Source organism: Poeciliopsis prolifica, unplaced genomic scaffold (assembly GCF_027474105.1).
Source record: "Poeciliopsis prolifica strain line A6 unplaced genomic scaffold, Auburn_PproV2 SCAFFOLD004, whole genome shotgun sequence".
NCBI lineage: Eukaryota > Metazoa > Chordata > Actinopteri > Cyprinodontiformes > Poeciliidae > Poeciliopsis > Poeciliopsis prolifica.
In genome coordinates, this window is record NW_026562379.1 from 5,726,706 (window position 1) to 5,858,863 (window position 132,158).

General features: G+C 36.4%; 2 protein-coding genes across 6 annotated transcripts; both read left to right on the forward strand.

Annotated features, from left to right (window-relative positions):
- Positions 1–59,348: 59,348 nt before the first annotated feature.
- Positions 59,349–106,479, forward strand: LOC129358841 (acetylcholinesterase-like). 5 transcript variants are annotated; one of them, XM_055028040.1, is made up of 10 exons: positions 59,349–59,440; positions 62,564–62,847; positions 67,025–67,259; positions 67,886–68,018; positions 68,119–68,270; positions 70,063–70,249; positions 70,845–71,155; positions 72,457–72,666; positions 72,743–72,900; positions 73,167–73,553. In XM_055028040.1, the coding sequence occupies exons 2-10, from the start codon at positions 62,571–62,573 to the stop codon at positions 73,253–73,255; spliced, it is 1,752 nt and encodes a 583-aa protein (XP_054884015.1). In that variant the 5' UTR covers positions 59,349–59,440; positions 62,564–62,570; the 3' UTR covers positions 73,256–73,553. The 5 variants fall into 5 exon arrangements, with proteins under 5 accessions (XP_054884015.1, XP_054884014.1, XP_054884012.1 ...); XM_055028039.1 differs by lacking the exons at positions 59,349–59,440; positions 62,564–62,847; positions 67,025–67,259; ... (5 more) ...; positions 72,743–72,900; positions 73,167–73,553 and adding exons at positions 60,577–60,875; positions 97,603–97,886; positions 99,389–99,623; ... (5 more) ...; positions 105,657–105,814; positions 106,082–106,479; XM_055028037.1 differs by lacking the exon at positions 59,349–59,440 and adding an exon at positions 60,579–60,875.
- Positions 106,480–110,802: 4,323 nt separating this feature from the next.
- On the forward strand, positions 110,803–121,159 carry LOC129358842 (acetylcholinesterase-like). The gene is given in 12 exon segments (XM_055028041.1): positions 110,803–110,900; positions 111,010–111,135; positions 112,148–112,431; positions 114,986–115,220; positions 116,129–116,261; positions 116,357–116,505; positions 117,849–118,035; positions 118,397–118,707; positions 118,952–119,061; positions 119,064–119,160; positions 119,237–119,394; positions 119,646–121,159. Coding segments are annotated over 10 exon segments (1,746 nt in total). The 5' UTR covers positions 110,803–110,900; positions 111,010–111,135; positions 112,148–112,154; the 3' UTR covers positions 119,735–121,159.
- The last annotated feature ends 10,999 nt before the right edge of the window (positions 121,160–132,158 follow it).

The window sequence follows — 132,158 nt, forward strand, 5'->3', positions numbered from 1 at the left end:
GTCATTTGGACAAGGATCTGTGGATCTCAATTTAATTGCTTTTGCAGAAGCACACAGTAGTGCACAAAATTATAAATTAGAGTTAATTTATAATTTATAATTCCTCCCTGGCTAGATAAAAAAATATGACTTGAGTAAGCATGGATGTTGTTTTCTGTTGTCTCTCCAACATTGGGAATTTAGCAGAGGTGCTCCAAAGTTTCAGAAATCCTTAACTTTGACTTTGAAACACAAAAGAAGCAGTACCAGTAAAGAGAAAAAAAGAGCATGGTCATAAAAATGGCCATGAATCATAAGATTCTGATTAATGACACTGGCCAAATTTTCATTGTCTTCTAGAATGAGATATTTGTGCTCATTCAAAATCTTGATTACATTTTTATCCTTCAAAACAAAGAGCATTACTCCTGTAAAATGTCTGCATTTTTTCTCTGAGTCTTACATTTTTTCTCCATCTTGTATGTAGAATGCAGCGCATCTTTAAAAAACCAGTAGTGAGGTTAACAAAGCAGTCACTGTTCAGTTTTAAATATTGCAGCTAAGACATCCTAAATGCAAGCGCAACACTCTAGGATTCTGACACGAACAACACGTGTCTGCTCTGAGAGACCCAGCTGCAACATCACTGTGTAAATATTACAGGACGAGGCTTTGGTAAATTATTTAATCAATAATAGTAAGCAGTGCCAATTATTTAAATTAATTACAATCATAAAATTCTATTTACTATTTGCTAACATTTTTAAGACCTCTGATAGATTGATTGAAGATATTTTAATTCAAATTAAGACCTTATTTTTAGATTAATTCAATGCCTACTAAGACTTTTTAAGGGAACTCTGCTCTACTTGTCCAAGTGTCTGACAACGCTCACCTGCTTGGCCCACTACAAACCTCCAAAGATCCTTCTGCTCCAGCAGCTCCAGGTCTCTTACTCCCTCACAAGCCATCCCTTGAGATTCTACTCATTCCTCCCTGGCGGACATTCACACCACCTCCAGTAACACTCTTATCTCTATATCTCACCCTGCACATTATATTCCTCAGCTCACCACCTTTCATCTGCCTCATCTTTGTGTTGCTGATCCCCTGCGCCGTCAAGGTTCTCCCTGCTTCCCGCACAAACTTATCTCACTGTTCAAAATTATCGTAAAATAAAACTTTGCTGCATTATGAGTTCTAATATTGCATGCGTATTTTCTAATTTGTGTTTCTAATTAGAAAATATTGTTGCAATTTGCAATGCAAAATCCCTCTGCAATGAAAATTTATATTTTTAAGTTTACTTTTGTAATGATTTTTCTTTTATACCAGAATCCTTTAGTAGTCTTAAAGATGCAATTGGTTCAATCTCCCACTAAACCTACCGCTAGCTACTTCCTGTCACATTTAGTTTTCTGAATTTTCACTCATCTCCTTTAAACTCAGCTGCTGCACATTCATGTTTAGAGACACGAATGTGCTGGAATGTTGTTGAACTTAAATGGCATAACTAATGATATTGTCCTGTTAAAGGTCACCGTGCTATTGATTATTTCACAAGGGGAAACTAAAGGGAATGAAAGAAAGGAAGTGATGGGGTAAGAAATATGTACCACTGTAGAATTATAATAGTAAAACAATAAACTCCCACTGGATTATGGTTATACAAGTATTTTGTGGTAAACAAAATAACTAAAAGAACCTTGAAGTGAATGCCCATTTCTTTAATATATTGTAGTAGTAGACCTTATACAACAAATGACTATTTGAAGAATAAATTGTTCTAATACACTTTAAGCCAAATATCTACATACACAGAATCAAAAGACATTATCTGAAGTTAAATCAACTGGTATATATAACTAGATTAGTTATATTGGAAGTGAAATCACTATGGCCCACGGGTAATTTAATAAGTTAAAGCTGCAGCATGTAACTTTTATTAAAAAATATTTTTTCTGTATTTGTCAAAACTTTCATTACTTTGTGACATTGCAGCAGAATAGACCTTGGCTGTGAAAAAAAAAAAAAAAACAACTCCTGTTCAAGCTCCTTTGCCTGATCCCTGATAACATGTATCACATGATAAAAGTGTAATCTGAAATTCCAAAAGAACCCATTGACAACATAATCATAATGTTATTATTTTGCTCACACTAAACAAAACAATTACATTTGTTTTGTTTTGTTTTAGGCTAATCAGTTTTCCATGTTTGGCCTAATAATCATACAGTTTATGGTATCAATATTATTATGTTTAGGGCAGCAATCTTAAACCTTCAAACACTGTTTCTTTGTCTCAAAATGTGAGATAAACCAAAAATTGTTTTGAAGCTGCCGCCACAAGGCATGACAGGGAGTTCTTGGCAGACTCTGACAACAACTAACATAACATCTTAAGGACTTATTTAAAAAGAAACTTGAGAAGGCATTTAGAAAATACATAATATGTATTTTTTTTCCTTGTTTTAAGATATATCTAATTCTTACAGGATCCCAAAATCCTGGAATTTAACTTTGATGTGTTCTGGAGTTACATGCTCATGTAAAGAAAATGTTTTCATCCCCTAATCTGATTTTATCTACTTCTGTCATCATAAACTACTGCTTTCTTTCCCCTGTGTGCTTTTATCCTTTTCAGTTTCTTTTTTTGTTGTTGTTGTTTTTTTTACATTGCCTTATTCTCACTTTCACTTTCCCCTTCTGTCCTGCCTTTTACTCTCCTAGTTTACACCCAAGTATTCACGTGTAAAGCAAACGCCCCAATAACTGCAGTGGCTGAAATTGATGTGACATGTCTCAAATTTTCTTCAGTTCTTTAATATAGCATCTGCCCACCCCATCTCCACCCTCGCTCTATTCAATATCTCACTCCCTCCTCCTTGCGCTCTTTCACAGAGTTGAGCAATTCTAAAGCTAGCAAAGTCATTCCATTCTGCAGGCTAGTTATTAAATTTGTTTGCAAATCTCTGTCCCTTTCACCACCCTCCTCCTCTCCCTCACTCTCCCGACATTTCTTTCTCCGGCGTCTTCATCTCTCCATCCCTCCCTGCTCTTGGCGAACTGCCACATCCCCAGCTGTCATCAGCATTCAGACCCATAAATGCTGTAATGGCAATGAGAAATTGAGCGAAGGAGAAAGAGGAATGCCACTGTTGAGACAAAGAAACTGGGAGAAGCCATAGGGAACAGAGAGAAACATATCTCCTGGAAAAATAGCTCAGTATATTTTCGAACATGGAGCAATCTTTAATATTTTTTTATAACAGCAATTTGTTACAAACACTCCTACTACACTGGGGGATGAAATTGATGGCAGAAAGCCAGGTAAAAATGCAAAAAAAGTGGAAGTAAGTTTGGAGAACTTTGGTGAGGGCCAACAAATCTACTGACATGTTTAAGTGGTTATAAAAACACCTCAATTAAAAGCCAAACATGAATAAATTGAAAAAGACAAATGTACTTCTTCACTGACATACAAACTTTCCATCGCTTTGTTAAATTATCAAGATTGTTTTCCTTTCACATTACTGAAGTAACCCTGAATTTATTATTTACATACTGTATGAATGAAGAATTTCCCGTGTCAAATTTTGATCAAAAAGGAAGTGAAAGGTTGTGTGACAAGGTAAAATTATTTCCTTCGTCTTCCTGATGCAATATGTAGTATAAAGATGTTTACCATTATTGTTTGATGTACTGCATACGTGTGGCAGTGTATTAATAAATGCTTTGTTTAAATCTTTTTATTCACCTGAAACCCATGTTTACATGGCTGTAGGAGCTGTTTAAGGAAGGGTCACAAAAGTCATGTTCAGAAGGCAACTTGTTGTCACGTGGAGAAAAAAATAATAATTTAAAGAGCAAGACATATTCCCTAACTTCTCCAATTGCTGAAAGCTGCAAAGTGAAATAAAAATAATAATAATAATAAAAACAAAGTAACTTTTGACTTTCTTTTCTTGTTTAAACTTCTCTTAAAAATAAAAATTGTGATTTTGAACAAGTAGACTGAAAAAATTCTAACAGATAATTACAGCTAAATCAACTCAAATTATCGTCAAGATTGAAGTTTTAGCTATATTAAATATAAGTATGTGTCTTTGTTAGATATTTATATTCAAATCAATTTAGAAATAATTACAATGGTGTTAAGATATTGAATACATTACATATTTAAATAATACATTGCAAAAGATTTCAAGTCGATTCAAGTTTTAATTGAGTGTTATGCTAATATTAATCAAATATTTAATGTGTTTGATTCTTAATTTTCAAAAGTTCTCCTGGATATGTTTTCACTCTGAGATCTTTCACAGCTCACAGTTCAGAAATATTGTCAGTTCTGCATTTGCTGTTTGTGGTACAAATTCATGCTTAGATTGTTCAGTGAGAACAACCACAATATAGCAATAAAAGAGTAATGTAGAGTGACAGGAGAATCAGACTTTAATGTTGTAAAAGAAAGGGGCAAACACTCACCATTTTATATACTTAATAAGAAGTGTTTGCTATTTTAGACTATAAAAATATATTTTATCATGCTATTTATTAAACATTAAAACAGAAACTCACCATTTTGTGGAGTCTTGAGAACACATACATGCAAATAAAAGAAACTAAAAAAAGAAAGAACATAATATACATGAAATTGAGAAATTAGATATAGTTTCTTTCTGACATGACTGTAGTCAGACCAATCTGTTCTGTGAAACTTCTTTCTTTGTTCAAATTTTCTAAATGTGTTTATTTCAAAAAATGTGAACATGTTTCTATGTTGTGTATGATTTTAAGATGTGAGTAGGATCCCAGCAGATGCAAAATATGATACTCATCTTGACGTCTAAACCAACTGCCTATATACTTGAATAACTACAAGCGGAGCACAAGTTAGTTTTTTCCACGGTTTCTATCTAATTGGATTTAGATGGACACAAAGGACCAATGTACCGGCTAAAGAAATAATAATTATGTTGTCTGGGAATAAACACTGAAACTCAGACTCTAATGATGGTGGGATTTTGTAAAATAATGTTCTCATATAGAATCCACTAATTGTAACTGTAAAAAAAAACTGCAACAGAGACCTTAGAGACTTGTGGAAGATACAGACATGATTTTCAGCAGACTGGGAGAGACTTAATTTGTTTTTGTTTTGTGGTTCTCTGTTTTTTCTGGATCTTTCCCATTACATTTCTGAGGGTCAGGTTTGATTGCTGGGTTATATTTTCTCACTGCTGCACTGGGTCAGTAGAAGTCACTGTCCATGCTAGTCATTCAGACACCGTTCCCATCTCCTTAGTAAGGAAAGTAGCTATTGACCTTCCTAAAAGTTGTTCACTGATGCCATAGACTATAAAATGCATTATTATCATGTGTGAATGGAGGAGTATAAGTAAAGGAATATAAATGCTGGCAAGGTAAAAAGTCACTAAAAATACTCTAAATATAACTTCAGATAAACTTATAATAATGTTCATAGTTTGCCTGAAACAAAAGTACATTAATCTATTTTTTCTAAAATCAAAATTGACCAGAGGCATAAACAATGTATACCCTGATTACATCTCCTGCACTATCTTTCCCAAAGAGGAAATTAGTTAGCATGGCCACCGATGATGTCATTTAAATATCAGTGATGATGTAATTTAAACAGTTTTCCTGTAACGCAGGTTAGGTTGTTTCTCTGCCAATAGCACAACGGCAGGAGACTGGCATCTTGAGTTTCTATGCACTTTATAGGGGGGTGTGAGCAGCATGAACAGAAAAATGAGAGGCAATTCCAAGACCTTCTTTCTCGTTCTGACTGGTTTTGTTTGACCAGGAATGTTGTATTTCTGCAGATGGCAATAGGAGCATCGTTTTTTCAGAGATTATCTGTCTCATTCTGTCAGGATATAGGGACATTTATTATTATTTGTTATTTTATTATTTTAGACTTTGGTAGTCTTCATTGAGCAGTGAACAGACAGAAAATCATAATAAGTTTGAAGGGGAAGATATACAGCAAATGGCCAAAGGCTGGGAATCAAACCTAAGAAATGTGTTGAGGACTACACCTAAGCTCAAGTGGGGACTGCAGCTCGAAGGAGGAGATTTTGGGGAAGGCAGCCCTTTGTGAGAGAAAAACTTTTAGGTATAGTTTTAATGTGGGAATATTATTATAGCATGATATAAAGCTCAATTTTACATAAAACACCTCCGTCCCTCTTTAACACACTTCTCCACGTCCATTCACTTTGCCCTTCAAGGCAAACCTATGCTCCTATCTTATCTCAGGTGAACTACAGTTCACAGCAGGCTCACGAAGCTCTGGTTTAAAGATTGTTTACTCAGAAAACAAGAGGAAAACAGAGCCAAGAGAAAATAATGAACTGATTTCTCACTAGAATATCAATGTTTTTATGTCGTTGTTGTCCAAGAGAGACAAAATATCCACAATTCAAATTCACTGTATTTGTTTAAAACAACATTTGTCGTATTGTTGTCTTTGTGATTTGACCCATTGTTTTTGTTATCTGTGTTTGGTGCCGTGCTCTGACTGGGACTATTTTTGTTCCTTGCTGGCACATGAAGCCTATGCAGCAGCACATGAAGCCTATGCAGCAGCACATGAAGCCTATGCAGATACTTATCCAATTCAGAAATCTTGGCTTCATGCATGTATTCACAGAGTCCTAGCCAAGCAGTGACGTTGCTGTTTGATCCTTCAATGTCAGTTCTTCCTATCCTTGTTGAGCAAAATTCTTTGGTAGAGAATGGGAGCTGGATTTAGACACAAGAGGGAGAATCTAGATGATAAACTTTTACAATCAAGTAGACAGTAGAGTAGAACAAGAAGCATAAATTAGGCCAAAAGCACTACAGACATCACCAGCCTCAGCCATGGTCATTGTATGTAACTTAATCAGAAGAAGATTGAGTTGTGGAGTTGTATATTGGCTGAACTCATATATGAACTACTTTTCAATTCAACACTCTTAAGAATGATTTAAAAAGCTTAAATGAAGGAATGTTGTAATGCATGACAGAAAGAGCAGGAGTTTCTTGAACAGAGACACAATTTTCCAGGTGTTCAATTGCAATGAACATATGTACAGCATTTTATAAAAACTGGAGATAACAAAGTTATTTGACTGTTCAATAAAATGACACCATATGCACGCAAAACACATGAAACTACGCCTTGAGATCATATGAGCAATATCACAAGGCAACAAGAATACGACTAAAGACAGCATCCTGCAGCAGGTCGAATGCTAGTAAATGTCACTTATTCAGAATTGTGTGAGTGACAAAAAAGAAAGGGTGAGTTTGTAAATGGGATAAAGAGGATGGTTTGGCAAAAGGCAAATAAAGTCAAAGAGAGAAACAATGAGAAAGTTTGACAAGAAGGTAGTAGACATTGAAGTTGAGAATGGCTCCAAGAACGGGGATTAGTAATAAACAGCGGTGTGGTGGAGACGAAAGTCCCAGAGAACAGAAGATTGTCTCTTCTCGTTTCCTTTGAGCAGAGCACCAGGCTGCCCTGCACCTTTGTAGGGAGTCATCTACCAAATTGGATCAATAAGTAATTAACACTCTGGCTCTTTGCTGGCAAGTTCTCTTACCTCTCTTCACTGATGCTTGGTCTAGTGTGCTAGTCCATGGAACAACAAGCACATATGGAACAAAATGGAGTTGGTGGTGCAGTCATGCATGAATACATGCAAATTTTTCAACTTTAGATTATTCTATTCATCACAAGTTGTGCATATTGAATAAAAAAAAAACTCTCAGGTTATCTAAACATCTTGTGATTTAAATTTCTCCCATTTTCCACACGAAGCTCTACATATTGATCCTTCTTCACACAAACACATACAGTAAAAACTTGCTCTCCCTTCTTTTTCACTTTCTATCTTTTTTTTGTCTCATTTAATAACAGTGTGGAAGAGGTTTTAAGGCATAGTGGCACCTGGTAACATACATCTAAGGCTGCATTCACACTAGCCTGAAGTGACCCAATTTAGATTGTTTTTGACGTAATGAGACCTGTATTTGATCTTCCATGACAGTCTGAACAACACGGGTCAGATTCTTTTCAACCCAGGCCACTTGGATATCAGATACTTATCCAATTCAAATGTGACCTAATGTCCAGCTCGACTTCATCCGACTTGAACGTCACAGATACTCGACAAACGTCACTATTCTGGGTCTTGATATGCCCAAGCGGGAAGAATAACAACAATCATGATGGACTAAAAGCAGGATTAAGTCATTAATATGGTGGTTCTGGTCCGACAACAGCTTCAAATGTGTCGATAGCGTCCATGTTTATTTCCGCAAACACTGAGCACTTCTTATGGCGGTTGGCAAATCACCAACGCTGACATTATTGCACCCTCTGTTGCACATGTGGGACAGTTTCAGGTCGTTTGCCCATTCACACTGGAGAACACATACAGGTCGCATATATTTGGAAGTAAAAAATCTGATTTGACAAACAATCGGAATTGGGTCACTTCAGGCTGCCGAGTGAATGCAGCCCAACTATTAAAAATTAGAAAAAGAAGTTGTGCATGGATGAATCAAATGACATATATTGAATGTGTAGCAGGTGGAATATATTTAAAAGGAAAATATACCTCTACTGTATGCTAATGAGAAAAAAAAAGAGAATGAGAGAGAGGGGTAGCTACTGACAGAATGACAAAGGCAAAGACAAGAGAGGCAAGAAGACAGGATTGGAAAGATAACATCTCTGGGCAAAGTAGAGGAACTGATATGTGAGGATTCAGCACAGAGCCCTATCATCAATCCTATTGGCTAATCACATGTACAGCTGAATTATTGATAACAGAGCTTCATCAATAATTGCAGTGCTGCTGCTTTTGGACCACAGACCACAGAAGAAGGGAATCAGAGCCAGTGGTTTGCAAAAGGAAAGCATTGGGGCCTGGACATGCAGAATCATATATATATATATATGTTTATTTCCGCAAACACTGAGCACTTATATATATACGTGTGTGTGTGTGGGGGGGGGTTGGGATAATTTTCTTCTTCACTTCTCTCGTGGAATAGATTGATTGACAGAGTCAAAGAACATTGAGTGAACATTGTGGAATATTTGGCAGCTGAAGAGTCAAATATTTCCCTCCCAGGTTTATTCATACCAGGAAAAACCTGGTATAAAAGTAGAGATTAGATTCACTAGAGGCTCAGAAAGACAAGTCCAAAAGCAATTGCAGTAAAACAATAAGTTCAAAGTTTCTGCTGTACCAAATGGACATGAATTGAATTGTGCAAATGTAATATAGCAGAGTTCAATGTGACTGCATGTGTCTGCATTTTGTGAGCTGGAACCTACGAGGCTTTTACTGTAAAGGTAGCTAATTGCTTTAACATATTGAAAATATGGAAAACACTTGTTACCTTTATCTTTCATTTGCAGTTTGCATTCATATGGAGATTGGCATCTCAAAAGTAAATGTATCATTTTTATTTTCTGTTAAATAAATTTGAAACTGTAATTTATGCAGATGTACAGCTGCACATGCTGTAAATCTATAGTTAATTAATAATATATAACTGAAATAATATAAATGAGAACATATTATGTAGTAAATAAATTTTTCTTAATCAGAGTTATGTGACCCTAGCTTTACTTTTTTGCCTCAACCAAAAGTTCAATATGCTGTACTTCTAAATCTATATGTAACACTCTGTCTTTTCTGTCTCCAGATGAAAGTTGAAATGAATCTAAATTAATGAATATCATTACAGCCTCTTCAATAGCTGTGCTGTGTTACTAACCTCTCTTGGCTTTATCTCCCTCGGCACATGGGTCCTAGGCAACCAAACCTTTCTGGGACTTACAGATAGAAAAGTGTAACTACTGTTTTATATGTTTTTTCTCTTCCGAATGGAAGAAATGCTGATTCTTTCATCAGCAGGGAGCAAGACATGCCATAATGAGCTCTACACTTAAGGGTGCTTTAATGCCGGCCAATATGTTTTACACCGATATCAGTGTCTTACATTCAGTGTCTTACATTCAGTGTCTTACATTCTGTTCAACTTTCAATAGCATTAGACTATCAATGAATGTTTTAAACTATGTAAAAAATAGAAGTATTTTGAAAGTGCTACTTGTTTTCAAATAGTTTATTTGCTCTTGAAAAGTCATGTTAATGAAGATATAGGACTTGTTTTTCTGCTGAGAAATCAGCAGACAATGGTTGTTGTTTTCTTAAACTGTTAAATCTAAATACTTCTTTCAATTTGCACATATAGGCTAGTAAATATGGCATTGTGTAACCTCCATCCATTGTGTTTTTGCAGCCAGGAGGCTTATAAACCTAGCCCCATCCTTGTTTACCCATTTCAAAACCACTAAAGGAGTTGCTGATGACATTAAGTTCTCCAATTTTTATTCCATACATAGTATTAGAAATTAGAAATTTAAATGTTACATGCCCATTTATACTTCTCTTTCCTAAAATAACAATAAGGGGTGCCATTAACTCTGGACAGAGTTATACTGCTGGAGGCTTCCACCTGTTTAAAGGGAGTCACCATGTGACACTTCGGCCACATGTTTTTAAGTCAAGTTTACTGTATAGCACATTTCAGCAACAAGGCAGTTCTCCAGAGGCTGTAGTGACAAGATTAGTTCAATAACAACATGACAAGATTTTCATCACACAGTTGCAACAATGAGAACTGATTTTGGCTGTTCAGTCTTAAAGTTTGAAAATTTAAACTTTCACAACTGACAGTTCCCTTCCCAGTGCTTTCTGCAATACAAAAGCAAAGTCTGAGCAGAACTTGATACATTTATAGCTTTCATGTAGTGTTACGTTGTTTCCCCACCACTAGCACAGCTGCAGGACATCAGCATCCATGAACTTGAATGATGGAACAGAAGAAGGGTTTGAGCAGCACGTACAAGAGCTGATTGACACTGCTAACATCCTCCTCCTGGATCTCAGGTGTTTCTGATTTGGATCAGTGTATTTCTGCAAATGGCAGAAGAAACACAAGGAGGAGCCTAAGAATCTTGATTTTGTCATAAATCATCTGTCTCATTTTCTGCTGTCATCACATAGTGATAGTTTTAACAAATATGTAAGAAAATATTATTTTTTATAAAAATTACATAATCCAATTTTAAACATGCATTTATAACCACACATCTCTATTGTGGTCAAAACTGTGTTCCTGAGCATAAGTATACAATTTTGTTTGTACCATTTCCCTTGATCAATGGCCCCTGCCTGTGCTTCAGCTGCTTCGCAATTACACCTGTCTGCGACATCTGAGGCTTAAAAGATCAAACATTGTCTCAATCCTCTCACAAGAAACAGATCTAAGAGTCAGACATTGCAGTGAAAGGTCACTTGCTGTGTTTGGATACTACACAATAGTTTCCTTTTTTTTGGTTTCTTTTTATGCGTTTGCCTCCATTTTCTGTTTAGTCCCTTACTCCCATGTGCGGTGAATGATCCTGTAAAATGTCATTCGCTCTAAGAAGTGATTATTGAGCAGAGGACAGCAGGTGGGATAGGTTGACAAGCAAGCAACAAGCAACCAACCAAGCAAAAAAGACATTTTATTATGGTTGTGATCAAGCTCCAGCATATAATATAAAGGTTTTCAGTGTCGTCAATGTTGTGTGAAACATTGAGAAACACCATATGGCCATTATATAACACCACCAATTTAACAGGTGGCGGTGATTAAAATCCTTGTAAGAAAATGGCGTGCATAGATTAAATTAAAGGAGTGGAAGTTACAATCAGGTTCTATCTAATCCGTATTCTTGTCAGCACTTTAAAGACATTTTGATGTAAAAATGTATTTCTTCAATTTACTTATGTTTGTGCCTTTCTTCTAATAATGCATTGTTATGCAGCTCCGAAATTTAATTTGCAGGCAGATATGAGGCACACTTTTCTTATTTAGTTTGTCTTTTTGAGATCACATTAAACATATTATAAACAAAACAAAAAACAGATTAAGACTGATCCAATAGTGCTTTCTATGTTGAAGAAATGTAACAAGTTAATGGCAATAATCGCATAGTGGTTTCTGTTATAGTAGTTTCGTCTATAACAGAAACACAAATAGGACAATAGGTTCTGAGTCAGTTTTCAAATTTATGACATGAAAGACATTGGTCTTGAAAGTAAAAGCCAGAGCAATCTGTGTCCAGGATATGAGGAGTCTGCAGAGACGTTAGCTGCCATTTTTCTGAGCAGAAATCTGTACACGTCCTGGCTGAAGGGCAGGTCAGTCGTAATGAACTTCTCTCCAGACCTGATTGTTGATTGCAGTTTGATCCTGTACTGTTTTGTGACTAAGCCAGATCACATTTTGATGAATAAAGAACTGACTGAATAGCAGTGTAGAAGACGACCAGCAGTTAACATCGAAGTCTATACTTAATGTACTTCAACAATTATGATGTCCACTGGCCTTTCTTCTGAACCATGTCTATGTGCAAGAACCATCTCAGGTGAGGGAAATGGACTCTGTGTGGTTGAGGAGGGTTGTGTAAGGAAGCCTGGAGGTTGTTCTCTGTAAGTTCAATAGGAGCTCCACAGCCTTGAGCTGGTTTAGCTCCTAGTGCGGTCGAGGCTTGTAGTCTCGAATGCACTAGTGGACCAGCTGATCCACCTCCTGTTTATATTCACTTATCAATTTCCTGGATTGGAGAATCACAGTTTTGAAAATGGATCCGTTTGGTGCAGTCATTTCTGTAACAAGAAAAGAAGAGTGGTGAGAGATCACACCCTCATAGATTATCGGTGCTGATGGATCTTGTCTTTGTAAAAATGTTTCCCAGCAGCTACTGCTCCTGTTAGGTTCTGGTAGATGACGTCTGGACTGATGGTGTTGAATGTCTACCGGATGTCCACAACAGCATTGTGGCATATTTCCATGAATAGATAAGATGTAGTAAAGTCTCAAGTTGACCTCGATACGCAATATGCTTGGTGTCCAGTGGAGGCCCAGTGATGCCCTACAGATACTTCAATATCGGTAGCAAAGGATTTTATGACACATACATGATGATGACAGGCCTGTAGTCTCGAACACAGGCTCTCAAACATTTGAAGAAAAAACTCCTGGAGCTTTTCCTCCTGTCATTTTCTATTTTCTCCAATCACTTCCTTTTCATTGAGTCAAATATGAGTTGACAGGACGTTTGACTGATGACAGTGACATTCAATTCCTATAGTGAAAATGTATAATTTTCAAAGAAACATCTAATATTGTTGGATTCCAGAAGCAATAAAGTAATATTAAAATGGTTCAAAGTCCCACTTTGCAGGAATTATTCTACATTTTCAGTTTTACATATAAAACAAAAGTTCAATTGAGACAGTTTATAAAAGTCTTTGTTTTTATTAACACACACATACATGAACACACACTCTCACGTGTAATTGATTGGATCAAACCTCAAATAGGCAATTTTAGTATATTATATACATTGTTGTTGAATATAATGAATGTCAACTGGAGCAGCAGACAGCTGACAGAATAGCTGACAGATCTGATTCATCATAATTCTCAACATTTTGTGACCCTCATCAAAATAACGAGCAGTCCCTCTTAAAAACCTCTCTGTTACTAAGTGACCCACAAAAAACATGAGCAACAATAAAAAAGATCAGAGAAAGCTGTTCACTTATGCTTAAGGATTATCTTCTTGGAGAGTAATTCATCACTGTGGTTCATGTGCTATGATCTGTTTATGAACCACATCTGTTCAGTGGACTATTAATAGGATTTTTTGTTATCATGCCCACTGACACCCACCCAGCAAACATTAGCTCAAACGTCCAATGAGGTGCAATTCTTGTACCTGTTCTGCCTGCTTTATTTTTAGGCAATAGTTACAAAATCATTGAAGGACAAACTTGTTTATTGTTCTGATTCTAACTTTGTTATTCTGATGTGAATTCAGTCTTTAAGGCTTCATGTCGCTTTCACAGAAAAAGAAAACTAAACAAGGACTTCTCAGTGGTGTTTTATGTTTCTCCACTGACACTGGTTTGAAAAAGAGCAACTTTACAGAGAAGACAGACAGCCAAGTTTAATTAGAGTCCCAAGTCTAAGGAATTTTAAAGATCAAAATACTAGCATAGCTAGAAATATAACTTATTTTTAGAAGTTCATGCAAGATAAATGTCATCATTAAGTTGTGTATTTCACATTTCCAATTGGTCTTGAATGCACAATTTGCTGTTGTCCAACACAAAAGTAACTGTGTCATATATTTATGATGCCAGACAACTACCAGACAATTGAGTATGCTAAACATATGTAGGGTGACTTTGCTGGTGGTGATAGGTCAAGATGTTACCTATCACACCCTCAGCTGACATAAAAGTAAGGAATGAATGTCAGATGTAACTGGCTTCATAAAAGAGATGGAAAAAATAAGATCTAATTTGTGGGGAAAATATGAGCTAAATGTTTTTGTAGAGTTTGCAGCTATAATTTTTTTTTCTTTAGCTTATTTTAATGTTTATATGATGTAGCACTGGAAAAGTTTCTAAGCTCTTGATGGGTTTGGAGAAGGAGACAAGGGACAGGTGTTGCACTTGAGGCCTTGTCCAAGTGCAACACAGGTGATTGAATTTTATGAAGAGCATATTGCATTTCAGCACAGTACGTGTTATTGTGCAACTCTAAGTATCATAATGTTATATTTTTGTAAACAACTATATGACTTGTTCTGCATTTCATTGCGACAACCAAACCAACAAGAAAACAGAAGGCAAATGAGATACAGGTTCAAAAGATGGAAGGAAAAAGTCAAAGTAAAAACACTAAAAAAAAAAAAAAAAAAAGGAAATATGGGAGCAGAGGGAGTGGGTAAAGTGGGAAACCCAATCTGAGTTGATGGGGTTCCACACCACAGCTGCAAAATCAATTTGGCTGGTGGTGCTTCTGCTGTGAATGAGAGGCAAAGATGATGGACCAAGTAAGTGGTGAAGGCAGAGGAGAAGGAGAGCGGGATGAATGTACAAGGATGAAGCTTTGACATTAATAAGTCTGTGGCAATAAAGAAGAGAATATGGTAAGAGGAATTGCGGGGGGAAAGAATGAAGAGAGGTCATACTGGGGACAAACCAACATACTGTGTGCAGGTGATGCAATGTGGCATACACAAACACATACTGTTTACTGGCTGATATGAATGAGGACAGCTTTGACTTAGACTACCAAAAGACAAAATGTGTCCTGTACAGACAGTATGTACCTACTATATCAGGTATACTTTTAAAACAGAGTAATAAAATATTGCTGAGAAAATAAAGTTTAGGCCAATCTTGTATGGCTATCAAACAGAAATGAGCTGGTAAACAAAACAAAAAGTGTTCACTCCATTACTTTTTTGTTCCACTTATTAAATAAAAGCAAGAAGAGAAATGGCTGTGTTTCTTTAATGTAGTTACTGTCACACAGTAAAGGCAATTCTGAGCACTATATTACCTTGTCCTGTCTGAAAAGAACCTCAGAGTAATGTTTTAAAGTGTCCTCTGCACACTTTATCTACTGACTTTAACGTTAATACATGGACTGCTGAGGATGTACATTCAGGAAAATTTATTTTTACACGTTATCAATGGGGTTAATCATGCTTATTGCCTTTTCTGGTGGATGAAACAAACCCCCATATAGTTCTTATCCTGTTTGCCTAAAACCCTATAGATTTACAAGAGTAGCACTTGAATTAATTAACTCCACAGCTTATTAGCTAATTGGAAGAGGAGGAACAATCATGACCCACATAGCAGGTACCAGAGTGGCTTGCCATCTCTCACACCGTCTCTGGCTATGTTTGAATGTGCTAATATTTTCATAAGTTATGGTTTTATTAACTGGGTGGGCTGCAAAGGAACTGCTTTGCCTTGCAAAAGTACTAAAAAAGTACTGCTTGGAATTTTTAACATGTTATTAATTAAAGCAACAAACATTGTAGTTTACAGGGATTCTATGTGAAAAATAGGGCATAATTATTGAGTAGAAAATCATTTTTGAAATAAATAGAGTAATGTGCTTAGATGTGGAAAATCTATTGAATTTATTGAATAGATAATATTCAATAGTGGGTACCATAATCACCTCTAATGTTAGCAGTATTTTCTATTTTTTTTTTTTTTTTTTTTTACAATACTTTAAACATTGTAAATAAGTATTTGTCAGTAGAAAAAAATACAGCTGTTGCTGTGACAGTTACAACTTCTCAAGGTGAGCAGTGATATGTCCGAAACTAAAGATTCAGTAATGATTCTGATTATGCAGATTGTGACCTCTGATGAACTGGGCTTTGACACCAACTCCAGGAAATTGGAGGCCTGCTGTTTCTAACCAGTTATTTAATTCACCTTGGTAAATAAAGGTAAAATATAAAATAAACTCCTTTACTTTTTGTTGTTGAGAAAAGGCCAAAGTAGCATGGAAAATTTAAATGTTTATTTAACATGCGTGAAAGATTCTAGGCAACACTTCAGGTATGTTTTTGATGAGGGAATATTATTATGACATGATGTGAAGCTTAATTATAGTTAGTTTTACATAATACAGCCTCTTACTAGGCACATTGAGTTGGCTGGAGGGAAAATAAATAAATGTTGTTATTGGGACCATAAAAAGTGCACTTCTTTTTCCACTGTGGTAAAAAGTTACATGTATTTATCTGCTTGATGTGTAGATGAGACAATGTGGGTCAAACAATCCGCTTGTTAAACATAATTTCAACCAAAAGAAAATAAAATGCAGTTGAATTTGTCATTGTTATCGTGTAAAAATGTTTGGGTAAGAATAGAGTATTTAATCGAGAACGTTTAGCACTCCTCTTACAGAGTTTTGGTCTCTTTTCCGCTCCACAATGAATGCACCAATTAACAGCTGACTTCAAACCAGCACTGACTGGCAACCCGATTGGAACCACATGCTCCAAGGAGTGAGGTGGGACTGCACCCTGCAAAAAGGGGCTTAGATGCACAATGGATAAAAGGAACCAGAGTTCATTCATCCTGTGCCCATTAACATAAAGTTTGTGCATTTAGTTTCGTGCCGGTTTAGTTTAGTGCTTTCCCTCAGCCACCATATCCTTATTGTATTATGAAGGGTGCTACTTCCACAATGGAACTCCTTATTTTCTCATTGCAGTTGACAGCCTCAGCCAAGAGGCTGCTATTTTTGAAAAGGAGTGGGTGACTGTGGCGATAATAAATGAGCACAGACAGAAATACAAGAACACACTTTCACTCATTTAAAAGACGCAAAAACGTGCAAGAAAAACATACATTTAACTAAAAACAAATGCATCCAAACAGTTTATTTAGAAACTGTTTTAAACACTTTTTTTTTTTTTGCTTTAGGATACGAAATATTCCAAATATACACTTTAAACATTAACGCATCATGCGTACTCTATTCATGTGTGTGTGACAACCGTCAATTTAATACTGTTAAATAATTTTGTAAATTTTCCAATTTTTTGCATTCTTCTTTGCCTTTATTTAGTATGATAGTTGTTCTTTTGGCTAATATTCTCAGTGATAGCTGTTGAATCTATAGAATGTCTACTGGGATTCTGTTTCAGCCTAATTGGATCCTCTCACTGACATCAGTCTAACATATGGCTATTGACCAGTAGGGTCAAATGCATCAGCTATTGTGTTGCTAAATGCCTCATTTATATCTCACCTCTAAAGGCAGAGCTGTTTGGTGGATTAGGCTGAGTGTTCAGAAGAGCTAATGACTCCCTCAGGGTTAAAACTGTGAATGGATAGTTATTTAGTGATACAGATTCCAATACATCTTATTTGAAATGTTAACTATGCAAACCTTTGCAGATTTCAGGCCAAACCTTTGTCTATGCTGTGTTATCTGCTTGTTTGCAAATTTACTCAATTATCAATTTTTTTCTCATACTACACTATTTCGATATAGTGTAGTGCTAATTGCAGAAAATATCTAAAGGCACACAATTGAATACATTTAACTGAAATATTTATCAAATTTTGAGAAATCCAATGTGGTAGTAAAACTTTCATTAGCAAATGGCTCTAGGAATGGGCTGTGATTTAGGCCGACATTGAGAGGTTTGGTGTGTCACATGCACTGTGCTTCTTCTGTCTTTTAGCTCATTCTCTTTTTTGGTGTGACATTGAAACTGGCCGCTTATCCCTTGATCACACCTAGCTTCATTTGTCTCAATTAGCAGTGACAGATTTAGCTTTTCTCATGTCCACATCAATTAGCTGAATACAGAACATTGCTCGTGGGTTTATGTCAAGGATCAGTTCCTGTATGTGTGTGTTGACCAGCATATGAATGTCTGGTAAAACTCATCGGTAGGGAAAAGAGATTTTTACTGAACCTGAAAGCCTGGATAAAAATAATGTAAAATGAAATAGTTCCCAAAGTTCATTTTGCTGTGAACTCACGTCAGCTCCAGTTGTTAATTTAGGTTATGTGAAATGTAAGAACTACTTTGTAAGGACAAATGAAGCACAGCAGTTTGCTACATGCAGATTATGGAGTAAGAATGATTAAGTTTGACCACACAATAACTTTGTTGCTGTAAAAAAACAAATGTAATGCATAATAGCCACAAGACAAATTTGTATCTCTGCAATGTCAGAAAAAAATCAAGGACGATCGAAAGTAGAAATTTGTGTCTTAGGCAGAATGTTTGGTTCACATCTCCAGAAATCATTGAGCAAGAGGCAGAGCATACCTGGGACAGATTGCCAGTCTGTCATAGAGTAATGACTCATTCACACACACACTTGTATAGTACATGACTTACCCTTAATCTGACCTAAACTCAATTCACAACCTGGTCTAAAAGCCTCTAACACTATGTACGTGTTTAATTATTATTGATGATGCATTAACCCTCTCCAGGCAGATGTTGTAGATTTGCCACAGCTAAATGCTACTTAGCTAGTCTTTGCAAGTAATTTGAGCCTGAGAGGGTTAATTTCTAAGCAATGTAGACAAAAAAAACATTCTATACAACTGTAAGAATGAGTACACATACATAAATACATAACCTTATTTAATGAATATGTATAATAAGCTGTATGAATAAGTAGAACTTATTTAATTATATCACTTTTCCAAATTAAGTTAAATAATCTTGTGCTTTTTTTCTGTAGTTGTGACATTTAATTAGAGCTCTCAATCAAATAACCTATTGAATATTTCCATGCACAATTGAATGTGTTTTTAATTCAAATGCCAAAAACAGACAGCAAGACATGGAATTGGGAATGCTGGTAAAATTCTGGTACCCATTGTCAAAGCAATCACACAATTTGTTTCTCACCCTTTTACTCTCATCTGCATTCAGATGACTGTGAAAATAAGGAAAAAGTGAAAGATGGTTCACACTTTCTCCTGTCTAATAACAGGTTGAACACACCATATGTTCTCTCACCAACAACATCATCTTGTTTTCGCACCTCTTGAAGTGTGTTGTCTTTACTGGAAAAGACACTTTTTCAAAGGTGCTACTCTAAAGTGTGGCTGACTTAGCTTGTAAGACTATCAGGATACATTTCCGGAGGGAAGGTTTATTTTCAGACTTTATAGGTATCCGTCTGTTGTCTTGCTGTTGTGAACTTTAATTTTTAAATGATCAGTGTTTATCACCCAATATAAATGTGCTAAATGTTTATGATGTTTGACAACACTTCATTTAAAGGACATCAAATTTAATTTCATACTTCATGTTCCATTTATTTATATTATATTCTATGCATAGACAGAAAAGCATAGCAACTTTCCTATCTTCCTGTCAAGGTTTTTTTTCCCCCCATTTTGTCTCCAACAAACAATTTCAGAATAACACAAGATATGAGTGTGTTTTTTTTGTGGCTTTAAATAAATTGTAATCACTTGTGTTATGACACATTTTGTCTTCTGCTAATTGTTTACCTTTTAATAGTTTTCACTGGGAATAAACAGACAACAGTAGTACAAGTGTGGTTTACAAAAGAGACATTGATTGGTCCCTTGCCTGTGGCAGCAGTTAGAAGATCAAAGCAGTGAGGCTAGACATACCCTGGGGAACTGAAGAGAGATTCTCCACAAAGCAACAGGAGTTCACCAGTATCCTCTGCTGCCAAGCAATTGATTTTGATACTGACAATGCAATTGTTCTCAATGCCAGCTCAGGACAAAAGGGTGACACTTAGTTATATAGTCCAGAGTCTCTACTGAGGATAGATAAAACGGAGATCTATCCAGGGCTGTCCCAGCTTCGTCTCTTCAACTCATTCTAGGACTGCGTGACTATAGTTTTCCTTTTTCTTTTTTTTGGTCCTGTTTTCCTCCTCTTTCTAGTCGTGGGGGGGCAGTGTTCCCTTTCTTATGCTGGACCTCCTCCTTCAATTACTCTCAGGATGTTACCATGGCAACTACAAGACACTAAATCACCTCAAGTACAAGTTTCACTAAGAGCGCGTGTGTGTTTCAGTGTGCTCATGCATGCAGCTTTGGATAAGTGTGGTTGCCACCCCCTTCATTGCCGCCGGAGCCATGAGTCCTCTGTCCCCAACCCCAGAGAAGACGCACTCAAAAACACAAACATACCTACCAACCAGTTTACCAACTGGACACATTTATCAGCACAAGGACACGACAGAAAGTTGTGGTCGAGTCCTCGTCAAGAGTGATGAAGACTACCCGATGTCTGGAAACTGTCACCATGGTAACTAAGGTATAGTAGAAATAGACTTAGGTTCTTTAAAAAGATGGGTGGTTTTTTTTTTTTAGTTATGTTAGGTAATAAAACAAGCAGCCACAAAACTTCAAGAGTCATGAATATTAGTAAGCAACTGGTTGAAATGTAAAGTTTTGAGGTAAAAAGGATGATTGTGAGTCTAAATAGAGAAAGATAAGAAATGTAAAGAAAAACAAAGAAAGTCTGGGGAAAAAAAATCTTATCAAACTTCCCTTGTGTACAATAATGTGTGATATGAGGCTCTAGTAAATGAATAGGCAGTGCTAAGGCCGTCAAGTTCAGTGTGGGGCAGCTGCTTTTTCAGTGCAATGGGGCATGGGATTAAACGCTGACAGTGAATCAACTGGTATGACTTGTGCTGTGCTGGGAAATCTGTATGCACTGCACCAGGTCCAAGAGACCGAGTGGGTTATAATTAAGAGTTGTAGAGAAGTCACACAAGCTTCACTTGAACCTTTGACTACGCCTTTACAAATCACTCTCGTGACAGAAATAAAATTGCATCTGCGATGTCACCCATATGCTGTCTTTTTTTTATTATTATTAAATAACAATGAAACACTTTCATCTCTGAACTACCACCATGAAGATAATTTGGATATAACATCCTATCACTGCATCTCTTCCCTAAGCTGTTCTCTGGGTAAAAACTTATCCAGTCTTTAAACTTCCTCAACACTTTCTCTCTCCCCCGTCGACTGTTTTCTTTACTTTTGTTTTGGTTTTTTATGTGCCATTTGTTCATTATTATTCTCTAAAGAATAATAAAATCACACAGACTTAATTTCGTGGACCTGTTTTTCTTAGGTGTTCATAAAGTCAGTTTTTCTTTTTTTATCAAGTATCCTTTCCCTTTAACTCCACAATACTTTGTATTGTTCTATTATTTAAACTCTTCATAGAAATAAACTGATGTTTGAGGTTATCAAATAAATGTTTCAATCCTGCATCAGTGGCAGAATCTTCTGACAAATGAGTGACATTTTTTAAGCACTGTAGAGTTTGCTCCTTGGCATATTCCAGCAATGTTTTTTAAGCATGTAAGCAGCAAGCTTTACATGTTAGGTTTCGAGAGCGTGGGTTTCTCCATGCTCTTGCTATTTTTGTGCAGGTAGGTGCAGCCGTGGATATGAGCTGAGGGCTGAAACTGAAAATAAACTGGAGGTGGCGAATCACGTCACTTGCAGCCAGTCACGAGAGGCTCTTCTCGTCTGACCAGATGAGCAAGCTACAATAAGGAATAAATGCAATATCCCACAGCTGCATGTAGCAGCTCTTTATTAAGGTTCACTAGTGACTAAATAAATTGCAAAATGCTAAGAAAGCCATTTTAAAAAAGAAGACAAGCTTTAAACAACTGCATTTTTACAGCACTGTATGAGTAAATGATTTAGTATTTGGTGAAGGGATAAACTACAATTCTACTGTGATGCACACATTTTTAAACTTCGCTGTATTTCAAACACATTTAATCCTGATTTTTTTTTTTTTAGTTTAATTACAACTTTGAGTTGCTTTTTAAAAATGAGGTATGATGTAGTTTTTTTCTTAAGTTTTGCGTTTCTTCATTATATCATAATGAAAGAATCAAGCCTAACATTATTACCTTCATATTATAATAACAGCTTATACTCGGTAAAGTAGGATAATCACAAAAATGTCACTTTTTGTCAGAAAGCTGTCCATATAACAAGAAATCTGCTTTAATGCTTAGATATAAACCATGTTCTGTTTCTTCTTGTTTATATGTAAGAAAGGCTAGTTTGACAATCAACAGACATTAACTTCAAATAAAGGTTAAATGAAGCAATGTCACATCAAACTGATTAACCACTCTAATGCAAAATCTTTTGTATTGAAAGCACCAAAATTGCAGGTAACAACAGAACACTCTTATTTAGAATTAGCTAGAAACACTGTAGCCTCCTGTTGTTGTCTGCACACAATTGGAAAAAAAAGATATAGATTCAAATTAGAGGGTACTAATTTATCAAACTGCCGTTCAGTGCAACATTTCAATGAACTGAAAGTGTCATAAAAATGTGCGTATATAAAGAGCCTGTAGACAAAATGTGATGTAGATATCACTTCTAGTGGTCTATAAATCACTGTGGACTACCCAATCAATGAATCTGGGCGTTCTTAATTAATTTGTTTACTTGCGTTTTCTCCATCATTCCTGCATCTGCTTCAAAATGGTAAATGTTAATAAAATGTGGTAGCAGATTGCTGCTGTGCCAAAGACAAAGACAATTCTAAGTGTCTAGTCTGGCTCCAGGGTTGCATGGTCTCATTTGCATTTCATGGCATAATCAATCTGAATACTTCTGTTTATTTTTTTCTTCTTGCCCATCTTTTCTCTCTCTTTTATTGGTCCTTTTTCCAAGAGTCTTCCCCAGGATTCTGTAGCCTACAGAACTGGACTAAAAGGCCATTTGAAGGGTTTTGCAGGTGTTTTGAATTAAATAGCTGATTAGAGTGTGGCAAAAGGTGTCTTCAATATTGAACCTTTTCACGATATTCAAATTTTCTGAGATACTGAATTTATAATTGCCAACTTTAAAAAAAACAAGCATTTGAAATATATCAGTCTGTGTGCAACGAATGGATCTAACATACAAGCTTCTCTTTCTGAATGCGATTACTGAAATACATCAACTTTGTCATAATATTCTAATTTTATGATCAGCACCCGTGTATCTTATATTTTTATTTAATTGTGTAAAAATCTTTCTAGAAAAAAAAAAACTTGAACAGAGACTGATGATGTAATGAGGCTTGGTAGAGTTGGAATGATGATGTGGTGCATCTGTTCTTTTGCATACTTGTTTGTGTTTATTTACATCCTTCATGCGCCTTTGCGTTGCAAGCATCTCCACATGTCATGGTGTCACTCTACAATCTGGAACTTATAAATTATGTAAAAACAGAAAACGTTGTTATTGCCCCTCTTAAAAGCAGCAGGAGGTGAAGTCTTCACTCTGACTTGCAAAAAAAAAAAAAAAGAAGAGAAATTTATTCTGAAAACTTTACAAAGTGTTGTGGGGAACTGAGCTTGGAACATTGCTTTTAATTTAAAGAAAAGTAGTGTGTATATTTATTTATATGTGTGAGTCTCTCTGTGTGTGTATTTGTGTTTTTATCTCCTTGCGGCTGAGAGCTTGAAGGCGTATCCCGCTGCTGGTAAATTACCCAAAGCAACATGGTGTGGGGAGGAAGCAGTGGGAGAGAGTGTGGAGAGCAGAAGTAGAGGATTGAAAGACGAGCAGAAGAAGAGAAAGACAGAGGAGTGATCATTTGGAACCCTGGGTCTTATCAAACATTGTTAGAGCACCCTACTGCCGCTCATTTACAATTTTATCCCCTTCTGAAACAATCATAAATAGAAGTTACACAAACATATTACACAGCAGTGGCAAAAAAAAAAAGCTTAAGACCAGTTCATTATCAATATTGATGGAAAACTTTCAGAAAGCACTTCGATGAGAAATAGTAACCAAAATTACTACTTGTGTCAATTCTTCATATTCACACATGAACTGACTGTGCACCATTGCTGAAAAATTATGATTAAAAGCATTAACAAGATGGGAAATAAAATGTAAAGGTGGCATTCCTAGAACATAGCATAATCTCAGGCATTCCTTTTAATTTGTTATTGATTTGGTGCAAAGATGTGCCACTAATAAGTTACCTATAAGCTAGTCATCTACATAAGTAAGCAGACATGTGTGCAATAGGAAATAGTTGACCAAATTGCTGCCGTACAAACAGTTTAAGTTATCTTTCATTCTAGAATCACAAAAAGTGTTTTTTTAGTCACCGACATCAACAGGCCAACACGAGAAGTGAAAGGATTTCAAAATGTTGGTTCTATTTCAAACCAAGATCCATATCAGCCTCAAGCTATAATGTAGCACTACTGAAATAACTCTAGAATATACACAATGGGAAGAGCCCATCCGCCAACCCTCACTCTGCACGTCTGTGTTGCTGCCGATTGTTGTTTGGTTGATTTTAGTTGAAGTTTAGTTTAAATCTAAAGGCTGTTGCGTATTAATGTAATAAAATATATCCAATAGTTTGATATTTATATAAATAAGTCTTTCTTTTCCGGTCGTCATAGAGTTTAAAACCTGCAGCTGGAGCAGTTTGCTTGCTCAATGTATCTTTTGAAAATATATTAGGTCTGACAGTGTTTTTGGTTTTTTTTGTTTTGTTTTGTTTTCTACTTTCTATTTTTTTGTAGTTATTCAGTACTCCCTGCTTCAAAATATAAACATAAAAAGACATTATGCTGACCCCAAGAGAGGGTATTGTTCAGAAAATGTTCAGGGCTAAGGGCGCTCAAATATTGGGATGAACATTTTCCTCCTTTCATCATTAGATCACAGGATTTTCTTTCTCATGATTGGAAAGTACATTATATGCCCATGTGATGTGCCAAAGAATGACTTTTTCTCTTTCAGAAGAATTTTATGAACTTGAATTGCTGGTAATTAATCAAAATAACATTTCTTTAAACAGTCTAATAATTTATGAACTGTTCAGTGAGGTTGAACATTTGTCTCAGATGCAATTGAAAGGATCTAAAACAAAAGCAAAACATAACCTGGAACTCAATCCAGCTTATATTGTTGCTATAATTTGACATTTTTATTATTTTTGGAGCCGGTTTGTTGTATTTTTCATAACTGAACATGAGTAACCCGGACAAATCACAGCAAAACATGATGACACAACACCAACAAAGCGAATTTAGACCATGTCTGGAGCAAACTAGCAGATAACTTGAGATGTTGGACAAGGTTACATTAGAACGTCTCACGGCTGATACCAGGACATTCGTCTCCTTTTCATTAGCTCCAATAGCTCAGCTCCGTTAGCGTTGTTTTTTACAAGCAGGAAAACTGTGACACGAAAGTCTGTTTTCCATCTTTTTATTGTTTCGGTCGTGTGATCAGACATTACATCCAATAACGCAGCAAGTTTGTACCATCGCTAAATTTCCTTAAGTAACTTAAAATATTCAAAAACTCAAAATATCTGTGAGACAGTAGGTCATGTTCTGTTCTCGGTTGTGTTTGTGGCCAAACAACATGGCGCTCAGATCCCTTCTGCCTACAGCAGTGACGTCACGCTCCGAAGCTCTATAACTGAATTGTTGGATAAGCCTGCATTAACATTCAACAGGTCATGATAGAAAACTGGCCTGAAAAAAAAAAAAAAGACATAGAAAGGGAGAGATGGCGCTGTGGAAAACCCAAGCAACAGGTAGTGAGATTGTAAATATTTTACAGAGAAAAAACAAAGTGTGTAGGAATTGTCTGCTTGAAAATGGTGTGTATGTCATTGACTTTCACTTGTTGGTAGCTGATCAAATCCAGCATAATGGCAACAACATTAAAAAAAGAAAAGAAATGGTTTGTTTGTTTTCAAGTACAAATCAGTTTTCAATGCCCCTCAATGTTTTCTAATCCAGTTTTAAAAATAACAATCCTCCACATATGGTTGTTAGTTAGCAGAGAGAACATTGCATTCATATTCCCTTTTAGCATGATCATTGACTGACTAATAATTATGTTCACTAACAGTATAGTCGTATTCAAATCAATTTGAAAATGTGTTTTGATGAGGGTTGTTTGAAAATAAAAACCTTTAGCCACTTATTAAACACACTTATCAATAGGCCCACAATCAATTGGGCAACACTTTGGAATATGAAGAGATTAATTATCTCAAAAAATGTTATGTCTATGGCCCTCTTAAAATTATCATTTAATTACTAGCTTATCGAATCACATTCCATCTGTGTTAGAAAACTGCCTAGAATGAGGTTCATTAATGCTGATGCCTTTCGCACCAACTTTGTTGGACTGTCTTACGAAAAGCTTTCCAAAAGCAACAGTCTGCATCATGACTTTATTAAAACTCTGGATCTAATGGTGTGATAAAATGTGCATCTATATACACACAATAATAAATTCTTTAATACCCCACACATAGCATCTGCAAAGTATTGCCTTTAAAATATATGAACATGTTTGACCTAAAGTAACCAGTAATTTATGTTTAATAGGACGCTTATCCAAATGTATTTTTTTTTATTTTATTTTTTTTTATGGTGTAATTTTGCTAGAGACACAGACATACCCACTGACATATTAATTTTGGAGAGAAGACCATGACCTGAGATAAAAGAATGTACAAGTTGAGACGATGGATCACTTTAATTAGTATTTGGTCTTTTCCTGATGATACCCAGACGCAAATGTTCTTGCAGCCCATCTGTAATGATAATGAAATGAACACGTTCACGTGTGTGGCCATGTGCTCATCCGGTGGGGGCTCTGACACCAACAAACTCTATCTGTTATTTATTAGAAGATGCCTGCTTAGCTGGAAGCAGAAAATAAATCTGAGTTTCACAAGAATAAGACAAACGGGTGATACTGCCTCATGTTTGCAGGTATGATGTCATGGTGACACTGTTAACAAACATGTAAAAATAAAACATACCCCACATTTAACTAAATATTCATAAGGTGCAAAAATCCAAGAGGTTGCATTTATAGATAGTACTGTATTAAGTTTTTTTATGTTTTCCTAAATCCTACTGCTTTGCAAAGTAACGTCTACTGCTGAGTACAGTCTTTTGATTTGTTGGTTGTGATTGGTTCCTATTTATCAAAGCGAACGTGGTTTTGCAAGGAAAACACTGATTGGATGAAAAAGACCTGTCTGTAATTGGCTAGCTGTGTGGCTCATTTACATAAACGTTATCTAGTTGCAAGGACAGACACAGAGGCAAGAGCATGTGAGAAAATGTACGTTAGTTTTTGTCCACAAAGATATAAGCAGTCGCACTGCACGTTCATGTAGGTGGCACAAATATGATGCTGGTGTAGACAGATGGATGCTTTTACAAAGAATTTACATCAATGCTAGCTAACTCTGGCTCATCTAGCAGCGACTTGGCTAACATTAAAAATGTGGGCTGAGCGATGCATGCCCACATAAACTACCAGCTCATTGTCTTGCATTTTTGACCATTTCACCGAAGATACTCTACCCGCCTTTGCAATCACTGTTACTGGTGTATAAAAATATGTATTTCACATGTAATAAATAAATTATGCTTATTCCGGTAGTGTGCCAGCCTTACAATTCACTGGTATGTTCACCTGAAAATTACAGAAAATATTTATCTCCTGGTCATTGTGAATGAATTGATTTATAATAGAAAACTGGCAAAAACTATTTTTATTAACCTCATTCCTTAATAAAAGACGAACCTCTAGAGAAAAATAAATAAAAAATAAACATGGTTTCAGTCCCTTCCTTCATCTCAAGTTTTATTTCAATCCATCTGTGAATGACTTTCCCCTCTTTTATTCCCTGCCACCTTGTTCCAATCTTTTTCACATCTTTTCTTTGCTTCTTATTACCCAACCTAATGATAGCCAGTCTGCAAAGAAAGAGGCACTGATGGCAGTGTGTGCCTGTTGTTATATTTAGATCTAATTAAAGATCATTATAATCTATCAGCACAATCGAGGCTGGGCGCTGATAGACTCAGAAGAATGGGGATACAGGAGTGGGAGGGAAGCTGTGAGGTAGTATAACGATGAAATGGATTGTGGGATGTGTGCTGAGGGGGCTTGATAATGTGAATGGATCTCAGTCAGATCTCAACCTCAAACACCCCCCCCACTACTTGATATTATTCCATAACTACCCCCTTGATTTTTCAATTATCTAAATGTGATTACAACAAATTACAATGATTGCGACCCTTGTACTGGCACAGAGGCAAAAAGGAGAGGGAGGAGAAAGGATAAAGAAACAGTTAATGAGAGGTGTTCAAGAATGCACTCCGGAGAGTTATTAGCTAAAGGCAAAGCAGTTATGGAATTAAAATGTACCTGCTAGAATCTGAGTTAAGTGATCATTGTAACATGTATTGTTAGCAATTTAAATGTACAAAAATTTTCTTTAAAATCCCATTGTCTGCAGTAATACTAAAAACCTGTTGTTTGCTCTAGCTTTGAAAAAAACAAAAACAAAAAAAAAAAAAAAAACAAGCAAACTGAAAATGTATAGAAAAAATCACAGACAGAAATGGTCTAAAACAACAAGTATTTTGGCATAATTTGAAGCAAACCAGAACTCCAGGAGAACTTTTTGTTTTTCAGAACCATTCAGGTGGAGGCAAGTGGGGCATTAGTACCCCTTATAAATGTGATGCCCCCACGATAAATAATCATATTAATTATTTTTATATGTCCAGATGTTTTCGTGAGTTGCCATAAAGTTTTTATTTTGTATTATTTATGCTGCATTATATTTTTTTCATATTTAGCTTTTTACAGTAAAGCTTGTAAATATCTGCCAAACTCTAGTGCATCCAATATTAAATGATAATAATAACACAGACTTTTTTTCTTTTCTTTTAAGAGGGGCAAAGTTATCTTTTAAAATATATTTCTACAACATAGATAAAATTTCAGAAATTCTAGCTAGAGTTTTATTTTTCTTTCCTATGCAACCCAAACGATATTAATTTTGATAATTAAAAAACGATTCATTTTATTACATTAAAATACAATTGATGATGTGGGAGGAGTGACAAACTCATAAATCTCTGGCCTCAGCCTTCATTTCAGCTAAAGCATCAACAACTTTTGTAGATCTTTGCAGTGGTACAGTATAATTTAAGTACTGGATGCAGGCTGGTTTAAAGACATTCCAAATGCTCAGAAGCAGTAAGTTTCCATCACAAAAGTATGACATGCATTGCCCCCTTTCAATACCTGATATTGTTCTGTTGATCAAAGAACAGAATCCCAGTACTACTCAACAACAAAGCGACTACAATACCAGCAAAACCCAATTGAACAAGAAAGATATGGGAGGAAATGGTGGAAAAGTGTTTGATATTAATGTAGGATTTAGTGTAGATCTATTTAGGAACAAAACGAAAGAAACTCCATAAATCGAGGCGAAGGCTTATCAAGGCATGGCACATACTTGCTTTATAAACGTGAAAATACCAATAATTGCTTATGTAGAGCTCTGAAAATATGCCTTGAAAATATGTTAAGAACAGCATTTATATAATTTAGTATTTAGTTAGAACAATTCATTTGGTTTATCTCTAAATATGTGCTCAAACTACTTTATTTTTTTTATTTTATAGATTTCTGTTATGATAATACCCCTTTAAGAATAACATAATGCATGATGGGAGTTGAAAGTTTATGACCTGCGATGATATTAAATGGAGAGAAAACTACACACGCTGTATGCTCGAACTGTGTATTTTGTTTAATAAAATTGCAAAAAAGCGAAACTTTGAAGGTTTTTCTTAGTTCTTTTAAGGGTGCAACACTTACGTAAACATCTGATTACTGGCAAAACATTGCGATTGACTGTTCTTGTCACTGACCTCACTTCTCAGAACTTGTCTTACACAATTCAAATATTTGGCTGCTGCTGTTTTCCTTGTGTCTCTTTGTGGTTGTAGTTTCACAATTTCACATTCGTTGACATTTGATTTTTCTTCCTTCTGGGACTGAAATCCCCATGATGTGGATTATCTTTCTTCTCTTTATCACCATCCAGCCACATTTCTCCAGTCCAAATGATGTTCTGATGTCCGTGCAATAGATCCTGGGTCTGACAGTTCTTCATACCTGAGAGCTGTGAATGTCTGTCACTGGACTTTGTTCAGACAGATTAGTGTGATCTGCTCATTGCCTACTATTTACCCCTTTGTATCATTGTTATGTGGTTCTTTCTTATCCTATATGTTTTACCAGTATTGCTCAGTCTTGTAAGTTTTCCTTTTTAAAGGCAATAGGAATTACTTGCCTATCTTTTTCTTTGTTAATCTTTCAAAAAAATAAATAAATATCTTTTGAATTAAACAACAGTATTGTTGAACATTTATTTTCAATACCATCCCCGTGGTGTGAGAAATAAATTAGCTATGATGTATACAAATGTTTCTCAGTTTTGGCGACTAATTATCAAATTTTCTTGCACATGATGAAGAATGAAGGGAAGATTCTGTGAGCTGCAGTTGGACGCTCGCTAAGTTTAATTACCTTCAGAAATATTTTAGTTGTGTAATAAACCCCCATTTATCCAAGACCATTAACTTAAAGCACAGCTGGGCACTTCCTCAAGAAGTTTCTGAGTTAGTATCTAACTGTGTTAGTATCAATATTTACATAAATACACATTTTTTCAGTTTGCTGCGTACATGTCAAGCCACAGTTTCCCTTTTATTACTGTGGCCTGTGTTGCTGCTGTTATCACCGGCTACAGGCTGTATAAATTAAACCAGGCCAAGGGAAACAGAGGAAAACAGGAAGAGGTCACGCACTGTAAAGCAGAAACATCATACTGACACCCATGAACTGGGGTACTGATGTTTATTTTTTTTATCAGTTTGTTTGAAAACCGCTTTCTGTCTTTCTAGCAGAAGCAAAACTGTTGTGCACAGTGCAAAAGAGGAATTCTATCTGAGTACTTTAGTTAGCAATCCATAATTAAAGACTGTGAGGTATTAGAGATTAGCCCACACCCTAACAGTTTTGCAATGGGCATCAAAGCATAACGAGGATAAGAAGAGTGAAAACGTGAGAAACCCAAGGAAATCACAGCTCATTATTTGTGAAGAATTGAAAGCATATGAGAAAAATAAACTGAAAATAGGAATTGCTTGTTGAAATCAAATAATGGAAATCATAGAACATGATCCTCAGTGCTATGCTCTCTGGCCAGATCCCAGTGGGTATTAAAAGCAGGTGAATTATGGAAGTTTGAATGCCGACCTCAACACAATAAGCAAAATGCATCAGGCCCTGAAAGATGCTTCTTCGCTTACATGGAATCCCTCTGGCATTTTTCTAATCAAAATAAAATCTATGCTTGAGGTAATTATTTGTGCTAAACTATAGCGTTGTTGAATGTATACACAGCTAATGTGTTCCTAATATATTCATATTATTAGGTTCTTAAATCTAACTGAAATAAAAGCACCTTGTGAGCATCAAATGACTTATTAGAAAGGCCAGTTCTCTGAATCTTTCATTTGTTACCCCAAATCAAGACGTGTTTTGAGTGGCAGGCACGTCTGGTTTACATCGAAAGTCTATCTGGAAGCGTATCAAGCACGGCCAACGTGTCCAACACTCTGCAGACTTTGAATGTAAACCAGAAACGCCTGATGCTCAAAAAGCATTTGGTGTGAACGCACCAAAACTGCACAAGCATCGAACTTGAAGTGTCAGATGTGTTTTTGATCCACGTAACAATGTATTGAGAACTTATGGTGAACAGTTCTCAATGTGTCCTCCATAATTAGGACTTTTATTCAAATATGGAGGCCCAGAGATGTACTTACCCTACATGAACACTCAATATTTTCTGGACTACAAGTTGCTCCAGGGTCTAAGTTACACTTCCATTATGAAGGGAAAAAAAACATATAAGTCACTCTGGAATGTGTAATGTTTATTTAGAAATTGTCAAATGAGAGGAGGTCGTCGTTCATGTTAATGAAATATTAAGATTAAATCAATTACTCTCTTGGCAGTAGTAAATTTGACACCCTCATTCCCAATACACAAAACATAAATAAGCATAAAAATAAAACTAATCTCTTAAATGCATCACACAACCTTCTTACACAAATGTTCATTTATTTCCTGTTGGCAATAATGTGTATTGTTAGATACACCAATCCATACTGCAAGATTAGAAACATTGTGGCAGCCGATTTAAGAAAGATTTACACCTGAGGTCATTGATGCACTTGGTCCAATCCAAAAGCAGGAATCCTGAAAATGCATATGCCTGCTGAGTTTGAATCAGTATATCTCGTAAAATATTCTGTTCATGGCACTGTGTTTCTGTCAAAACTCATCTAAACACATATCTCATTTGTAAAAGTTATTTATTAGTGTACTGAATAAATGCATACGTATGCTTTGCTACAATTGAGCCTCACATGTTGATCGTCTTCCTCCTCTGCCCATGTGTGTCTGCCTGTATGACTCCTTTCACTCAGCTGGAAGCAGCTTACCTCATATGAGCTGCTGCACTGGCTGCCATCCTAAACCAAAGCAAAGCGCTCTTTCTCTTTGAATCTTTCCTCTGTTTCCCCAAATCAAGACTGCTCAGTGTTTCAGGTCTTTTTTTTCCTTCCATGCAGCTTTGGAATTCTGTCATTTTCTTGTCAATTTATTTCACCCCTCTCCTTATCAACCCTTCCTCCCCTTTAAGATTTAGCCCTGTCTCCTCTGACAGAAACTTGTTTATATAAGGTTGATTTGCCTCTGACAAAAGTGTCCCTCTATACTTTTGTGGGTGTCTTGGAGAAACACTTTCAAAAATATGGGGAACAGATTTAAGGTAAAACCTGGAGTCAAAAGCTCTTTATATCTCTCTCTCTACCAAGCTTTCAGAATCCAAACAGGCAAGCTGATGCACATTCACCATCTTATTTTACTCTGAAAAGGACACTCAGTGAAACTTCACTTAAACATTATTGAAATTCAATGATTTAAGTTCTAGGAAGCTATAGCATGGTTACTCTATATGCTGTTGGGTTTTTTTTTTTTTTTTTTTTTCTATAGTCAGTGGCAAAAGAATGTTCACCTTGTCTAAATTCTGTGCTCTAATGTCTGAGTTATCTGTCTTTTGGGCTTGTGCCGAACTCCATTGTTCATTTAGTGAGTGTTGGGGTCGGGCCTGAATAGGCTGTCGGTCCAGGACAGGGCCGACAACATACCTACAGTTCAAGATAATCCAGAGACTTGTGCAAACATATGGGTTTGGACTTTGTAAGTCAGACATTTTACCCAGACCAAAATCTGCACATATACATGAAGAACTTGCAAACTGCACACAGAATAGTGCCTATTTGTGTGTCTTGTATCGAGTCTCATACAGGATGTAATGGGACACGATTAACACCCCATATCCAACCTGTGAAATTTTGATCACTCCTCGTTTGGGTATTTCACTGTTAAAGCAGCACCATGAGCCAATTTTACCTGAGACATATACTTTCACCAGAATGTTTCTTAAAAAATTATATCACTAACCTGACTTACTATACAATAAATATATGAACATAACATATTCATATTAAATTTAATGCTTGCTTGAAAGCAGCTGTCTTAGAGAAAAGAACAGGTAGAAATTTATGAACTTCAAATGTCTTCAAGCCACATAAAAATATTTAATACCAAGTATTTCAACTTGTATATTTAATTCAAAGGGCTCACAAATCTCTGACATCTATCAATCATTTCTCAACACAACTGCAATAAAAGTGGGCCTATGCAATTAACTGGAGTGAAGTAAATATTAAAGCTTCCCTGCATGTCTTGGGAAGTATTCCCAAGAAAATGTGTTTGTTTTTGCATTCTCTTCTTTGTTTCTCCATGTTGTGAGCACGCACATACTGCCTGAGCAATCAGGTTGCATCTGAGCATTAGTTCATCCAGTGTGTGAGCATCATTTGTGTGTGAAATACTGAACCCTCCCCGTATTCTTACAGTTTGAAACTGAGGTGAATAACATACTGTGTATGCCTAGTTCTCTCTAGTTACAGGTGTGAGTAAAGTTTGCTATTTATTTATCAATCAAGCTTCCAGACTGTGGAAGAAGAGAGCAGAGGCATAGACTCTGGTTGAAGTCCAGTGAGAAGCTTCGAGAGTCGGTGATAGATTAAAATTGCCATGTTGTCTGCTGGTGTTGGTCCAACATGTTTTTTGAATTCCACAGTCAATGCATTTGCCTACCAGAGAATCTTAGATCTCTTTATTCTTCCTATTTGCAGAGAAGATTTATGGAGATACTGATGTTAGTGTCCACCAGAACTTGACACATTGTCAAAGCTAACAAATGCTGGTTCAATGACCAAGTGTTATTGATAGGCCAGCAAACCTGCCTGACCTTAACCCTCTGGGGAATCTGAGGTATTTTCAAGAGAAAAATGACAAACACCATAACCAATTATGCAGATAAGCTGGAGGCTACAATCTAAATCTAAACAAAACAAAACAGGCCTTCTTCCTCCATGTCCCACCATGTAAGTGGTGAAAACAAAGTGCCCAGCCAAGTATTGACAGAAATTACACTTTTCAGAAAAAAGGATATTTAGAATATTCTCCTAAATATCCTTCTTTATTGATTTCTTGTCCTATTTTTATTTTCTGTTCCAGAGCATTGCAACTGAATTCCTAGATGATTACTTAAGTTATAAACACAGAAAAAGAGGTTATTGAGACTGTGATGTAAAACAAGACATGTACTTTATCCTTGAGTAGTACAATTGTCAATACCACATACTTCATCCTAAGATTCATGCCCCATCCTGAACTGGAACAACACAAACTGAACAATAGCTTTCAACCACAGGCTTGTCATATCACATATCAATATTTTAACATATCACTGACTTTTTGTTTGTCCCCTAATTCGTCCCCTTTAAGATTTAGTTCTGTCCAGTTTATAGGGTACATAGAACATAATTTGTTCACTTTTAGGTTTCCTGCAAACCTAATATAATTCTCTGGGTATTGTTTTGTAAATTTGTCCTACAAGTAATTGTGTAGATTGTGGTTTTTTTTTAGTTTAGGATGCTATAAGGAGAGTTACTAAACTGCTCTAGCTGCACTGTTTTTGCAATAACAAAAAGTTCTATTCTATTCTAACTAGATTTAAAAACAACATACCTACTCAAAAAAAATGTATGTTCCACAAAATCCTTGTCATTTACACAATTTTCAATGCACAGTATACATCAGCTCAATATTGATACTGTGCATTATGTCTTGTTCAAAAATCCGTCTTTACCATAGGAGTGATCTCATCTTTAACACATGTACTTTCACATACCTTTGTTAGTGCATTTTATGGAATGTATGGATACTCAAGCAGATGAAATGGTCACAGTGTCCTGCAGGAGATTAAAAGGGGTACCTTATTTTTTAAAATTAGTTATGATTTAACTTGTTTTCATTAGCCTACTATTAAGCATGTATACAATAAATACACAAACTAAATAGGTTTTCCAACAAATGTAATTCAAATAAGAGAGAAAACAATAGAAACTGGGCCAAATCGCTTTTCACCCTAAGCAAACCAGAAAACCCACAGCAGCGGCTAATCGGGGGATTCTTTCTGTGATCGGAGCCCCCATGCTCCCAGTGTGCATGGATTCTCTTGGATAAACGGAACAGGAAAGGGACTTTGAGCTGTTCCAGTGTGCGGGTGGAGTTTTTTTGTCCCCCTCCACCATATCCCCAGAAAACACTGGAATGTGGAAGATTCTGGATTTGTGTTTGGGCCTAACTAATTGAGTCCTTTAAAAACCTTCCTGCCCTGACTCCTGGACAGCTTTGCTGTGCAAATGCATCCCACGTGCACAAAGACACATTCACAAATCCAACTGCAAACACACATGTGCTCCTCTTTGTGTCTTTCTCTGCCAAGCCTAATCCTGCTTTACCAGCTGTAGAAAGAGGGAGACACACAGAGAGAAAATCTCCTCCCTGCACTCCGTTCCAATTCACTTTTCAATTTCAAGGTGCTTTATTGGCGAGGCTTTGCCTGAGTGATGCCAAGGCAATTAGCAAGAAAAAAAATCTTGCTTTCAAAGCAAAACGAAAGGAGGAAAAAACAAATTGGCTCACATGACAAGCACCACAATCAGAACAATAATAATCAGCATTGAAATCATTTCAATTTCCCTTCCATTAGTTTATTTTTTGCATCCACATTTTGAAATGGCTTTGTACAGTTTTTTGGGTTTTTTTTTTAAAGTGAAATAGCCTATGGCTAAATAAAAAAAAGTACTTGGTGTGTTTCATGAAAATCCTAAAAAATGACTAAAATATGCGTTTATCTAAAAACTAGCACAGATGTTTGCTTTTGTTCTGGTTTTGAACTCTTAAACAAAAGGAGTCCTTTTCATGTACACACAGCACTGAAGGAATGCCTGTTTGAATCGCCCTGTTCATTTGTGAATATTGAGACTCTTTTAGCTCCATATGACTGTGTGGCTGAAAATGGAGGAGAAAAAGTTTTCTCCTTTCTGTTTGGTAGCTAGTAAAAAGTTATACAGATTGTTTTATATGTTGACTTATTAAGCTGATCTGACATGTTTCTGGCATTATATCTAAAAACAGGAACAATTTCTTCTTCAGGGCAAATTAATAAAAGCTAGAAACCTCTTATTATCTTTCTTCTTATCATGGTAGAGAAAGATAAAAAAATGAAACAGAGAATGGCAGAAAAGGCAAGAGGAGACAGTGAGAAGTTAAGTTATAGTGGTAAATATATTTTTCTGAAAATAATATAGGGTAATAAGAACATATTTATCTTTGTCATGTACATAGAAAAAAATATACACAAGAAAAATTTAAACATGTGATCATAGAAGCCCACCAAGATAGCTTATACATCACTCAAAATTTTATGTCATAACTTTATGTTTCAAATTTATAATTATCCAGTCACTTGAATTGATAGCAATCATGTTTAAAGGCTGTTGTCAAGAAGTGACCATTTGAGAGCTCTAGCAGGTTAAGAGTTGGAAAATGAAGTGATTAGCACAGCTTTCTGAACACACCAAACGTAAATGTCAACTGAAAACAAGACACTTATTTTGATTTCATTTCGATCTAATCTGGAGAGTTTGTACATTTGAGTGAAGGGTCTGAGCATTGAATCATGTTGATATAAACTTACCACATTCTTCACATCATAAAATGTCATGGAGTCTTCCGAATTGCCCTAATGGCTAATAATAATATTGACTTGTGACAGTTCCCTAGCTCAGATGGCTCAGATGGCTTGTGGTATAGGGCTGACAGCAGGACCTCTAGATTCAAAGGAGGGACAGCTGGCCTTTTGTTGTGGAGAGTAACACAATTTACACTGGTGCCAAAATAAAACTAGGACAAACAGTCCCTCGGGGGCATGTGTCTTCCTAGAATTAAGGCTAGAAATTCTACTCTGACATTCAACTACGTGCCCAGGAACATCATGGATTGAAAGAGCAAGTGCCAGCCAGTTGTCCATGTTACTTAATATGGATCGAAGGCAGTTACAGACTTTGCGCATGCATGAGTGAAAGCGCTATAACTGTCGGAGCAGAATCTGCTCAATAGCAGAACGTTCGTCTCATCTGTTTGCCCAGGGACAAAGTTGAGTCACAACAATAGCAAATAACCCTTTATTATGTGGCTCAATCTTATTCCAGAGAGAACTGAAAGAATCCATTGAGTCATGGGAAGAAAGTTTGGTTGGGATTTCTCTCTAATACTTTGCACTGCAATGTAGGCATGGATGTTGTTTATCGAGTTGGGAATACAAATAAGTCTCTCCCACACACACAAAGAAATGCACCTTAAGCCTTTTGTAAAGACAGAACAATATACCTTCTCTGCAGTGTGCTTGTGGTTCGTCCAGATTCTTGAAGTAAAGTGGGAGACAGATCTTGAAACCATTACACTTCTTTCTTATGCCATTGAAGACAGTCCTTAGGAGTGCTGGACTGAGTAGTTTATATAATAAGCCCAGCAGATGTGGTTTTCCACCAGGTTTTTGCTAAATGCTGCTGCCGCTAGTCTGGAGGAGCTGAGTGGGGGAGTCACGGGGAGGGTACACTGTGAGACGGAAGCTCACCCTTAGAGCTGCTGCTTTAGGGAGGAGCTTTGTGAATATATGTCGCATTTTCCTAGAGCAAGCGCTTAAGCACCCAAGAATGGCTGCAAAAGAAAATTTATGAATTCCTCAAACATGTAAGAAGAAACCAAAGCAACGTTTTAGCTATGTTTTGATATGGGAATATATAGACCTCAGAAAACTCAATTTTACATAGTACCCTCCCCTTAACAAGACATGTACATGTACATATGTACTGTACATTTTGACAGCAATGGAGAGTTTTGTGTGGAGACCACATTACACACACCAAGCTTCCAACAAATGTGAGAAATTATTTATCTTGTCTCATTGATCTGTTGTTTTATCATTTTCTATTTCCTAGTCTTGCTTTCTACTCACTCAAAATACCTGATCCTCCTTTATTATTTAATTGCTTACTGTCAGTGGTGTTGGGTTAGTTCTATTCAGATCTTATTTTAGTTCCTTTGTGTGTTCCCTGTGTTCCAGTTCTTGGGTTGCCTCAGCCAATTTCACTGTTTTGAGCAATGCGTTTTGGGAGATCATGTCCTGTTTTAGTTTCAATAAGTCCTATTTTTATCTTTGTCTGTCTCTGGACTAAAGCTTGAATGCATCCTGTGCTGTTCACATCAATATCCTGACAGCAATCTCAAGAAAACAGCTTTCAGTATACATGAATTTTCCTTTTTTTTTTCTTTAGACATATGAGTGAAGGGTTGATGTAGTTGGATATATGGAACTTATTTTTTAAATTTGTTATGATAAAAAATTCATTATTCTGTAGCAAGAGAGTTTCGACATGGTTTCCATCTGAAACATAAACAAATTCTGACACCATGTTGCACACCATCAGTGTTACAGTTGAATGGCTCTGTGTTGGGCTGTGTGTGCATATTGTACTCCAGGTTCTTGTTTATTTTTGGGAAGCAAGCCTAGGGCTACTGGTGGAGTGGTTGCCATGGAGTTTTGACATCATCTCATAAATGAGAATAGATGAGTTTGGGAAGTCAATATGGGCTGGAGCAGCAGAGGGGTGTTAGCAGGGGAAAAGAACCCTTAAAAAAACATTGCTCCATTAAAATAACCCTCACTTCTCATTGAGTCACTTGTGCATGCTCATGAAGCGAAGGATGCCCATTAAAATGGAGATACATTTATTTTCTGCAATTTTCAACATGCATTTTGCAGGAGTCTTGTGTAGGCCATCATCCAACAGACAAAACAGCACATAAAATATTTTACTAACAGGTGCAAGAGAGTCCACTTTCCTTTATTCACTTACAGAGACAAGAGACACTTAAAGTAATTTTTATTTTTTTTTTTAATTCTAGTATGCCATGGATTAATGTCTGTAAATAAGGCAAAAATAATCTAAAATTGATGATCTCTACATTTGGTTATGTGAAAACAACTTAAAACATCTCAAACGTATGGCCACCCAAGCATATGGTGCTAATAATATTTATTGAGTTTTGAATATGTGACTATAGATTTGACAAATGTATTTTAATGATTGTCCAGTGGTCTTGGAGTAAGTGTGCCTTTCTGTAAAGTACTAAAATAACAACCAAGAAAGTTCAATTCAGTTAAAAGAATCTACTGCATATCAGGAACTGTATATGAATAAAAAACAAATTGGGAGGAGATAATTAGCTTTTTTACCCATGTGTGGTCCTGAGGAAGGAAACCCTGCAAATGAAGTGTTTTTAACATTAGCTGATTTTAATTAGGGATATCAATGTAGTTAAATCTCTGATCCATGTTCAAGAATTTTTTTTGTCATTTCCTTTCAACCCAGTTTTTCTTCCTTAAATAATTTCTATTCCTTTCATTTTATGTGTTAATTCTCTTCTCGGTGAATCCGACTTTACTTAATGTCAGTAAGAGTATGATGTTAGCCAGGAAGTGTAATCCTTTTTCACTTAACCTTCCAAGCAGTATTAACCAAATCATAGTGATATGTAATTTTCTCAATGACCAGTTTTACAATGCATATATAAACAGATTGTAAGCTGGGTCAATGTTTGCGCTTTGAAGATTTTACATCTGCACATTACATTTTGCACAGACTAATAATATAAAATATATTCCACTAGTTTTTTTTTTGTCTGGATATCTTGTTTGGAGTATCTGTGAAACCATGACCATGCATTTTTGTTTTTTTCTCGTGAGCATGAGTGCTCATACAACTGTTTCTCTTCAGATACAATATCAGGCTGGAAATGGAAAAGCAATCTTTCAGCTAAGTGATATGTGAAAAGTGTTACATTCTCACCTGGCAGTAAATGCCTACTGGTGTTGCTCAGCAAAGGCAATAGATATTGTCATGGTTTGAGAGTTTGGCCGTGCTTGGATTTTGTCATTGGGTTTTATGAATTGGGGTCATGCAGTCGCGTGTTATTTTCTCCTGCTTTGCTCAATCTTAATCTTGTTTTATTACTGCAAATGTCTTTTAATGCTAATTACTACTGTAATAATTGGTTTATGTTTACATTTTCTTCGTCAGATTCTGTATGTCGTTTCATTTGGTAAAATTTCCCACTCCCTTGTATGAAAAAACAGATTCTATTTGCTCTCTAGTTGCTGTATTTCTCACTCAGCCTTCTTTTATTAGTTTCCATTCACACTTTGAAGTATGTCTTAACACATATACCAACTGTATTTTTCATTGTCTGACACGTTGAACTGCCTTGTTGCTGAAATGTCCTATGCAAATAAACTTGATTGATTGATTTAGGATTCTATCTATCTGTTTCTGTGTGACCTTTGACATTTTTATGTAAATTTGTTTAATTCCACATCATTTTGCTTCAAACAATCTCAGTGCTGGCCTCCTCCAGTTGAATGGATTCTGTTTGTTTTAAGAGGTACGCCTTTACGTCACGCGGCGCCGCTTTTTGTCACTCCGTCCTGCACCCTGCTTCATCCCAATCTATGTCGATATCCTCATAAGGTGAGAAAAGAGGGGATGGGGTAAGAAGATGTATGCGTCCATGACTTCTCTGATGCTCACATCACAAACTTACACCCTGCTAGGTGTAAGAAATGAGCAAATTCCTGGTGTCTATAAGTGATACTAAGAATAAGTATGAGTTTGATGAAAAGGATTCATGTGAGTCACACAATGCTAAAAGACTAGCAAAAAAGTCATCTGGCCATAGGCACCGAATTAATGGCATCTGCTGGGGCTGTGCAGCTCAACAAATGGCAGAAAAGTGAAAAAAAAACATGAATGAAAGACAAAAAAAGAATTGGTTGACAAAACTTTTCTTCTTTCTCATCATCAGTCTTTTATTTGCATCACATTATTGGCTGAAATCATTGTGACTTGTGCACATAAAGCTAATCAAACTTGCCTGACGCGTCGTTATTACCCACAACTTATCTCTCATAAAAGAATGCTGATGACATTGAATGTGGAAGGTGGATAATCTAATGAGCATAAAGACTTAGGCCAAGGCTGACACTGAAAATGTAGGAGTTCTTTGTCTAAATTGTACTTATAATAAAGTGGCACAGGTTTCACATAAAGAAGTTGGCTACAGGAATTACTGATCTGTAAAATGACTTTTAATACTAGTGTGACCCATTCTGAAAAGCAGACCATGTATGGTTGTCGACCCAATGCCAAAAACATCAGCAATAATCTTTGGAGAAGCAAGTGTTGCTTCACATCAAACAGGGAGCTAAAAGTAAATATCCAAATAATTTAAAGGGGATCAATTTACAGTAATAAAAATGCCAAAGAAAACATTCTTCAATGCATTACAATGCTCAAATTGTGCAAATGCTCTTTCACAAACTTTAAAACTTTTTGCAATGTTAAATCAATTTTATTAAAAAACTAAACTAAATAAATGGAAGAATGCGCGTCTTCAGAGAAGCAGAAAAATGACGCAGTCAACTTCATCAGGATAAGGCGAGATGCTAATCCTCTTTTCCAGTGAGATGCAGCGCATGGTTTCAGAAATGAAGAGGTTTTGAACACTTTTCCTGATAAATGTATGACCTTTGTTCTCTCATTTATGATGGCCACCCTATAATTGTCTTATCTTCAGGCACTCCTATCACATCAGTGGTATTGCCTTCTTAAGTTCCACTTATCACACTAGTAGACACAAAGATCATTTAGCTAGAGATTACTGGTTATGTAACAACACTGAGTGGTAAAGTCAAGAGGTTTGTAAACATAATGTTCCGCAAAAATTGAACATAGATAAAATGCAGATATAATGCAGTAAGTCACTATGAACAAATGGGAATAGTTGTTTTTCCCTTATTGTGTGATAATTACTTAGTGCTGGGATCTGGCCATGAAGGATTGAAACATGGAGGGAACAAATAGACATATTAAAACTATTAATCCCAGAAAACACTGAATTAACCCACCTTCATTGTGAGTATGCTACATAATTAACAAAAACCCCATCATGGATGAAGTAGTTCTATTTTTGATCCTAAAGCCTACAGAAGCCATATTTGCCTCTTCACTGGCATTGACCCTGGCTTTTTTGAAAATTTACTCAAGGAATCCAATTAATCTAAATTCCCCAAAACAAACGCTGGTCCAATGTCTCAAGACCAGAATGAAAATCACAAACAGAATGCTCACTTATGCAACAAGTTAGAAAAAATCAAAAGTCATCCAAGGAAAAAGGAAGAAAATTGCATACATTCATGGGCCTTGTTCATCTTATTGCACAGTTTTTAGATGCCTGAAAGTGCTTCAGGCTCATTCACATTTACATTTCTTTACTTTGACAGAGCTTTTAAATTATTTAGTTACATATCTGTATTTCTGCATCTGGCAAGCCTTCAGATGTATTAAAAACACCAACAGGCTCGCCGAGGAAACAATCAAACCTCATATGTCATTGGCTATGGCAGAGTGCAGCTGGTAATCCCTTTGTTCAAATAAATTTCCACCTGGCCTTGTACATGCAGAGACAATCATTATTATCTATCTATTGTGATCAAGTTTGTCAAACGACTCGGTCAGGAATAATCTACATTTACTTATCCACGTAGATATGGCCAGAAACAGGCAGCTGGAGAAACAAATGTCTGTCATCATGCCACTGACAAGCCACATACAATTGCCATGCTTTGTGGTGAAATTGCTGTAGAAGATTGAATAGCTTTTAGTTGCCATGTTTTATTTTAAAAAATAATTTTGTTTGTTTGTTTTTGCTTCTAGCTTTTTTTTTTTTTTTTATGTTCCCAGAAATTTGAGGAGGGAGATTATTTTTTTTAAGCTTCTGTAATGTTGGAGATCATGGCTTCTGGTATGGACAGTTACAAGACAATAGGGGATTCTCTAAATTTTTAGTCTTTTTGTATTATGAAATGATACCAAACTTATGAACCTCTTGTCTGTGCACTCAAAGCCACTTTGCAATTAAATGAAACATTCCCATTCATCTGCAAGCTGCTGGGCTGGAGCCACAGCTGCCCTGGGGCAGTGTGACAGGAGCGAGGCCGCCTCGCACCAACACCAACAGCCCTTCTGGCCTCCACCACATCGAGTGAAGTGTCTCACACAAAGACACAGACTCGAACCGACAACCCGATGACTGCAGGACAAATTCCTACCTCCGTCACCACCATCAAGCCTTCTGCGTAGTTATTACGGTGCCTGAAATCAAATTAAGTGAAAACAGCTAACAACCAGTAGTCAGAGGTAGTGGCCACGAGGAAATACTTCTCATTTTTGTGAAAATAATAATAAAAAATAATAATAATTGCAACACTACATATTATTAAGTAAATGTGAGAGTGTCGAGACTGTATTGACTGAAAACTACAGGAATTGTTTTATCAATCTTCTTGCACTACACAGGTGCTGCTAATGTCTTAAGGCAAACTGACATCATAAAAATGTCATTCAGCAGACAATAGATCCATATCAAAAATAGGTAAACAGAGGTACCAACGCTTTGAGTGACAAGTTGAAAAAGATTGACTTAAATGTTACAAAAAATGAGCAAATTCACAGTCTAAACAAATAAGAGCTAGCAAACTCTGAAAATGTAATTTAATGACATACTGTATTTTAGGTTTAAAAACAGGACGAAAAAGAGCAAAGAACAAAGAAACTCAAGGATGCTTTGGTTGAAGTTATTCCACAGTTTTGTTATCAGATATGTGCTGAAACGACTTGGCTCTGTCACCCTGAGATAAATTGCTTTTGTCTCTACCCACTGTGCTTGCTCTGTTTTTCTTCTTTCTAGTAAATGCTTTTGTGGAGGAAACACCACTTATCAATCTTGTAATTGTTCCTATTTCTCTCTTATGTTATGACTCCGGTAGTTTCTAAGGTGAGTTGTGAAAAGTCTGAAAAGCTTGTCACTCAACGTTTTTATTTCAAAATTTTGTCAGGCAAACCCTCTGCTTATCTGGCATCCCCATCTCTGTGGTGTGGCAATAGTTGGAATTTCTTATTGATGTATGTAAATAATAGAGTGATATAATAATGGAATTCTAGGATGTGCTGCTCACTTTGGAAACATGTTTAAGTAGCTCTGTTACATTAGTATTGATTTATTCTTTTTGTAGACTTTTGTTCAAATTGATTTTGTTTAGTTGATTAAATGTTTGGATAGTTATCCCCTCTGGTTTTAAATGCTGCATAGTTGGAAGAATATTTCCTCTTATTTGATTTTGGACAACAAAAAGGACAACAAGATACTGTTTTTAAATATCTGAAAGCCGCTAATTAGCATCTCAAAAGCTCAAATAATGCTTGAACTACAACCCAAAATACCATAGGAGTTGAAAATAAATTTTCATGGGCCAAAGAGCAGAGAGAGAAGGAGGAAGCTCAAACCGTCTATTCTCGATCAGAACCATACAGTTAGAGATTTAAAGAGGAGCAGCAAAACAAATGAGATGGATTAGCATCTCATTTGATGGTGTCATTCAACATTCAGTACATGCTAGTGTGAAATGTTGTCTCCTCTGACCAGATATCAAGCTGTCAGCATGTCACGACAGTCATGAGACTATCATACTACAACATACATGCCCTTAATCACCAAAAAGCAAAACTGAAATCACTAAGACTTAGTGCCAGTGATAAATGTAACCTTATGAGAATGGAAACATTTTTGTTGCACACAACAAACAAATGGTAAATAACTTCCAACCTCCATTTTCCCAATAGCATGATGGTGATTAATGACCCAACCAGCAGGTTTAGCAAAAGTGGCAGGAGTGTTGTTGTGCCTAACCACATAATTAATATGAAGCTATAATATAAAGCTATTTTAAAAGTCTTTTTAAATTACTATACAAGTTGACATTTCCAGGTAAAACCTTGTGGGTGACAAAGGCTTCTCGATTCATAAATAAAAACACAGTAGCAAACACAATCCAGTGTTTTAGGTGTTCTCACTGTTAAACAAAGGTGTTTTTTTTTTGTTTTTTTTTACTTTAGCTTCTTCTTTTTTTCTCTATCTCTCTTTTTACTGTTGAGCAATTTTCATTTAAATGGGATCTCAATTTTGTGACCTCCATTTAAGCCCAAATAGAATCCTGGCTAATAATAACCCATGGGAGTTTAGAGTGATAGCAGTTGCTAGCTGCCGGCGGGTCACAGATTTTTTTAATGATATATATGAGACAGATTTCAGACAGATATAAATAATTAAATAACAAGATAAATGTAGGTAGGATTACAAGTAGTTTGTAAATTATAGTGCCTTCCGAAAGAGTTAAATGTACCTTAACAAAATGTGCTTATTTAAATGACAGTCAGGGTGCAAGACATGACTTGTAATTGCAATGTTGTATTCATGCATGTGTGATGTGGGTTGACTTTTCTTTGACACATACTGATCTAGTATGGCAATCAAGCCTGATTCATTGAATAAGGCATAAACATAATCCCTTTGTGTAAAACAAAGCAAGAAGAACAATTGATTTAGTTGCTTTTTTCCCCAAAACTAACTTTTTATTCAATTCTAGCAAACATGTTATTAAATATGACGTCATTCTTGTTCCAGAAACCCTGTGGGTTGTTTGTTCATCTAAGAACTTGACCTTTAATTACAGTGCCTTGCAAAGTTATACAGACCCCTTGCCATTTTTCACACTATCGCATAACAACCACAAACTTTATTGTACTTTATTGGATTTTTCGATAGACCAACACAAAGTAGTGTATGATTTGGAAGTGGAAAAAAAGGATACATAATTTTCTTGTGGTCATACACTTTGCTTAAACCCCTCTTAAATAAAAACTTTCAAGAGCTACCTTTTCTTGACTTTACCGTAGCTGCAACTTTTTACAGAAAGGTTCTGCAATTCCAGTCTTGAGAGCTATTGTCCTGCTACACTTAGATGCATCATGCTCTACCAAGCCTCTATCGAATCCTGGCAACATGACGTGTTGATTTTATTCAGGGAGTTAGTGACCCCTGCTTTTAGGCAAAGTCTCATTTATGGCTGTAAATATTCCTCAAATGATTCGAGTACCTCTCTGTGTGTGTGTGTGTGTGTGGCCTTATACTTGATACATTGTAAGGACCATTTTCCTAACACATACTACATTGAGGGGAACAACTGCCCCTCATAAGGCCAAAAACCCAGACCCAATAAGGTGAGATTTTTGGATTATGAGTTGGGTTTTAGGACTAAGGTGTAAATTGAGATTGAGTTAGGCTTATGCTTAGGCATGTACTGCTAATGGTCAGGTTTAATAAGGGTCAGATTTGGGCTATGTAAATGAATGTAACATGAAAGGAAGTCAATGGAAACTCCTTGTGAAGATAGAAGAACATAGTACTTGTGTATGTGCATGTGTGAGAGAAAGAGAAAAACCGAGGGAGCGAGACAGAGAGAGGGAGAGAGAAAAAAAGGAAGAGGGAAAGAGAGGGAGAAGAAGGAGAGAGAGAGAGAGAGAAATAGAGATGTATTCAAACTGCCTGTCTTGCCGCAGACTTCACCTTAAGTAAATTCGGACCAATCTGACCCTGTCATTACAGACCTGGTTTTCTTGGAAACAGGATTCCATAGAGCTTCCTTTTGTTTTCCTTCATGTGCAGCAAACCTGCTTTAGCTCGCCATCATGTGACCAAACTCTGGGCAATCAGGATTAAAGTGTTACGACAGGGTAATTGAGCTGTCTTTCTCCTGGCTCCCACACATACAAACTCTGACATATTAATTATAGTTTCTTCATTACTGGGCCTATGTATTATGTGTGAAGAATGCAACATTTATACGACATATTGTATTGTTTAGAAGTGATGCCTAATCACTGGATTTTTGTTTTTGTTATTTTTTTACTTAGAACAGATTTGAATTAATATGTCAAAGCAGTTAGTGAGATAAATAACACTGTAGCAAATCTGAAGTATATTCATATGGCACTTGTACAAGTCATCTGGGGCCGTTACTGTAAGTTGATTGCACCTCAAACATCAGAAATCCTCTGATTTAAATTTAATGTCAACAAGTGCCCTCATTAGAAATAACTTGGCCTTGAGCAATCGTCTCTTTTCTTACTCTTTTCTTTGGGTTTGACACATGCTGCACGCAGGATAATTGCTCATTTCTAAATGTGCCAGATTAGCTGACCCCATAAAACAATAGTGACACAGAATGCCCAGAAAAGAATTACAATCTCTAAATGAGTTTTTATATTTGGGTTACATCCATTTTTAATACAGGCAGTTAGAGACTGCGCCTGAGCAATATAATAAGCTCATGTTGAGATCAGGCCTTACGAGATGTCAAAAGGGCAAAGAAAGGACAAGATATGGGTTAGAGGACACAGGGAGTTCAAGGATCAGCTGGAGCAACAGTGAGTCATACTGTTTCTGCTACCTTGAAGGAGCAAATATGCTTCAAAGAGGCTTTTACATTATTTGAAGCCCAAATGCACAACACTGACAGAATAATGCAATCAGGATTAAAGTGTTGAAGTATTAAACACACCCAGGAGTGATGTGAACTTTTGTTCATGAAACACTTAACACAATGTGTCGATGTTAAAGAATCCAAAACTGGCAGAGTTTTTTAGACTGAGCTCCTGGGAAACATTATGTTGTCATAGTGCTACGTTTAAGGAGCTAGAAGGAAAGGAAAAAGAAAAGAACACCAACCTACAAGGATGAATCTCAGGAACAATGGTGGACATGGAAATTCGCTGGAGTGCAACAGAAGGAGCCAGTGGAGAGACCAGGGGGATTAATATCAACAGAAGGGACTGAAGATCGCAAAATAACTAATTTGAGAAGGGTGGGAAGAGGATCAAATGGAAGGCTGAGGGTAAGAACCAAAACAAGGAGAAGAAAGAGACAAAGAAAACCGAGAAGTAACTGTTAACTCAGCTTGCAACACTTAATCAAGATTGCTCTATCTGTGTGATTCCTAAAAGGGAAAAAGCATAAATAATTCGCTGGGATGTGCATTTTTTTCTCACAATAACATTCAAAACTGTTTCATACCGTAATCATGACTTATTTGTCAGCTCAATCAGCTTATTCCTTTAAATTAAGGTATATGTAATCCTGTCCATGTGAAATGGTACCTAGCTACTTCCGAACACTGCCTTGTGTTTTAAGGGTTGTTGTCGGAGTGCAGGTTGAGGCAGGAGTCAGACACATGGCGGTTATGTTGGTGGTTGAGACTGTTAGGTTTATTTGTTGCACTTTACAGCAGATTTACCTTCGGAACCACAAGCAAACACTGTGAAAATAACTCTCATTAAAGCAGTTCTTGCTATATATATATTTATATAGATAGATGAGAAATAAAATAATCAGTTATACCACACTAACTGCCAGAACCCAAATAATAAATATAACATCTTGGTTGCTTCTGCTGACATATTAAAGCCACTGCCCTACACATATAACTTTTGAACATATTTTTGTGCAAAATGTGCAACAACATTGCTCATATTTTAGTTTATGACAAGCGACATAACAATTTGCATTCACAATAATCTCAAGGGCTATGTATTGACCCAACTCTGTACACAAATTTTGTGAGCCTGTGCGTCCTACTTGATCTACTGGGTTTAATAGACCTCCTTTTGATTAGATTGAACTCTTCTCTCACCTGGTGAATGGAGGCTAGTTTACTGTTCAAATAAAGACACAAATGTTTAAGAAATCATCCTGTCCCTTGGGCCTCCCACCCTCCCCATTTTGTGAGAGGTACTGATTTGGATAGAGGTTCTCGAATAAAACAGCATGTTGTGGTAAAGTTCTCTTTTAGTTAAATTACAAATGTACAGTTAAGTACTGTAATAAAATGTTGTGCTTCCAAAAATATTGCTACAAGCTGTAAGTCAAATGTATATGTCTCTGATGTCAAAAAGGCAAACATCAGCAGCATTCTTTTGAAGATGCCTTTCAGTTTTATCTTAATTTGTAGCTTTTTAATTACGTTCCTTTGCAAGTGCTTAGTTTTTTCTAGTACTGAAACAAGTTCTAGAAAGTGACATCTCTTATTCTAGATTAGTATTATTATTCTAGATTGTTATTCTAAAGGTACAGACCATTCATACCAGTCATCTCTACCTGGTATGTACTTACATACCAGGTGTGTGTGTATGTAGGTATGTAGGTATCTAGTTATCTACATAGGTATGTAGATAACCTATAGTGGTTTATCAATACCACAGCCCACATTTCTGCAACACAATTACAATATGGCACAAACAGTATGGTACCAGCAACCTTATCTTAACCATAACTCACTAAATATCTCTAGATTTGGATTTTTTAACTAATAAAGTTAAGCAGGATAAACTTCATTTTATGGTATATGTCCAGTAGACTGTTTTAGTTAAAAACTTGGTGTCCTTTCTAATCATGAATATTATTCACCAAAGAAAAAAAATTATCCATTTCCATTCAACTCTACCACAAAGTGAAAAACAAATTCGCAAACACAGTATGTTTGTGTTTGCAGAGCATTTATGGAGAGATGAAAGGTTCTAATGCCTAAACTAAGACTTACACTAACTCAAAGATGTCAACAAAAATGAAGATGAATGAAGGACAGAAAAAGAAAAGTTACAAGATGTAGAATAAGACTAACAGGGAATATGAATAATTACAGATCTGTTTATTTGAAGGAGGGTCACCTGAGAAAAGCTCATGAAAACAAACTGCAACTTTAAATGGTTGTGTATTCGCCATTGTCTGTGGTAAATTTTTGTGAGTTTGGGAGAAATGGTTCTCACAGGTAATGATAAACTCTTCTCTGGCTCAATTACACAGCACTGTATGACCTGAGGGGACTGTTTGATAGGTCTATTAGCTCTTAGTCAGGATAGCAATGCTGCCTATGGGACCTTTAGTTTAACACACACCCTAAGCACTTGAAGTTGCCTACAAAAAATGCACAGCAGCACACACACATTGCTGAATTATTTAAAGGAATTGACCAAGTTCAGTGTACATCGGTTAACACTGCCAAGCTGTAGAATATTTGTCCTGATTCTTTGAATTTCACAGTAGTACAAATCTTGACCGTCAGTTTATGCTCTCGGTGTAACATGTCACATTATTTATCAGTCTTGAAGGAAGATATACTTAATATAACAGGGTGTAAAATTTAAGAAGCAGCTAACATTTTCAGAATTGTAACTCTTATTGACACATTTTGTTACAAATCTGAGAAGTCTGAGTCACAGCAGATTTATACCGTGAGATTTCAGCTTGATTCTTGCCTGACTTAAGAACATTTAATAATTATTTAGAAAGAGCAGGAAAATGATCTACCTATTTTTTCTTTCTGTCTCTTTTTTCTCCCAGGTAAATCGCTACTTATATCCAAATCTATAGAAGTTTAAATCTAATAACATGCAAAACATGGTTGAATAAATTTGTAGGCGTAAAAAAGTACTGCTAAACTAGGACCACACGCAAACTATTAAAGCTACAACTTTTGTTTTTTTTTAAATAGCACAAGTCATTTAAGTGATCTTGTACAAGCTATGGGTTTTTGGATGGATCATTTTATTTATTTGTTTGTTTTGATTAATTGTTTTAAATTACTGTTTGCAGACAAACTATGTTGTATGATTTGATAGATTTTAAGGTACTAACTGCTGTGACCCTTCTAATTTCCCTTTCTGTTCTTAATAAAGCATAATCTGTCTATATATTGTCTCTAATAAGGTAACATAAAAATGTTTCACTTGGTAAAAAAAAAAAATCACTGAAAGAAGCAAAAGTACATTTAATTAAATTCAAGTTTTAGTATGACGTAATCCTTTTTTCAAAATAATATGAACCATATTTTTATCAGGGAGACATTCTCTTTGTATATTGTCTTTCTTCTTATGCCTTTCTCCTCAGTTTGAAAAGAAGATGCATTATGCAGTAATGACCATGCACTTTGGCATCTTGCTAAAGTTTTTCTTATGTTGAAAAGTGCTGTCACTGCAAGACCGCCTTTGCTCTATGATTCTCTCTACATATATATCCACACTAATAGCTAGAGAGTAAATAGCCTTACAAAAATGCACATTTGAAGACATTTGGACAATGAGCCAGTTATACAACAAACATTTAATCATCATTTAGGGGTCAAACTACAATAATAATTTCTTAAAATATGCTTTTGCATGAAAAAAAAAAAGCACTTCAATCTTAAAATAAAAGAAATGAAAAAGTTTATTGTCCCAAAGCTTTTCAAACTGGACAACCACTTCATAATATAGAGCAGGAGAGTTAAACACATTTTAATTTTGGGCTATATCGAGATCAGAAACTCTTTCATAGGGTCGGTTATGCCAGAATATTTTAACAAAACTACCCAAAAATATTTTTAACATCTAATTTGGTCCTATACAAATGAAAACTGATCTAATTTTAATGATAAAATAAAACTGAAGCACACAACCTGTTATATTAAAGTTCAATTTACGTGGTCTGCTAGAGTTATGGAGGAACAAAATCACAAGAAGAGGTAGATGAGCCCAATCAGATATTCATAGACCCTGTAGTCTCTGTGTACATTCTTATTTTATTCAACCTACTTTACCTAATAAATTTATGAGTAGATTGTTTTTACAACCTTTGCTTCATCTTAACAAAAAGAAGCACACTTTTATGTTCATGCCCACTAAAACTCCATAACAAGCAAACTACTCTTTGCATGTCAGTACTATGTGGCAATTTGAGGCTTCAGTGCTTTCCATTAGGAGTTTGAAATTGATTGTAAATGAATATGGATTCATTATAATTTCACAACTAAATAACTGTACTTTGATTTGCATCCACATGGCGTGCAGCCCACCTGATGTTAGATGTGGGTCCCGTGTTTTAAATTGGTTTCAGGATTGCAATGATTAGCATGGAAAGGCACACATCGCAAACACATGCAGAAACAGACATGCAATGTGGATACTGAAACTCAACTGTGTCAAAGGCCATAGGGATTTGAAAATGAGTTCCCTAGTGCCATAAATTGAATATTGCCAGTAAAGGCAAATATATTCATGAATGTTTTAGCTTGTGTGGGAAAGAAATGTTCTTGAATTTATGTGTTTTTAGGTGCGTGAATCTCTGTGTTTCTGGGAAACGGATTGCATTTCCGGGCTAATCAATGCCTTAGTCAATATAACGTCTTTACAGTGAATGTCACATTAACATGTGGTCTCTGGACCACATGTTTACAATAGTCTGAACTTAAAACAAGTATTAGTCACAAACATTTTGAAAATGGTGAAAGTACTTGAATAACTCAACATTTTTACATAATCTATTTCAACCAATAAAAAGTGAAATTGATAATGGGATTGCACACCATAAAAGTTTATTTTTTGCTTCACATACTTAACTTCAGTCATCCCCAACCCTGATCACCATGTCCCATTGCCCTGCATGTTTTAGTTGTTTCTCCTCTCCACCACAGCCGATTCAAATGATTGCACAACCTGGTTAGGATGCCGTCAATTTCTACAGAAGCCAGTCTTTTATTTAAGCCAGATGTACAGCAGCAGGGAAACATCGAAAACATGCAGGACAGTGGGCCTGGGAAGTCTTTTTGTTTTTGGATGGAGCTAATGATAACTTCTTATGATTCAGATGGCATGTTTTAAACAAGTGTACCACCAAGTTCTGAGCATGTTGAAAAACCAGAAAAAAACAAGACACCATTAATATATGATATATGATAAATACAAATCAGAAACAAGTGCACTGCACTCACAATGAACTATATAAAGAAGACATCGAGTTGAAGGGGATTGTTTTATAATACAGAAAAAAAAGTCTTGATTTGACTTGATGCATGTATCAAAAACAGTGCTTAGACATCAAGACATTTGTGTTGGTTTCTTTTTTAAGTCACATTTGATCATCATACTCTGGAAGAAATATAATAATATATAAATATTTTCCAGACAAGAAAAAGGACAATTTAGTTTAATTTTGCTTGTTTTTATGTTTATGAAGTATCACTTGAAGAACAATGGCTTGCTGTTAATGTATACTTCAGGTTTAGAAACAAATATTATATAACTAATCTGTGAAAGTCTTGTTTCTTTATTATTTTATCTCAATCTTACTAAAAATGTAACTCATCCTAATTTTTTATTTTTAATCTTATGTGTAATATAGTTTTCGGTTCACATTTAATTTTTGTCCCAAAAATAATTGTTCTCTCATCTATGAGTACTGACTTTAAAGCTCTTTTTGCACTTCATAATATTAAGAACAGATAGAGAGTAAAAGACCAAAAGACATAAAACACCATAAGAAAAGAAAAACATACAAACAGAGTGAGCGAGAGAAGGTACAGGAAATGAATAAGAACATACACAAGTCGCTCACCTCACTTTCCTTTCCTCCAGTCTCATATATAAATGTGATGGCACCTCTCCCCCATAGGCAATTTAAAAGAAAGTAGGCCAAAATGAAATATGGTTGCAATATAAAGACAACACTTTAGACACATGCAGTGTCTGATAGGACCCTTTTGTGTGTGCACATAAACAAAATTGCATGCACATGACCACAGTGCAGGGTAGGCATAGATGCAATGGTACATTAAGTAAGCTGCATGACAGAAAAGTGTTTTATTAAGATTGAATAGTGCGTAAGATTTGAAATGCAATTTTATGCCACTAAAAGTGGTGTATAATGAATCACCTTCTACACCAACACACACACACACCGGTACCACACGCAAACTCCATTATTTCCTCCCTCTGATTTAGACGCTGACTCACAAACAGAAACACACATGTGATTTCGGTGGAGTCAAACTGCTTTCACAGTGTCCTAACCTTTACCCACCACCATACTGTCACATAGACAGGCTAAATCCCTGATAATCTGTGTGACAGCCACAGAGTTCTGGGCTGAGTTACATTTTAAGAGTGAGACTGACCCAAATATGGATGTGGGCATTAGCCAAGAAACTGACCTATTAGCAATGTGATGTCATACAAGGCTGCATATAGACTAAAGAGCAAAGTGGACATGGAAGCCAAGTGCCAGTAAGAGGTGACTGCATTCCTTGTTTGGAGCTTCAGGGCTTAATTACTCAGAAAATACACACTGTAACATCAGTAAAGTGGACACTAATCTGGCTTAAACATCCTACTGAAAATGGCGTAAAATAATTTTAAGGAAGAAAAGTAAGTTCAATGACCTCCAACAAACTCAGGACCGACCAAAAAAATATTTAACTGCTTAAGCTTCGGGCTGCACAGTGGCGCTGTTGGCACTGTGCAGTCTGTGAAAGTGTACCAACTTTCATAGCTTGTTGGTACACTATCTATGATAGTGTATCCAACTATCACAAATAGTTGGTACAATAACTACCTATGACATTATCAGTGTCATAGATAGCAATAACCATCCATGTTGCCCTGCAGCATGAAGGTTCTGGGTTTGAATCCCAACCGCAAGGTCATGCTCTCCCTGTGCACACCTGGAATTTCTCCGGGTACTCCGGCTTCCTCCCACAGGGATTTGTGTCTCTAAACTCTCCTTAGGTGTGTGTGCATGATTGTTTGTTCCACCTTTCTCTGTGTTGCCCTGTGATGGACTGGTGACCTGTCTAGGGTGGTGATATAGGCACCAGCACCCCTTGCACATTAACCCTCTGATGAATAAGTAGTGTTTTTTTTATTTTTTTTTAACCAGGTGAGATCATCTTTTTGTCATATCTTTGTAATGAAAAGTTACACAGTAGAAAGTATTATACAAAACATTATTTTGAATCAAAATGACAAAAGTAGTAAAAAACACATTTATTGTAACCCGGGTCAAAAAAGACCCAGTCACGAAAGACTGTAAAGTCAGTCACTCACGCATCAGAGGGTTAACGCATGACACAAAAGCTAATATTAAATTAGATAAGTGTTTCTCAACACTTTATTGGCATTTACATATTTATAAACTAAATTAAACTTTCCAATCCTATTTTCCCTGAATATCAAGTCAGTCATAATCATTCCTGATAACTGCATTTTTCTATAAATTATGTTTAAGTTCAATTTTTAAGGCTCAGTTTATGCTTTTTTAACTTCCTGTGTTTACTTCTGCTTGTGCTTTGACAATGGTAGAAATGGAAAGACAAGGAGACTTAAGAGACACAGCTCAAACCATGTCAATGTTAACCAGGTCTTAAAGAGGTTGCTTTAGATTTCTGATTTCTTTCACAAAAACTTCTGAAATTAAAACAGAAAGTTTAACGAAAGTAAAACACTGCAGCTTCTTTGGCTTTTCATAAGACGATATGATGTTAACCCCTTCACCCCCAACAGCAACAATAACAAAAACACAAGACAAGGTAAACAAGAAATACCATAGCCATAACAAACTTGGCAATAGTAAATACAGTAAATTATTCAGGGAGTGCCTATGATTACAATCTGTGAGAAAATAAAACATTGGGTTTTCACATGTAGAACTGGACGTTTGGTGATGTTTAGTTTAGGAACGTCTCAGGCCATTTTATAGCATAATGAAGTAACTATGTTACCTTCAGTTGTTATAAAATGCTGTATATATTAAATATGAATTAAAATAAATTTAACTTAATGTAATGCCTTGAAATTAGGCCTCTTGACTCTTTAAGAAACTCTTGCTCTCTCTGACACTTTGCCTATAGGAAGTCTTCACATCACTCCTCCATTAACCATTTGACAATATTTTTATATTTAATGTGAGCATGAAGAAATTGATTTTTTAAGAGATTTTTTTTATTCCAGAGAACTTGATGACTAATGATGAATATACTTTAAGTACCTTTTTAAATTTAAATAATGAAACAGTTCTAAATGTATTCATCAGTAAATTTAGCTGGTGTTTTTATTTATTTTTAATTTTTTCAATGTTATTTTGTAAGATTAAAAAGTCTGTTTTCTAATTTGGTTTATTTTTAAGGTAAAACCATGTTTTCATATTGTTAATTGTTAACTGAGTTCCTATAAAGTTGAAGAAAGTTCAACACCAATTACTGTAAAGACCTTTTTTTATCTATTACAGTTATTTTCTATTGCTTAACCTTTGGGTGCAGTACAAAAATCTGCTAGTTCAACTATTTCTCTGTGTCTAGGAACAGCTGGTCCTGTTCAGGCCAATTTACTCTTATCAGTCTACAATCCCCAGCAAGTTATCTTGTTAGAGTGGTGCAATTGGAAACCAGTTAATAAGATGTCACACACAGTTTCTGTCTTTTGCAGTCCACTGGTTTTTATGTAAACTTCCTGCTCCATTTCCCTTTTTTTTCCATTCTCTCTTCCATAAACTGAGAATATTTATGCTTATACAATGTCAGAATTTTGTATTTTCATGATGCTTTCACTGCTAAAGATAAGAAACCAGAATATTTGAGACCATTCTGATCGCTAGACTGGTGCACATGTTGAGAAGGGCTGAGTTAAGAATTCAAAGAATTTCCTCCTCATAACTTAGTGATAGTTAATGAGGAGGCTTGTTTATCACCACATTTTTGTCCAAAATTGAGAACAAATATTTTGCAGACAGATTTATCAGTGATGCATACGGACATATTTTACATTTGAAATTATGGTTTGAAATATTTACAGTTTGAAATCAGATAGTTGTGAAGTACATGTCAGAGTGACAGACAGAAAGAGCATGACATAAACCAATATTTTTCTCTCTGACACCATGATTGGATATTTGCTATCGCTTTGCTCCAGGCTTTTACTCGAGAAATGAATTAAATGGGGTTTTTTTTCCCCCTGTCTTTTTTGAAAACTTCTGGGCTCATCCTCCATAACAGCATATTGATATTAAAGGGGCATGGGTGAAATTAACTTGTATGTTTGGGGTTACATTTCACAACACAGCCTATTCTGATGATGCCAGAATGAGAGACACTCTCTCAAAGGCTCCCATCAAATTCTTGTCATTTCTTCCTTTAACCACCTAATCCCTGATGCTGTGCAGTGAGGATGGAGATGAGGCGGTTCCACATCTCAAACAAATTGCTTCTGCCATATCTAGTTTTGTATGTATCTCTTTCCCACCTCCATCTGTGTAATCGTCCAACCGAACTGCTCCTACATGGCAGAACTCCTGTGGACCTATGCATACAGGTTGATGTCCACTCTAAGGGTCACTTGCAGGCTAAAAGACATAAACAAATAACCAAAAATGAATAAAGCTGAACAAGTTGCATCAACAGAACTGATTCTAGTCTATCCAGTGAATATAAACATACCAGTCTGAAAAGTGGCACCACACAAAATATGTACTCATTTCAAACTTTCTAGCAGCATCTATAGAGAGATTAACAGTCAACGTCACGTTGTGTCAGAAGTTATGCTGTGCATGTTGCCTCCAGAGCTCAGGCAAGAACATATTATACAATAGTAATAATAATAATACAATAAATTATACAATACTTTACAACTTGCCACTAGTGCAGATCACCTATCTTTGTCCAGTGCAACTCCCACATGCAGCTTTTTACCATCTGCAGTTGTCAGAGATTTTCTTTTCAGTACATCATCTCTAGCACTGCCTCCCTTCTAACCTGCTGCATTTTAAATTTTTGGTGGCTTAATTTATCGCCTGTCTTGATAGATGCAGCTACATCCTCGCTTTCCCTCTAATTGTGACCAAACTAATGGCACCGGAATAGGGGTTTCCTAAACCCTATTTGTTTTTTTTAATTAAAAAAAAAACAGCATTTCTATCTAGCTTGCATGACAAATAAAATACTAGAATTTCTTCCTAGTTTGGCCACATTTAAAGGGAAATGAAGACGTCGCTGCAGCCATCAAGGCAGGTGATAAACTAAGCATTGATATATTGAAAATGCAGAGGGCTGAACATGATGCAGCTGCTCGCATGAGTTGAGCCAGACAAAGTGAGGTAATCTGCACTGGCTCCTAGTTGTAAATTACTTTATTAGTGTAATTGTAAATCCTTTGAATAACAAAGCAACACTCACAGCAGAGTGGCTGTTGATGCAAAGTGACGCTGACTCATAAGCCTTCTATAGTGGGACTGATTTTTCCATACAAAATGCCTGACTTTACTTTCACATAAACAATGAAATCTAGTGCATGTATTGATTTTTATTTTTTATCTGGCATCTGAACAGTTCAGGGTTCGCCTATGAGTTATAAAAACATATTTAATGTTTTATAGGAAATTATTTTTAGATTATGAGATTTTAGTCTAGTCAGTTTTGCCTTTTTTGTATTGGGCGGCATTTGTAAAGTTATACAATAAAAAAAATCAACACCAATAGTTTAGTTTACTGAGGCTGTAGATAAATAGCCCTAGGCTACATATTTAGTCTGCTAACTAAATATTTAATTTGAAATCCAAATATTTTTTGTTGCTTTCCACAATCAGAATAGTTAACTGCAGTTACAGCAGTTAATACATTAGTTACAGCAGTTAATACAGTAGTTACAGCAGTTAATACAGTAGTTACAGCAGTTAGTAGGCCACTTTGTTTCTCACTGAGCAATAAGATGGTTTTGTACTAGAGGTCCCTCCGAAGAATCAAAAGGTGTGTTCATTCTGAAAGGCACTTACTTTAAATGTGTATTTTGTTAATATGTTTATTTGACATAAACTTAAAGTAGCATAAGTTTATGCTACTTAAAATACACACATAAAATGTGTGTATACATTTTACACACATTTTATATGTGTCTCAGCTCTTCTAGTGGTGATATGTTGTGCTTTTAAAGGAATTAAATCTCATAACACCATCAGTTAAATTTAATCTTTGTTCGGGGTGTCATGCTACAAATAACATGGTGAAATTATGTCATAGGAAAAAAAAGATAGGATTTATTTTTCCTATGACAAGCTATATAAGCCAAAATATTTCTGTTAAAATTTTACTGAGTAACTTTACGATAAGCTTTCCAAAATGTTGGGCTTCTTTCAGAATGATCTGTTTTTGGCCCTCGTCACTTTAAATCCAAATAACCTGCTGTTGGCCAAGCCCCTCCTCTGATTTTTACACAAACATATTTACACAAACATGGGAAAAAAGCTGCAGATGTGTAACAATGCATTTTAATGGCGGTCTGTTGCGATTCCTTGTAAAGGTTAGGATAGATCTATGAGCTGTACAAAACAAGTTCTTTACATTTAATGAACTAAATCATACTTCGATAATATGATTTAGTCTGGTGAGTTCTCCCTATTGTGTATGGTGTACTGTTGGTAAAGATACACAATAGAAATTAACAACAATATTTTGTTTAATTTAGCCTGTCAAAAAAAAAAAAAACTTTTATTTTGATATTCCACATTTCCTTGTTGGCATTTTTGAATATTAGCTAAATATGTAGCTAATAGGCACAATATTCAGGTCTGAGCAGACCTGATCAGATTTAGGTCTGAGCTAAATACTTACGTTGGAAAATAAATATTTAGTTTGAAAATTGAATGTTTAGCTTCGACAATCAATATCTTGTTTGGAACAAAATATTTTGTTAGAGTTATAGATATTCAATTTGGAGTTAAACACCAAGTTGGAAAGTAAACCTTAGTTTAAAGGCTAAATGTTTAGCTTCTTAACTAATTATTTAATTTTAAATGTAAATATTTATTTTGTAAACTAAGTCGTGTGGATTAAAATTTGGGAATGCTTCCAAAAATATGAATAAGTTCAATGGTTTTTTTTATTTACAGCAAGTTTGAATATGTTGTATTTTGCCAGTATTTTTGATGTTTCTGTAGTGAAGTCCTTGACTTCTGTTTTGAGCTACATACATTTCTTTTTTTGAATTTGCGCTCTCTAGTGCTGTTGTATAACAGTTCCTTGTTTTCCCCCAGCTGTTATGACAGTTACAGCAGTTAGTACATCAGTTAGTAAAGCAGTTAGTACAGCAGTTACAGCAGTTATAACAGATAGAGCAGCACTTTGTATTTCACCTTGCAACAAGAAACATTGTCTCATGCTGGCAGCCCATGCGAATACTGAAAAGGTTTGTTGATTGTGAATTGTACTGTATTGTGTATTTTGTCTGTTGATATGTTCATTAGGTATAAACTTAAAGTAGCATATGAATTTAAGCATTGTAAGCATTGTCAAATAATTAGTGCACTCATATTTGATATGTGCTTCAGCTTTTCCAGTGGTGATATGTGGATTTTAATGCTATGATGAATGTGCTTCAGAAAGGATTAGATCTCATTAAGTCGTCAGCAAAACTATATTAAAATAACATGATGAAAATATGACTTTGAAAAAAAAAACACCCATATTTTTTTTTATGTGACAGGTACTATGAACCAAAATATTACTGTCATTTATTTATTTATTTATTACCCTGTGACTTTACAAGTGGTACACCATAATTTTGAGCTCCTTTCAGAATGAACTGTTTTGGACACTCTTGTCACTTTAAATTGAAACTGACCCCCAAATCAACTTTGTTTTTGCTAATAAACTGTGTGAATATGTTATTCAGGGTTCTATCTTAATGTTTCTGTGTGAAGTTTGACATTTTGTGCCGTTTGTTGAGTTCAGCGTTATTTTTTGCCCGAAACCGTTTGACCTCGTTCGGTCAAACGGTTATTTGGCAGTTGAATATCCTCCTGTGTTTACAAACAAATAAGTTGTCACGTGACCCCACACTTCCGGAAACTTTGTAACTGTTTTTGGAGGGCAGCCGCTACGGAGTTGCTATGACAACAAGAAACAATCCGCGAGCTTAGAACTAGCTCTCCTCTCTTTCTATCTAATTTGAAAACAAGACAAGTCCACTACAAATATTACTCGTCCACCACTTTTGAGGACTCTACAATCTAGTTCCACTTACTGTCGACCTAGCTAAATTAGCTTATTTAATGTAGCTGTTATCTGCAAGCTGAGACGGACATAGCCTATAAGAATGCCCATTTATTCACCCGAAATGGTGACATGAAAATCATTTCAGGTGACTACCTTTTGAAGCTCATCCAGAGAATGCAGAGGTGTGCAAAGCAGTAATCACAGCAAAACGTTGTTACGTTGAAGAAACTGCAATTTAAGGCGTATTTTCAGCTGTTTTACACTTTTTTGTTTAGTACATATTTCCGCATGTGTTAATTCACAGTTTGCTGCCTTCAGTGTGAATCTACAATGTCAATAGTCATGAAAATAAAGGAAACTCATTGAATGAAAAGGTGTGTCCAAACATTTGGTCTGTACTGTATATTTATGACATTATATGATTATGTTAGCATTTTTACTTTTTACTCCAAAATAAGGGACATAGATAGACGTGTGCAGTGTGCTCCAGACCAGAATGAGCGATTCAAAGCATGAGATCCTGAGTATACTCTTAACCCTAACAGTTTCTATATAAAGGGAATGGTACTTGTAAATCAAGTGACATTTGTTTTTTTTTTTTACAAAGTACATTTCACATGACAAATGTAGAGTTAATGTGCCAGGAAGAATATATAAAAAATAAATAAATAAATAAATAAATAAATAAACAACTAGATATAGAGAGATGTGAACATTTAAAACTGCACCCAAATTAGATCCCATACAATCAGACAATGAAAGAAGTGAATATAGTTGAGCATAAGATACTGCTCAACTTGATAAAATCAAGGAATTTATAAAAAGTATTAATTATTAAGAAAATAATAATGGGTATCTGTTTCTTTGCTTTCTCCTTAGATTTCCCATGGCAGTCTTTCAGCCTTTGCTTCTTCTCATCCTGACTGAATCAGTTTCCTCTGAGATCAGGCCTGTAGTCATCACCAACTCTGGAAGCATTCGAGGGAAGTTCATGCATTTGCTAAATGATCAGATTCGACTATTTCTTGGTATTCCGTATGCAGTACCCCCTATTGGAAAATATAGATTCCATCCTCCGATCCCTGTGCGTAGTTGGAGCCATGTGTTAGAGGCTGTTTCATTTCCAAAGACCTGCTACCAGCTGCGAGATGACACCTTTCCAGGTATGATTCAAAACTACACAAATCAAGATACTTTACAAAAAGTTGAATTTCATCTTGCACCTCTATATTATTTGTCAGTGAAATGATTTGTTCTGTTCTTTGCACTGAGTCTGCCCTCATCAAAGTGTTCAATGATATTCATATAAATGCAGACTGGAAGAACCACAGTGCTGGTTCTATTGGACCTCAGTGCAGCGTTTGACTCTGTTGACCATGACATACTACTGTAACGACTGGAAAGTTGGGTCGGACTCACCGGTCCACTACTCAACTGTTTCTAATCTTACACAAAGAGTTTCAATAGGCGACTTCTCATCGAAGCAGACAGAAGTTCTGTGTGAAATATCCCAAGGTTCAATCCTAGGACCTCTCTTATTTAATATCTATATGCTCCCACTAGCTCAGGTTATAACATGAAATTAGCTACCTTCTCTAGGCAGATGATACTCACCTCTACAATATCATGTCACCAGGTGACTCCAAACTGATGAGAGGGATGAATTTATTAATTGAATCAAATCAGATGAAAAGACATTAAGAAATGTCTTTAAGAAAGTAGTGAGTATGATATCCAGACAACAGGAGGAGGAGCTTAATTGATTCATAATTTCTTCTAAGCATGTATAGTTAGGCAATTGAAATTGAGTAACTCATTGCAGATTTGAGTTGCAGTAATAGTCACAGGTGGGTTTGTGAGCCTGTCAACTTTTGCAAATAAAGCTGGAGCAATTGTTAATGTTTTGTTTACAATTTTCACAGACAACATTCCCTTTGTGTGGTTTAGTATTAAGTGATATCTAAGCAGACTTATCAGTCGACATCACACTGATTAGACTCTACTGTACTCTACTGTGTGTGTGTGTCGTCTTCAGAATGCAGGCAAGATTATTCTAAATATTTAAGCTATTAACATTTAGGATACAGTAATAAAATAAATTACAATTTGCGAGTTAAATGCAGTGCTACAATCCAGAGCATTTTTCATTTCTGATGACTTAGTTTATCACCTGCCTTGATGGATGCTGCTGCATTCTCATTTTCCCGCTCATTGTGACAAAAGTAGGAAAAAAAATATTGTATTTTATTTGTCTGTTGCATAATAAATATGATTTATTTTTAAAAATAAAAAACATATCTTTCAGGAAATCCCTATTCCTGGGCCTTATTGCTCACCAACTATATGTTTTTCTTATTTGGAGGGCTTCAACATATGATTGCTGATGATCCTACTGTCAAGAAATCGATTTAACATAGGTATTGAGTAACGTCCGACATTTGGGCTATTCATCGAATCACCTACATGTAATGCTTATGGATCATTTGGATGCATCTTATGTCATTGTCAATTTGGTAGTGTAATTTATTTTATTATGCTGTGATAAATAGTTGTAGTACACTGACAACATGCTGGCAATGTTAGAACAGCACAAACCATGCAGGTAACCATGGCAATCAGTGAGCTTTTAAAGGCCGGCCGACTCTTGCTGCAGACAAGAGATCAAGAAACTGCTTGATCTCTTTGTGAAAACTGGACTAGGTAATCTGTCCTATAGATGGATGCATTAAAAGTATTACCCATAAGAGACTTTGAACAGCCTTGGTATAATTGACTAAGAAGAGTAAATGTCCAAACCTTCTAGTAGAAAGGTTTTGCATAAGCAAAGCTTTTTTTTTTCTTTTTTTTATTTCAAGAAATCACTATTTCAACAAAAATCTGTTCACTACTAAGGTTTAACCTTGACAATAGCAGCTGTAATTTGTCATGTACATAAAATTATTATCTACCATGTTTAATGTACAGTGTAAAATATTCTGATACTGGAGGTCACTACAGTACCCTCAATTAAATAGATATAAATCTGAGGCAAGAAAGTAAATTATCCAACGTGTTTCAAAAATGTCCAGCATGAGACATTTCCCTGTCTGCCAAAGATGTAGCTCAAAGATTTTTGTGAGCAGGGCTCACAGAAGGCCAGTTCACAATTGTCCGATGTTTTGCTCTTTTTTTTTTTTTAATTAAAGTTTTTATTATTTTGAAAAAGATTTTACCCTTCCCTAACCTCCCCATATCCCATACAGAAAACAAAAAAACAGAAGGAAAAAAAAAGCATCCAGGTCTACACATATCAAATCAATAAAATTTTTCACAAAATATTGGCATATACAAACATCCTCGGTGTTAACATAATCAAGCATACTAAACAAAATATTATAATCAACAGTATTGTCAAAACAGCAATTCCTCAAAGAGGTTTGCTTGTCCCAATATTGCAGTAAAGAAAATTGTTCCAAGATTTCTTAAATTTTTCTAAGTCATCGTTTAACTTAGCATTTGAACGTATGACACTATTTCCAACATTGTTCCCAACCAACTTTTAATATTCGGAACAGTTAATGATTTCATAGTCTGAGGATTATTCTGGCAGCTGTAACCGTCCCCACCTGTACCACGGTGTTTTGTTGTTTTGATATGTTAGGTATCACTGATCCCCCAGTAAGCATAGTCTTGGTGACATTGGTATCTCCACATCTATCCATTTTCCAATGTGTTGTAACACTGCTTGCCAGAATGGGGAGATACATTTACATTCCCATATCACATGTATAAAAGCTCCTGCTTCCGTCCTGCATTTCCAGCACAAATTATTGGCGAGTAGGCCCATTGGGCAGATGTAGCTCAAAGATTTTTGTGAGCAGGGCTCACAGAAGGCCACTTCACAATTGTCCGATGTTTTGCTCTTAGCCATTCTTGGGTGTTTTTTAGCTGTGTGTTTTAGGTTTTCGTTTTGTTGGAAGACCAATGACCTGCAACTGAGACCAAGCTTTCTCACAGACAGCACATTTTACTCAAAAATGCCTTGATAGTTTTCACTAGATACAGAAAAGCAACCCCACAATGTAAACGAGCCTTCTCCATTTTTCCCTGCAGGGACAGTGTTTTTTTAGTGGTATGCTTCATTTTTCCATCTATGAATATTAAGCTTACCAGAAAGCTCCAGTTTTATCTCATCTGTCCAGGTTATTCTCCATAACGCTTTGTGGCTAGTCAATAAGCCTTCTCCTACATCGCAGGCTCATATTCTTATGTTTTGTTTTCCTCCTCGGTCATCTCCCATGAATTTCACTTTGCTCAAACAACTACTGATGGTGTGTTCTGACCCAGACATAACTTGACCTTTAAGTATACCTTCAATTTCTTTGGATGTTGAGTTCTGGACTCTTTGGTTACCATTCATATTATCCTTTCCTTCAGTTTGTCATTAGTTTCCACCTGCGGCCACAGCCAGAGAGGTTTACTAAAGTCCTGTGTACCTTAAATTTCTAGATAAATGATGTGCAGCTGTAATCACAAGAACATCACTGACTACAAGCTTAAACATACCTTTAATACTAATTAGAAGACGCACTTTTATTGAACATATCCCTATCTGGTTGAACTTTTTTATTCTTTTCTAAAAGTGCCATCATTTTTGTACAGGACTGTACATTAGTTTATGATTTAAAATGATTTAGTTGAACTTCATTTTAAAAGCAATGTCTGATCTTTGTTGGTTAATTTTCAATGGATGTTTATTTGTTATTACCTTTTTAATTGTAATTGTAATTTTCAAGTCATTTAAATGACGGTTGAGGTCAGAGGGATGCCAACAAATTTGTCATTTGTGCACGACCTAAAGGTAAAAATATTTGTAATTTCTACAATATTCTCCTGTTCATGAGGAAAGTTACAAAACTTTTGCTTTATGCGCAGACTAAAATATATACTTTATATACTCATTATACTTACCAGCCTTCTACTTGGTGATGGACAGCTAAACACTAAGCTAAAGATTTTCGTGCTGAAAATAAGTAAAAAATGTAGCACCAATGAAAAGCTTCCAAAGACGTTCAGATAATCTGCAGGAATTATGTGCAACTCTGAAAACTTGTAAAAAGCTCTATTCCACCTTGTTCCCGTCTTGTCAATAATCGACCAATTATGGAGTGATCTATAACTTTGCACAATATTTATCATAAATAGTCTTTAACCTTAAGATTATATTTAAGAGCCAGTTCAGCATATCTAATCTGTGAAGTGCTTGTGATAAAGACTTCACTGGGCTCAAAGATTTTATAATCTTGCAGCTGCTCTGGCTGTAATCAAACTTTATTAATAACAATGTGATTTTTTTTGCAGGGTTTGAAGGTGCAGAGATGTGGAATCCAAACACCCCTGTGAGTGAGGACTGCCTGTACTTGAATGTTTGGGCCCCTGTGTTCAGCCAACACAGACTGAGACCGGAAGATCTTGTTCCTGTATTAGTTTGGATATATGGAGGTTCCTTTGTGTCAGGAACATCCTCGCTGGATGTCTACCAAGGTCATTTCCTGTGTAGATCTCAGAACGTTGTTGTGGTATCTATGAATTACAGGTGAGAAATCATTTCAATTGAAACCATGATGTACCCAATCCTACTTCTTGTGACTCGGCTTTCTGTATGTTTGGCTGTTTCTGTTCAAAAACATTGAGTCAAGATTTCATTGGTTTCAAAGAAAAGGAGTATGTCAACAGAATCAAGTTTTTCACAACTCTTTTCTGACTCATTTGTTCAGACATGAGAGTCATCTGGAACGTCGAAGCTAAAACTGAGAACAAAAGATGTTACAAAGTCTGAATAGGCATCTCAAACATCTGTTTGACTAAACTGGTTGTCTCAAGTACTATGAAAGCCAGTTCAAAATTCATCTTGGAAACATTAATATAAACATGTTCATATTCACAACCTTCAGCAAGCAGAAAGGCAATTGCTAAAAATTCACAAGATTAACCAGTTTTATAATATTTTACATAATTTGTCATACTTGTTTTGGCTATATTGTTCTATACTGTTCTTGCTGTATTTTCTATAATGCTTCCTTTACATCACTTTATCTGCGAAAATGATAAGGTTCAGTTTGAACACATGGTGGAAGTGACAGTAAAATATGTTGAGTACAGCACTGACATATGGTGAACGCTTTTAGTAAGTTTTGTCTTTCTTGCGGTCATAATTTTTAGACTGGGACCACTTGGCTTTCTGGCTATTGCTGGAAACCCAAACGTCAAGGGAAATCAAGGTCTACAGGATCAACGTTTGGCACTTCAATGGGTGTTCCATAACATTGCTGCATTTGGAGGTGATCCTAATAGGGTAAAATAATATTGTCCTTATTTTTTCTAAAATCAGAGTGATATTGTATGGACCATGAATGAATGAATTTAAATGCACTGCCATTTACTTTTGTTCCCAGATAACATTATTTGGAGAGAGTGCTGGGGCAGCATCTGTGGGGTTCCACCTGGTCTCTCCAGGCAGCCAGAGCCTCTTTCAAAGGGCTGTGATGCAGAGTGGCGTTCCTAATGCAGCATGGGCCTTAGCAAATAAAACTGAGATATATCACAGGTATGTCTGTGGTTAGTATTGTGCTCGTTGAGTTATTGTGGTGGATATATTGTGTAGTTTTTTTAGTTGTTTTTTTGTTTTTTTTCTGAAGTATGGTAATTATTCTGTGACAGACTGGCAACCTAACTAGGATGTATCCCACCTCTAGCCTGAAATGTTAGCTGGAGAGGCACCAGCACTCCTCCCAAACCCATTACAAGGGTGCTAGAAAATGGATGTATGGATGATAATTACCTTTCAAAATACGTTGTAGCCATATAGTAAAAATATTTGATACTGAAGTGTCATTTTGAACATGTTCTAGAGCAGTTCAAAATCGCATGGCCATGCTGTAAACTGGGTGACTAACATTAATATTATCAAGTGAAATAATTGTTTCTTTTAGTTATCTTTTAACTTAAACACCCAAGGACTGCTTTCTTTCTACACCAATTAGTTAGATTTGTAGTTTTAAATAAAAACTTCAATGAAAATTATCAGTATCAGTATTGGTATTATTAATTTTTTTTTTTTGACAATACCAACCTACAAATCTCCGAAACTCACCTATTTGCACTGAAATATTATTCCATTCAGTGTTATTTAACTCAAAGAGGATCAAACCCAATTTTCATGAATTTAATCTTATATTGTTTAAAGTGAAATGATAAAATTGAACCACTTTATTTCCAAAAATAGTGTGACCCATTTAAAAAAAAAAATTATGTGAGACCTCAATTGGATGTAAATGACATGATCAAGACATTGATGGATGCAGGGACTGCGCAGTGAATACAGAACAGGTGTTTATTAAGGGATCAGCTTTTTCACAGTCAGACAGGCCAGGGTCAGACCCAGGGAATCCAAATCCAGGTCAGGCTGTTCCTGATCTCAGTGTCAGACAAATGGAGGGTCAAAGTCAGGAGGTCCAAATCCAATGGAGTAGGCTAGGATCAGGGACAGGAAGGGCAACTGGACAGAAGGGAAGAGACAGACAGGTTAGTAACTGGGCAAATCACTCAAGTGACTAACCCTCAGCAATCTGAGGGTTTCACAACAATCTGAAGCTGTACAAGAGAAAGATCTGTCCTTATATGGCAGCAGCTGGAGATCAGTGTAATGATGATCAGGTGTGAGTGATCACAGCTCAGCAGCAGCTGTGACAATAAATATAAATAAATATAATATTTTCTTTTTTGTCACATGTTATGTAGATGTAAATGTGCTTATATTGACTTAATTCTAAAATTGAATTAGTATTAAAAGTCACCTTGTTCAGATTGGCACTTGGAGGATGGTTGATTACAGTGGTGACCATTTCCATTAATCATCAGTGTCAAACTACTGCATTACACATTACATGGGCAAGTATTTGTTTTTAATAATAAAAAGGAATATGTCTGGAATATCTTAATCAGTGAGAATGTGTAACCCTAACCCTATTAATTTACCTCGACTATTCCATATAAATGTCTTGTGCGCCACAAATGCAAATGCTTCCTAAACTAAACACAAGAAATTAATAATAAACATGTTCTAACTAAATTAATGAAAAACAGACTGAAATAAACAATAACAAACACAAAACACACATAGCAAATTATCAAAGCTATAAATCCAGAAAAAAATACAGAGACAATCAAAGATCCCAACACCCAGAACTTAGATTTTCATCCTGCCCGTTATCCCATCTTTTTTTTGTTTTTGTTTTAGTGTTTTCAGTAAATGTTCAGTATTATTTACTTTACATGGTGCTGCAGTTCCTGCTTGGTGCCAACTAATTGATTTATTGAAATTTTTTCCCAACAAACAGAACCGTCGAACTAGCAAAATTGCTAGGATGCCCCGTGGGTTCTCCATACCGTTTGGAATATTGTTTGCAGGATGTTCATGTTGAAGACTTAGTAACCAAGCAATATGAAAATCTTGTACCGGCTTCAGTTTTGTCTGTGCCTTTTATCCCAAATATTGATGGAGACTTCATACCATCAGATATAGAAGTAAGTCTCTATGTGTTTGAATAAGTGATTTCTTCAACAAGTGAAGAGCTGCAAATGTTTTACATACTACTTACAATATTTTAATTGAATTGAATGCTACGCTAATGTATTGAATGCTGTTCTTGCTAAACAACAGCAAACCTTGTTTCAGTGACCAAGGACCTCTAATTCTCTCCTCTCCTATGGAATTCCAAACATTCAAAGGGAAAGTTAAATATTTTAACTCCAGTACATACTTAATTTTATTTATTTTTTGAATAGTAAGATTTTGTGGTAAATTCCTGTAGGTTTTCCACCGTATGGCACCATAAATTTGTGGTCCCAGAAATGTCTTAATTTGGATATGGACAGAAAACATTTTGCTCATGTTAAACCAGTAGTTGTGTGGTTACTGCCTGTTAATGTTCTACTCCCTAGGATAGAGACATTCACTGCCAATAAAACATGCAATTCAACATAATTTCTAAACTGATCTTAGAAACCTATGTGAAACAAGAAAATTTGACTTGTCTATGAAAACCTAAGATTAAGACTATTTTTAATTGAGGATTGTGTCCAACTAAAGTATTTTAATTGTGTTTTTTTTCTTCTGCAGACGTTGCTAAACATAAGTACTCTTGCCAAAAAAGAACTGTTGATCGGCTTGAATAAAGATGAAGGATCTTACTTTCTTTTTTATGGAATGCCTGGTTTCACTCGCCAGGGGGAAAGTTTCATCACCAGGAAGGACTTTATGGATGGTTTACCACTAGTACTCACAAATTCAAGTGAGCTTGTTAAAGAAGCTGCTGTTTTTGACTACACTAATTGGGAAGATGCAAACAATGCGAAATCCAACCGTGATGAAATGGCAAAGATGGTTGGAGATGTGCTGTTTAATTGTCCTTTAATGGCATTTGCTACTAAGTAAGTTCCAGGTCTCAGGTTAAGTGATAAATGGTTTTACATAGAAAAACATCCTCTGTTCTAACTGTGGTGTACATATGTTTGATCCCTGTTAGCAATACCAACAAAACTTTATAGAACTACTATACCATATAGAAGTATCTGTATACTTCTATAAAGTATAAATACAACATACTTAATAAAGTATTTTTGAATTGAAATTGAAATGAGAACCAAACACAGGTTAAAAAAAAAACATAATTTTCCCTATACTTCAAAATTATGTACTTGTTGAGTAAGTCCAGCACATAAAATTTCAGTCACATACAGTCATATTTAACAAATCTAAATGTGAATTTGGTTGAAGCTTCAACTACTGTTCGGTATTATTTACTTTAAATATTATGATGTTTCTAAGTTATTTAAGTGTCCCAAGGTCTGTATTATCATTATTATTATTGTTTTCATTTTAGAAATGTTTACAAACATTTCTAATCTGTTTTTCAGATTAGAAATGCCATTTAGGCCACATTTTTCCATTAAATGTTTTGTTTAATTGGTCTGATGTAACATACTAATCCCATGTTATGTAATTTAATGATCTATCAGCAAAAATTATAATTACCACAAATAAGTAATTAAAATATCAGTAGTTACTCTAATGTTTCAGTTGATTTTTTTAAAATACATTTCAGTAACACTGCCACTTTTTTAATATCCCTGTGCATATAATGTTGTGTTTGTAATTGGCCAAATTATAAAAAAGTTGAAGGTGGTTGCAATGCATTTGGGGTAAAGAATGTTTTCTTATCTTTTCAAAAATATCAATACAAAAAAATGTCTTGATTAGTTACAGTGCAAAACTGCAAATGGATAATTTGAGGCAAAAAAAATTAAGTTTTCAAACATTTAATTATTTGATATTATCAATGGTTTTCAAGATAAAAAAATAAATAATGGATTCTTTAGATGCTGCTTGTAGCAAAAGCATAATGTATATTTATACAGCTACTACGAAGTTCATAATACTAAAAAAAAATTAAATACAATTGGAGATGGCTCAGTACTTTTGTTTTAGTTCCATGACTAACTTTATAAAGCATGTGGCTGGAGTAGTGAGATGTGGTCCTAATTTAGACAAAAGGGTTTCAAATGTCAGAGTTCATTGGGGCTTTATCTGCACTGAAATAATGTCACCTCTGAACTGTGATGATATTTCTAAGGAAAAGGAGATTAATGAACTTATTTGACATCTGTTAAGTCCTATTGTTATGCAAAAATATGCAAATATGTATTTATTGTCTTTTCATTATTTTTTTTAGGTATGCAGAACACGGTGGTAAGACTTTTTTTTATTTTTTTGACCACGTGTCATCCAAAAATCCTTGGCCAAAATGGGCAGGTGTTATGCATGGCTACGAGATAGAATTTGTCTTTGGGCTGCCTCTGAACACTTCATTAAAGTACTCAGAGGATGAAGTGACTATTTCCAAGACAGTTATGAAGCACTTTGCTGACTTTGCCCGAAATGGGTAGGCTAAACAGTTTGTCAGTCAGTCATGCAAGGATTGTGAGAAACCTAAAAACATTTTTGTTTTACCTTTTCAGAAATCCAGGGTTTAAAGAAGGTGCTTGGCCAGTCTTTACCATTGACGCTCAGGAGTATGTCACTTTGAATAATGACAGTCAAGGAGTAAAGAAGAGGTTAAAAGCTAATGAATGTTATTTGTGGAACACCTTGATGCCTGAATATCAAAAGTTGTCAGGTGAGACACACACTAACAAATCCCTCTACACAGTCTGACACAAATGTACATGTTAAGTTTCAAATAATGCATCTTTAGTTGGGAAGTTTTTGTTCATATTTCGAAAAGAGATGTTTTACCTGTTGAGATTAGCTGTTCTGGTTTCCTCTAATTTTCTAAACAAAATTTCAACTCAAAAGAGGAAATTAAAGTTTGTAACTGAAACCATTCCTTGTGAAAGATTACTTGATCCCACACACAGTCTCTTTGCTCTTTGTCTTTCACAGATTCCCTGACAAAGTGCGGTTCAAGTGGGATTGTTCAACACAATTGGGTGTTCCTTCTTATTTTGTTAGTTATCAGTTTAACCCATTGAATGAGCTCCTGCTCTCTATTTAGTTCAAGTGTTAAATGTCTAATGTGTAACAGGTGGGTGCTTGCTTTTCTTAAATATGTCAAATATTCTCAGAGCACCACCTGAAGGCTGTAGGTTGATTCTCGGGGCCCTATAGCCTGTTTTACTTAAGGGTTCACTGCAAAGCATAGTTTGAAAAAGGCCCTTCAGTATGTGTGTGCAAAAAATCTATATTTTTACACTGTTTGAATAACTTGCTTCCTATACCGATTAGAAATGGTTTATAAAGTGGTTTATTATTAAAATAGGTTTATGCTAAGTGCCTTTGACTGTTTTTTTTTTTGTCATTTGTTATGGACACACAAGAAGCCACCAGTTCTTCCTTGGCTTTTCTTAACACCTTGTTATTAAACACAAATAGGTAACTAACAACAGAAGAAGGTCCAGTAGCCTCTCTCTCTCTCTCTTGTTTATAAGCTACAATTGTTAGAGCTATTTCTAAGCTTGTGGTTTGTTTATTATTGCTCTTGCATCTCCATAGCAACTGCCTACCAAGATGGCTATCAGTTACAAGGTTCACTGAAGTGTGATGTCACATAAGAACTTTAACCCATCAAAAGCTTACATAACTACTGCATCATCTTTTTGGCTTTCAGATATTGCATACATGCATAGTAAAAACTTCCTGTCAGTTTCTGAGTTTTCAGAAATTTAAACTCAGGGGTTCAAGCTTATTAGCTCTAACCCTCTACTATTTAATCTTGCAACAAACAGACACAACTCTGGTCATCTGAACTAACCTCAAACATGAAAACTCACTAAGTGTCCAACAAATGTGAGAAAAATGTTTGTGTCCACAATGTTAGATTCTTAACCAATATCTGTCTTAAAGAATATGCTGCCCTTCTATTGTTGTCACCATGTTAGGTGCTTTTGTCCATAGAAAAAAATTTGTCTACTAATCAGAATAAGTAAATTAAATCTCAGGCATTAAAATTATGTAAAAAAAAAAAAAAAAAAAAAACATTAAAAAGGTAAACTATCCACGAGGGTGAATTAATTTTTATCTGCACTGATTTGTTGATTTGAATTTGTTTTTTTTTTTTCATTGATTTGTGTTTACTTTATTTTGGAATATTAATTTACACTTTGTTAGTGTTAAGTATATAAAAGAAAGATTCTGTGAAATATCAAAAAAGTCCTATGTCATAAAACAATGAGTAATGGACTGTTTAAGAGGTATGGCAATTAAAGCTGGAGAGAAGTTATTTTCTTTCTTACACTGTTTGAATAACTTGCTTCCTATGTTCTTCCAGAACATAGGAAGCATTCTCTAATCTAATATATATATATATATATATATATATATATATATATATATATATATATATATATATATATATATATATATATATATATACTAATCATTCTCTAATCCTTCTGGCATATATATATATATATATATATATATATATATATAATATATATATAATATATATATATATATTATATATATATATATATATATATATATATATATATGCCAGAAAAACATTTTTGTTTTACATATATATATATATATATATATATATATATATATATATATATATATATATATATATATATGTGAGAGATATCAAATTTATTAGTTGATAAGGTACCCCACCAATTCTGTTTTGTTTATAAGTTAATTCATTGTTCACTGTAGTTTATTAATTTCTTCTGAACTTGGTTTTGTGTCCGTCTTGTAAATTTATTTTTGGTAGTCATATTTACTTGATGTCAGTGAATGCGTCGCTGTCGCTCAGCAGTACACTGTTTTTCCCCGTTCTGCTGGGTAGGGTTAGATGTTGACAGGCGACTTTTGTATGAAGGAAAATAAAACCTTTCTTATAATCAGCAAGGACAACTCCGGATGTCGTACATGCTGGAGCCCAGCAACATATAATGGCGAGCCAGCCAGGAGAGATGTTTTAAAAGGATTTTCGGCGCAAGAACGGAGACGTTTAGAACCGTTGGCAGGTAACGGTAGCGTTGTGCGCCGCTCAAGTAAAACTCTCTCCGACCATCGGACCTAAAATTTAAAAGATTTAAGAACAGTTTTCATCTAAGAGGTATGAGAAAATTTTTATGAGTCCCCACAATGGAACTGGAACCTCTGCGAGACGAAGTCACAGCCGCGCTTTGTCAGTTAAGTCGCGATCGGCTGTTGGAAGTCAGTTATCAACTGAAATGCTTTGCTACAGAGGAGGAGCCCACGAAAGAAAGTACCAGACGCCAGCTTATGAGGGCTGTAGAAAATAAGCTGGATGAAGTTGAACACAGCTACACGCCAAATGACGCTGCGCAGTTTGTAAAGGAACTTTTATGGGCTCTGGGCAGACCGGAAGTTAAAGAGGAGCGTCGTGGAATTCTCCACTCGTTCGATACAAGTAGCAAATATGACGAGCTGGAAGGGGAGGTCAAAGCCATAGCTGAAAAACTCAGACTAAAGGAAGCCGCTGCCGGCTTCGGGTTGAGCTCATCAGCCAAAGTACCGGAGGTGACTATTCGCCGTGAGTTTCGCATCTGTGGCCAAATAGGAGGGAGCGGTCAGCGTGATCGGCTGTCCTACACCAGCCTGCTGCGCCAGATAGAAAATGGACTCCGGAAGGGTCACAGTGAGCCCGAAGTTATTGAAGCAGTGATAAGAGCAATCAGCCCTGGTCTTAAGCTGCGTGATATGCTGGAAATAAAGACCGATTTGACGCTCCCACAGTTAAAGACGATATTAAAAGGACATTACAGAGAAGATGACACATCTGACTTGTACCAAAAACTGGTTAATCTTTCCCAGGACCCAAAAGAGTCAGCTCAAGATTTTTTTATTCAGGGCCATAGAGCTTAAAGACAGGCTTTTATATGCATCCAGGAATGAAGAAGCAGAAGACTACAGCGTGAACCTGGTGAGAAGAAAGTTTTTAAGATCAGTGGGTACAGGACTGCAAAATGATAACATCAAATTTCAGATCAAGACATTTCTTGACGACCCTGATGTGACCGATGAAATACTGATTGAGAAACTTAATGAAGCTTCAAATCTTGAGACAGAGCGGCTAAATAAATTAAAGAGAAACGGCTCAAAAACCACAAGGATCAACCAGCTGCTCACTGAAGATGAACCACGTAGCAGATCTCAAACCAAGGACGAAAAGACGACAGCTCCTGCTCCACCTGAAATGCACACCTTGGTGAGCGAACTTAGAAACGAGGTTGCAGAGGTAAAGCAGATGTTCATCGCTTCCCTGAACACCAGTAAGTGGCATGCTGCAAAGAGGACATCGGACGCCAGGGGTACCCAGAGAAGGAGGGGCTGAAGAGCCTGCCAGAGCAATGGAAAAGGAGACGACTGCACCCATTGCTTCAAAGAGCTCCACGTCAGCAGCAGGAAAACATCGGAGGGCCACTGCCATGGGACCAGCAGTGACCCAGCCACCACATGTAGAGTCCCGCTGCTGCCTTTTCTGCCACCGGGAAGAAACAGTTGATGCTCCACTCCAGAGGTGTTCAGGTTGCTCAGCTACCATGTATTGTTCCAAAGCATGTCAGACACAACACTGGCACAGACATAAGCACACATGTAAAGCTGTGAGACTAGCAGAACAATATCTGGGTGAAAAAAATGAAGAGTTGTTTTCCACTTGTAGACAATTTTGACATTTCCTCAGATAAAAAGGGGAAGAAACTAGTAAAGCTAATTGGTAGGCGTAAAATGGTGAGCTGCACTTTTGACAATTCACCAGTTGTAGCACTGTGGGACACAGGTGCACAGGCTACAGTGATAAATGACAACTGGAGAGCAGAGCATTTGCCTCACACCACTATAAGGGAGATAGATGAGCTTTTGGGACCAGAACCATTAAATGGGCTTGCTGCTAATCAAACGGAAATACCATTTATGGGGTGGATTCCCATAGATTTTAAACTTACTGGGATTAAAACATCCAGCTCTAGCCTATTAGTGCCCGTGCTCGTCTCTAGCGACCCAAATGTGGCTCAAGACCCTATAATAGGGTACAATGTGATAGAGGAAGTCATCAAAGAGCAATTGGAGCAACAAGGTAATAAAAATGATATTGCTAACATAGTGAGCAGTGCTTTTGACATTGATGTTGATTCTGCAAAGACTATCATCCAGTTAATACAGACATCCCAGAATCCTGGAAAGGAGATTCAAGTAAAAACAGGATGGCGTAAAGTTATCCTTGGCTCTGATGAAACTCGAACCATTCGTTGTCGAACCCACATACAGGCTGACGAGGACACTGTAATGTTATTTTGTCCTACTCTGAATACCAGCAATCCAGAAGGACTTCATATGCAAGAGGTGCTGTTTAAAGTGAAGAGGGGCACCTCAGTCTTGGTCCCGGTGTCTGTCACCAACACCACAGGTTATAATGTAACTTTAAAACCACGCCTTATTCTAGGCCACATCGAGGCTGTAAAAGCAATATACCCAGCTGCTTTGCAACCAGTAGAGAACCAACAAACTAACAACATGACAAGTGATGCAGATGTTAAAGCCTCATCCCCTGCCAGCAGTGACATGAGTAACGTTTGGGATCCTCCTGTACAGTTAGATCATTTAACTGGTGAGCAGCAGCTTGCAGTGAAAACAATGCTCAGAGAGGAGTGTAAAGCTTTTGCCAAAGACGAAAGTGATGTTGGTTGTATTCCCAGTCTTCGCATGCACATTACCCTCAAAGATCAAACACCAGTTCAAAAGACCTACATTAGTGTGCCTAAACCCCTGCACCAGGAAGTAAAAACCTACCTGCAGGATCTGATAAACAGAGGCTGGGTTACAAAATCAAAGTCATCCTATTCTTCGCCGATAGTCTGCGTGAGAAAAAAATCAGGCGAGCTCAGACTTTGTGTAGATTATCGAGAACTTAATCGCAAATCAGTACCTGATAGACATCCTATTCCCAGAATACAAGACATGCTGGACAGCCTGACCGGTAGCTCCTGGTTTACAGTATTGGACCAGGGAAAGGCTTATCATCAGGGTTTTTAGATGAGGACAGCCAGCCACTCACTGCATTTATTACTCCATGGGGTTTATATCAATGGACTAGAATCCCATTTGGACTCAGTTCAGCACCAGCAGAATTTCAGAGAAGCATGGAGGAGTGTTTGTGGGGCTTGCGTGATGATGTCTGCCTACTTTATCTTGATGACAATTTGGTTCACAGTAAATCATTTGAGGACCATGTTGAACATGTAAGAGCAGTCTTACAAAGATACCAGAAACATGGGGTTAAACTTACTGCTAAGAAGTGTAAACTTTTTAAGCCAAGAGTTAGATTCTTGGGTAGGATGGTGTCAAAAGAGGGTCATAGCATGGATCCAGCAGAGATTGCCCCCGTTCTGGCACTCAGAGAAAAACAACCCAGCACAGTGGGAGAGGTGAGACAGATTTTGGGCTTTCTGTCTTATTACAGATCTTATATTCAAGACTTTTCATGCATCGCAAAACCAATATATGAACTGATTGCAACCCCAGCAGACGCTAAAAACCCCCTCCAAGGCTCAAAAAACCAGAAAAGTAGAAAACAGAGGAAAAACAAACTGAACAGGGGACAGCTGCCCTCATCATTCCCTGTTAAATGGACAGAAACTCATCATCAAATTCTGTGCTGCCTAGTTGACAAATTGACAAACCCTCCTATTCTAGGATACCCAGATCTAAACCAACCATTTGTGCTGCATACTGATGCTTCTCAAGCAGGATTAGGGGCAGTTCTCTATCAACGCAGAGACGGCAAGCTACGAGTTATAGCTTATGGATCTAGAATTCTAACCCCACCAGAGAAAAATTATCATATGCATGCAGGTAAACTGGAGTTTTTAGCTTTAAAATGGTCTATCTGCGAGCGCTTCAGGGATTATTTGTTTCATGCCCCATCTTTCGTGGTTTACACTGACAATAATCCACTCACTTATGTTCTGACCACAGCAAAATTAAACGCGTCAGATCAGCGATGGGTTGCGGAGTTGGCAGACTTCAATTTTACCATAAAATACAGGCCTGGGAAAACAAATGCAGATGCAGATGGGTTATCTCGAATGCCCCTTGATTTTGAAGACTATATGAAAAGCTGCACACAAACAATTAGCCAAGACGCTGTAGTAGCCACACAGCAGGGTATCTTAGTGCAGCAAGCAGAACCAGCACCAATGTTGAATGCAGTCTCTTTTGGTGTCCTGCAGCAACAATCAGGAGCAGAAAGACTTTTGGAGACAATTCAACCAATACCAAGACAGGAAATCTGTGCAGCACAACGGCAAGACCCTGTAATAGGTAAAATGTACGAGTATAAGCTGCAAAACAAAAGACCTGCTGCACATGAACTCCAAACTGAGAGTCCTGAGTTTAAAGCATTGGCTAGAGAGTGGAGCAAACTAAAAATCACAGAGGATGGAACAATGTTTAGAACAACCAAAACCAAAAAACAACTAATTCTTCCTTCAGTGTACCATCCGTTGGTGCTCGATGAATTACATAAACAAATGGGTCACTTGGGCTCAGAGCGGACACTCAATCTGATTAGGGATCGTTTCTTTTGGCCAAAAATGCAAAGGGACATTGAACATTTTGTCACCAATGTTTGTGAATGTCTAAAAAAAAAAACCTAATAGACATGCACGTGCCCCTATGTTGAGCATAGAGACCACTCACCCATTTTAGCTAGTGTCAGTTGACTTTTTGCATTTGGAACAATGCAGAGGTGGTTTTGAGTACATTCTGGTAGTTATGGACCACTACACCCGCTTTGCTCAGGCTTACGCAACTACAAATAAATCAGCAAAAACGGTGGCAGATAAACTGTTTAATGACTTTTGTCTCAGATTTGGCTTTCCAGAAAAATTGCATCATGATTTAGGACGAGAATTTGAAAACAGGTTGATACATCACCTGAAAGAACTGTCTGGTGTTAAGGGCTCACACACCACCCCCTATCACCCACAGGGGAACGGACAAACAGAAAGATTTAACAGGACTCTTCTGTCGATGTTAAGAACGCTAACGGAGGAACAGAAAACAGACTGGAAAAATCACCTCCGCAAAGTCGTACATGCATATAATTGCACTGTTAATGATGCCACTGGTTACTCTCCCTTCTTCTTGCTGTTTGGGAGGTCGCCACGGTTACCAGCTGATCTTCTTTTTGGCCTTGAGCGAGAGCAAGGTTCGGGTTCCTACCAGGACTATGTGGACAGATGGGGACAAAGAATGACTGAAGCATACAGCATTGCCTCCAGGAATGCAGCCAAGTCTTCTGACCGAGGGAAAATACAGTACAACAAGAGAATACACGGTCCAGGACTGCGAGTCGGGAGCCGTGTACTTGTCAGAAATGTGGCTGAAAAGGGAGGGCCAGGCAAAATCCACTCCTATTGGGAAGATAACATCTATGTGGTTAAGCGTCAAATGGGGGAGGAAAGTCCTGTGTTTGAACTGGAGGCAGAAAATGGGAAAGGCAGGACAAGAGTTCTGCACCGAAATATGTTGTTGCCCTGTGATTTCCTCCCTCTGTGTTCAGATGAGAACACGAATGCAACCTGTACGAATACAAAGAAGAGACATGACAACAAACAGAGGCAAACACGTTTGGAACTGACACAACAGACAGGAAATGAGGAGGAGATTCCAGATGAGGATTTCTCTGATGTGGTTTTCACATGGCCTCTTCCAGAGCCGAACAGGTCACCTGAACTGGACCCCCTGGCTACAGAATTTGTGCCACAAATGGACAGTTGTGCCAACAAATCTCTGCACAGAACAGAAGTTGGTCAGGGTGATTCTACAGAAACTAATGAGGAAAATATCAACATTGCTGAACCAGAGGATGTGGACATCATGGTCTCAGGGGATGTGGAAAGTGGTTCTGACATTGAACAGGCTGTAGAGGCAAGACAGCCCAGTCCACGCCCCAGGAGAGAGCGAAGGAGACCACAGACTTTGACATATTTTGCACTTGGAGAACCAAGTTCCACAGACGGAACAGTAGCTACTAAATGTGTAAATGTACAAGGTTACTGGCGGTCTTGGTAAAAAAAAAAAAGAAAAAAAAAGAATGAAGCTAAACTGTACTGTAACCTGTACACTTGAATGTCGAGACGACATTTTTAAAGTGGGGGAGAGTGTGAGAGACATCAAATTTATTAGTTGATAAGGTACCCCACCAATTCTGTTTTGTTTATAAGTTAATTCATTGTTCACTGTAGTTTATTAATTTCTTCTGAACTTGGTTTTGTGTCCGTCTTGTAAATTTATTTTTGGTAGTCATATTTACTTGATGTCAGTGAATGCGTCGCTGTCGCTCAGCAGTACACTGTTTTTCCCCGTTCTGCTGGGTAGGGTTAGATGTTGACAGGCGACTTTTGTATGAAGGAAAATAAAACCTTTCTTATAATCAGCAAGGACAACTCCGGATGTCGTACATGCTGGAGCCCAGCAACAATATATATATATATATATACACATCGATGCTCTGTCCCCGCTACTGTTCTGCATAGGCCTGAACCCCCTCAGCCAAATTATCAACAAGACTGGCTACGGATACCGACTCAAAAATGGGGCCAACATCAGTCACCTCCTCTACATGGATGACATCAAGCTGTATGCCAAGAGTGAGCGAGACATCGACTCACTGATCCACACCACCAGGATCTACAGCACTGACATTGGGATGTCATTCGGACTAGAGAAGTGTGGTCGGCTGATCACAAAGAGGGAAGGTGATCCGCACAGAAGGAGTCTCACTCCCACAAGGAACAATAGCAGACATAGAGGACAGTTACAAGTACCTAGGTATACCACAAGCAAATGGCAACCTCGATGAGGTCACAAGGAAAGGAGCCACAGCTAAATACCTCCAACGAATAAGGCAAGTCCTGAGAAGCCAGCTCAATGGCAAGAACAAAATCCGTGCGATAAACAGCTATGCCCTGCCAGTAATCAGATACCCTGCTGGAATAATCAGCTGGCCAAAGGAGGAGATAAATACCAAGATACTGCGCAGAACCCTCAAGCTCCCAGGCCTCTGGTAGAGGACCCGAGCTCAGAGGATAAAACCACCCGCGGTGGGTGAGAAAGGGAAATTTTTATATATATATATATATATATATATATATATATATATATATATATATATATATATATATATATGTTTGAGGCACCCTTGACTCTCTTTACTTCACAGGGATTTTTTTCCCCAATATGTGATAAAAATTTTGAATAAGTTGTAAGGATTTAGAAACCACCGTTTGGGGTTTTTTCCCATCCCAGACAAAACGATGCAGCAACTGAAGCATGTTTTAATCATAAGGCAATGTAACTTTGCTAACTATCACTCATGTTCCCAGGCAACTTGAATACATTTATTTATTGTGTTATTTCTGTGATCTATCTGTTAATTTAAAATAAAGATGATCTTTAAATTGCTCTAAAAGTTTTAAAGTCTCACAACTCTCTTAATATTTATGATAGATAAATAAAAAGTAAATAAGCACTTCTTGCCTCATCACTTCATTTCTCTTTTCAGTCTTCTGCATTTGCCAAGCTCCTTAGTGCTGAGCTGCTCTCTTTTCAATACTGCTGATTAAAAATGTCTGATGCATCAACACAACTAAGCTGATTACAGATTTTGTTTCCCTGAGCAAAGGTTTCTAAAGAAAGAAGAAGTGAGAAAGAAGTGAGGTGTATTGGGGCACACACTGAGTCAAAGTGGTTAAACTGTTTAGTCTCATCTTTCTAAAGTGTGCTTAGAAAGAGGAAGGCTTTGCGTCTGTGTTCGTGCAAATTGCTTTGACCAGGTCTAAATGTGAATTGTGTAATTTTAAGAAGGAAGAGATTAAATATTAAATCAGACCTTGTGAGTTTATGTGATGCACTTACAATAATGTTTATCAGTGTTTTGATAAATATCAAAGCAATGGACAAACATTTTTTACTCAATGTAAAAACATTTTAAGTAAAAATGTTTACTTTTTACTGAAGTAAATCTCCTATAATTTGATACATTGGGAGGACATAACTTTTAGATTCCCAGCTTTTGAGGTTACTATTATGGTTAATTTTTTAAAAAATTGTAAGGATCTGTGAATATCACACCCCCACTTCCTGGCTGAAGAGAGCTATGGGACTAAGTGTCAGTTAGCTCTGCCCGGGAGCTGTGTACACCAAGGTGCCCACTCCAACTCGAGGAGAGGAAACAACAGTCTCTGATGGGAAAAGATTAGAGGGAGAAAAAAAAATTGACCTATCTTACATCTGATATTTGCTTTGAAGTGTGGCGAATCAAGCAAATGTTGTAGTGGTATTACACATAAATCTTTTAGCTGCTACTTTGCATGGGGACTCTCTAATGCAGATCAGGCTTATAAGATTATTTGTTGGTGCCCCAGAAACGAGACAGAATCCACTTTGAGTGGTGTGATGCTGATTCAGGTTCAACGTTTTAAAAGTGTCACAAGGCACTGAAAGGTTGGAGTTTCTGGATTTTTACTCTTGTATTAAAAATACCCAAAGGCACCACCAAACATGGTTTATCATCTTGCTATGAAACAAGGTTAACATGCACAAAAATGAGCTTGAACTTCAATTTATTTTATTTGCATTCTCAGACTTTACTGCATTCTCTTTGGTGAACTTAATACTCCCTGAACTTATATTGAAAGACTGTTTGACATCTATATGTACAACATAGCACATTGGATAAGCCGTTGGAGGGATTTGGACGAGCAAATGTGGATCACAAAAAAGTTACTTTGAATGCTACAGTCACAGACAACAAACTGGAAAGTCCTCAACAGATGTGCAATCTTTGCATTTCAGAGCTTGATGAAAAGGGAGAAAACAGAAAAATCCCAGATTATCCACAGGCCGATGATGTTCTTAGTCATGATAGACAAGGTCACTTTAAATCTGCCGTCAGTGAAAGCTTCATGTGTGGTACAGCAGCTTTGGTCCTCTGACAAAACACGTAAATCCATGAACCTTTGACCGCCAGAAACAAAGCTGTCCTTATGGAAAGCAGATTGAGAGTCATTGACTTAAACTGTTCAGAGAAAGATTTGAACATGAAAGGCTTTTGTTGTTTTTGTAGGCTTCCTAACATTATTTCATCTATCCATCCATCCATTTTCTGTTCACCCTTATCCCTAGTGGGGTCAGGAGGTGCTGGTGCCTATCTCCAGCTACGTTCTGAGCGAGAGACGGGATACACCTTGGACAGCACCCTATAATGACATATCAGCTCATTGATTTCTTGGTTAGGGACCTCTTACACAGAAACCTAGAAGAAGGACAACATTTAATCATAAACAGAGTCAGAGCATGTTTTCTAATTTGTTATTTAAAGTTTAATCAGCTTCAAGGGACTAAAAAAAGGTTTATGCCATAGAAGACTTAGTCCAGAGAAAGAAATATCTTTCCGACCCAACGTTTTGCCAACACAGTTTATCCAGAGGATGTGATTTATTGTTCAACTAACCCTACTTATGAAACTGATTCCAAACCACTGAAGTCAGAGTGCTCGTGTTTGGCACAATCATAAGAGGAACAAAAAGAACGAAACTGCATACAGAACAAAAGAGACTGGCAAATCATTGAGACAAAGAATGCAGCATTAACTCATTTTCATGCAGGAAGGTGTCACCACAGCTGGAATCGCCATGATGACAGATCTATAAAACTCTGATCACAGAAAAATTCCTTCAACCGTTGCATTGGGGAAGACACATGCATACATCTTGAAATATGTGTATATATATATATAATTCCCTTCTCACCCACCGCGGGTGGTTCTTATCCTCTGAGCTCGGGTCCTCTACCAGAGGCCTGGGAGCTTGAGGGTTCTGCGCAGTATCTTGGCTGTGCCAAGGACTGCACATTTCTGGACTGAGATGTCTGATGTTGTTCCTGGGATCTGTTGTAGCCACTGCTCCAGTTTTGGGGGTTACTGCCCCGAGGGCCCCGATGACCACAGGCACCACTGTGGTCTTCACCTTCCAGGCCCTCTCCAGTTCCTCCCTGAGGCCCTGGTATTTCTCTAGTTTCTCGTGCTCCTTTTTCCTGATGTTGCAATCACTTGGTATTGCTACATCTACCACAACGGCTTTCCTCTGTTGTTTATCCACTACGACAATGTCTGGTTGGTTCGCCATTATGTATATATATATATATATATATATATATATATATATATATATATATATATATATATATATATATATATATATATATATATAAACAATGTATATATGTGTGTGTGTGTGGACACACACATGTCCCATTTATTTTCTCTTCATCATCCTAATTAATTATTTCCCTGCACTTATATTTCATTTTGCATGTATTCCAGAACTGTAGTCAACTAAATTGGATTTGGTTTTTTTTAGTTGCCACCTAAATATATATAGTCCACCAAGGCTTCGTACAAACTGAGAAAGGGGCCAGGGGGAGAATCCGAACCACAAACATTTACATCTTATTATTGAAACAACAGGGTGTGAAATTGGAGTTGCTGTTCGGTTCTACCCATATGACCACCAGAAAAAAGAATCTTTGAATTATTTTACATACATGTAAATTAAGCCCTGACTGATTAGCCCATAAATTGATTTTTTTTCTCCCCTTTACTTCAAATTGACATTATGTGTTTTAAAGTGTTTTAAACAGATGTTCTTGACTGAAAGATTTAATAAATGAAGAGGCCAACTTGCAAAAGTTACACAGTCCAGGGGAACAAATATCCAAAACAAACCGAACTAGAGACACGAGAAGAACAGCAAGAAAACCAGTGAGCAAGCTGAGGACAAACTAGCGACTAGTGACAAAGAGAAAGAAGCTTAAATACTGGGAGGTAGGGTGTGGACGCAGTGACCGGATGATGTGGGTTGATATAAAGAAACATAAGAATGAGAAAGATCCAACAGAAGTAAGTATCATCAAATAATGAAACTCGAAAGAACACAAAAGATGAAACAAAAATTAACTAGGATGTAACTGATGAACTAAGAAACACAGAAAAATACATAAAACAAAAACCCCAACCAAAAAACCTGTAGTTCTGACACAAATACAGACAAACAGGTTACACAAGATAACTTTTAAATTAAATAGTTAATTGAATAAGGAGGCCAATATATTTCAACCTCTTCCGTCTTTATGAAACATTATGTGAAATTAAGTTCAGTCCCCACTGAATAGGATTTTGACGTAAATTACATTAATAGTTTGTCCATTAATGGACTCGATAATGGACCAAATGTGCTGCCAAAGCCAAAAATATAGTATAACTTATTTGCACTTATGACAGATTGAACAGCAGGACCCAAATCCAAAATAGTTCACCAGCAAATAAGTTGGATGTGTTGTAACACCTCAAACACACTATTTCCTTTTGTGGCATCATGATAAAGTCAAAAGAATTTAGTAAAGATATGAGTCTAAGAATGCTTAGTGTTTGTCAATGAAACAAAAAAAACAAATTCAGCCTGTAAATTATTTCAAGCAGTTATACCAAACAGGTAAAAATGGATAAAAAAAAATAATTTAAGCATAAACATTCAAATATAAACAGAGCACATATCCATTCAAGAAAAACAATTTTTTTTCTATCTAACATCTGCAACAATGAGCTGTTTCTTGCTGTTTTCATCGCTAAATTAGTTTCTCTCTATATCTTATACTTTCCTTCCTTTTTCCTATATTTTATATATTTTTACCTGAGACTGTGTTTCCTGTCCTCTGTGTTGCATCTCATTTTTCACAGGCGCATGTCACAAGTGACTCATTCAGGACTACACATGACACTGTCAGCATTTCTTAGGATAAATAAGGAAACGAGTATGGATACCAAAACATATTTTCCTGACTAAGCACTAAACTCCACATGATGAGCTTTGACTCCAACATTTCCCATGAGATTGCTTGCATATTGCTTACATACACATGGCAGACAACCTTTCATCCTTAAACAGCCAATTAGTGGTATTATAGCATAAAGAAGTGTTGAGTCTTGTTCAGAGTAAAAAAAAAAAAAAAGAGAAGAGAAAAATGTTGTGCTAAAGACACGGTCATGTATATGTTATGTTTCTTGGAAAATTAACGGATAGAAATGCTTATGTTAACAAAAATAAAACACAGAGTTAAAAGTATCCTTTAGTTGAGTAAATTTTCTGTTGTGCAAAAGTTATTAAATGTTTTGTAGACAAGTAAATAACACCATCCACTGAAAGCTGGTACAACCACTGGCCCAGAATAAACAGGGTTTAGAAACTGTATAGAAAAAATGTTTCTTTGTGTGCTGATGGAGGAATTTTCATTTTTTAATTAATCTGTATGGTTAATATGTCTGGAATGAACAATCCTATGATCATCAAACTCACCGTATTTCAGTGCATTATTAACATGTTTGTTCAAGATCACAATTTTTTTAGGCTAAAGAAATTCATAAGCAGCTCCAACAATATATGTAAATACTTTACATAAATCTTGATAAAAATGGTCACTTTTCATTTTGCAGCTGAATTAAATTCCCATGATAGATGGTAACCTATCCAGGGTCCAACCTGTCCAACCTGTCGCCTTTTAACCTTTGACCTCTGGAGCTAGGCACCCCTTGTAACCCTATAAGGTCTCCACAAGTTGGGACACCATAATTTTTTATGGATAATGAATTTAATTCATTTTGCAGGGATGATGAAATTAAGACTGAGAATAGAACTTTAGTTAGAAAACACATCTAACAATAATAGAAAACTTTTAGAAATGAAACTGTTTTCATAAAATGGTCAACAAAGTTAATTTTCAAACACATATGAAAATAATCCACTGTTGGCTACTTTCATTGGTTTCATACAAAGCCAATTTACCATGCTCCAAGATAATCTGCATTGGTTAAGTTTAAAAATTATTTACCTCTAGATTATTTTTCATATTGGGTTGAGAGGTTTCAGCTTGAAGTAGTCGGTCTTATCTCGACGCATGGCAAAACACAGGCCTGGGAGGAGTTTGGATGGAGAGGCCTTGGAGAAAGATTTCTGTACGGCTTCGAGGCAATTCTGGTCCACCATCCGGGCTCTGCGGAGGGGGAAGCAGTACAGTACCAACACTGTTTATAGTGCTGCTGCAGCATCTTGTTGCAAACCTTGAAAGATCTTAGCTTCCTTCATTCTGCATGATGAAAATTGTGTTTGATTCAATCCTGTTCCTCCTGAAATCTTGTCCACAGTCTGAATTCATTACTGTTAGGTCAACAGACCTTTTTCACGGCAACCGGAAGCTCTATCTGACAGGGCTGAGGCACTTCCTGTTTTGGTGACTGTAATTCAAGTACTCTGAAAAATGGCTCTCCTCCTCCGGTCCTTTTCATCGTCCTTACTTAATTTGCCAGCCCTTTCAATTCGCTGATGCGGAGGAAACCGCAGCGGCTAATTCATCCACCAACAAACGTGTGAAAGGATACAAGTTCTTCCTCGAAAGATATATCCACGCTATCAAGGTAAGAAAAGACGTAGCTTAGCGAGCTAACCGCTAGCTACAATATATGAACTACACAAACATCGTAATGAAGCTTAACTTAGTTTGCTAAATTACGTGGAATATTGGAGACAAACATAATTGAAACTTTTCAATTATATTCTGATTACATTCTGAAATGTATTTGCCAGTGCAGTTTGTGAAAAACAGCAGGCTAGGACTTAGTTATGAGATACTAGATGACGCTTGATGTTGAAACTGTGCTTTACTCCTGCATGCCTGCAGTGTCCAATATTGTCGAGGGACAGGTAGTTGTCAGAGCTAGATGCTTCAGATCCATGAAGAAAAATGAGGAACCACATAAGCTGCAGGTTTGAAACAGTCAGAAAGCCGGTTGGCTCTTGTTCTGTAGTTCGAGTTCCTGATCATATGTGACAGATGAAGAACTTCCACGTACAACTTCTGGACAACTCAGAGCTTTTTTCTAACATCTTCCTGTTCAGAGGGGACTATTTGTTTTCTGTTTTTGTTGTGGTTGCAACAGTCTGTTTTTTCTGCTGTTGTTGAAGCTTACCTTCAAACTAGAATCTATTGTTTAAAGCTAAACATGCTATATGTATTGATGTATATATGTGTTACTAAAACAGTTGTCTATTTTAGATATCACTGGGTGTTGGAAAAGAAAAGGCTGAATTACTGGATTATTCCTGTAGCTGTGCAGCTACAGGAATAATCATGTAGTTGCACTTCTTTACCAGACTGCACACGACTCCCAACTCCAGCTGCCAACTGTTCCTCCTGCACTGGCCTGCACAAAGATGGCACAGACCAAGAACACAGGTAAGAAAAAAAGAGTGGAACACATTGTCCTATGGGATGTGATATATAAATATACTAGATATACTAAATTATATACATTGCACATACTGTCATACACATATGATCTTAAAATAACAGTACTATAGTTATGTACACAATTTATTCCTCCTTTGATTGTGTCACACTGCCATTTACGTTCCTTTCCCACCTGTATTTTATAATCGCCATATAAAATTTGTTGTAATCTCAATATTGTGTCAAATATAATTTCTCTCATAGTTTGTTTGGAATATTTCTTTTTTGTAGGCAATGAAAAAAAAAGCTCAACTGCTATCAATTAATTTATTTGCAAGTTGGGCAAAAATCTAAACTGTGCCAAATCAGTCCCATTATGTCCTAACAAACTGCTCACTCATCCATTTATTTGTTCTTTAGTTTGACATCTTTCTGTGTATTTCTTGTAAGGGGAAACATCCTGAACCTGCCAGCAACATGGTGGTGCGAAACCCAATACTACGGGGAAAAGAAATCTGCACTCCACAGTTTACAGAGCTTACACAGGTATAACATTTGGTTTATGTTTTTACATGCATGTTTCCTTTGTCAAAATTTATTATGATTATGTCACTGATGTTTGTAGGACCACTTCCACATCCCGACATTCTGGCATCAGGAGAAAAACTACGCCAGCTGGAGTCCCAACCACTTATCGCTCTTGTCCTAGATGGTCTTTCACATTTGGAGCTGGTTCCATCCAAATTTGGGCCTGTGCCACAGGGCTCACCAATGTCTTATCAGTGACCACCTGAAAAGTCCTCTGGTAGCATCATTCTGCACCACATGGCTCCAGTCTTCCCTTCTCTTCCTTTGATGCTGCATAGTCTTCCAAATATGTGCTTTGTGCCCACACTTGGTCAACTTATGCATCTTCATTCTCTGCAAGTGTCACTGGAAATGTCTTATGAAATAGAAGCCAGAACAAGTGAGCAGTCCAGATGTCCTGCATGGGTACATCTTCGACAACCAAGACTTACTGCTAGCCATCTCAGAGGAAGTGCAGAGGAGGAGTCTGCTGCCACAGCACTGGCATCTTGGATGATTAGGGGCTCCACTAGACAAACTGCCGCCATGAAGCGTGGTCTGCAGGTGGAGTCTGAGGTGCTGGCAAACTATACTGAGATGTTGAGGGTCAACGTGCTTCCTGTGGGATTCATTGTTCGCCCTGACACATCATATCTTGGTGCAACTCCAGATGGTAAGGTGTATGACCCGTCAGAATTACCCCCATTTGGACTGGTTGAGGTAAAAAGCAGCATGAAGAGGTCCAGGTTGACCACTCAGTTTTGAGGCGTTCACACGCCGACTACTGGCAGGTACAGGGTCAACTGGCAATCAGCGGATTGGAATGGTGTGACTTTGTTACAGACACACTAACAACAATAACTGTTGAGCGGGTGTGGCGTGATGAGGCTTTCATTGATCAAATGAAATCTAAATTGAACTTATTTTTCTTCCAACACCTTCATTGATGTGTTCATGTCAATGCAATAAGAATTATAAAATGTGTAACTAACCCTTTTGTTCCTTTGCATTTCAAATATCCAATCTCAAGCTGTGTGAATCACTGTAAATAGTTGTTACTCATGAAACATACAAAGATGTGCAAATGTCTTTAAAAGGCAGTTGGATAATTTACAAAAAATTGTTTTCTTAACTGCAGTTGTCTTGAAACTTATGTTTTAAAATTTTTCTCCTTGAGGTTGTCTTCAGTATTTTTTTAAATCAATGTATGGTGTACAATTCTAAAATATGAAATAGTTATGGATTTTTTTGTTTTTACTAGATATTGTAAATTGTACTTGATTTGTTTTCCTTGCAATTCAACTTAATACAAAAAGAAAGCCAAGTGTGCTGCCAAAGTGTGTTTTAATTGAATATTTTTTGCAAAAGTCTAGACATTTAACTTTTTTACATAGCATTACAACAATTAACATACAGAAATCATTTAGTCTGCAACACAAAATGGGCCTTGATAATTTGCCAAAACACAACAGTTGTGCCAGATTTCATTGACAGTTCCTATTAAAGTGAGAGGCACCGGGGATCCCAGATGTGGTAGTACTTTACTCTAGCGATTGCTCGCTCTACAATGATCCGCAGCCGAGCAATGGTCTGAGTCTCCTCTGTCTCTTCCTTGCTGAACTGACTAGGATGCCTAAATGGTGGAATGATGAGTTCGGCTCCAACTTCATGAAGGAGGTCTTGAATGAGGAAGTCTTTATCTGCCATGACTTCATCTCCCAGCTCAAGCAGAGGAAGGATTCCACTGACCTTTGTTATTTCTTTGTCGGAGATGCAGCCTGTGTACAACGCTGAAATAAATGTCACCAACCCACAGGGAGCAACTCCAATCAGCCCTTTCAGAGTGGAGTGGTTCTTGAAGGCAGAGACCGTTTCAGACTGTAAGGTGAGGGATGATGGCGTTTCCAGAGCAACTTCTGTGCAGTCCAAGATGACACCGACATTTGGAGAGAACTTCAGAAATTTCTGAGGCATATTGGCTTTTACCTTCTCACGACTAATCCACAGGTTGATGGAAGAGAACACAATGAAGAGGTAGTTGGCCCAGGTGATGGTCACTCGGCTGACAGTAGCTATGCTGACTTGAAACATGTCAGCAATGAGCTGCTCCTTCATGCCCACTGCTACCCTGAATGAGTCCATCAGGAACTCATCAATCAGAGGCATGCAGCGGGCAGGGCTAGCTTCAGCACATGCTTCCTCTCCAAGTTTCTGTGCGCTGGTCCAGTACACCAGGCCTGATGCAGAGGGTGCAATGGACTCCCAGAAGATCCGGAAAACACATTCAGATGGAAATTTGGTGTAGAACCAGATCTGGTCATCAGAGGCACAGTAGCGGCTAAAAAGTGTGGCAGACAAATCCACTTTTTGATGTCTGGCCTCCAACTCTTTAATATAATGCAGAGCTTCATCAAGTGCACCTGTAAAACCATAAAATAGCAAAACATACGGTTAGCAATAAGTTTTAATTATATATTTGAAACATTACTTCTGTGAATACATGTTGTAAGTCGGAGCATGTATGTATACAGCCATTGACTTAATCTCTCCACAAAATACATAACCACATAATCTCATTATTATGTGATCTTAATAATAATATTATTATTATAGCAACAATTATATTTCACTGAAATTCTCTTACATGGAAAATATATACAAAATACTATCTTTTACCTGCGGGTGGATGTGCCGTGTAGTCATGGTCTGCAGTAGCATCTTCAGCCTCTCCAAAGCAGACTCTCTCATTGCCGGTGCAGTGAAGTTATTCCAGGCAAACAGGGAAGGATCAGCTCCACTTCTAAGGCGGCTGGTGGTGGATCCGCTAACAAAATCCTCCGGTGTGAAGTGGCGGCTACATACGAAAGTGCTCCCCCGTCTTTATGCAAAAGTCCGGACCTTCATCTCTTCGGATCCCCTGGATCCACTGCCTCCGTTTGTCCGGGTCCGTCGGGAACGCATGATATGACAGATAAGGCTGTTTTCTTGCCCCACATGAACAACCAAGGGACTGAACAAAAACAACTGCGCCGAGACTGAGCCATTTTCCTAGCCTTTTAATGCTAACACTATAGCCATCGGAAGTTGTCCAACCTCACATCCGCCCCTTTCCCGCGCATGCGCAAAACCGCCCCTGCCCCGCGCATGCGCACAAACTCCCGGCCTCCGCGCATGCGCACAACCTCCTGGGCCCCACGCATGCGCACAACCTCCCAGGCCACGCGCATGCGCACAACCTCCTGGTCTCCGCGCATGCGCACAACTTCCCGTGCCCCGCGCATGCGCACAATTGCTCCGGCCAGTGCGGGTGGATGTGCCGTGTAGTCATGGTCCGCAGTAGCATCTTCAGCCTGGCTAGCTTTCTGAGAGGACAAACTGCCGTTTCTTGGCCCTCTCGAAAGCAGACTTTCTCATTGCCGGTGCAGTGAAGTTATTCCAGGCAAACAGGGAAGGAACAGCTCCACTTCTAAGGCGGCTGGTGGTGGATCCGCTAACAAAATCCTCCGGTTTGAAGTGGCGGCTACATACGAAAGTGCTCCCCGTCTTTATGCAAAAGTCCGGACCTTCATCTCTTCGGATCGCCTGGATCCACTGCCTCCGTTTGTCCGGGTCCGCCTGGAACGCACGATATGACAGATAAGGCTGTTTTCTTGCCCCACATGAACAACCAGGGACTGAACAAAAACAACTGCGCCGAGATTGAGCCATTTTCCTAGTTTTTTAATGCTAACGCTATAGCCATCGGAAGTTGTCCAACCCCACATCCGCTTTCAAACTCGGAAGCGTGAAAAAGGTCTATTGGTCTCTAAATTCTTCTTAGGTGTCCTTAAAAATTAATTTTACGAATAAAATGGCAAACATAAAACATCAAGCTGCACAGCTGGTATCACTGTTGCCTTGCAGCAAGAAAGTCTTGGGTTTAAATCCAGGTCTGTGTTCTGTATGCATGGGGATTGCATGTTCTCCATGTGCAATGAGTAGGTTCTGGGTGCTCCAGCTTCCTGCCACAGTACAAAAAGATTTTGTGCACATTAGATAATAGATGGCTAATGGAAACATTTTTTAACTTGTTTATATTAATCATTATTGTTAGTAGTAGTAATAATAATAACAATATTTGTATGAATATTAATATATTGATATGTTAATCAATGTACAGTTAATTATATAATATATAATCAATATGATACTTGTAATATAGTAATTATTATATTGCTAAGTACTAAAATTATTCTAATAAATCATAATTATTATTAATAACAATAATAAATAATTATCAGTATTATAAATAATAGTAATTAGTATTAGTTACATTGATTATTATTATTACTATTAATAATGATAGTAGTGAAAATATAAAAACAAAGTTATTATAATTCAATATTGTTGGGGCCTGCCTATAGCAATGGATAGGGAGATCAGGTGTTGTCCTATTGTCTCTATTTTAGGTGTTGAACAGTAGGGGTCAGTGGGGACATTGCCTGCCATGCAACACCTGCTATGGAATGGCTGCCATGCCATGCATTGCTATGGGTATTCCCCCCAAAATATAACAGAGATCTCTGCTTATGAGATCAAATTACATTTTTGACACAGTTAAAGTTTTCACAAGTTTCTTATTATTAAAGTTAAGATTTTCAACAAGGCAGTATACGTTTTTAAGTCAGTTTCTTTAAAATTATTAAAAGAGGGCATTTTCTTACTCAATTTCACCTTGTAGAATTGACTTTATTCCACAAGATGAGTGATGCAAATAATTCAATACGTCTAAATATAAATAAGTGACAAACCCATGCAAATATATTAATCTATAAATAACATATAAATGACTGCAGAGAAAATTAGATTCAAGTCAGACTTGGGTATTGTAAAGCCTAGTGGAAATTATTCATAATAATTTGCGTTTCTAGATTAGCCAGCATAATGAATACTAAATATTTAGGTCTAAGCCAAATATTTAAGTTGGAAAATAAATATGGAGTTTGAAAATTAAATGTTTAGCTTGGAAAATAAAGTTTAGTTTGGAACTAAATATATAGTTAGAAAAATACATATTCTAGTTGGAAAGTAAACATTTGTTTGAAGGCTAAGTATTTAGCTTCCTAACTAAATATTTAATTTGAAATGTAAACATTTATTTTGTTTTCTAAAAGATGTGGATTAAATATCTAGTTTGGAATGCTGACTTTTACAAATGTCTGACTCAAGTGAGAAATCATAAATGGCTTTTATTGCAGCAAATTTTTATTTTGCCAGTAATTTTGACATTTATGTAGTGAAGTTTTTGACTTCACTACATAAAGCTACGTACATTGAGCTACATACATTTCTTCTTTTTGCGCTCTGTCTTGTGCTGTTGTATAACAGTTACTTGTTTTCCCCCAATAGAGCAGTGAGCATAGGTGTTGTGACAGTTACATCAGTTAGTACAGCAGTTAGTACAGCAGTTACAGCAGTTATAACAGATAGAGCAGCACTTTGTATTTCACCTTGCAACAAGAAACATTGTCTCATGCTGGCAGCCCATGGGAATACTGAAAAGGTTTGTTGATTGTGAATTGTATTTCCTTTTAATGTGTATTTTGTCTGTTGGTATGGTTATTTGGCATAAACGTAAAGTAGCATATGAATTTAAGCATTGTAAAATGATTAGTGCACTCATATTTGATATGTGCTTCAGCTTTTCCAGTGGTGATATGTGGATTTTAATGCTATGATGAATGTGCTTCAGAAAGGATTAGATCTCATTAAGTCGTCAGCAAAACTATATTAAAATAACATGATGAAAATATGACTTTGAAAAAAAAAAAAAACACCCATTTTTTTTTATGTGACAGGTACTATGAACCAAAATATTACTGTCATTTATTTATTTATTCATTTATTACCCTGTAACTTTACAAGTGGTACACCATAATTTTGAGCTCCTTTCAGAATGAACTGTTTTGGACACTCTTGTCACTTTAAATTGAAACTGACCCCCAAATCAACTTTGTTTTTGCTAATAAAACTGTGTGAATATGTTATTCAGGGTTTCTGTGCGAAGTTTGACATTTTGTGCCGTTTGTTGAGTTCAGCGTTATTTTTTGCCCGAAACCGTTTGACCTCGTTCGGTCAAACGGTTATTTGGCAGTTGAATATCCTCCTGTGTTTACAAACAAATAAGTTGTCACGTGACCCCACACTTCCGGAAACTTTGTAACTGTTTTTGGAGGGCAGCCGCTACGGAGTTGCTATGACAACAAGAAACAATCCGCGAGCTTAGAACTAGCTCTCCTCTCTTTCTATCTAATTTGAAAACAAGACAAGTCCACTACAAATATTACTCGTCCACCACTTTTGAGGACTCTACAATCTAGTTCCACTTACTGTCGACCTAGCTAAATTAGCTTATTTAATGTAGCTGTTATCTGCAAGCTGAGACGGACATAGCCTATAAGAATGCCCATTTATTCACCCGAAATGGTGACATGAAAATCATTTCAGGTGACTACCTTTTGAAGCTCATCCAGAGAATGCAGAGGTGTGCAAAGCAGTAATCACAGCAAAACGTTGTTACGTTGAAGAAACTGCAATTTAAGGCGTATTTTCAGCTGTTTTACACTTTTTTTGTTTAGTACATATTTCCGCATGTGTTAATTCACAGTTTGCTGCCTTCAGTGTGAATCTACAATGTCAATAGTCATGAAGATAAAAGAAACTCACTGAATGAAACAGTGTGTCCAAACTTTTGGTATATATAGATATAGATATATATCTATATATATGTTTTTTTATTATTATTATTTATTTCTCAGTTGCTTGCCTTTATGATTAATGCATGTGTCTGTGTGCAGTGTTCCACTCTCTTACATTCTCCCTTCTCTTCCCCAAGAGCTTGTGAAGATCCAGTAAACTGAACTGTCACGCACTCTGAGTTGACCAATATTTGAATAATCTAAACAATGCAGAAATAGCAACACACTTGCAGCTTGATCAGTCTTTTGTCGGCTGTGCACCTATCACAAGCATTGCTCATTTCACTCAACGCATTCAGCGCCTCACTACCTTGCACAGGGCTTGGAGATTATGAAAGTGATCTACTTGATTTGAAACCATGATTATGTTTGCTTTACTCAAAAATAAGACTAGCCTAGAGAGACATGTGCATGTCTCTCTGCTCCAGAATCAGTGATTCAAAGCATAAGGTACTCTATGTATCTTATATTTAAGTGAATAGCGCATGTTGTGAGTTAAGTGATATTTTGTTGACAAAGTACATTTCACCTGACAAACATATTAAAATAGCACACAAAATAAGATCCCATAAAATCATGAAAGAAGTGAATATAGTTGAATAGCGAGGAGGATAAAATCAAGTAAAACCACTGTTTATTAAAAGTGTTAGTTCTTGAATGAATAATAATGGGTATCTGTTCCTTTGCTTTGCCCTTAGATATCCCATGGCAGACTTTCAGCGTTTGCTTCTGCTGCTTCTCATTGTGACTGCATCATATGCCAATGAACCTGTAATCACCACCAAATATGGACAAATTCGAGGGAATTATTTTAATGTGATAAATGGTCAAATTCAAGCATTTCGTGGAATTCCGTATGCAAAGCCGCCGATACTCGCTCGAAGATTCCGACCTCCAGTGCCTATGGATAAATGGGATGGTGTAAGAAATACCCAAACTTTTTCAAAGTCCTGCTTCCAGTTGCGAGATGACATGTTTAAAGGTATGATTCAATACTACACAAATCAGAATATTTCAAAATAAGTTTAATTCACCTAGATATTGTTTATCACTAAAAATCTTGTCTTAATATGATGGAAGTTCTGTCCTTTGCATTGATTTGCTGAGTGTGCATCTGCTGTGTTTACAAACAAATAATCCCTCTATAGGAACTGCTTGGTCTTTTTGTAAACACTGGACTAAGCAGTCTCTCCTGTAGGATGCATTAAAAATATTACCCCTACATGTGTGCTCATCAGGGGGATACAGTGTAGTAACCTAATCTGTAGTGGTTTCATATATATATTTGTCTAAACAGAGTGACTCTCCAAACAGATTGTTTTGAATAAACTTTTTTTTAATTATTATTATTATTTCAACAAATCAAACATATCCTATGGACTCTTTGGTTACCATTCATATTGTCCTTCCCTCCAGTTTGACATCAGTTTCCACCTGCGGCCACAGCCAGAGAGGTTTACTAAAGTCCTGTGTACCTTAAACTTCTAAATAAATTATGTGCAGCTGTAATCACTGACTACTAGCTTAAAGATGCCTGTAATACTAATTAGAAGACTCACTTTTATTGAACATATTCCTGTCTGGTTGAACTTTTTTTATTCTTTTCTAAAAGTGCCATCATTTTTGTACAGGACTGTACATTAGTTTATTATTTAAAATGATTTAGTTGAGCTTCATTTTAAAAGCAATGTCTGATCTTTGTTGGGTAATTTTCAATGGATGTTTATTTGTTATTACCTTTTTAATTGTAATTGTAATTTTCAAGTTATTTAGGAGTATTCTGTCATGGTCAGGGGGATGCCAACAAATTTGTCACTTGTGCACGACCAAAAGGTAGAAATATTTGTAATTTCAACTGGTTTGTACTTTTTATTCTTTCAATCATTATTTATGGGGACGTTTTTGTCATGACAGCTTTGAGCAGGAATATTCTCACGTTCATGAGGAGAGTTACTAAACTTTTGCCTTAAGTGCTGACTGAAATTAGTATCCGAATGAACTTTATAAAGCTATCATTATAATTTTCAGCCTTCCCCTTAGGGATGAACAGCCCAAAATGAAACTAAAAACTTTGGTACTTAAATAAGTGAGAAAGTACCCAATGGCCAATGAAAAACTTTAAAAGACATTCAGATAATCTACAGGAATTATGTGAAACTGAAAACTTGTAAAAAGCTCTATTCCACCTCATGCCTTGTTCCTGACTTGTAAACAATCAAGACATTATGGAATGGCTCATTACTTTGCACAATATTTGTCTTAAATAGTCTTTAATCTTAATATTATAATATTTAAGAGCAAGTTTAGTATATCTAATCTGTAAAATTCTTGTGATAAAGACTTAAGGATTCAGTGGGCTCAAAGGTTTTATAATGTTGTCGCTGCTATGGCTGTAATCAAACTTTATTAATAACATAGTGGATGTTTTTTCCTTCTGCAAATGTGCCTGTAGTACTTATCTTAGTTGCATGTGATTTTTTGCAGGGTTTGAAGGTGCGGAGATGTGGAATCCAAACACCCCTGTGAGTGAGGACTGCCTGTACTTGAATGTTTGGGCCCCTCTGTTCAAGACATCCACACCCAGACCGGAAGATCTTGTTCCTGTATTAGTTTGGATATATGGAGGTGCCTTTGTGTCAGGAACATCCTCGCTGGATCTTTATCAAGGCCATTTCTTGAGTAAAGCTTACGATGTTGTTGTGGTATCTATGAATTACAGGTAAGAAATTATTTCAATTGAAATCACGAATGTACCCAGTCCTAGTTCTTGCAACACACCTTTCTGTATTTTTAACTGTTTCTGCTCAGAAACATTTAATCAAGTTTTCATTGGTTTCAAAGAAAAGGATTATGACAACAGAATCAAGTTTTCCACAACATGGAAGCTAAAACTGAGAACAAAAGATTTAGAGTTACAAAGTCTGAATAGGCATCTCAAACATCTGTTTGACTAAACTGGTTATCTCAAATAGTATGAAAGCCAGTTCAATATTCATCTTGGAAACATTAATATAAACATGTTCATATTCACAACCTACAGTCAATTGAAGGAAAATCACTGAAAATCCACAAAATAAACTAGTTGATGTTTGTCTGTCTGATTATACTATCCTGCCAAAGTTGGCTTACTAAAAAGAGAGTTTCTGGAATATCATAATAGTATTATATTCATCAAATCACATTTTACAATTTGAATTGTGACAACATTTACATATTTTTCTTATTACTACTATATTTTCTATAATGCTTCCTTTATATCACTTTATTTGCAAAAATGATAATGGTCAATTTGAAGGTGGAAGTAACAGTAAAATATTTTGAATCTATACTCAACAGCACTGATATATGGTGAATCCTTTCAATATAGTTGTTTATTTTTCCTCTTGTGGTCATGATTTTTAGACTGGGACCATTTGGCTTTCTGGCTATTCCTAACCACCCTCACATCCGGGGAAATCAAGGTCTACTGGATCAGCGTTTGGCACTTAAATGGGTGGTCGATAACATTGCTGCATTTGGAGGTGATCCTACCAAGGTAAAATAATCTTCTAATTTTTCCTAAAATCAGAGTAATATTATATGGACCCTGAATAAGTTAATGTACATACACTGGTATTTACCTCTGTTCCCAGATAACAATATTTGGAGAGAGTGCTGGGGCAGCATCTGTGGGGTTCCACCTGGTCTCTCCAGGCAGTCAGGGCCTCTTTCAAAGGGCTGTGATGCAGAGCGGCTCCCCTAATGCTGCATGGGCCATAGCAAATAAAACTGAGATATATGACAGGTATGTGTGCTTAGTATTGAGCTAGTTGATACTGGATATTCTGTCTAGATCATTTAGTTGTTTTTTTCTGAAGTATGATCATAATAATGGGCTGCAGAGTGTCACAGTTGGTAGCACTATTGCCTTGCAGCAAGTAAAAACATCCATTATGTTATTTTGTGCAACAAACAGGACGAGCGGGGAGAGAGAAAATGGGATGAAGAACAGAAAACCATAACTTTTTTATATCAGGGAAAAATTGCAAGGCCACGCTCTAAACGGGCTGACTAACATTAATATTATCAAGTAAATTAATTGCTTCTTTTAGTTATCTTGTACGTTCAAGAAACACCCAAGGACAGCATTCTTTCTCCCCCCATTACTGTTAGATTGTAGTCTTAAATAAAAGCCTAAGCCTATCTACTTGCATTAAAAAATTACTCAAATCAGTGTCATTTAACTTGAAGAGGATCAAACCCAATTTTTATGATTTTAATCTTACATTGTTTAAAGCTAAATTATGAAATTAAACTTCTTTATTTCCAAAAATAGCGTGATCCAGTTGAAAAAAAAAATAATGGGAGACCTCAATTGGATGTAATTATAATATTTTCTTTTTTTGTCGCATGTTATGTAGGTGTAAATGTGCATTTCTGTGCCCATGTATTGAATTAATTCAAATATTGAATTAGAACTCGAAATATTGCCCCTCGATACGGAACAGCCATGAGAATGGAAATCTGCGGAACATGCAAGAAAAAGCAGAAAAAGCTACAGTAATGCATGGTAGAAATGTTCTGTTAAATATTAAAGTTCAGCAAAAGATACAGCATAATTCATCAGAAGCAGACCTATGCAACCTGAAATAATTGAACAAGTTCAATACTAAAATTTAGAAAAAAATTTAGTTATTCAGCAGAAGAAGCAGAACATTTTGATGTATGAATTGCTAAAATTGACTAAAGTTTGCAGAAAACTTTTGTAGACAGTAAAACCAGTAAAAGGAGAAGGCATCTGACAAAAGGAAGACAAGAAGAATGTTGAAAGAAAATTAAAATCAAATGTGCCACATAAAAACTGCACGTGGTTCACACAACCTTTCACATGTGAATGATATATGAATGATGTGAGTCACATGTGGAAGCACATGTTTACATGTGATTTTGGAATGTTATATGGTAAAATCACATGTGATTTCCATGTGATGCCCACATTTTCACATGTGGAAATATGTGATATAAATGTGATTCTCATGTTTTCACATGTGAAACATGGGAATCACATGGGTTTTTACCACCAAGTATTCCAAAATCACATGTGAACATGTGAGAATTTGTGCGAACCACATGCATGATTTTCAGATGGGACTTTTACATGTAAAAGATTTCTATGACAGATTCAGTATAATCACCCAGTCTTTACAAGGAAAAAAATATAATATGTGGTGCATATGTGAGAAATATGTGATCACATGTGACACATGTGATACCACGTTGAATAAACCGTGAATCACATGAACAAAATACATTTACTACTTGTGGAAAATTGGAACCACATGTGGAACATGGGAACCACATGTGACCCCATTAGAATTTCATAGGATTTTTTTGTAAGGAGACACAGTTATAAACAGAGCACAAGAAAGAAACACATTGAAGAAACAGGAGAAAGTGTAACATGTCTGTGTTCCAGAAGACAGCAAACTGTAAGACATGTAGCAATAGTTCCTTAAAGTAGACATGCATGTATGTGATGCATAAATTATTTTTCTGTACAGATAAATATGTATCACCAGCATCATTTTATTGATCAGCAAGTCTGAAAAGATAAAAAAACTTCAGTTACTAGAGTGTACACTGACAACAGTGAGACAATTCCACCATAAGACTTCATTATAAACCTGAAAACGTTCAAAAAATAAGACTTACATGGGTTGAAAAATGTAAGAGATATCAAAAAGCTGAGACATTTGAAGATAGTTTGAAGTCTTGTGACCTGTTTAAAGTTGAATGAAGTTTCAATGTTGAAATAGGCAGAAGTAGCAAGCTGTGAAAAAGCAGAAGCTTTTAGCAAACTTTTGTGGAATTTTGAAGAATTTCTATGTATTTCATTGGGGCTAAAATTTGCAAAATAGTGCAAATATTTCAAAATGTGCAATAGTAAAATTGAGCAAAAGACATAGCATAACTCTCCAGAAGAAGCAGAATGTTTTGAAATATGAATTACCACAAATAGTTAGTAGAAGTAGTAAAATTTAGTAAAAGGTATGGAGCATCTAATAACATAATAAAGAGAAACTGGAACTTGCGAATGCAGTGATGCATTCTCACTGATTAATTGCCACCTCGTTCAGATTGGCAATTTGCTCACAGTGCAAGCCATTTCCATTCATTGTTAAAGTGTCAAACTGCTGCATTATATGTGCAATCTACAAATATTAATATTTGTCCATCATAATAAAGAACAACATGATCTTATTAATAAGTGAGAATGCAAATACATTCTAATCTAAGCACAAGAAATCAAAAATAAACATGATCTAACTAAATTAACCAAAGACAGACTGATTTAATGTTCAGTCAAAATAAGCAATAACAAACATAAAACACATTTAACAAATGATCAAAACTATAAATCCAGGGAAAAAAAACACTAAGACAACCAAAATCCCAAAACCCAGAACTTCTATTTTTCATGGTAGCCTTGGTCCCATAATTTTTTACCCTTTTCAACAAATGTTCAGTATTATTTACTTTACATGTCATACCTCTTTGGTGCTAACTAATTACTTTACTGAACTTCTTTCTCAACAAACAGATCCTTTAAACTTTTAAAATTGATAGGCTGCCCTGTGGATTATCCTCCTCTTCTGGTGACTTGTTTAATCAATGCTGATGCTGAAAAGATGTCAATCAAGCAATATGAAAATCTTGTACCGCCTTCAGTTTTGTCTGTGCCATTTGTCCCACATATTGATGGAGACGTCATACCATCTGACATAGAAGTAAGTCTCTACGCGTTTGAATAACTGATTTCTTCAAGAAGTGAAGAACTTCAAATGTTTTAGATATTACTTACAATATTTTAGTTGTATTGAATGTTACGTTAAATTACCATTTGAAAAAAAAAAAAAAAACTTCTTGCCAAACAACAACAGCAAACCTTGTTTTAGTGACCAAGGATCTCGAATTCTCTCCTCTCTTATGGAATTCCAAACATTCAAAGGGAAATGAAAATCTATTAACTGCAGCATGTTGTTATTTTTATTTTTTTTTTTCATTTTATTTTAAATATTTAAATTTTGTGGTAAATTCCTGTAGGTTTTCCACCGTCTGGCACGGTAAATTTGTGGTCCCAGAAATATCTTAATTTGGATATGGACAGAAAACATTTTGCTCATGTTAAACCAGTAGTTGTGTGATTACTCCCTGTTAATGTTCTACTCACTAGGATAGAGACATTCACTGCCAATAAAAAATGCAATTTAACAATTTCTAAACTGATCTTAGAAACCTATGTGAAACAAGAAAATTTGACTTGTCTATGAAAACATAAGATTAAGACTATTTTTAATTGAGGATGGTGTCCAACAAACGTTTTTTAATCATGTCTTTTTTCTTCTGCAGACGTTGCTAAAAAGCACTACTCTTCCCAAAAAAGAGCTGTTGATCGGCTTGAATAAAGATGAAGGAACTTACTTTCTTTTTTATGTAATGCCTGGTTTCACTCACCAGGGGGAAAATTTTGTCAACAGGAAGGACTTTATGAAAGGTTTATCACTAGTACTCACAAATTCAAGTGAGATTGTTAAAAATACCACTCTTTCTCACTACACTGATTGGCAAGATGAAAACAATATGAAGACCAACCGTGATGAAATAGGTAGGATGGTTGGAGATGCGCTGTTTAATTGTCCTGTGATGGACTTCGCTACTCGGTAAGTTCCAGGTCTCAGGTTAAAAATAAATACTTTTATATAGAAAAACATCCTCTGTTCTAACTGTGGTGTACATATGTTTGATCCCTGAAAGCAATACCAAGAAAACTTTAGTAGTAGAAGTATTTATAGTAGGATATTTATAGAACTATTGCTGAGTTTCTCCTTGGGATTAATAAAGTATTTTTGAATTAAAATTGAAATGAGAACCAAACACAGGTTAACTTTCTAAAATAAAAAAAATACATAATTTTCCCTACACTTCAAAATGATGTACTTATTGAGTAAGTCCAGCACATAAAATCTCAGTCACATACAGTCATATTCAACAAATCTAAATGTGAATTTAGATGAGGCTTGTTTTTCAGATTAGAAATGCCTTTTGTAAATAACTTTTAAGCAGTTATTGATTTTCTTTAGGCCACATTTTTGGATTAAATGTTTTGTTTAATTGGTCTGATGTAACATACTAATCCCATGTTATGTAATTTCATGATCGGTCAGCAAAAATCACAATTACCAGAAATAAGTAATTAAAATATCAGTAGTTATTCTAATGTTTCAGTTGATTATTTTTTTAATACATTTCAGTAACACTGCTACTTTTTTAATATCCCTGTGCATATAATGTTGTGTGGCAATATTTCTAAGGGAAAACAGGTTAATGAACTTATTTTGCATCTGTTACGTCCTATTGCTATTACCACCCGCAATGCAAATAAGCTGCAAATATGATGTATTTATTGACTTCTCATTATTTTCCTAGGTATGCAGAACGTGGCGGAAAGACCTTTTTTTATTTTTTTGACCAAATGTCATCCGGAAATCCCTGGCCAAAATGGGCAGGTGTTATGCATGGCTACGAGATAGACTTTATCTTTGGAAATACTATGAATGCGTCCCGTAACTTCACAACGGCTGAAGTCGACGTGTCCAAGAAAGTTATGAAGCACTTTGCCGACTTTGCCCGGACTGGGTAGGCTAAACAGATTGTCAGTCAGTCATGCAAGGATTGTGAGAAACCTAAGAACTCTTTTCTTTTTCATTTTCAGAAATCCAGGTTTTAATGGAGGTTCGTGGCCAACGTTTTCTGCTAACAATCCAGTGTATGTCATTTTGAATGACAATAGCAGAGGAGTAAAGAAGAATTTAAAAGCTAAAGAGTGTTATATGTGGAATACTTTCCTGCCTAAATTACAGAACATGTCAGGTGAGACACACAATAACAAGACACTCTACACAGTCTGACATAAATGTACATGTTAAGTTTCATATAAAGCATGTAGAAGGAAGGAAAGTTTTTGTTAATATCTCGAAAAGAGATGTTTTACCTGTTGAGATTAGCCGTTCTGGTTTGCTCCAATTTTTTTAAACAAACATTTAGCTGAAAAGGAAATTAAAGTTTGTAACTGAAACCATTCCTTGTGAAAGATTACTTGATCCCACACACAGTCTCTTTGCTCTTTGTCTTTCACAGATTCCAGGCCAAAGTGCGGTACAAGTGGGATTGTTCAACACAATTGGGTGTTCCTTCTTATTTTGTTAGTTATCAGTTTAACACATTGAATGATCTCCTGCTCTCTATTTAGTTCAAGTGTTAAATGTCTAATGTGTAACAGGTGGGTGCTTGCTTTTCTTAAATATCTCAAATATTCTCAGAGCACCACCTGAAGGCTGTAGGTTGATTCTCGGGGCACTATAGCCTGTTTTACTTAAGGGTTCACTGCAAAGCATAGTTTGAAAAAGGCCCTTCAGTATGTGTGTGCAAAAAAATCTATATTTTTACACTGTTTGAATAACTTGCTTCCTATACCGATTAGAAATGGTTTATAAAGTGGTTTATTATTAAAATAGGTTTATGCTAAGTGCCTTTGACTGTTTTTTTTTGTCATTTGTTATGGACACACAAGAAGCCACAAGTTCTTCCTTGGCTTTTCTTAACACCTTGTTATTAAACACAAATAGGTAACTAACAATAGAAGAAGGTCCAGTAGCCTCTCTCTCTCTCTTGTTTATAAGCTACAATTGTTAGAGCTATTTCTAAGCTTGTGGTTTGTTTATTATTGCTCTTGCATCTCCATAGCAACTGCCTACCAAGATGGCTATCAGTTACAAGGTTCACTGAAGTGTGATGTCACATAAGAACTTTAACCCATCAAAAGCTTGCATAACTACTGCATCATCCTCTGGGCTTTCAGATATTGCATACATGCATAGTAAAAACTTCCTGTCAGTTTCTGAGTTTTCAGAAATTTAAACTCAGGGGTTCAAGCTTATTAGCTCTAACCCTCTACTATTCAATCTTGCAACAAACAGACACAACTCTGGTCATCTGAACTAACCTCAAACATGAAAACTGACTCAGTGTCCAACAAATGTGAGAAAAATGTTTGTGTCCACAATGTTAGATTCTTAACCAATATCTGTCTTAAAGAATATGCTGCCCTTCTACTTATATATTGTCTACTAATCAGAATTAGCAGACAATACTAACAGATTGCCAGTCCAGTACACTCTGGACTGGCAACCTGTTCAGGGTTTACCCCTCCTCTCGCCCAAAACGATCACTGGAGATAGACACCGGCACCTCTCCAGACCCCATTAGGGACAAGAGTGTGCAGAAAATGGATGGATGGAGTAGATTAAAACGCAGGTATTAAAATCCTGTAAAAAAAAAAAAAAAAAAAAAACATTAAAAAGGTAAAACATCCAAGAGGATAAATACATTTTTATCTGTTTTGTAGATCAACAATGACATTCTAGAAGGCTGACAGTGCAGACTGCATATTCTCAGACAGTGGAGGGATATCAGTTCCATTACTAGTTGCAGAAGCCGGTCACAAGTACCTTGCCTTTGACTGCACTTAAATTTGTGTTACAGTGAATGAAATTATCCAAGTTGATTTATATTTGCTTTCTCAGTTGATTTGTGTTGACATGATTTTGGACGACTTAAATATTACACTTTCTTGGTGTTGAGAATATGAAAGAAAGATTCACTCTGAAAGTCCTATGTCATAGAACAATAAATTATTGCCTGTTATAGAGGTATGGCAATTAAAGCTGGAGAGAAAGTATTTTCTAGAGGTAGTTCTTATTTTTGTCTCCATTGCAATGAAAACATTCTCTGTTTGAGGCACCCTTGACCCTCTTTACTTCAAAGGATTTTTTTTCCATTATGTGATACAAATTTTAAATAAGCAGTAAGGATTTAGAAACCACTGTTTGTTTTTTTCAATCCCAGATTTAAATAAAATGAAGCAGCAACTAAAGCATGGTTTAAACATAATGCAAGCTAACTTTGCATTAATATGCTTCATTCATCTCTCATTCAAGCTAAAATCAAAATCCAATGTTCTTTTCAGAAATTTTTCCTCCTGATAGAATATTTTTGACAATATTGTCTTTTATATTGCTTTGTAAGTGTGTCTTGGCTTTAATTGTTTGTTAATCTTGTACAAATAAAGGTGTTTCTTATTCAACCTCTTGGTTGAGAGGTTTCAATAAGCTGCTTCAGTTCTTATTGTAATTGAGCCAGGCCATCATATAAATTAGGTGTTTTTTCTCTGTGAGGTTTAGTGTAGCTTATGAGAAGCACTTGTCACCCTTCTAAAATAAATTGTATATTTTATTTAGGAATGTGATACAAGTGTTTCACACACACGCAAGACTAAAATTGCACATATACACTACTAAAATATCCCACGAATACACACAAAGCATACAGACATAATATTCTGAATGATAGGTTGAAAATATATGTGTGTGTGTGAACTAACACTGGGCTGAATGGATGAATGGATGAATGGGGATGAGACTTGAATTTTCCTGTATGAGAGATTGGTATTTGTGTGAGACTCAGTTTTTGAATGTGTGAAAGTTGTCACGGAAGAGGCAGGGCATAATTTGGAGTGTATATGCACAATTTTAGTATTTTGTGTATGCAAATGAGAGAAAAATTGTATGCATGTGTGATATAATAGTGTATATGTGCAATTTTAGCATTTTGTGTGTGGGTGTTTAAATGTGTATGAGAATTTCGTAGCGTGTGAGAGAAAAAACTTTTTTTTTTCTAACTGGCCCCTCATAAAATACGGTTTTTGCAGAAAGCAACTGGACCTTAGTTCAAATTTTGTAACTCATAGAAAATCTGAAAACTGGTGGAGAAAAGTGGATCTGATTGGGGACTGACGTGTTGGAGCTGGATCACCCAAGATGAAAGCTGCTTCACAGAAAGGAAACAAAAAAAAAAAATCTACAGAATCACTCCAGGGACCTGTTCTATCAGGAGGGATCAGGGGCTTTTCAAGCTAAATTGTACTGATGCAGACAAGCATTCTGCATATGCCTGTGTAGATTAAGAACAATTGTCAATTGTTTAGGATTTGAATTGTTCGACTAAATAAGCGCGTTATTGATTGATAGTTTGAGGTTTTTAGTATCACAGTTCTGGATCATCATCTAACCTGAATCTGTAATCATGTATGTTCAGAAGCTCCAGAACAGGCTAGCTTTCAATGAGAGATCAAGACAGATAAATAATATAGCTACATTACTATCCATATCTCAGAAAAAGGAATACATGCAACAAAAAAAACAACAACTGTGAATTTATGTCGTCCTCCTTACTTATGATTTTTCCTCTTCAGCGAGTTACACCATTACGTTTTTGTTAATAAAACATAGTTCTCATAGATATCCCACCAATTTGACATGTACTTAAAGCTCAGACTCATTATTCATGTTTTTCCTGCTATAAGCAAAAAGTTTGAAATTAACAATACCTTAATAACAAAAGCCTTCCGAATTAGAGAACTTTTTATCATCGATCATGAGTGCAGAGTACTACTCCCAGATTGCTACATATTGTGCCTGCGTAATTATGTTCATTCTCAGATACTTGTATAATTTCATAGAACAACCAACTCAAGACTTAACCTGATTATTATCTTTGTTGGCTTAGCTTTGTAAAAACCAGCCCCTGGTTTTATGCTATTTGCTTCATAGAGAGGATCTGGACTCTCAGGTATTGAGAATTGATTGCTTCTTTGAGGCGTAGACTCCACTGAAGTTTTAAACTTTATCCAATCACTAATGTTTGTGATGTATGTATTGTACCAGTTCAATGCTAAGACACAAGAAATTGCCTGTGCTGTAAACAACTATTATCCATTGCAAAGAGAGAAGCCATGAGCTGTTAATGTTGATTCCAAGAAGGGCCAATAGCTCAAAATGGCAGCCTCTCATCTCTTAGACTGCCCTGGGGCAGTTGTGGCTACAGTACAGAAGATTGCTAAAATCAGTGTGTGTTTGTGCATTGATGGGACTGATTAATTTAATATAAAGCATATTTGAATACTCTCTCACAGCTGCTTCACAAAAAGAAAACAAAAGAATCTGCAGAATCACTCAGAGCTTTTTAACTGAGTATTAAAAAGCATTATGTCATTAGGTGTTACATATTACACTTTCTTGGTGTAGAGAATATGAAAGAAAGATTCACTCTGAAATACCAAGAAAGTCCTATGTCATAGAAGAATGAATTATTGTTCTATGACATAGAACAATAATGTATTGGATGCATAGCAAACATGGACTGAACGGCTTAATTTCTTTTTTTCTGCTGTCAAGACGAAAATTCTTGAACAGTGCAGAAAAATATGTAATTATTCACAATGTCTCCCTGTGTTTGCTGATTGGTCCAGCGGAAATTCTACGGATGAAATTCAAGTCAATGGGAGAAAGCCCTGTGCTGTGCTGTGAAGTGGTAAATAAATTGCAGAGGAGGGCAATAGCAACTGCTGGCTAAATTTATTTATTTTGTCTCTTGGATATGAGTGACCTGGATTAATCTAGAGTTGAAGTTGTCAAATACGTCATACTAAATTATCCAATTATTTTAATGCTTAATGTTTGTTAATAAAACAAAAACAAATGCAGCTTGTAAATAGCTTCAAGTAAATTTAACAGCATAAGTTACTGGCTTAAGTAACCAAAAGTTACTTACTTACAAGTAAGTTACTTACTTATTTACAAGTAAGTAACTTATGGATTTCTTACATTACTTAAACATGTGTAAAAGTCAGCATTCCAAAGTAGTTAGTAGCAGCCTACGCCATATTTGCACCACATCTGTTAATCCCCTCTGTGATTACGCCACCGTGCTTTCTGATTGGCTCATATGTCAAAAAGCTGCGCAATCCAAAATGTTATCTAAAAGCGGAAAATCGGGACCAAAAATCCTGCCGTGTGGACGAGGCTTAAACAAGGTGCTGGAGTTCTGCTTGGGTTGTTTCGTGAGTAAAATGACGTCACTTGCAAATCAGCACTATAAAGTAAACTGAAAAGATTAGATTTTTTTTAATCATTTCCTTTTTTTTTATCGTGACTGGGTGTCGGTTGCAGCTGTTAAAGTCATATTATGGGTGGGACAGTCGGGAAGGCACAAGGCTAAGGGTGCAAACGCCTTCCTCAACTCATTATAGCTTCACTACGACTCAGTCCACACAAATACATTAACTAACTGACAAGGTAAGACATGACTAAAACATTGTTTATGTATGTATACGTAGATTATATATATATATAAATACATATATGTGTGTGTGGAGATATTTCATCCAGTAACCTGAACTGTCACTCACTCGGAGTTCACGGATATTTAAACATTATTTCTGCAAGTGTGTTGCAGAAATAGCTACACACTTGCAGCTTGATCAGTGTTTTTGTCGGCTGTGCGCCTGTCACAAGCAGCGCTCATGCCACTCACCGCATTCAGCGCCTGACCACCTTGCAGAGGGCACGGAGACTGAAAGTGATCTGCTTGATTTGAAACTACGCGATTGCCTGAGCTTGACTCAAACATAAGAGGCGTAAACAGAAGTGCGTTCCAGAATCTGCGTGTGGTGGGAAATTATTGTAAGTTAACGTCCGCCGATCGTGTTATATGAAATGCTTGTGAATCTGATTGGGCGACACTCGCAAGGTTGGAAGTTGATTTGCTGCAGCTGCAAGGGCAACCAGACTGTCTCGCCCAAGTTTGGTATAAACTTCGTGTGTTGTCTCTGCCTGGGAGAGCTTTTCACCCAGAACTCCTTCATTATTGATTGTCCTACAAGCTCTCTGCATTGTGCACAATATATGAATAAACCTGATTGGGTGTTTTCAGCTGACAGTGCTTGGTAAATTTTTTTTTCCCCCACAACAAGCGATTCAAAGCATAACATACTCTAAATCTATTAGTTTCTATTTAAAGTGAATAGGGTATGTTGTGAGTCAAATGACAAACACCTGACAAACACATGTCGCATGACAAACGGAGACTTAATGTGCCAGAAATAAAATCATAATAAATAAACTAGATATAGAGACGAGGATATTTAGAGAGCACACAAAATAAGATCCATTAAAATCAGACAATGAAAGAAGTGAATATAGTTGAATAGCAAGGAGGATAAAATCAAGTAAAACCACTGTTTATTAAAAGTGTTAGTTCTTGAATGAATAATAATGGGTATCTGTTCCATTGCTTTGTCCTTCTTAGATTTCCCATGGCAGACTTTCAGCGTTTGCTTCTGCTGCTTCTCATCGTGACTGCATCATATGCCAATGAACCTGTAATCACCACCAAATATGGAAAGGTTCGAGGGAATGTTTTTAGTGTGCTAGATGGTCATATTCAAGCATTTTATGGAATTCCGTATGCAAAACCGCCTACTGAATATCGAAGATTCCGACCTCCAGAGCCTATGGATAAATGGGACGGTGTGAGAGATACCCAAACTTTACCAAATTCCTGCTACCAGTTGCGAGATAAAATGTTTCCAGGTATGATTCAATACTACACAAATCAGGATATTTCAAAATAAGTTTAATTCACCTATTGTCTATCATTAAAAATCTTGTTGTGATATGATGGAAGTTCTGTCCTTTGCATTGACTCAATGTAGGAGAATAAAACAAAAGTAAAAAAATATAATCTGCGATTGTTGCAAGGTGGATGTCTGGGATATTTGTAAAATTGAGGTAGCAAAACTGAAGTGGCCAGAAATTCTCAATTGAGAAAAAATGCAATGACCTAAATGTTAATGCCTTTCTTTAAACCACAGTTATCAACTAACCCTTTGAAAGTCCTTTCAACCCGTAACTCAACGCTGTTGGCAATAACACTGGACATTGGAAGAGAAATGTAGTTAATGGAAAAACGTGTTAAGTACCAAAAATCCCATAATGGTCACTAAAACAACTTGGAATGGACAAAAGTAAAATTAACTAGAGGTTTACGAAAAATTAACCAATAAAAATCAGACATTGTTTTGGAATTGTGGCTCAACATTATCATTTGAAGCAACGACTAATGAAAAAAGACCTGGACAAAAATGATGATACCTTTAACTTAAATCTCCAATGTCCTGTTCTTCAGCAAAACTATTGAGAAATTCGTGTTTAAACACAGTGCCGTGCAAAGACCTTTGGAGGGGCGGGGGCTCAAAGTAAAAAAAAAAAAAAGGGACACATTGAACAAGGTCTTAAAACATTAGGGCTTATTTTACCAAATAAGCCCTAATAATATCTGACAGTTTTACCTCCACAACAATGCAGCTGCTGGCTGCTTTATAGATCAAAAAAGCTCAAAGGGTTCCCTCTATATACATTTTTTGCACCTCTGAGATCTAGAATTATAAGACTGGGATATCAAGGCAAAGAAAACTCAGTAGCTGCTGGTAGGGGCCGTTCAGACTTTCAGGGACCCCGAGAAATGGTTTAATTGTAACATGCAATTATAAACCACTGTGTGTTGCAATGGTTAAATTGTAACACAATTAACAAATGTAGCATCATTTATAGAAATGACAATGTTATTTAGGATTTAATTTGGAAGTTTACTTTGTAAAAGTTTAAAGAATCATCTTGATAATTTGACTGTTTTGTTACCATGGCTACATCATGGTGTAATCTTTGCGTTTGAATTGGGTTTGTTCACAAATTCATCACAGCAAATAACCAATAATCAGTGATTGATTTTAAACTCAGTCAATAAACCTGGTCTCTCTCTCTCACAGATGCCACCTTCTCTATATTTAAACAAGTTAGTGATGCTGAGGTTCTTAGTAGGAAGGGTTTCGGAGGTGGAGGGGGGGATTCTGTCTATGGCCCCGTATCACCTTGGTCTGGCCCTGCATGAACAGCCGCTACGATGCGCATCTCTGGAATCTTCCTGGAATCCCCCGGTGGCCCCTATGCCAGTCCCCCGATGCTTTGGGGACATTTTGATTCATTTAGTTGTGACATGTTTGGCTTGATGCTGCGGTTCTAATTATCGCTACAGTATTTCCTCTGATGTTTATTTTGTGAACTCTAAATGTCCTGAGCCGAATCTTCCTTTAACACTCGAGGTTCTGCAATAACGTCTATTTAGAGTCGCTCACCTCCAGCCCAGATCCCCTCAGCAGCGCCTTTTACCCGCATGGTAGAAACGTTAAGGAGAAGCAGAGCGAACAGTCAGCAGGTGGTACCAGGTGGTACCGGGGCTTTGAGCTTTGTCGTGACTCACAGTGACAATCGCAGTGTCTTATATCAGAATGTCTGATATAAAGAGAGACATTATTTATATCTGTCTGTGGGACTGACTCAGACTGCCTGTAGTGAACCAGGAATTTAGCAGAATGATGAAGTTAAAGTCAGAAGTTTCTCTGCAGCCGAAGCATTTCTGTGTTTAGGGGCGAGGCAGGTTTGTTTCCGCTATTGAGAGGACAATTCAGAAAATATAAACAGAATCAGTTTTTCTAACGTCAACATCAGACCAATGTTTTTATTCACAAAACAAGGTAAAAAAATATTCTTGCCCAAAATTTGATAGGTAGAGGGCACAGATCCGCCCCCCTCCTCCTCACCACGGACCTGGAGTCTGTACAACATGGAGGCAGAAACTGAGAATTATTACGAGACTGAGGGCAGCCAGACTAGTTTATTTTGCTGAAGCAGGCCTTCTGACAGACTGATTAAAAAAATACAAAATAAAAGGGCACTTGAGGAATCAAGGATAAAAGCAGGAGGGGCACAAGGGCCCTTCGCATCCCCACCCCCCTTTTAGCACGTGCCTGTTTAAGCAGTTAAATAGCTTCCTAATGACATGATATAACCTAATCTGTAGTGGTTTCGTATCTATATATTTGTCTAAACAGAGTGACTGTCCAAACAAAAAATGTTTTGCATAAACAATACTTTTATTTATTTTTTTATTATTATTATTTCAACAAATCGGACAAATCGGGTTCACTACTTCAGTTTAACCATAACAGTTTAACCATGCAATTTGTTGTATGCATGTAGTTCTTATCTAATGTTCAACAGTGTGATTTATATATATATATTTTTGCAGGGTTTGAAGGTGCAGAGATGTGGAATCCAAACACCCCTGTGAGTGAGGACTGCCTGTACTTGAATGTTTGGGCCCCTCTGTTCAAGACATCCACACCCAGACCGGAAGATCTTGTTCCTGTATTAGTTTGGATATATGGAGGTGCCTTTATGACAGGAACATCCTCACTGGATCTCTATCAAGGCTATTTCCTGTGTAAATCTCAGAACGTTGTTGTGGTATCTATGAATTACAGGTGAGAAATCATTTCAATTGAAACCATGATGTACCCAATCCTACTTCTTGTGACTCAGCTTTCTGTATGTTTGGCTGTTTCTGTTCAAAAACATTGAATCAAGATTTCATTGGTTTCAAAGAAAAGGATTATGTCAACAGAATCAAGTTTTCCACAACTCTTTTTTGATTCATTGGTTCAGACATGAGAGTCATCTAGAACATGGAAGCTGAAAGTGAGAACAAAAGATTTAGAGAAACGCTGTTACAAAGTCTGAATAGGCATCTCAAACATCTGTTTGACTAAACTGGTTGTCTCAAGTACTATGAAAGCCAGTTCAATATTCATCTTGGAAATATTAATATAAACATGTTCATATTCACAACCTACAATCAGAAGAAGGGAAATCACTAAGAATTCACAAGATGAACTACCGTATTTTTCAGACTCCGCTACTTTTTTTTCATGCTTTGAACCATGCGGTTTATAATCCGGTGTGGCTTTTCTGTGGATTTTTCTTCAACCACCAAGGGGCTCTTTAGCAGGAGATGAATCATTGGAAGTTAAAAATGGAAATAAAATAAGAATTTGCTAATTTTCATTTAGAACAAGAATATGCTAGCAGCAGGCACGACAGATAAATTTTTTCAAACTCATACCCCTCATCATGGAAACAACACGAATAAAAAAGATGCTGCTTTTAAGTTGAGGAGTATCGATCTCGCAGTTCAGCAGGGAAACAGAGCCGATACATGTCAGCTTGGCGTAAACAAATCAACAATTCGTCGTTAGAGACGCAATAACATGCATCGCATTATCTTAAAACAACTTAACAATGGTCAGGTTGAACACAAGTTGGAAGTGACAGCAAAATATGTAAAGTACAGCTTTGACATATGTTGAAGTTTCTTTGTGGTCATGATTGTTAGACTGGGACCATTTGGCTTTCTGGCTATTCCTAACCACCCTCACATCCGGGGAAATCAAGGTCTACTGGATCAGCGTTTGGCACTTCAATGGGTGGTCGATAACATTGCTGCATTTGGAGGTGATCCTAATAGGGTAAAATAATCTTCTAATTTTTACTAAAATCAGAGTAATATTATATGGACCCTGAATAAGTTAATGTATACACTGGTATTTACCTCTGTTCCCAGATAACAATATTTGGAGAGAGTGCTGGGGCAGCATCTGTGGGGTTCCACCTGGTCTCAGGCAGTCAGGGCCTCTTTCAAAGGGCTGTGATGCAGAGCGGCTCCCCTAATGCTGCATGGGCCATAGCAAATAAAACTGAGATATATGACAGGTATGTGTGCTTAGTATTGAGCTAGTTGATCCTGGATATTTTGTGTATACTCCCAGTTATTTTCTTTACCTTAAATCAACTACAAGTGAATATCAACATTTACAATGAACACATCTAAAATTTTTGTCATTCAAGTAATATTAAAATACATACAACTAAGATAAATACTACAGGCACTTTTGCAGAAGCAAAAACATCCATCATGTTATTTTTTGCAAATAGGACAAGCAGGGAGGGACAAAAGGGGTGAGGGACAGGAAGCCATAACTTTTTCATATCAGAATAAAATTGCAAGGCCATGCTCTAAACTGACTAACATTAATATCATCAAGTAAAATAATTGTTTGTTTTAGTTATCTTTTACCTTTAATAAACACCCAAGGACAGCATTCTTTCTTCACCAACTACTGCTACATTTGTAGTCTTAAATAAAAACTTCAATGAAAATTATCGGGATCAGTGCTGGTATCAGCAATATTGACCCTGTATGTTCTTGGTATTGGATCGACTCCAAGAAATGCAGTATCACACGACTCAAACTTTTGATCTGCTGTGGAAGATCAAAGGTTTACAGCACCAACACAAACATTTTCATTTAACAAACTACAAATGTCCAAAACTCACCTCTTTGCACTGAAATGTTATTCCATTCAGTGTCATTTAATTTTAAGAGGATCAAACCAAATTTTCATGATTTTAATCTTATATTGTTTCAAGCTAAATTATAAAATCGAACCACTTTATTTCCAAAGATAGTGTGACCCACTTTAAAAGAAAATGATGGGAGACCTCAATTGGATGTAATTATGATATTTTCTTTTTTGTCACATGTTATATAGATGTAAATGTGCTTCACTGTGCCCATATATTGACTTCATTCAAATATTGAATTAGTATTAACAGTCACCTCGTTCAGATTGGCACTTGGAGGATGGTTGACTACAGTGCCAACCATTTCCATTAATCATCAGTGTCAAACTGCTGCATTACACATTACATGGACAAGTATTAATTTTTAATAATAAAAAAGAATATTATCTTAATTAGTGAGAATGCAAATGAATTGTAAACTAAATGCAAGAAACGAATAATCAACATGATCTAACTAAATTAACCAAGGACAGATTGATCTAAATTTTAGTCAAAATAAACACTAAACAGACGTAACAAATGATCAAAACTATGACTCCAGAAAAAACACCAAGACAACCAAAGAGCCCAAGGCCTAGAAGTTATATCTTTCTTTTTAAAGTGGTTTGAATGAATGTTTATTATTTACTTTACATAGTGTTACATTTCCTGCTTTATTTTAAGTAATTGCTTTATTCTGACCCAACAAACAGATCCTTAAAACTAGCAACATTGCTAGGCTGCCCCCTGGATAATCCTGCTCGTCTGGAGTCTTGTTTGCTGAATGCTGATCCTGAAAAGATGTCAATCAAGCAATCTGAAAATCTTGTACCGCCTTCAGTTTTGCCCTTTCCATTTGTCCCACATATTGATGGAGACGTCATACCATCTGATATAGAAGTAAGTCTCTACATCACGGGTCCCTAAAGTCAGTCCTTGAGGAATCTTAACTCCAGTACATGCTATTTTTCAAAGAAATATTAAGATTTTGTGGTAAATTCCTGTAAATTTGTGGTCCCGGAAATGTCTTAATTTAGATATGGAACCAGTAGTTGTGAGTTACTGCCTGTTAATGTTCTACTCACAAGGAAAGTGACGTTCATTACCAATAAACAATGCAATTCAACATAATTTCTGAAATGATCTTAGAAAGCCGTAACAAAAAAGTTTGCCTTGTCCATGAATACCTAACAACAAGAACATTTTTAATTGGTAATGGGTCCAACATCATTATTTTAATCATGTCTTTTTTCTTCTGCAGACGTTGCTAAACATAAGTACTCTTCCCAAAAAAGAGCTGTTGATCGGCTTGAATAAAGATGAAGGGACTTTCTTTCTTTTTTATGGAATGCCTGGTTTCTCTCTCGAGGGGGAAAGTTTCATCACCAGGAAGGACTTTATGGATGGTTTACCACTAGTACTCACAAATTCAAGTGAGATTGTTAAAAAAACCGCTATTTCTCACTACACTGATTGGCAAGATGAAAACAATATGAAGACCAACCGTGATGAAATGGGTAGGATGGTTGGAGATGTGCTGTTAAATTGTCCTGTGATGGACTTTGCTACTCGGTAAGTTCCAGGTCTCAGGTTAAGTGAAAAATACTTTTATATAGAAAAACATCCTCTGTTCTAACTGGTGTACATATGTTTGATCCCTGAAAGCAATACCAAGTAAACTTTCTAGAATTATTGATAGAACTACTACTTAATTTTGCTTCATCTTCACTGAAATAAGTGTCACCACTGAACTGTGGCAATATTTCTAAGGAAATGCAAATGTGATGTATTTATAGACTTTTCTTTAATTTTTTAGGTATGCAGAACACGGTGGTAAGACTTTTTTTTATTTTTTTGACCACGTGTCATCCAAAAATCCTTGGCCAAAATGGGCAGGTGTTATGCATGGCTACGAGATAGAATTTGTCTTGGGCTGCCTCTGAACACTTCATTAAAGTACTCAGAGGATGAAGTGACAATGTCCAAGGCAGTTATGCAGCATTATGGCAACTTTGCCCGAAATGGGTAAGCTAAACAGATCCTCAATCAGTCATGGAGGGATTGTGAGAAATCTAAAAACACTTTTGTTTTACCTTTTCAGAAATCCAGGGTTTAAAGAAGGTGCTTGGCCAGTCTTTACCATTGACGCTCAGGAGTATGTCACTTTGAATAATGACAGTCAAGGAGTAAAGAAGAGGTTAAAAGCTAATGAGTGTTATTTGTGGAACACCTTGATGCCTGAATATCAAAAGTTGTCAGGTGAGACACACACTAACAAATCCCTCTACACAGTCTGACACAAATGTACATGTTAAGTTTCATATAACGCATCTTTAGTTGGAAGGTTTTTGAGATGTTTTACCTGTTGAGATTAGCCGTTCTGGTTTGCTCTAATTTTTTTAAACAAAATTTCAACTCAAAAGAGGAAATTAAAGTTTGTAACTGAAACCATTCCTTGTGAAAGATTACTTGATCCCACACACAGTCTCTTTGCTCTTTGTCTTTCACAGATTCCGAGCCACAGTGCAGTTCAAGTGGGATTGTTCAATACAATTGGGTGTTCCTTCTTATTTTGTTAGTTATCAGTTTAACCCATTGAAACTGATAACTAAATAGACATTAAACACTATTTAGTTCAAGTGTTTAATGTCTAATGTGTAACAGGTGGGTGCTTGTTTTTCTTAAATATGTCAAATATTCTCAGAGCACCACCTGAAGGCTGTAGGTTGATTCTCGGGGCCCTATAGCCTGTTTTACTTAAGGGTTCACTGCAAAGCATAGTTTGAAAAAAGGCCCTTTAAAATCATGTTGCATTGTTTGAATAATTTGCTTTCTATGTTGATTAGGAATGGTTTATAAAGTGGTTAATCATTAAAAAAGGCTTATGCTAAGTGCCCTTGACTGTTTTTTTTTCGTTTGTCATTTGTTATAGACACACAAGAAGCCACCAATCCTTCATTGGCCTTTTTAACATCTTGTTAATAAATACAAACACGGCATTTGCAATAGAAAAAAAGTCTAGGTCTCTCTCTCTTGTTTATAAGCTACAATTGTTAGAGCTATTTCTAAGCTTGTGGTTTGCTTATTATTGCTCCAGCATCTCCATAGCAACTGCCTACCAAGATGGCTATCAGTTACAAGGTTCACTGAAGTGTGATGTCACATAAGAACTTTAACCCATCAAAAGCTTACATAACTACTGCATCATCTTTTTGGCTTTCAGATATTGCATACATGCATAGTAAAAACTTCCTGTCAGTTTCTGAGTTTTCAGAAATTTAAACTCAGGGGTTCAAGCTTATTAGCTCTAACCCTACTATTCAATCTTGCAACAAACAGACACAACTCTGGTCATCTGAACTAACCTCAAACATGAAAACTCACTAAGTGTCCAACAAATGTGAGAAAAATGTTTGTGTCCACAATGTTAGATTCTTAACCAATATCTGTCTTAAAGAATATGCTGCCCTTCTATTGTTGTCACCATGTTAGGTGCTTTTGTCCATAGAAAAAAAACAAAATCAGTAGATTAAAACTAATGTATTAAAATTCTGTCAAGAAACATTAAAAGGGTAAAACGTCAAGGAGGATAAATACATTTTTATCTGTTTTGTAGATCAACAATGACATTCTAGAAGGCTGACAGTGCAGACTGCATATTCTCAGACAGTGGAGGGATATCAGTTCCATTACTAGTTGCAGAAGCCAGTCACAAGTACCTTACCTTTGACTGCACTTAAAGGCAGTCAAAGGCCTTTGACATATTGGAAAAACATTTTTCAATATATGTTTTGCAGTTTGGTGCCCATGAGTAAAATTATCCAAGTTAATTTATATTTGATTTTTCAGTTGATTTGTGTTGACATGATTTGGAAAACACAAATCAAGAAAGTGTAAGAAATATTACACTTTCTTGTTGTTGAGATTATAAAAGAAAGATTCACTCTGAAATATCAAGAGAGTCCTATGTCATAGAACAATGAATTTTTGACTGTTGAAGACAATTAAAGCTGGAGAGAAATTACTTTCTTGAGGTAGTTCTTACGTCTGCAACAGACTGGCAGCCTATCCAGGGTGTACCCTGCCTCTCGCCAGGAAAACACCGGCACCCCTCCAGATCCCATTAGGGACAAGGGTGTTGGAAGATGGATGGATGTCTCCATTGCAATGCAATCAATCTTGTCTCCATTGCAATGCAAAAAAATTATCTGATTGAGGCACCCTTGACTCTTTTTACTTCAAAAGGTTTTTTTTTCCCAATATGTGATAAAATTTCAAATAATTAGAAACCATAGTTTGGGCTTTTTTCTGTCACCAGATTTAAATAAAACAAAGCAGAAACTAAAGCATTTTTCAAACATAATACAATCTAACTTTGCATTAATATGTTTTGTTCATCTTTCTGTCAAGCCAAGTTCAAAATCTAAAGTTTCTTTCATCAATTTTGACTGTATATAGAATATTTTTGATATCTTTTATATTGCTTTGTAAGTTTGTCTTGGCTTTAATAATTGTCCTTTAGTCTTGTACCAATAATGTTTGTTATTCAACCTCTTGCCTTGAGCTTTCCAGACAGATACATTATATGGCTACTTTACCATCCATATCTTCAGAAAAAGGAATAAATGCTAAAAACAGCAGTGAATTCCTGTCACCCAGTTTACTTGTGATTTCTCCTCCTCAGCAAGTGCAGATTTAGAGACAGGAATTTCTTCTTGAAGATGAAAACAGGTTTATTAGTCACATTAGGAGCTTGGATATGGAACCTGCCTTGGAGTTCAGATAAAAAACATTAACTCACCTTTTCAAAAATGTAGCACACTACAGTCAATCTGTATTACTAAAGGTTTGGGGGAAATGTCTTCCACCATAGCAGTACACACCTTGATTAGAACTGTGAATTTTATCTTTACTTTTAGTATTGTCTGGTATTTAAAATACTTATATGTTGTTAAACATTTACATGCGGCAAACACATCAAGCAAAAAACAGAGGAAGCAGTAGCCGCTCAGAGAGAAAAGCTAAATATAATTATATTCATGAAGATGTTTCACAATTACCCGTTGTCCTCCTTCATTTTCCTTCAGAAAGCAAGTTGCAAACTTATTCTACAGCCTCCACTTGTGGCATTGCAGTATGGTTCTGTTTATGCATTGTTGGATACGTAGCAATGTGTAACTTTTAGAATGATTCCTCTGCATTACTTTAGAGTGACCTTACCAATATTTCTTTTTAGACTTTGATATGTGCAACATGTATGTAATCTAAATTAAAATGTGGAGGAAAATTAAAGAGTGCACAAACAACTCTGTGACTCAGTATAAAGTTGAGGCTAAAAACATTGACTAGATATTTTCCCAGTAGTGTTGTTGTCTATTGAAACTCTTGGCAATTGCTGTTATGGCTCCCATTCAACAATATTTACTGTTGGACCACATATAAAATTAGAATTTCCACTTCCTTCTGTGGTTTGTTTGTCAGCATACATAGCATCGTTGGCTGGTTCGCCATTGGAAGTTACCCAAGCATCTGGTGTGTTAAAGGCAAAACCAACCAGTGGTTGGAATGTGTTTTTATTTTCTTACCCCATAAATAAAGTGCTGCCACACTGCTGCCCTCACAACCACTTTGGTGTTTCATATGCAGTGAAAGGTCAGACTGGGTCTCCCTGATAGTTTGCATGCCAATTTGAAAAGGAAAGGACTAAGGAGGAGAGGGATAAGTTAGCTAATATGTGAAAAAGACAGGCGAAAGACATTGAAGTGGCTGAAAAATGTACAAAGAAAAAGACAATAAAAGTAGCATGAGGTGAAATTAACAGATATTTTCTTTCACTCTGTAAGCAAGCACTGTCTACATGGCTCTACAATCCGTTCCCAGACTTGGCATGCAGTTTTTTTTTTTTTTATGTGTTTAGGACACACAGAACATTAAAGGCAGCCTGTCAGTAGTGTTACTCTATGCATGCATGAATAACTCATTTAATTCTACAACAGAAGACAGATTTCTTTGTATATATATATATATAAGTCATTTTAGGAAAAAGTCTGTTCAGATTTTGGAATTATATCTAAATATTCAGACTACACATCTCGTTCTATTCTGTTTTAAAAAAAAATAATATTTAGCCTTTTTCTTGCTAGCTCAAGAAATATACATATAAAGTGAGTCATTAGCTTCCTGTCTGTTTAGTGCTTTTCTTAAGTTGATTTTCATATCTTGTTTATAATCTAACACTATGAATTATTTGCAAAAATCACATACAGCTTATCATTATTGCTGTTAAGTAGACAAGGACGGGGTCATCTGTGGTCTAAGAGTTGTAAAAGAGGGACAAAGTACATATATTTCCAATCAGAGTAGAAATGAGCAGAAGGAGGAGAAACAGGAGAGAGGAGCAGGAACCATGAAAATAAAAGGCCAGGTATAGATGCCAAGTGCAGGATTAGGATGTTTCTTTCCTTAGGATTATGTTGACCTGTTCAAATCCAAACCACAGCTTTTTCACATCTAAAAACATTCTATGAAATTATTGTGATGTCTTGATGTCTGGATCTGTATAACTTTGAAAGTTTTTTCTTGTTCCCCAGTATTTGCTTTTTAGGCTGTTTGTATAACTGTCATGAGGACACGATTGTCCTCATGAACCCATTGGACAACATGTAAGTGTTTTCAGGGAGACAGTTAAGGGGTTAATAAACTTTTGTTGACTGTCATTAAATACATACACCCACACAGTAGTTTTGATTGTTAAAAAAACTTTGTTTTTCCATACAACACAGAAAGTTCTGTCATTTTAAAATTGCGATTCCACTTTTGTCTTGTGTGTGATTGGATGAAAGGCCACTCCAACCCAAACTCCCAGGCTGAATTTCAACCCCTGCCTGCCCCTGGATACTATCCATCTCTCCATTTTCTCTCTCCTATGGCCACTGGGAGAGAGACTGTGGACAGATCTCCAATTCATTACAAAGCAACACAGAGACAACAGTGTTTCTGAGTTTCCACGCTGTTCTCTCCCTCTTGAGCTACATCCAGCACATAAACTACAAACTCCTCTTTTGACCCATGTGCCCAGATACAGTGTGAATGATCCTATTAATTCTGCTTTTTAAAGGATTTTCTGTGTTCTTTTAAAGATGTATTAATGTTGCATAAAGCTACATTTAGCAGTGATTTTTCTCCCACTCTTCTCACTCTGTGTCTGGCCCACGTAGAGCTGTGCTTTTCTGACAATGTCATCCTCATAGTGATGGCATCCTGACTTTTGAGGAGTTAAACTGTCAATAGCTAAACAGACATCAGGTTTCCAGATAAAGATTTTATTTAGGACAAGCTGAGTATAGAGCATCTTTATCACAGTCGCATGTATTAGCATTCTTTTGTGAGTCTCCAAAACTCCGGTCAGGCTGTAGCTTCTCCACTAAACTTCAAAGTACTGGCTCTTAAATGAGTCTTTTAAGCTCCAGCTCATTTACAGGTTTATGCAGCCACATCTCCTTCATGAGTGTCTGAAATTCTGTTTCGTGAACGGTACTGTAAGGTCCTGGCTCCAAGTTTTCTACTACTTCATCTCAGCAGTTTAACGCATGTGAATATCTGAAAATTATTGATACGTTAATATTTCATAACGTAGATTAATCAATTTACTATTTTGAGATAAAGGCACTAGTTCACACCAGTGCTTAATGAACTCGACACATGAAGAGTGACAAAAGATGAAAAAGGTAATTTTACTGTATTTTTTGGAATTCGGTAAAACACTGGCAGTTTTGGTTGCCAGAATTTGACCATATAAATACAGTTAAGTTCTGGCAACCAGAGCTGCCAGTATTTTACTGTAAATTAGAGAATTGTTTTATTTTTTTACAGTGTGACTTAACTGATGATATCGTGATTGGCTCTCTCCTGTTATGTTCTAATGAACATAATAACATCAAATTATTTTAAAAAACGTATCCAGATGGTGCAGTTGGGATTATTGCAAAGACACATGGTTTTCTTCAAATTCAAAGCACTTCTGTTGACTTTAACTCAGAAAATCTAATGCAGTATGACAATAAATCAGGGTCAGCTTTATTGCCCAAGTTTATGTGCACAAACAAGGGGTGGTCAAATCCGCTTTCATTGTACAGATATCAAATATAAACATATGGAATTCAGAAGAAATAAAAGACAAAGAAAATTTTTCCCTTTCTTTATTCACACAGCTTTGTATAATGATGGGGAAATGAGGCATCATGAAGCGTTTCGAGCTTTTCTGACAACTGTATTGATACTGTGTCGATACTGTGTCACTGAATGCATCGCTGCTGCTGGACCCATCACTCGCTTTATACCTGATATCATTTCACTTTCACAAAGATGCTTTTTTGTGACTTAAACATTTAACCAGTGATAACATAGAGTTTTAATTACATGGATCAACCTTGTACTGCCTGTCTATTAAAAGTATAACCACTTTGGTGTCATTCACAGTGACAACGTAATTGGCATTCTCCTTTAAAAACCACCTCAGTGCCTGCATACATTATGCAGTGTGTGGGTTGATGTCATCGGTTGATATAAAAATTTGCCCAGCAGTAGAAATGAATAATTTTTTTTAACTTTCCCATGTCCATGTTGCAAAGTTTAATACTTCTGCTTGTGTTGTTCATAAAGCCATCTTGTTCAGTTTTATTGCCATATAATTTACCTTTCATTTCTTTTTAGTCAAGCATTACCTTACTTTCTATCTGTTAAGAAACAGTATATAATAATCAAAACGTGTTTGGCTGAGCAATTTATGTACCAAATTCATATTAAGCTCAAAATAGTAATTTATATTTCAATTTGACCTTGATCAAAATATTTGTTTTAGAAAGATCAATTGTGATTTAATCAATCACATTCTCAACAAGATGATAGCCAGAAAAAAAAATTCTTATATAGTAAAATGTGTTAAAATATAACTGGTTTTTGGATGATATCTCTTTTTGTCATTAAAGTGGAGTATCATGTATTATCAACTTTTTTTTTAGCTTTACATCATCATGTTATAATCAATCAATCAATCAATCAAATTTTATTTGTATAGCACATTTCAGCTACAAGGCATTTCAAAGTGCTTTACATCATAAACACAAAACACAAAGGCATGCAACATAGAATAAAATACCAAGTTTTTTTTTTTTTTTTTTTTTCCTTTTTTCCCTTCTTCCCTTCCCTTTGACACGGAATTTAAGCGCCTGTTACCCCCGGACTCCGCCGTCCGTTTAACCACGGGTATTCGCCGGGCCCGTTCCCCACAACAGGAAAAAAATAATATAAAAAAAATTACATACATATCCACAAAATCAAATCCATACATATTACATTTCAAATGCAACTCTAAACAGGTGCGTTTTTACTTGAGATTTGAAGGAAGTCAGGGTTTCCGCTGTTTACAGTTTTCTGGAAGTTTGTTCCAAATTTTTGGTCCATAGATGCTGAAAGCTGTTTCTCCTCTCTTGGTTCTGGTTCTGGGGATGCAAAGCAAACCAGAACCAGAAGACCTGAGAGGTCTGGAAGTTTGATACAACAACAGCAGATCTTTGATGTATTGTGGTGCTAAACCGTTCAGTGATTTATAAACTAACAACAGTATTTTAAAATCTATTCTTTGAGCTACAGGGAGCCAGTGGAGGGACTTTAAAACTGGTGTTATGTGCTCTATCTTCCTGGTTCTAATGAGAACGCGAGCAGCAGCATTCTGGATCAGTTAATATTAATCCCTCCTTAGAAACGAAAATCTAAGTGTTGCTTTGATTCTTTAGAAATCCTTTAATTTCCATTTTCAGCCATTTGGGATGCAGAACCACTTTCTCTCACCGAGCTCCAGAGCTGCAGCCTCCAAGATGAGCTTCCACCTCCCAGCATCCCTACCCTGCACCTTACCCACTCAACTACTTCAGATAAGTGGCAGCAACAACTAACACCTGGTAGAACTGCACATCTGCCTAACTCATCATACAAACTACTGACCAGTGCAGACCTCCTGACAACGTTGGAAGCAACTTAATGGAGAAACATTGTTGTGATGGCATGCTCAAGTGTGCTGAGAGTCAAAAAGAGGAGGAGCTTCTTAAAGAGACAGAAACCCAATTTCAAGGTGTTAAATTGCAAAGTCAAAATAATTTTAAGCCATGTTGGATAGATGCAGCATTTTAATAACAACTGAAGATAGTAGAGTTACTTTATTGTGCTATAAAATGGCATTGTGGTTGCTCCATTTATCTGATCTTTTTCCGGGTATTCTCAAAAGAATTTTAGCAAAAACTGGGGTCTGGTTTGTAAATCTTTGGTCTGCAACTTGTAAATGTATGGACTTACCACTTGTGATTGCTTTGGATATAAGCAAACATTGACTAAAGGGTCACACAACTTCATGTTAATGTTCATACACAGATTTATTTATGTAATGTCACATTTATAGTAAGATTAATATTTTTTATATATTTTTTAAAGTGCAATCACTTTGTGTTTGACATTTGAATAAGTTGCCAACTATGATCTTCTAAAACCTAATAACTGGCAGGTTTGAATTCACTAATCAATTATTCAGTCAGTTTACGCTTTGTACTAAAGTAAGGCTAAATACATTAAGATGGAGAAGTGCTGAAACCTAAATTGCCCTTTACCCCATAGTCATTAAAGTTGGACAATTAGAAAGGAAAGTGGTTGTAATAGAAAACCATTTGTTGTCTCTTATGGCTTTAGAGAAGTATAAATCTAGATGGACAGAGCGATAACTACCTCAATGAATTTCAGATGAAGGAAGGTTTTCCCCTTAGTGACTTAACACTGCAACCTTTATGGGTCTCTTTTTGCTATGAGTCAGTTTTTGTCGTACATGCTATCGGTCAAGCATTTTGCTTTACTGTATAATTTGACTTTTTCTAGGTGCTGACAGAAAAGTAGTTCTTTAGGCTTCCTATTATGATTTGTTAAATCATACCTACTTTTAAGTTGTCAACATAGGATAAGTAAAAATGTTCTGCATTGGCAGGTCACTTAAGAAATTGTTGGTTTTCCGATAGAGCTGTGTGGCGGCACATCTGGCAGCTCTGCACTGTAAAGACATAAAATCTTCTTAAATATTTTTCACTGCTTTCTAGTGCAAATGATACAAGGCAAGACTAACTTAAAAGTAACTTTTTCCGAAAGACATTTAACCTTGTTTTAAGTAAAAAAAAATTAAAACTACACTAGTTTTAGACTAAAGTTTCAGTATAATCCATTCAGTATAAATCACTGATTGGTTTAACTCCAAAGCTAACAATTTCCCTTTGATTCATTGTAAATGGAATATTAATCAATATACTTGATGTATAATTGATGATTATTCTTGATGATTTTGATGATGGCATTTGACAAAATGTAATGTTTATTCCTTATTTTATAGTGAGTATTATGTTTTTATGTAATGAAGTCCTTTGAACTGCCTTGCTGCTGATATGTGTTATGCAAATGAACTTGACTTTACTCAGAAAAGACAATGACATATTGTGCTCATTGTTGTGCTCATACAAGATGAAGTTTGCTCATTAGACTTGAGTTCCAAAGAGAGAGTAATTCAAATTCACATTCAATTCAAATTCAAAAATACTTTATTGATCCCAAAGGGAAATTAAGATGGCCTCAAGTTTCTTGCATTTACAAAACTAGACAAAGTCAATTCTGAAGTCTTAGTTTGTGCGACTTAAATGCCACTTGAGCCATTATCTCATGGACTTTTGGGGTATGCTTTTAGTATTCAGTACATCATATCTGGGCAAACATAACCCAAATGAGCTCAGGCTGAAGAATCGGGAGCAAATTTGTTTGAGGGACTTGAGCTGATTGTTTGCTACTGTGGGGAAGCATTATAAAGCAAAGCAGTTAAAAGCAACACAAATCTCACATCTTTAGTTTATTATCTCACTAAAGACTAAAACAATGAGCTCAAGTGAATCCTGGAACATGTCAGTTGTGCGAAATAATTACTTAGTCTGTTTATTGCACAACAGAAGCAATCAGAAGCAACATCTGATTGCTCTGCACTGCTGATTCCCAAATCTGTGAGGATAGCTGCAAAAGATTCAGGTGAGCTTCTAGAAAAATTACACAGAGGTGTGTGTTGTGAATAAATCACTTGCATATGCTGTGATAAATTACAGTTTTGTTCCATTCAAATCATGTTGTTAATTACTGGGTGAAGGTAGAAAAAAAAATCATGCAGTCTAGCAAAAAGAGTGACTGCCTAGTCAATCTGCAAATCAAAGTGTAGTGTGATACGCAAATGTGGGCAGAAGGTTTCCTGAAGTAAATTAAATGGTTCCAAGAAGATTTGGCTTCTCTTGATCTCTACACAATAGAATAGAAATAATGATGTGTTGTCCTTCACACCGCATGATGAGGCCTTGCAGTAGATATCAGATCGGCAGGCCCTTAAATTCCTAAACATAACCACAAGCAGAACCTATGGTGTCTAAAAGCTGGAGAGAAAATGGGTCCTTTAGGAAATTCCAAGTCAAATCAAAAAATGAAAAAAATAAAATAAAATTTTCTTCAAATATTAGAATGTGCCAATCACTCTAAAAAACTTTAACTCACATACAAAAATAGCAAAAGTTTCAGCTAACTTTTCAGACACAAAGTTAGCTGAAAAACCAAATGCGAGCAGATGGATGCTTAAGTATTAATTTGGTATTCTGGGAAACATTAACACATTGAGAAAATGGGAGTTTCAAAGCAATGCAATATCCTTAATTTTTTTGCACCCATTTTGTTCTATAAATTCACAAAGCAGGCTGCAAAAAACATTGACTAAATTAGGTGGAGCTTCTAAAAATGCATTCAGCCTTTTTAGAAGTCATTAACCGTTATGAGGATGTACATTATTACAGATCCCCTTTTATATAAAGAGCTAATACTTTCTAGAGTTGACTTCAAATATTGTATATCCTGGTATTAAAATTGAGCATGCTGAAACAGCTGGTTGTATTGGTCCGTCAGATCAGTCCAGATTCATTATCCAGCAGGTTCATTAAGCTTTAAGTGAAAATAGAGACTAAGCAAAGCTAATTTTTTTTTTCTAATTAATATTTGAAAAATTCATTTAAGCACCAGAGTGAAGGAATGCGGAAACTTGCTTTTTGTGTGACACAGACTCACTGAAATACTGCCTACACTAAGCTGTGTCTTTGTCAAATTCCCTTCATGGCAGCACTATCAGTCAGGATATGATGGCAACAAAACATAGTTATCACCTTTGTACCTCCAAGTAGATTGTGCTCTCTTTGGAGTTTCAGTCCACCGTTTTTCTCTCTGCTGTGTTTCTTTGTTCTTGTACTGCAAGTTCCTTTGGATCACACAAATATTCTCTTGTCTCCTCAAAAAAACAGCCTTCAACAATTTGATTGGTCATCTTGTTGTTCTAAAACAATAGGGGAGCTTCACAGTCATTTCTTACAGTTTGAACATTAATCTGACACCAGTATTCATTACTAATAGAAGTACTTTGAGGCCAGATGTTATTGTAAGTTCTTCAATGATTTGTTGGAATAATTTGAAAAAAAAACATGATTTTTTTATTTGCAGAATCCATCCATTCATCCATTATCTTGCTGGTTCACAAGAGAGGATGAAGCCTATCGCCAGTGATCAATGGGCGAACAGCTCTATACACTCTGACCAGTCCATCGCAAGGCAACACAGAGATAAGCAGGACAAACGGCCACACAAATACACACTCACACCTAATGAGAATTTAGAGAGACCAATTCACCTGACAGTCATGTTTTTGGACTACCCAGTTTGTTCTCAAATATTTCTCAGCAAATTTGTGATGGCTTTTAAACTTGGCCAATCAAACCTGGCCCTCTCTCCAGATTCCACCAAATCTGAATTAAAATGCTGTTAGTGGCGGTGATGTTCCTAACAGCAAGAGCGGCCCTTAAACTGTATTGTGCTTCAGGCCCCACACAGCTTTGGGCCAGCCCTGCATGACGAGCGAGAGCCACAGCACCGCTCAGCTCTCTGCTGGATGCAAGAGACAAACAGGGAGATTTAATTTATGTTGCACTTGTGGGGTAATGTTTCTTTGCTTTACAATTGTCGAGTTTTTAATAAAGACCACGGAAGTTATTTATTTTGGAGGCCAGATTTCATGAAACCAGATTTTCTGATCAATGCTCTTCATTGTCAGTTGGCAGGCTCTTTTGCACTCCTTCATGTGCTGAGAGCTGCCTAATTGGAGCAGAGGAGAGGCAGAGACGCATTGGTTGAGGCATAGTGTGAGGCGGAGTGTCAACCAAAGCAACGATGACGGTCTAAACTGGCAGCCCACCATATCATTGGTCCACCGGGGAAATCCTTGGTGGTCCTATATGCCAGTTTTCCCCCAATCATAACATAAGGGCATCCTACTGTTTATTTAATTTAAAATAGATGTTAAATCCACAAACAGAGCGATAGAATTTGAGGACAACTTCTCATTTAATAAATTTAGAAGACTTTCTTTGCAATTATCTTATGTGCCATTTTATCAAAACGTTGAATCATAAAATTTTTGTACTGTTTTACTTAGAATGTTTGATAATTACAGAAGTTAATTTTGTACAGACCACATTAGTTTTCTTCTTTGTATTGTTTCATGCAATCCAGCAGCTTTCTGTTCATTGTTTGATTGCATCTTCTGTTTACATTTGCCTTTTTCTTGGTGATGATTATCTTGTTCTCCTTGTTTTTACTAAGTTCAGTTTCTTTTATATACAAATGAGTTAAAATTACGTTTAGCATATAGTGGATGATGATGAATTTGATTGGGCATAATGTACAGCTTGATTGTGACTCAAGCATCTAATTTTTTGCCTTTTTGCTTTATTCACATAGAACTCTTCAAGCTAAATCCATACTTAGTATTTTTTTAAAACAAGTTGTTTTTTTCTGACAACCCTTTAAACTAGACTGAATAACTTCAGTAAGCAATCCACAGTCTGACTTCATGATCATCTCTCTCAGTG

Coding starts and splice junctions, on each gene's coding strand:
- LOC129358841 (XM_055028036.1), top strand. CDS start 97,562: ATGAATAATAATGGGTATCTGTTCCTTTGCTTTGCCCTTAGATATCCC. Junction 99,624..100,306: donor GTGGTATCTATGAATTACAG/GTAAGAAATTAT, acceptor CATGATTTTTAG/ACTGGGACCATTTGGCTTTC. Junction 105,581..105,656: donor GCCGACTTTGCCCGGACTGG/GTAGGCTAAACA, acceptor TTTCATTTTCAG/AAATCCAGGTTTTAATGGAG.